The sequence below is a fragment of the Chlorocebus sabaeus genome, chromosome 2 (assembly GCF_047675955.1).
Source record: "Chlorocebus sabaeus isolate Y175 chromosome 2, mChlSab1.0.hap1, whole genome shotgun sequence".
NCBI classification, from domain to species: Eukaryota; Metazoa; Chordata; class Mammalia; order Primates; family Cercopithecidae; genus Chlorocebus; species Chlorocebus sabaeus.
The window spans coordinates 13,110,727-13,232,622 of record NC_132905.1 but is presented as its reverse complement, the minus strand read 5'-3'; the positions used below and the strand labels follow the sequence as shown (position 1 = coordinate 13,232,622).

General features: G+C 44.3%; 4 protein-coding genes and 1 pseudogene across 9 annotated transcripts in view; 2 read left to right on the top strand and 3 right to left on the bottom strand.

The window, feature by feature from the left end:
* Positions 1-646: 646 nt before the first annotated feature.
* Positions 647-42,335, bottom strand: ADNP (activity dependent neuroprotector homeobox). 4 transcript variants are annotated; one of them, XM_008014097.3, is made up of 5 exons: positions 41,730-42,335; positions 39,521-39,695; positions 13,930-14,042; positions 12,065-12,157; positions 647-4,821 (listed from the first exon to the last, which is right to left on the bottom strand). In XM_008014097.3, exons 3-5 carry the CDS (start codon positions 14,035-14,037, stop codon positions 1,711-1,713), a joined length of 3,312 nt encoding a protein of 1,103 aa, XP_008012288.3. In that variant the 5' UTR covers positions 14,038-14,042; positions 39,521-39,695; positions 41,730-42,335; the 3' UTR covers positions 647-1,710. The 4 variants fall into 4 exon arrangements, with proteins under 4 accessions (XP_008012288.3, XP_008012300.3, XP_072861912.1 ...); XM_008014109.3 differs by lacking the exon at positions 39,521-39,695; XM_073005811.1 differs by lacking the exons at positions 39,521-39,695; positions 41,730-42,335 and adding an exon at positions 16,132-16,237.
* On the top strand, positions 19,263-24,976 carry LOC103249048 (uncharacterized; annotated as a pseudogene).
* A 3,525-nt stretch (positions 42,336-45,860) lies between the features above and the next one.
* On the bottom strand, positions 45,861-65,057 carry DPM1 (dolichyl-phosphate mannosyltransferase subunit 1, catalytic). Its single transcript, XM_008014090.3, has 9 exons — positions 64,875-65,057; positions 61,763-61,862; positions 57,692-57,725; positions 55,922-55,998; positions 55,811-55,836; positions 52,511-52,606; positions 51,464-51,532; positions 47,059-47,173; positions 45,861-46,140 (listed from the first exon to the last, which is right to left on the bottom strand). Exons 1-9 carry the CDS (start codon positions 65,033-65,035, stop codon positions 46,036-46,038), a joined length of 783 nt encoding a protein of 260 aa, XP_008012281.1. The 5' UTR covers positions 65,036-65,057; the 3' UTR covers positions 45,861-46,035.
* A 259-nt stretch (positions 65,058-65,316) lies between these two features.
* On the top strand, positions 65,317-70,226 carry MOCS3 (molybdenum cofactor synthesis 3). The gene has a single exon (XM_008014082.3). It carries the CDS (start codon positions 65,355-65,357, stop codon positions 66,735-66,737), a length of 1,383 nt encoding a protein of 460 aa, XP_008012273.3. The 5' UTR covers positions 65,317-65,354; the 3' UTR covers positions 66,738-70,226.
* A 41,159-nt stretch (positions 70,227-111,385) lies between these two features.
* KCNG1 (potassium voltage-gated channel modifier subfamily G member 1) overlaps positions 111,386-121,896 on the bottom strand; it is a 19,527-nt gene continuing 9,016 nt past the window's right edge. For all 3 annotated transcript variants that reach the window (XM_008014059.3, XM_008014067.3, XM_037982639.2), the window contains exons 2-3: positions 117,310-118,109; positions 111,386-112,527 (exon numbers count right to left, since the gene is read on the bottom strand). In XM_008014059.3, coding sequence (XP_008012250.1) covers positions 111,760-112,527; positions 117,310-118,083 — 1,542 coding nt within the window. In that variant the 5' untranslated portion in view covers positions 118,084-118,109 and the 3' untranslated portion in view covers positions 111,386-111,759. The remainder of the gene's footprint in view (positions 112,528-117,309; positions 118,110-121,896) is intronic.

Below are 121,896 nucleotides of genomic sequence, written 5' to 3'. Positions count from 1 at the left end.
CATCATTGTTTTAATTGCTGGAAATGTTGGCCTAATTCTGCTTCCTTGTAACTTTCTGCTTTTTAGTACAAGTTGCTCTTGGGAATCTACGCACGGTAAAAATACCAGCTCCTTCCATCTTTACAGCCCTGTGTGTGCTCTTCAAAGCCTTTCCCTTAATAGCAAGATGGCCAAGAGTGGCAACAGAGGCAGAGCTGCCTGCACTACAATTGTTCCCATTGTAAGGTGAAAACGAACACTTAACTTCATCTACAAGGAAAAAAAAAAAAAAAAAAAACCCCATCAAGGCTATTAAGATTCTGCTTGCAAATTAATGCCAATCCATGTTTACATTTTTTTTTTTTTAAAATCAGAGACATTTACATATATATCCAGGCTCTGCTCCTTAACAAAAGGTGAACTGAAAAACTCAAGGGTGTTTATTTTTCAGTTAAAAGAGAAAAACAAAAAACAAAAAACAAAAACGCAAAACAGATTTTGTACCAGGTGCCTCAAGAGAAAGCATTCTTTATGCAGATGACAGATCTTGGGTTTTCCACAAGTTTCCTCTGTGACTGTGGCTGCCATCTCTGATGAAAGAGTTATGGCATTAAATGGCAAAAGATATAATGGACACACAGAACTGTCATGGGTAATAAAGCAAATATTTACATTAAGCACAATACAGCAATTTATTTAGATGCTTAAAATGAATACAAAGGGAAATAAAGATCACAAAATTATACATACTACAACAGTGTGTCATATATTAGATGGTATAAATGAATGCACCATGATGGTGTTGAACTAAAGATAAAACTAAATATCCAAAATGCAGCACTCATTGGTTTGCTGCTTCAACACAACACACTTTTATACAGATCTAAAAGGTGTCAAAATTAGTAGCTGCAAAGTCAATTCTTGCATGTGATTTTAGCTTAAAAGATTTCAGAAAACAGATCTGAAATACCAGTTTTTGTTTTTGACAGCTGTAATGTCAAGGATATTCAGAACAAGAAAAATCCTATAATACAAGAGAGTCCAGATATATATCTTACGTGGCTGGCCTCTGTTGCAAGATTGTACAAGGTTATGTGCAAAAACTAAGTCTGTCCAAAAGTCCATACTAGCGCAGTTTTGAGCTTTTGCTAGGTAAACTAGATATAGCGTTTATTACACAGCAAGGGCAACACTAAAAAAAGAAATCTATGATGGGCACACAATAACAGTATCATGAGCATCACTTGAATAGGTCTAAAAGACTGTACAAATATACATTTCAACTATTCAGAATGAATACATGAAAAAAAATCGCTTTTCCCAAAGTCTACTATACACATTAGACTGGTAGCTTGTATGTTGGCCCTACACTACCATGTGAATTAGGTTAACGCTTCTCAAAGACATCTGACCAATCATTTCACAGAGGGAAAGAAATGTTGAAAAGGCAGATAAAATAAACCTCTGCTTTTCCTCGTATGTATTCATGAGCCACCAGCTTATTGGTTTTTCACATTTAGTTACCGTGTCTGTCAGAGAAGGTTCTGAAGCAAGATCAGCCTGTCGTGTCATAGACTTAGAAATAACCACTGGAACTGCAGTGGCCACATGCCCCACAGTCCAACCAGTACTCACAAGGCAGTACCAGTGAGAAGACAGCTTTGCAGTCACACTGAATGGAGATCAGAGTTCCAGGCTGCAGCATGTCACCAATGCCAAGGAACCTGGCACTTAGGCCTGTTGGCTGCTCAGTTTAACTCCGGCTAAGCTGCCATGCATGGGCTCAGCTACTCCGTCAGTCATGTTGTCAAACTGTTCCCCATCCTCACTGTCAATTGTGCTATTCTGCCACTCAATCTGGGGGTTAGATAAGCGCTCATCACTCTCAGCTGCATTCTTCCACTGTGACTGGTCCTTAGACCAAAACCCTTCAACTTTTCCATAGGAACTATTCTTCCATTTCAACTGCTCTCTGTCACCTTGCATGGTAGCCTTTTTTTTGGTAGCTGGCTTACTGCTCCTTGCATCTTCACTTTGGGAAGACTCATCAGACCAGGTTCCTGGTTTCATTTCACAGGTATTGTCCTCAAAGTCTGACACTTGTTGGGATCCAGGCCCACTCTCAGATGGAGAAGCTCCGTCTTTCCACTCAACAACATCGTCTTGGTCAACCTCACTATCAGAGGCATTGTGCATTAGTTTGGTTGGTTCCTCAGTCAAATGAATAGTTTCGTATTTTGAACCATCCTCCTCTTTTTGGTCTAGCTTCTCCCCAGATTCTAAAGCATCCTCAGGAATTACCTTCAGTACATGTTCCTCTGGGTTACTGTTAGAGATTTTAGGCTCAACTTCAAAAACAGGGTCAAAAGGGCTACCACTTTCATTGGATTCTTCTTCCAAATTTCCAAAACTGTCTGAGGAACTGTCATCATCTTTCCCAAGGTTAAGCTTTTTGTCAGCAGTCTTACTCGCATTGACTCTGGAATCCTTCTCATCATGATTTTCAAATAGCCACTCAGCATCAAAATCCATCTCATGCTTGACTTTATTTAATTCTTTCATGTTAAACCCCAGCAACACGCCAGGCTTGTACTTTTCACAATCACGGACACATTTCTTCCTTTTGTTACTAAAATGGGAAGCAATGTCACTCTTCCATAACCATAAACTGGCTGCTAGCTTCTCAATTTCTCTCCTGGTGGGATAGGGCTGTTTGTTGAAGTATTTTGTTAGAAAGCTTTTCCTGGCTTCATACGAATCATCTTCATGACCCTTGGGGTCTAAAGCTAAAACAACAGGCTCTTCAGGCTTCTCTTCAAAGACGCTGGGTGAATCACTGTCATCATCTAACTTTCGTTTTTTCAGTAAGGGAAATTCCATTTGCTCATAAGTGCGCTTCACAGGTGCCAGGCTTGGAGACTGATTAAGCCGAGAGGGTGCATTTGTCTTATCCTGGCCATTTTGGGTCTTTCCAACACCCCTGCAGTGAACTAGATGCAGAGTGATAGTCGAGGCGGTCATGTTGCTGGTATACACACCAAGGCAATGGATACATTTGTAGGTGAGCTTTTTCTCAACTGGATGAACCGTCTGAATAACCTGGTGCCTCTCTCGTAAGTGATGTGCAAGTGCATCAGATATGGGTCCTTTTAAGATTGAAAAGCAAAGAGGACAAAGGGTTTTCCCAACATCTTTTTTATAGGGCACTGCAGCTTGAGGTGAACTTTTAACAGGGATATCTGCCTTTTCCTGAACTTTTGGCTGTGGCTTTGGAGGAACTGGAGGGTTATTCTGGGCATGGTAAGCAACAGATTCAGCTGGGGCATCCCTCAGATTGTATGTGGTCACCAGGAGATGGATGTTAGTGTGACTACCCTGCTGCAATGTCAAATCAAAACTCAAAGTAGAATCTGTTTTAGGTCCCATCTCTTCATCGATGTGAACCATCCGCATGTGTGCGGCCATCTTCTCCACATCATTGAAAGTTGAACGGCAATATGGACAAGACAGACCATGAATTAACATATGGTTGAGCAGAGTATCTGTGGGCAAATAGCGATTACAGTAGAGGCATTTACTAGTAAAGTTGTGTATCTTCATAATATAGTTGGCTACTGCTGGGACTTTCTCAGCTTTATGTTCTTTTTCGAAGTGCACACTATAGACATTTTCAGGAAAAAGCTCATTACAGATTGTACATATTTTCCACTTTTGAGTTGAGGAAGTGTTACCTGGGGGAGGGCCTGTGGCAGCTGCAGCAGGTTTGGAACTGGACTGACCTAACACTCTGGATGCCTGTGACTGGGAGAGGGAAGGAGACTTTAACTGGCCCGATGAGAGAGAAGAGGCATTAGCAGACTGCAGTGAGTATCTTGCTGGTGCCTGGGACCTCTGCTCTGACCCAAGCCCATAAGACCTTCCATTTCCACTTGGAAGTAACTGCTTTACAGACTGAGATTGTTGAGGAATAGAAACTGGTGCGTTGCCACCTAGACCCAGTCTCATTGACTGACCAACACTGTAACCCTGGCCTACAGATTTGACTCCATAGTTGTTCTGCTGCAGGTGAACACTGGACATCATGTTGACTCCTGTAGAATTTAAGTTAGGCTTTGGTATTGAGAGTCGATTCACCATCTGCTGTGATGGTAAAGACCGGACATTTCCAGAAGCAAGGGAACCGATTCTTGGTGGAAGTCCCATGCTCTTCTTGTCTTGAGGTTTGGGAGCAATTAGCATCAAGGGTTTGGATCGGGGAACCACTACATTTGTGTGCCCAATCATGGCAGTGACCTGATAGCCTATACGTTCATGGTCTTCGATGACATGCTGTACCAAAGCTTCATAGGACTTTGGCATGAAAAGGCATCGCTTGCAGTGAATACTACTCTCTTCTCGGGCATTTGAGCCTAAGGGGACTGCCCCATTGAGTGATTTTTCTCCTGCCTTTGCTATGTAAGGTGCTGCCACATGCTGAAAATGTTCCCTGTAAATGTGCTTCCTAACTATTTCGTAAAGAGGATCTCGGTAAGTGCACTTCTTACAGTAATAAACAGCTTGCTCTACACTGTCAGCCTGCTTAGGTTTAAGGCCATCATTTTTGTTTTTATCTTTGAAAGTGCTGAGGCTGCTACTTGGTGCGCTGGCGTTTGGAGCATGAAATATTTTAATGTGTGTTTCCAAAGTCTTTTTGTCTGCATTGAAGGTACAGTAGGGGCAATTAAGGAGAATCCTATTTTCAAAGTCTTCACTATGGACATTTCGGAAATGACTTTTGTAGGCAGAGAAGAATTTTGAGGAAAATGGACAAGCGCTGCAGCAGAAAGGTTTTGTCCGATAGTCCTAAAGTAAACACAAAAACTAAAATTAGAATGCCACTTCAGATAGGCAGTTAACAGATTCCAGATCCCCCCGACATTCTTAATAATGCATTTATTTTAGGCCAGGCACGGTGGCTCACGCTTGTAATCCCAGCACTGTGGGAGGCCGAGGTGGGTGGATCACCTGAGGTCAGGAGTTCAAGACTAGCTTGGCCAACATGGTGAAACCCCATCTCAACTAAAAATACAAAAAAATAAGCTGGGTGTAGTGGGTGCCTGTAAACCCAGCTACTTCGGGAGGGTGAGGCAGGAGAATCGCTTGAAGCTGGGAGGTGGAGGTTGCAATAAGCCGAGACCGCGCCATTGCACTTCAGCCTGGGTGACAAGAGCAAAACTGTCTCAAAACACAAAACAAAAAAAAGCCACAGATTTTATTATGTTTTTTCCTTTTGTATAGTAACTTTATAAAATTGAAACTCAAAAAAAGCTATCTTAAACCAAATATTTTTGTCAGTGTAAATTAAAAAGTCAATGCTAAGTTCCTAATGTTTAGGAAAAAAAAAGTCACATTTTAGCCAAACCAAAGACAAATGACTTCAAGATAAACATTTTGCAGCTAGAAATAACAATAACCTAAATGAAGGAAGTCACTAAAGACTTCAGGTTTACTACACAGTCATGTGTTGCTAAACCACAGGGATGCATTCTGAAAAATGCATCATGGTGTGAAATCCTAGAGTGTATTCACACAGACCTAGATGGTGCAACCTACTACACACCTGGGCTACATGGCACAGCTTATTGCTCTTAGGCTACAAACCTGTACAGCATGTTTCTGTACTGAATACCATAGGCAATGATTAACACAATGGTAAATATTTGTATGTTTAAACACAGCTAAGTACAGAAAAAGTATGGTAAAAATACGATATAAAAGATAAATGGTACAACTATATAGGGCACTTACCATGAACAAAGTTTATAGGACTGTAGGTTGCTCTGGGTGAGTCAATATGAAAGCCTGGGGCATTACTGTACACTACTGTAGACTTTATGAACACTTAAGCTACACAAATTTACTAAAAACAGAACAATTTTTTTGAGACAAAGTCTCATTCTGTTGCTCAGGCTGGAGTGCAGTGGCACAATCGGCTGACTGCAGTCTCAACCTCTTGGGCTCACGTGATCCTCCCACCTCCACCTCAGTCCTGGGGACTACAGGTGTGTGCCACCACACTAGGGTAAATTCTGTAGAGATAGGGTCTCACTCTGTTGTCCAGGCTAGCCTTGAACTCCTGGGCTTGAGCAATCCTCCTGCCTTGGCTTCCCAAAGTGGTGGGATTGCAAGCCACTGTGCCCAGCCCTAAAAAATATTTTTTTCTTGAATAATAACCTCAGCTTGCTGTGGTTTATACACTTTTCAATTTTTAACTTTTTTACTCTTTTGTAGTAATACTTAGCTTAAAACACAAACAGATTGGCCGGGTACGGTGGTTCACGCCTGTAATCCCAGCACTTTGGGAGGCCCAGGCGGGTGGATTACCTGAGGTCAGGAGTTTGAGACCAGCCTGACCGACATGGTGAAACCCTATCTTTACTGAAAATACAAAAAATAGCCAGGCGTGGTGGCAGGCACCTGTAATCCCAGCTACTTGGGAGGCTGAGGCAGGAGAATCACCAGGAGGCAGAGGTTGCAGTGAGCCAAGATCAGAGCACAGCACTCTGGCCTGGGTAACACAGCAAGACTCTATCTCAAAAACAAAACAACACACATTGTACAGCTGTACAAAAATATTTTCTATCTTCATATACCTATTCTATAAGCTTTAAAAAAAAATTTAAAACAAAAAAAAAAACTTCTCCAGCACTTTGGGAGGCCAAGGCAGGTATGGATCACAAGGTCAGGAGTTCGACACCAGCCTGGCCAACACGGCGAAACCCCATCTCTACTAAAAATACAAAAAATTAACCGGACGTGGTGGCGGGTGCCTGTAATTCCAGTTACTTGGGAGGCTGAGGTTGCAACGGGCTGAGATCGTGCCACTGCACTCCAGCCTGGGCGATAAGAGCAAGACTCTGTCTCAAAAAAAGAAAAACAAAAAAACAAAAAAACAGAAAACCCAAAAACTTTAAAAAACATTTTCTTCCTAAAAGCTAAGACACAAACACATACATTAGGCCTAAAGAGAATGAGGATCAACAGTATCACTACCTTCCACCTTCACATCTTGTCCCACTGGAGGGTCTTCAGGAACAGTAACACACATGGAACTGCCACCTCCCATGGTAACAATGCCTTCTTCTGGATAACTGTGGAAGGACCTGCCTTAGGCTCTTCTTGAGGCCGTGTCACATTTATCAGGAGTAAGTCCAAGGTGCTTTGTTTCCTTTTTTCATCATAGATTTGCTTGTAAGCAGATAATGAACCATGAATATTCTTCTCTATTAACGAAAACCTTTTGGTATTGAGATCCATGTTTTCAAACTTTGTTGTTGTTGTTTGAGACGGAGCTTTTTTTCTCTTGTCGCCCAAGCTGGAGTGCAATGGCACGATCTCGGCTCACTGCAACCTCTGCCTCCCAGGTTCAAGCGATTCTCCTGCCTCAGCCTCCCCAGTAGCCCACCACCACGTCTGGCTAATTTTTTTGTATTTTTAGTAGAGACAGGGTTTCACCATGTCGGCCAGGCTGGTCTCAAACTCCTGACCTCAGATGATCCACCTGCCTCAGACTCCCAAAATGCTGGGATTACAAGTGCGAGCCACCACACCCAGCCACGTGTTTTCAAACTTAAGGAGCTTGCTGAGGTCTGCACTGCTAAATCCTTCACTCTGAATTTTCTTAAGGGTTCTTCTTTTGCTTTTCCTGCAGTTTCCTTTTCTCTTTCCTCTTCACCTATGCGTTCTTGTTCCAGTTCTCACAGCTCCTCACTAGTCAATTCCTCAGGAACCACCTCTAGGAGCTCTTCTATATCGTCCTCATCCACACCCAGGTTAAAGTTGTTTGCCATCTCAACCACAGACTGTGATTTATGCAAATCCTTTTAAGTCATGGACAAACCTCTTGAGTGTATTCTTCCAGACGCCATTCATACACTCCTTGATGATATGACCCCAAGCCCAAGCAAGATTCTTAATGTAGTCACAGATATTGTAATCCTTCCAGAATCGTATCGGAATCTTCTCAGTGTCTTCCTCAGCTGCGATGACAGGACAAAGGCCTTTCTCAGATAGTAGGCCTTAAAAGCCGCTGTAACTCCATCAGTTGGATCAAAGAGGTGGTGTTTGATACTGGGATGAAAAATGCCACTTAAAGGAGGCATCTGCTTATTATCGACAATAAGCAAAAGCTTGAAGGGTATGTTATTCTCTCAATACTACTTCTCAATTTTGCAGGCATATCAATTCAGGACAGCATCTTGAAAGAGGAGCTGGGTCACCCACGACTTATGTCTCCTGCAATGCACTGGCCAAGCGTGTGTATATTGATATGCTTGAAGCCCCTAGGGTTCTCACTGTCCCAAATCACAAACGGTTTCAATTTGTAGCCTGCAACATTGCCCTCAAGCAAGACTGTCATCCAGTCGTTAAAAGCCTTGAAGCCTGGCATTGCTTTGGTCTCCTTATGGATGAAAGTGCTTTCAGGCATCTGTTTCCGGAATAGAAAGGTTTCATCCATACTGAAAATTTGCTCTGGCAAGTGATTTTCCTCCAGACTCAGCTTATCTAGAGTTTCCCAAAATTCTTCAGCTGCCTTCACAGCAGCACTCACAAACTCACCACTTTCCCATTATGTAATGAAACTATTCTTTTTATAATTGTTTAAACCACCCAGAACTAGCAGTAAATTCAACATCACAGCCATATCCAGTCTTTTCTTTCAACACCACACACAGTTTTTGCTCTGTGATCATCATGGTGCGGAGAGGTACACAGCACTGTGTGCACCTGTGTCTGCTCTTCACTCCAGGTCATCAGAAGCTTCTCTGTGTCTGATAAAGGTCCTTCTTTAATTTTTGTTAGTCTCATTGCCTTCAATGAAGCAGATGCTTTAACAGCTTCTGTCACTTTGTTCTTGTTCTTCCAAGATCGTAGCTATGGTAAAATGGGACATGCCTGACTGGCAAGAAATAACCATCACTGATTCTCTACCTTCGTAGTCCTTAATCACTTCTAACTCTGTTTTCAGGTCACTCAACATGGCCCCTTACTGGCAACATTATGGATTTTGTATGCTTAGGGGCCATGATGAACAAAATACCATGAGATAAAACCAAGCACAAGAATATGATGCAATCAAGAGACATAGTAAACACGAGCTATATGAGGCTGCTACCAATTTACCATGAAAAGCTGTTTTAAAAAGTAAGAGTACACTCTAAAATAATAAAAAGTATATATAGTAAATACATAAATACAGTTTTTGGTAATAGTTTTTAATTGTCATTGTCAAGTAGTCATGTGCTGATGTTTCCGTCTAGTACAGACTGCATATGCGACTATGTTCCCCCAAGATTATAATGGGGCTGAAACATTTCTGTCACGTAGTATTTACTATATAGTTGACCCTTCAACAACATGGCTTTGAACTGCTTATATGTGGATTTTTTCCAAACAAATGCAGATCAAAGATACAATATTCTTGGGAAGCTCACATCTCCTATACAGAGGGCTAGCTTTTGGTATATGCAGGTTCCACAGGGCCAACTGTGGGACTTAAGTATGCAAGGATTTTGGTAATGAGGTTTTTTTTTTTTGAGATGGAGTCTTGCTTTTGTTCCCCAGGCTGGACTGCAATGGCACGACCTCAGCTCACTGCAACCTACACCTCCCAGGTTCAAGCGATTCTCCTGCCCCGCCGCCCCTAACCCCTAACCCCTTCCAACCCCGAGGAGCTGGGATTACAGGCACCTGCCACCACGCCCGGCAAATTTTTGTGTTTAATTAGCCTAGGCTAATTATGTGTTTGTGTCTTAGTTTTTAACAGTTCAAAAAGTTAGAAAAAAAAGTTTAAGACTAGTAAAAAGTTTGTAAGTATATGAAGACAAAATATTTTTATATAGCTGTACAATTTTTTTTTTTTTTTGAGCAGTAGCAATGTTCATTGTGAAAAGTGAAAGGACAAAGCTTCCACAGTGTGGAAGGGGGACCCAAGCAGGTTGCCGTGTTTGTGTTTTAAGCTAAGTGTTATTACAAAAGATTCAAAAGTTAAAAATTTTAAAGTTTTATTTTTTATGTAGCCTAAGTGTGTTTATAAAGTCTACAGTGGTGTACAATAATGTCCCTTCATATTCACTCACCACTCAGAGCAACTTCCATTCCCGCAAGTGCCCAATACAGGTGTACCAATTTTTCTCTTTTATACTGTATTTTTACTGCACCTTTTCTATGCTTCACTATGTTTAGAAACAAATACTTACCATTGTGTTAATCACTCTTAGGGTATTCAGTATAGTAACATGCTGTTCAAGTTGGTAGCCTAGGAGCAACAGGCCACACCACGTAGCGTAGGGGTATACTAGGCTATACCACCTAGGTCTGTGTAAGTACCCTTTATGATGTTTGTACAACAATGACATCACCTAACAAGGCATTTCTCACATGGCATCCCATCATTAAGCAATGCATGATGGTATTATGTGCTGTAAATAACTGTATGTGCTATACTTCTATATGACTGGCAGCACAGGTGTGTTTACACCTAGCATCACTACAAACATGAGTCATATGTTGCGCTATGATGTCATTAGGTAGTAAGTTTTTCAACTCCATTATATTCCTATGGGACCACTGTTGTAGATGTAGTCCATCACTGACCAAAATGTCGTTATGTAGTAAACGACTGCGGTAAAATTCAGGGTCCAGAATGTTTTAGTGCAATTAGACAATTACAAGAGATAAAGCTGTATCTTTTGTTCCTTTCCCCATTATGGATAAATTTTCATAGAAAAAAGGCAAATCTCCATTTTTTTCTCTGATTAAAGTACAGTGTAGTATCAGATTCAGTGCTGATCAAAAGAAAGACTGATCTGAAAAGCTGGCTTTCTTCTATAAGCCTTGCTGTTCCTTGTCAACCAAGAATGCTTCAAAAGAGCTAATGAAGTAACAGCTGCTTTGATTCAAATCAAGAAGTTAAATAAAAATGTCCTACAGACTGTGAGGAGGGTGTGGTATTTAAAAGCCAATAATACATTATAGAATATACTGATATCAAAGAGTAACTTTCAGAATTATGACTGTTAACACTTATGCAGTCAGTCCTTCGATGAAGACAGGTGAACTGACACATGCTCGGCAAGAGATCTTTTCTCCCTAGAAACCTACTTTGTTTCAGATACTAGTTTGAACCAAGATGAAATACTCTGCTTCTCCTCAAAGCTCAACTCTTCTTTAGTATTCAGCTATGAGGCTTTCAGACTGATAAAATGAAACAAATGCCATGTCCCACTGGAAAGCATTCTCATTCTAAGACTGTTGGTTAGTACCTCTGCCTGGGGTATTTAAAAAAAAAAAAAAGTCAAATATCTGAGGTAAAGTTTAAAAGTACTAATTTCCTGAAAAGTATGTTCCAATAGATGAACAGATTATTAATGCAGAATGAGAATCACTCCTAAAATAGGTAATGGTAAAAATTAAATTGACAATTACCTCTCTCTATGCAAAAGGAAATACCACCTATACCTCCCTCTATCTGTATGACATCATCATCATCTACTGACACCTGCTGGCACTGCTAATATTGTTTTTAATGTCAATTTGTAAAAAGTTTTCTCTCTCTGTCAATGACATCTTACACAGTCACCTCCCCAGGCCTCCCATAGAAGTTGGGTGCCATTAACATAGAGAAATAAAAAAAGCTTAAATATAAGGAAGGGTCTTGTCTTTTTCTGTGCAGAAAAACAGAGCCAGAGCACTTTTTGGGGAAATGGTGGGATACAGCAGGCTTCATAACTTTTAAGTAACAAAATTTCCTTTTCTTCTTACACCTCAAGTTTCAGTCCAATGACAAAAAACCACAAACAAAAAGTTTTTCTTAGTCTTCCCACTGGTCGGGAAAATATGAAATGCAATTTTGATACTTTCGATGTTTGGCATTTGCCCACAATCACTGCATTGCTGTCAAAGGCCTAGAGCTGAGAGGAGAACACCAAGCAGCTGCCATCTGAGGAGGCCTCCTGTGCCACCACACCAAGCAGCTGCCATCTGAGGAGGCCTCCTGTGCCACTACACCAAGCAGCTGCTACCTGAGGCCTCCTGTAACACTTACCTGGTTTTTCGTAAGTGAAGGATCCCACAGGCCTACATCCTCCCATGTAGTGTTTTTCAAATAAAAGTCATTAGGTTCAAATTGTTTAAAATCCTAGAAAACAGTGAAAGAAGTTTACAAAAACATAGTGGTATAAATGCTAACCTCATCTTACATGTAAATCCCACCTCTTAACTAAGATGGGGAGAGGCACAGGAAAACCAGTGTCAACAAGGATTTAAACTAGGAGTGATGAGGCTCTTAAATATAAAAAGGCATATGGAAGTTGCAGTCTACATTTTGTATCAACCAACCACTTTCCTGATGGTCAGCCAGGTTTCCAAGGAAACTGCTGGAAGTTCTAATTAAGTAAAAAAATTCAGCCACACACTAATATCAAAGCACTTTTCATTAGAGTACTGTAACTTGTCAGTTACAGTACTGGAATCACATCTAAAACAGCAATGTTTGCTTATAGCACTGCAGATATTTCTGGTTCTGTGCAAAAGAAAAAAAAAGTTTTTTGAGGGAAGGGGGCAGGAGATCAGATCAGAAAGAAAACTCAGAAATTTCAAACCCAAAAAGGCAGAAAGAAAGCTATTCAAAGAAAGTTAAGCAGTATGATGTTAAATTTATACTCTCATGAAAAAATTTAATGGTCCACTTCCCTCCAGACTAGGAAGATTGAAAGTCTTAGGGTAAAATCCCACTTGTTCCTAAAAAGTTCACAGTTCAAGGTGGAAAATGAAGTCTACACATAAATAATCATAGGAGGAACAAATCAAATGCATGATAGAAAATGTACTGTGATGTTGGAATTATTTCTATGAAGATGACCCCACAGAGTGCAAAGTGAATGGACTGTTTCATTTGGGCAGATCTACCTGAACTTTGGGGTTGGAGACGGGCTACTTCCACACTTGGAACAACATAACTAGAGAAGTCGACTTTTGAGCAGCTTCAGTTTCCATGATATACTCTTCAAGTGTTATTAGTGGAACTCAAAATAAGAAAACCTGTTGCATGAATGAATTTGCTTTTTTACTTCCAATTCCATTCAAACATCTACTGACCACCTATTATGTGCAAAACACTGTACTAGGTGCTGGGGCTAAATGGATAAACAAGGTAGCTATGGTCCCTAGCCAGCTAGAACTTAAAGGTTAGTAGGGGAAACAGCTTCAAACATTTATTTTCATACAGGGACTTTGACCAACAAACCGTAAGACCTGAAACAGTGAGATGTTGAAAAGGAGGAGACCACTGCATGGCTATCCCACAGGGCTGTTATAAAGCTCATAGAATAAAACAGCTTGAAAAACAGTTGATAAAGCCCAAACTGTTATACAAGGGGGAAAGTAATAGTCTACGATGGGTCAAAAGGGGCAACAAATGCTCAAATCCTAAGGAAAGAGACGACAAGCACCCACACAAGCATGCCTCAACAATTAGAAGGTCAACCAGAACATTCAAGCGTATCAGAATGAGAACAGGCTTTGAGTCCCACAGACACTGCCACTTTCTCAGCTGCAAGGCTGGGCCTATTTATTAGTTCTTCATCTGTAAAGTGTAGATAAGAATTGCTACACTGCCTCCCACCTCCATGGTTGTTCTAAGGATTAAACGTATAGACAACTTTACGACACCTAGTTCAATGCCTGACATGCTTAAGTCCTCAATGGTAGCCTTTTGCTTCAGGATGCAAAAATGAAAAAGCCCATTTTAGGGAGAAAGGCACAAGTTACGCTGTTGAGAATGCTTTCGTGAGCTACTGCTGTGGCTGAAATTCAGAATCACATCTAAGATTTAGCCATCACGGCCACTGACACAAAGTAATGGATCAGAAGCTGAGTCATGTTAAAATTTAAAAATGACATGCTACTTACTTCTATATGTTCTTTACAGTATTCCAACCCAATGTCACTAAGTATTTTTTTCACAGTTTTCCGGGCTTTTCTTAAACTGCCAAGATTGTTGACAGGAAGTTGGAACATAGTTTCTATTGGAAAAAAAAATTTAAGTCAAAGTCAAAACACGTACAACTTGTAATATTCACTAATTCCACTGATGACAGGATCATAAACCCTACCCATCTGACAAAAAAGGTGCACAGGTATCCTCGTCTAGTGTGTACACACACAGACACACACGCTTGCATGTGCATATGGCTCGACTTATCCATCCATCCATCCATCCATCCATCCATCCATCCATCCTTTTTTAAAGACAGAGTCTTGCTCTGTCACACAGGCTGGAGTGCAATGCAGTGCACTCATGGTTCATGACTGCAGTGCACTCACGGTTCACCATAGCCTCAACCTTCTGGGCTCAAGTGATCCTCTCGCCTCAGCTTCCCAAGAGGATGGGACTCCAGGAGTGTGCCACTACGCCCAACTAATTAAAAAAATTATTTTTTGTAGAGACTAGGTCTCACTATGTTGCCCAGGCTGGTCACAAACTCCTGGACTCAAGCCATCCTCCCGCCTTGGCATCCCAAAGTGCTGGGATTACAGGTGTGAGCCACTGAGCCGGGCACGTATCTACTATACTCTGAATACTTAAAGCAGGCAGGCAAAATAAGTACTCTCTGATCTTCCCAGTTTTTAATAGGACATTTTGACTATGAGTCTAATCTGGCGTAATTCTGATAAGACTTTAAAAAAACAGTTCAGCAATGAACTTCAAGTTGAAAATTAGAGAAACAATAGCAATCAATTATTTTTAAATCAAGTGTTCTTTTCTCCTTTTGATGTTGAACATCTGAAAACAGAAAAATGTTTACCAGTTCATCATCATTACACAGTTTTGAGTGCCAGGGTAAAGAGGTTTTTGTTGAATTGGAACTGTCCTGCCTACTGCTATGGTATTCTTAAAAAAACCAAACAAACAAAAACTAAAAACCTTAAGTTTCTGTATACTTCCCAAACTAAATACAGTAATGATATGTGACTCGACCAACACATGACCCCACTCCTGCAACATACCTGGGCAACATACCTGGGCAAAGGCACTCACAAATGTTAACTGTTACAGACTTTAAGGAGGATCGTTTTGAAAAAATGAAAAGCCTGTATGTATGTAAGGGAACTGAAAAATTATTTTAATGACCTCATACATTAAATTAGATAGATCAACTTTCCCAAGTTCCTTAAAACAAAAGTTTGTCTTTAATGAGAAAATAAAATCAGTAAAACTTGGGCAATTGAGAATATGTATGGTTTCTAATGAGATCATAAATGCTTTCCATAATATGGTAAAAATTTATCAATAATCCAAATCTAACACAATTTCACAGAATGTCAAGTTCTAAAACCCAAAATAGCAAAATCAGAAGGCAAAGCACCAGAAATTAAAATTTAATATATGCAAATCCAGTTTTCTAATTAATAAAGGCTGTTACTCTGTAATACTAATATCATCTGTAAATGGCAAGTCAACTAATCCAAATGTAATAAAATGTTGCCTCATTTATTACTCTAATCCAAAATCAACGTTAACTACAAAAAATGGGAAATAAAAGGAGAGAGTGAAATCTACCAAAATCAAACAGTAACCCCTAGAAATTTTCAAACTGGGTATGTTACTCTAACTTAGAAGTCTCAAAATATTCTATATAAAGTACCAAAGAATAACTAGGGCCAAAAATGAAAAGTATTTTGAAAAAACCTTCTCAGCCTTATCATACTCAAGATAGAATTGCTGCTCACTATGAAGCAATGACTGTGATGTCCCCAGCCCTCTCTGCTCTGCTAATAATCTGACTATTGTGAAGCCAACTACAGACTTAGAAGTCACTTCTGATATAAATTAAGACCAAATCAATTATTTCTCGTCCAAATTGTATTGCTAAATTATTTTAAACCATCTTTTTATGGTGGCTTAAAATCAGCAAATTCTTTATCACTTGCTTCCTTTAAAACAACTACTACATGCTAGGCGCGGTGGCCCACACCTGTAATCCCAACACTTTGGGAGGCTGAGGAGAGCAGAGTACGAGGGGTCAAGAGATCAAGAACAGCCTGGCCAACATGGTGAAACCCCATCTCTACTAAAAATACAAAAAATTAGCTAGGCATAGTGGCACCTGCCTGTAGTCCCAGGAGGCTGAGGCAGGAGAATCGCTTGAACCTGGGAGACGGAGGTTGCAGTGAGCCAAGATCACACCACTGCACTCCAGCCTGGTGACAGAGTGAGATTTCGTCTCAAAAACAAACAAAAAACAAACACAGTTACTACAAATCAGGTCTTTTACAGAGAAGCACATGCTAGAAAAATATTTCAGAAATACAGAAAAGTGTCACAGGCTAAATCTGAAGAAACCAGGTATTAAAATGGATGCCCACAGATACCTAAGACTGGGAGGAGACATCTTGTTTCTCTATTCATTTCATAAACTCTCTTTGGGCCAAAATTCAGTTCTTTGGGAACTTCCTGAGTTAACTGTGCTTCACACTTCATAAGAGATGTGTCCAGAAGCCGGACATTAATGGTTTCCCTGCCTCCTGGATCAGTGGCTCAACAATCTTAGAAAAACAAAGACATAAAGATTTGGAAATGTAGCCACCACTGGGGTCATTAGTCTACAGAAAACATTAAGAAGAATCAAGCGGCAGCTTGGGGGAAAGAAAAACCCATTCTCCTAAGTGCCTACCCACAGCTTAAAAAGTTGGTTTAAGACATTAAGATGAAGCATCTCACTGCCTGGTAGGTATTTTTTTCTGAAAAATTGAGTATGCCCATAAGGGAACTTAGTTGTAAGAAACTTGTAATTTATAAAAAGCGGTATTTCAGCCACAGAGTTGGTGTTGGGTTTACTTATCTATTTTGAATTTAAAAGGTTTATAAATAAAGCAGTGACACTGCTTACTGGGAAATGCTGTACCAAAAAAATGTTATTTTGCTGTAGGCTTAGTAACTAAGAGGAATCTGAATTTTTTTTTTTTTTGAGACAGGGTTCCACTTTTTTTTTTTCTTTTTTTTTTTTTGAGACGGAGTCTTGCTCTGTCGCACAGGCTGGAGTGCCGTGGCGGGATCTCGGCTCACTGCAACTTCTGCCTCCCGGGTTCATGCCATTCTCCTGCCTCAGCCTCCCCAGTTGCTGGGACTGCAGGCGTCCGCCACCACGCCTGGCTAATTTTTTGTATTTTTAGTAGAGACGAGGTTTCACTGTGTTAGCCAGGATGGTCTCGATCTCCTGACCTCATGATAGGCCCAACTCAGTCTCCCAAAGTGCTAGGATTGCAGGTGTGAGCCACCACGCCCGGCCTTTTTTGAGACGGAGTTTTGCCTGTTGCCCAGACTGGAGTACAATGCACAATCTCGGCTCACTGCAACTTCTGCCCCCCGGGTTCAAGCAATTCTCCTTCCTCAGCCTCCTGAGTAGCTGGGATTACAGGTGCGTGTCACCACATCACACTAATTTTTGTATTTTTAGTACAGACGGGGTTTCACCATGTTGGCCAGTCTGGTCTCAAACTCCTGACCTCAGGTGATCCACCTGCCTCAGCCTCCCAAAGTGCTGGGATTACAGGTGTGAGCCACTGCGCCTGGCCAGAGTTCCACTTTTCATCCAGGCTGGAGTGTAGTGGTGCAATCACAGCTCATTGCAGCCTCGACCTCCTGGGCACAAGTCATCTTCCCACCTCAGCCCCACCAGGCAGCTGGGACTACAGGTGCACACTACCACGCCTGGCTATATTTTTGTTTTTCTTTTTTGGTAGAGATGGGGTTTTGCCACGTTGCCCAAGCTTGTCCTGAACTCCTGAGCTCAAGCGATCTGCTGGCTTTGGCCTCCCAAAGTGCTGGGATTACAGGTGTGCACCACCATGCCTGGCCACGAATCTATGTTCACGTTAACTCAGAACATTCTACATCTTTTCAGTGTAAAGATTATAATGCTCTTCATATGCCTATTTCTGACATTCCTAATAACCTTGGAAATTCCATAATGTCCCTTTCTCCAGATAAGTGTGTGCCCTCCATGCGTTTGCTCATGGAGATCATTTCTCTAAGATTTTCTCCATTTGGAGCTGAAATAACAGTCATATACATTGGCACCTTCAAAAGCATTTGCAAAGATTTTTGTTTGTTTGTTTGTTTTTGCTTTAAATACTTTCTCAGTAGATAAAACAAGCACACAATTCAGAAATATAAGCAAAGGCGGCTTCCTTTTCACTCCTATCCCACCAGCCACGCAGCTCCCCATCCCAGAAGGGGCCACTGTTACCCTTTCTTGTGGGCTTTTTGAACTATAACAAGCCAAACAATTCCCTGGAAAAAGTTTCAATCAAACTCTATCAGTCAATCATTATGGATGATAAGAAAAAGAACAGAAGGACCCTATGTTTCTTTGCATCTACTGCTTGCTGTTAAGAAACGTAAGTTCAAATCAATAGCTGGCTCCAGGGTTCATTAATGTTATCTATTTGATTCTCCTTTACAAGTCTGGACAAGGGATCTATATTTAAGTAACTGAGGGGTGGGAACAGAATATATAAGAAATTGTCTCTGCCTGAAATTCAAGGTCCTTTCCTCACTTTTGAATGCAAAGAGAGCTAAAAACTAAAATACAGATAATTATTACTCTTAGGGAGAAAGAAACCTTAACACTAATGCCAAAAACTGTCCCAGAGATGGGTTTTGACATGTGGAAAGATGGGCATACTGTCTCCCCAGATTTGCCCCTCGATAGCTAATCCTTTCTCTTTTGCCTCCTTATCAGCATGGCCATTAAAAAAAAAAAAAATCTGCCTGGTGTGGTGACTCATGCCTGTAATCCCAGCACTTTAGGAGGCCAAGGCAGGCAGATCACCTGAGGTCAGGAGTAGCCTGACCAACATGGAGAAACCCTATCTCTAACAAAAATACAAAATTAGCTGGGCGTGGTGGAGCATGCCTATAATCCCAGCTACTTGGGAGGCTGAGACAGGAGAATCGCTTGAATCTGGGAGGCGGAGGTCACGGTGAGCCTAAATCGCGCCATTGCACTCTAGCCTGGGCGACAAGAGCAAAACTCTGTCTCAAAAAAACAAAACAAAAATCAGAGGAGTATCATTATTCCAATACCAAGGAGAAGTAGCTCCCTTCAGCCAAACCTTTCAGCTCATGACATAAAAAAGGGAAAATATCCAATTTAACAAACCTATATATTGTTCATCTGTTAGACAATCATTTTTAAAGCACTTGCACTTAGCCACTCAACTGTGCTAGGAATAGAGAGATGAATAAGACACGGTTCTTCCCCTTCAACAGTCCATTTCTTCCAGGTTGGAATACACATAGCCAGCCAGCCCTCAGTCAGTAGGGTTTAGACATTTGTTTTTGCCTGCCCAGCCTCCTCTTGGAGCCGCCTCTGCCACAATTGATGGAAGAGGGAAAGTCGCTTTTCCAGCAGAGGAGAGTATACATGACTCAGTTTGACTAGCTAAGAATATTTCATCTCTGTAAGATAATGACCAGTAGAGTTGGACATGTCCCCTAAACAGGGCTGACACTGACACTGAAAACAAGAGTTGGGACCTGCCATCACATGAAGTAAGCAAAGGGAACAATCCCTATTGATATTGTTTAAGGTCCTCGATGCAGCTGTGCCTGAAGAACAGCACTTCCCTAAGCCAGCCTTTTCCAATATATATAAACAAACACATTATCGTTTCTGCCTAAGTTCATGTCACTCACAACCAAAAGTCTTGACAGACCCACTGGGCAGTGGGACACAGAAGAGAAAGTAAATAATTAAGAGGAAGATAAGGTATTTTTTTTTTTTTTCGAGACAGAGTCCTGCTGTCGCCCAGGCTGGAGTGCAATGGCATGATCTCGGCTCACTGGAAGCTCCGCCTCCCCGGTTCACGCCATTCTCCTGCCTCAGCCTCCTGAGTAGCTGAGAATACAGGCGCCTGCCACCATGCCTGGCTAATTTTTTATATTTTTAGTAGAGATGGGGTTTCACCGTGTTAGCCAGGATGGTCTCGATCTCCTGACCTCTTGATCCACCCACCTCAGCCTCCCAAAGTGCTGGGATTACAGGCGTGAGCCACCATGCCGACCAAGATAGGGTATTTATGCAAAATAATTACACTTGTGAACTGGGTCTAGTAAAAAGAATAGGAGTTTGTAAAATGAAAGTTACTCTAAAAAATGCTTTGGCTCTGATTTCATCAAGTGAAAAAACAAAAAACACTATATGAAAAGAGTTAAACAACCTAAATTATAAATAATTCAGAGAAAGCTCAATAACCTATTAATAGAATTAACATTTTCAAGTGTTTTATTTACAACTGAAAGTAACTAGGTGTGGGTACAATGTCTCACACCCATAATCCCAGCATGTCAGGGGGCCGGGTTTGAGACCAGACTGAGCAACAGAGCAAGACCTATGTAGAAACGGGTGTGGACTCGTAGTCCTAGATACAGGGGGCTGAGGTGGGAGGATCATTTGAGCCCAGGAGTTCAAGGCTGCAGTGAGCAATGATTGTGCCACTGCACTCCAGACTGGGTGACAGACTAAGGTCCTGCCTTTAAAATAAATAGAGAGTAACTAGCTTTTTGGTAAGCACATGCCACCTGATGAACTACATGTAAACGTTCCATTATTATTATTTTTGAGAAAGGGTCTCACTCTGTGTTACCCAGGCTGGACTGCAGTGGTATGATCACAGCTCACTGCAGCCTCAGTTCTCCAGGCTCAAGCAATCCTTCTGCCTCAGCCTCGAAAGTAGATGAGACTAGAGGTAGATGCCACCACATTCAGCTAATTTTTAAAAAAATTTAATAGGGGTCCTCCCTATGCTGCCCAGGCTGGTCTCCAACTCTTGAGCTCAAGTGATCTTCCTACCTCGACTCCGCAAAGTGTTGGGATTACAGGTATGGGCCACTGTGCCCAGCCAACATTCAATTTTGGAGACTAACACTGTTGAGTGAACAAGACATACTCATTCCTATTAGCCCTTGCAAATTATACCCACATCTACTGATTAGGGCCCAAACATTAAAGTTGTACTAATCCAGGCCCAAATCCTATTCATGTGCTTTCTTACAAAGCAAGAGTCAGACAGCTGGAATGAAAATCTGAGATTCATCGAGGCCCTAGGCTACAGATAAAGTAAAACCATATGCATGATATATGTATCTGTGCAGAAACTTTTCAGTTTAAGTCCCATCTTCTTTTGGTTTTGTTGGTTGTGCTTTTGAGGTCTTAGTCATGAATTCTTTGCCTAGATCAATGTCCACGAGAGTTTTCCCTAGGTTTCCCTAGTTTCAGGTCTCACTTTGAGTTTTTTTTCTATCTTGAGCTGATTTCCGTATACGGTGACAGATAAGGGTCTAGTTTCATTCTTCTGCATCATGGTAATCCAATTTTCCTAGCAACATTGACTGAATAAGGTGTCCTTGTACATTATTTGGGTGATGGATACACTGAAAGCCCAGATTTCTTTTTTTTTTTGAGACAGTTTTACTCTCGTTGCCCAGGCTGGAGTGCAATGGCGTGATCTTGGCTCACTGCAACATCCGCCTCCCAGGTTCAAGCAATTCTGCCTCAGCCTCCTGAGGAGCTGGGATTACAGGTATGTGCCACCACGCCCGGCGACTATTTGTATTTTGAGTAGAGACGGGGTTTCGCTATCTTGGCCAGGCTGGTCTTGAACTCCTGACCGCAAGTGATCTGCCCACCTTGGCCTCCCAAAGTGCTGGGATTAGAGGCATGAACCACCACACCCAGCCCTAAAGGCCCAGATTTCACCACTGAACAATATGTCTGTGTAACAAAACTGCACTTGTATCCCTTAAATTAATACACATAAAAAATTTTTAATTAAAAAAAATCTGATCCTCTCTCTCTTCCAAGTATCAAAAGTAAAAACATTTATTCCATGTACCAAGAGGTACAGAGAACCTGGCTCACGAGGAAAAAATATTTGTAAGCTCACTGTATAGTGGAAGGATGATGACATAACATCGGTAACTGTGAACTTTAAGCAAAGAGAAAGTAATTAACTGACCAACAATCACAATCATTTATGAAACAACTGCTCTGCCAAAAGCCCTGGATCTAGTCAGAGGCTGTACTCAGCTTCTTCTGGGTCAGGCAGACAGATAATCACCCAACAGATGACAGTCCTAGTTTAGCAGGCTCAAGGTAAGGTCTGCAGGATCTGACACACCACGAATTAGTGGAACTTGTCTATGGTAGTTCTGCAGAGCTACCACATCAAGGATGGCACCGTATAGTCTGTATTTTTAGGGGAAGAAAAAAAGCAGAAAAGCATTTACTAGTATCATCTGAAAGTAAAACAAAACAAAGATAAAACAAAAAGATAAACCTGTTTTAGATAAGCAAAAGACAACCCAGCCGAACACCTCTGAGATGAGCCAGAAGAAAAAGCTAGCCTCCAAGTCCAAACTTGTCCAGATCACATTTTAAACTATTTCAAGTGCGGATCTAGTATGTCATAGTGTGTCCTACTTTCCTTCAACTGCAGGTATAACTTTGCTACTTTACAACGTTCGGGAACCCAAACCTGAACATATCCCAAAGTGATGATTAATGTATCAGTTACACTAGTGAATGCAAAACTTTCATTTCCACTAGGAAAAGAATCTCTAATATTTCACCGAGAGCTACACAAGGATCGTTACTTCTTCCTGGTTAACACCTAAACATAAGCTGCACTTAGCCTAAACCAGTGATTTTCAAACCTCATTTATTTTTTTGACATGGAGTCTCCCTCTGTTACCTAGGCTGCAGTGCAGTGGTGTGATCTCAGCTCACTGCAACCTCTGCCTCCCAGGTTCCAGCGATTCTCCCACCTCAGTCTTTCGAGCAGCTGGGATTACAGGCACGTGCCACCAGGCTGGGCTAATTTTTTTATATTTTTAGTAGAGATGGGGTTTCGGCATGTTGGCCAGGCTGGTCTCGAACTCCTGACCTCAAGTGATCTGCCTGCCTCGGCCTCCCAAAGTGCTGGGATTACAGGTGTGAGCCACTGCACCTAGCTTCAAACTTTTTATTTTTTAAAAGCTGTGAAATCCTTGTTTCCAAAGGAATCTTAGGTGAAATATAAAAAAGATAAAAACTAGCAGTGCTCAGGTTGAAAGAGACAAAAAAAGGTTCCCTGCCACCAGTACCTCCAGGAAATAGTCACTAATCTAAACTAAGCCTGTGATGCAAATTTATGCAAAAGTGGCACATTACCGAAATGTAGAATCTGGGCCTAGTGGGCAATCAAACCAAAGCATGAAGTTTGATGGCTACAGAAGAATTCTGATAGTTTACTGAAAATCTTCACCAAATAACATTAGTCTGATCAAAGTATGAAGTTATAGGGAACCCACAGTAAACCTAAAGGATCAAAAAATAAAAGTTTACAGTGTGATTTTTTAAAAAACATTTCTACCCTAAAGTTGTAAAAGAAAAACACAGTCTCTCTGGGATTATCTTTTACCTGGGGTTGGGAGAAGAGAAGAGCGTGGAATCAAGGGCTAAAAATGATGCTATTACTAGTGAAGAAAACGGCAGCTGTCAGGATGGGCACCATGGCTCATGTCTGTAAACCCAGCACTTTGGGAGGCCAAGGCAGGCAATCACTGACTAGAGGCCAGGAGTTCGCAACCAGCCTGGCCAACATGGCGAAACCCCATCTCTACTAAAAATACAATAAAATTAGTTGTGCATGGTGGCACATACCTGTAATCCTAGCTATTTGGGAGGCTGAGGCCTGAGAATCGTTTGAATCTGGGAGGTGGGGGTTGCAGTGAGCAGAGATCACGCCATTGCATTCCAGCCTGGGCAACAGAGTGAGACTCTGTCAAAAAAAAAAAAAAAAAAAAAGGGTAGCTATATTTTCTAAGTTAATAAAAATGAGGAAGACAATCAGGCTACTATGATATAAACAATTTCATTTTTTGATAACATCAACCCAAGTTACTATGTAAAAATTTCAGACCCTTGATACTTAAATTACTCCAACTGATGCTGATGCAAGAATTTTTACATATATCTTATAACCCCCACTGGGGTTTAAGAGGAAGATTTTTGAAGTTTCTTTAACCCAATGATCTAACTAAAAAATGTCAAGTTATGCTGGCAATTTTCTAAGAGGGACAAGCATTTGATTCTCATGAACAGAATCAAAGCATCAGTTAACCGCTACCTGTGACGACACCTCTATTTAAAGAACAGATTTTGTTATATCTCTGTGGAAACATTCAGTACCTGTTAAGATAAAAACTAATCAGAAAGAAAACATCAATCCTGGGAAAACAAAACAGAAGGGTGTGTGTCTAACCTAACGGTCTGCAACTGGGCCTACAGCGGAAAGCTGGAGGAGGTGAAGGAGAGGATTCTGGCCAATAAATCCCTGGCTATGAGAACTGACCAGGACAGAAGTGCACTGCATTGGGCAGGCTCAACCAGACATACATAAATTGCTGAATTTTTGTTTCAACTTGGAGTGCCAGTAAATGATAAATACTATGCAATGTTGGTCTCCTCTTCAGACTGCTGTTTGTGCTGCCCAGAATGAGACTGTAAAAGCCCTTCTGGAAAAGGTGCTCAAGTGAATGCTGTCAATCAAAATGGCTCTACTCCCCTACATCATGCAGTTTCCAAAAACAGGCACGAGACTGCCGTCAAGTTACTAGAAGGTGAGGTTAATCCAGATGGTAAGGATCATTATGAGGCTACAGCAAAGTACCGGGCCACAGCCAAGGGTAACTTGAAGATGATTCATATCCTTCTGTATTACAAAGCATCCACAAACATCCAAGACACTGAGGGTAACACCCCTCCACACTTAGCCTGTGATAAGAGTGAAGAAGCAAAACTGCTGGTGTCCCAAGAAGCAATATTTACATAGAGAATAAAGAAGAAAAGAAACCCCGCAAGTGGCCAAAGGTGGCCTGGGTTTAATACTCAAGAGAATGGTAGAAGATTAAACAGCTTGGATTTCTTCTTACTTTATATGTTGTGATGCTGTCCCTAGTGTGCTGGAAAATAACGTACTTGGGCACAAGACATCCGCAAATGTTTTCTCACCTTCAAAGTCTTATAAACATGTTGACTATTGTTCCTGTTAAGGTTCTTGTTCTAAACTTACAGTTTGTTTTCCGGGCACTGAATAACTACTGACATTGTTCTACTGTTGTCATATATTCTTGTATACTGAATTTCAGCTAATTCTGAGTAAGTGATTCCGTGGCTGTTGTGAATCTTCAGTAACCCCCGAGCATGCACCTTGTATCAGTCTCTGAAACAGATTAGCTCCAATAGCAACAGGCTAGTTCTTCTGCTAGATGGTTCTAGATGGACTCCCTCCGTGATGTTCCTCCATACAGTTAAACATCCTAACTTTTTTTTCAAGCTCACTCAGGCCTATGCCAAATATTATTTTTCCCCAACCATGAGATTTTATTTTTGTGACAGGAGGAATATTTACATATTTTAGTGGACCACATTTTAAGTTGGGGGTTGTGCTCTGAAGTACTGAAAAACAACTTCTCATGTACACGTGTATTTTTTTTTTTGATAAGCTTTCCCAAGATAAAATGTATGGTTTTTAAAAAAGAAAGTTTTAAAGTACCTATATCAAGTCATCTTATATTGAAAAAAAGTCAAGCTTGTTAAAATGATATGTAACAAAATATATTGATTTGTATTTCAGAAACTAAAAAATAAAATGTTGAAAGAAAAAACCATCATTCTTGTATTTACACATTGTCTTTCCTTCCTACCTTTCCCTCAGCAACATATTTAATACCTGTCTATATCACTCATTGAATCAAAAACTGTGGTCACAGTAAAACCCTATTTCTTCTTATAGCCAATAAGCTCTTATTGTTTCTATTTTAGGATTTGCATCTGAACTAGTGAACATACTTTATTTTATTTACATGTGCCATTAAGCCCTACATTTAAATCAAACCAGTTGCAAAAAGGTTTATATATTTGCATTTTAAAAAAATCAATTTTTTTTTTTTTTTTGAGACGGAGTCTCGCTCTGTCGCCCAGGTTGGAGTGCGGTGACCGGATCTCAGCTCACTGCAAGCTCCGCCTCCTGGGTTTAAGCCATTCTCCTGCCTCAGCCTCCCAAGTAGCTGGGACTACAGGCGCCACCACCTCGCCCGGCTAGTTTTTTGTACTTTTTAGTAGAGACGGGGTTTCACCGTGTTAGCCAGGATGGTCTCGATCTCCTGACCTCGTGATCCGCCCATCTCGGCCTCCCAAAGTGCTGGAATCAAAGGCTTGAGCCACCGCGCCCGGCCTAAAAAATTAACCTTATACAGCTTTGCTTTAAGATTGAGAGCCTACAGCCAGTCTGGAAATAATCACCCCACTCAATCTTTTTCTAAAATACACAGCCCTGAACAGAGGTAGCCGATTTCCATTCTCCTATAAGCTTGGGCAAAAGAGCTTCCAGATGCCGGAAACTCTTCATAGAAAGGCAGCTCTGATGCCTCCTCCTTTTCCTCTCCTCCCTCCCCAATCCACAAAACACATAATTCCGACTATCCAGGGCAGAATGATCTTCTGGATTAGCAGATAAAACTGTGCAGCAAGAGAGAGGTAAGAAAATAAAGTTTAGTCTCCTCTTTCCTTAAGCTTACTGGAAAATGTACAGTAGTACTGAGGCTGAAAAGGGGGGTGAGGGAGTTAGAGAACCAGGAAGATTAGAAAGAAAACTACTTTGCAAATGACGACACTTATGTACTGAAAGCCAAATTTGAACAATGAACATCAATTATATTGCCTAGGATAATCGTATTATAATACTCTTAATAAAGATAAGCGGTTTCTGTATTCCTCTATTTTTACTAACTTCACTGGACTTTTACTATTCTCCCAGTTTGATGATAAAAGATAACCAAATACAAAACTGCCTCCAAAAATAAACATTGATTTTCTTCAAGTTTTTAACTGTTCTCAATTATTCTTTGTAATTTTTATAACCATTTCTTTAGTGTAAATTTATGCAAGGCGAAAGATGATATTTTATCTAAATACAGCATTCTATACAAAAATGTTTAGTCAAAGTAATATTTTTTGTCACTTTCCATCAACATGTGTGAATCCTTTCTACAAAAAAACATACTCTAAAAGATTGTTGCCTGATCACCTCAAGTGAGAGGGGGCACAAAATCCCACCAGGCAGTTCATTCCACACTGGACAGCTTTACAATGTTGTGTAACCTGCCCATAGCTCTCAGTTAGGCTATAAATTCCCCAGTCACATGACAGCCTTTCAAAACTTTAAGACACGCCCCTCTTCTCCCAGTGAACCAGGATCAGTTCTTTTCACCATTCCTTCCGTGATCTCACAGGCCACTCTCCAAAGGATAAGCTCCAGCTTGTCAGTCTCCCCAGTTCCCTGGATAAACTGTTATTCGGATGTGACATATTCAGGAGATGTCAACTGATACAACACTACCCTAATTCTGGACATTATTTTTCAATTAATGCCCCTGAAAAGTGCATTTGTGTCAGTGGCATCCATTTCATACATATGACATAAAAAATATTTTTTAAAATATGCAGTGCCTTTTCAGAGTTAGCTTGTTCAGCTGGTGAGGAAAAAGATAGTTTGGACTGAATCTAAATCACAATCACCAGTCTTCAGTGTCTCCTCAACTGCAGGAACACAAGCATTCTGTTTCTGAAATGAGGGTTGGAAAAACAAAAGCAAAAACGAAAAAACAAATGTCCAGTACAGGCCTTAGGAAAGTCAAAAGACTGAGACTCATCTTCCAAATCACACCATCAACTGAAATCTGTTATGAAAAAGCAGCACTCTGAATCACTGAACCCTGGGGTTGCCTAATCTAAACTCTTCTCATCTTACAAATTAGCAGCTGAGGTGAAGCAACTGCTTGCCCATGAGCGAGCTGGGTCTCAAGGCCACCCTCCAGACCTAAGATGCAGCACTCCTCTCATTACCCATGCAGACTGAACTCTTATCTCTGACATTCACTAAAAACAAACAGCAGCATATTCCCTACATACATCTGAAAGTGCCAGAACTTCAATACCCAAGGTTGAAATGGTCTTCAAAAATTAAAAGGCTCAGCCAAACCAGCTGAAGCAGTAATACAGAGATTAAGAATCTGTACATATCTCAAGTCAGTCAGATGGTTCCATCACATCCAGAGAAGAAAGAATTCAGCTCTGAGGACACTTGTCTTAAATCACTCTTACCATCACCATGGAGGTCAAGAGTCACTAGATAGTCACATCTGAATAATTTGTTTCTATCAAAATCATAAGGGCAATATCTTGTAAAATGAAAACCACAACCTTGATATCCTTAAACAACAGGCTGGCTTTTCAAAAAACAGATGTATCCTATGTCTCCCCTTTATTATTTTCCCATTGTTAATCCTCTAAGCATGTGCTTCTGAAAGTCCCTTGGGAAACTAGAGGCTTCCTTTTTTGAAAGGAGGGAGTTGATAGGAGGCTTGTCTGTTCTCAACTACCTCCAGGCTCCAGTCAAACTGGGAGAACAGTTGAAAGTCCAAAAAGTTACATAAGTAACTGGGAAGCGGGAACACAGGACCACACATAAACTTGTATATCAACGTTCTCAGCAGCATTATTCATAATACCCCCAAAATAGGAACAACTCAAATCAATTGATAAACGAAACGTGTTTATATCCACATAATGGGATATGATTCAGCCACGAAAAGGAATAAAGTACTGATACATGTTCCAACATGAACCTTGAAAACATTATACTAAGTGAATAAAATCAACCACAAAAGGCCAAATATTGTATGATTCCACTCATGAGGTACTTAGAATAAACAAATTCATAGGAATAGAAAAGTAAAATGGTAGTTGCCAGGGGCTAGGTAAAGGAAGAAACAGGGAGTTATTAACAGGTATAGAGTTTCAGTTCTGCAAGATTAAAAAAGGCTAAAATGGTAAAGTTTATGTATACTTTACAACAATTAAAAGTAAACACATTCTTTTTTTTTTTTTTAAAGTGGTTACTGGGAAATTTAAGGCAGCAGTGTTGATTAGGGAAGCAGACAAAGTCTGCTTATAATTTCAACAGCAGGGTAGTCTGGGTTCAAAATCAGGGGCATTTCTCACTGATGGGTCTCTTTACCAAAATGTGAGTATTAGGCATTTGTTAATATTCCCCAGTAAAGGACAGATCCTCTAGAACAAACCGTGGATGTAACACAGCATTTTGAAGGTCTATACAAATTTCCAGACCATTTTTAACACTATAATCATTTAATATGAGTAGTAATACATTAATGGAACCTAGGCGGCTCCAAAACCTTTAAGTACTTAAAGAAAAAAAAATGGTAGAGAGTTCATGTTATTGGCAAATCTGCTCCACTCCAAGAGGCCAGGGACAGTGTATTATATTACTTTTGGCAATGAAGGCCCTGATTCACTCTGGCTTAACTAATAGATTTAATACAGCTGGGGTTCCTTCAGTGAGACATTCAACTACTTTGTTTCGCAAACTTGAGCCTGTGGCAGTAGAGAAAAGTTCTTCAGAGAATTCCCACATGTTAAATTTTCAAATCACCTTAAGTTTCTGCTACAAAAGCAGAAGTGCAAGAGAAGAGGTCCTGGGAAAAATGAAATGGAAAGCTTTTGAAAGGTAACAGAATGATGAAAAATTTAATTTTAGCACTTTAAGGAAGTTTCTTTTCTCTCATGCTGGTGTAGTTCATTAATAGCAAACCAATAATCTAACTGTAAACAGCCTGGTTCATCACATTACCTACCAATTATACAAAAATTATAATCACATTGTGATTTAAAAGTTTTATTTATTTTAAAAGCTCATCACAGGTGATCTCAGAGATTTAGTAAAATACAACCTGAAATAGTTAACAGATACAGTTGGCATTTATGTCTATAAATTATTATCATTACATATTATCTTATAGCACATTCATTTTCCTAACCTCAATTGATGGACTAAACAGAACCCTTAAAATATGCAGCAGGACAAGGGTGCCATCTCACAGGTGTGGCTCCCAGCTCCCAGCACTTTGGAAGGCTGAGGTGGGAGGACTGCTTGAGCCCAGGATTTCAAGACCAGCCTGGGTAAAAATAGTGAAACCTCTACTTAAAAAAAAAAAAAAAAAATATATATATATATATGTATGTATGTATGTATGTATGTATGTATGTATATAACCAGGTGTGGTGGTGCAGGCCTACAGTCCCAGCTACTTGGGAGGCTGAGGCGGGAGGATGGTTAGAGCTGCAGTGAGCTATGATGGTGCCACTATATTTCGGCCTGGGTTACAAAGGGAGACCCTGGGACTTCGGTTTTTTTCCCTGCTGTATCTCTAACATCTAAGTCAGTGGCTAGAACAAAGCAGGCACTCAATAAATGCAGACTGAATGAATGGATCCCTGCCTAGAAAAGGCTTACAGACATGACATCCAATAAATATTTGCAGTAAAAGAAGCGATGTATCAGATGTGTCACAAACTAAATCCTAAGACGCTTCATGTTTAGTTCATTCTCAGCAGGAAGGGTGCTGAGTTGGGGCCACTAACTTAGGTGGAGAATCTGCATTTACTGCAAAAAGCTTCTGGCGCAGTTCCAGAGGCTGGAAAGCAGGGTGTTCTAGGAACTCCTTGCTCAACTCCACTGAGTCAGAATGGTTGCTATGTCAAACTTCTGAGTAACAAGGAACGACATGACTGGACAGGCAGGGTGAGGATAGGATGGGGACCCTGAATGTGAAGCTGGTCTGCTGCCATGTCTGGGAGGCACCGAGGAGATGCTGCAGATATCAAAGTACAGAAGGGACATGATTCTAATGGCACTTTAAGAGGATTTATCTGGGCCGGGCATGGTGGCTCATGCCTGAAATCCCAGCACTTTGGGAGGCCAAGATGGGCGGATCACCAAGTCAGGAGCTCAAGACCAGCCTGGCCAATATGGTGAAACCCCATCTCTACTAAAAATACAAAAATCAGTCGGGTGTGGTAGTGTATGCCTGTAGTCCCAGCTACTTGGTACGCTGAGGCAGAAAAATTGCTTAAATCTGGGAGGCGGAGGTTGCAGTCACTGCACTCCAGCCTGGACAACAGAGCCAGACTCCATTTCCAAAAAAAAAAAAAAAAAGCATGAATCTGGTTGTATTCAGCAAGTTCCATTAAGAAAGGTCCAGAGGGCCAGGTGTGGTGGCTCACACCTGTAATCCCAGCACTTTGGGAGGCCTGACCAACATGGTGAAACCCATCTCTACTAAAAATACAAAAAATTAGCTGGGTGTGGTGGCCAGCGCCTGTAATCCCAGTTACTCGGGAGGCTGAGGCAGGAGAATTTCCTGAGCCCAGGAGGCAGAGGTTGCAGTGAGCCGAGATTGTGCCACTGCACTCCAGCCTGGACTCCATGTCTTAAAAAAAAAAAAAAAGACCCGGAGGAGGTCAATTAGGTAAAAGTAGATACCAGCCCTACCCAACCCTCAGAATCACCTGAGGGAGCTTATACCCATGCCGCATCTTCTCAATCTGAGAGGTCTGAGAAACCATCACTGCCTTAGGTATGAGATAATAGGATACTGGGGTGATAGTAAAAGGAGGAGAAAAGAAAAAGTTCACAGGTGAAGCTTATAGCCTTAAGTCAAAATTTGTGCCAATAATACTATTTTCATGGACAAAAATTTACTCATCAGCCATATGTAAAAAAATTTACACCTTATAACTTCAAACCTCCTTAACAAGAGATAGGATGACACAGCACAGTAAAGCTTTTATTCATTATAAAATAAAGATAGGATGCAGTGGTCCACCCTACAGTTGGACAGATCTGTATTTAAATCCTTGCTCTGCCACTTACTAGCTTTGTGATCCTAAACATGTTATTTAACCTCTAGAGGTCTGTTTTCTTATGGTATAAGCAGAAGGACACGGTCTAATTGTTTTAACGTCAGAAGGATTAAATGAAATGATGCAAGTTAATGCTTAAGGCAGTTACCATTATTACCTTAAACCAGATGAGATACTAAAATAATCACTTTGAAAATTCTGAGTTCACACCAGGGCATAACCTCTCCAAAAAGCTCAAACTATTATGACTGAGAATCAGATGTGGTTGCCATAACAACATCTGTTCTTGTACACATTACAATGTGCTACATGCACAGTAGTGTTTTTATATAATATTTTACATCTGTGTGAGCCATTCATACTCAGGTTAGCGTATTCCTAACTTTACAAGCTCAGTGACACTTAAAATATTTATGCAACAGAACATCTGCAACTATCTTAAACAAACCCAGGTGACTTACAGTTATGTAGAAACATAAAGCTGTCATCTCGATTTTGCATATCTTATGTTTTAAACAATATGTGGAGTCACTGGTCTTTTAGGAAGATTTGCAGACTACAAGACTGGTGCCTACAACCGGAAAACTGCTACTGTGTTGCTGCTTATCCTGATGCTTTCCGTATTGAGATTTCAGGCAAGAATTCTAGCAGTGACCACCAGAATTTCCAGCACACCAGTAGAACCAGTTGTTTTCATGTGGAACTCCTCTAAGAGTTTAAGATATGTATACAAATAGAGGGAAGATGATGCCTGAGGGACAAGGCGATAACTGGGCAGTCAGAGGTGACCCTTCATCAATTTAAGAGTTCACCTAAAATTGTATTTGAAAGCTGGGGAAAATGCCTCAGTACTTAAACAAGAAAAACAGACTGAGGATCCTTTATAATATACCGATCTAGATTTAGGAAGAGTGTGAGGTGAGGACCACTTCCCAGTTTACTTCACTCTAAACAGGTATTGCAGCAAGGCAGGGACACAGCACAGAGTGATTCTAGCACTCCACTGCCTACATAAGAACTCCACAGGGATACAGTCACTTGCTGTCACTGTAAGCGGACAACCTGGCTTAAGATCAATGTGAAAAAGGGAAATAATTCACAAGTAGCCCTTAAGGAGTGTTTTAGGGGAAGACTCCCAAACTGCATTTTTCCTCTGCCCTCACACCACACAGAAGTCATGAAGTCATCTTCTGTGACCAAACATGTGGGGTTTTTTCCCAAGCAGCGGACACCAGCTGAGTGTCCTAATTTGGTTCTGACACTGTCTACCTGGATATAGTGTCATATTCCACAAGTTGGGGGCTTAGTCTAACTCCAAGACTGCTCTCTCCTTCTTCAGACACCAATTAGAAGTCTGCGCCTCCAGAACTTTTGACTGATGCTTCAAGCTGGGGTTCCCAAGACCCCCTCCTTGAGTTCTATTAATTTGCTACAGCATCTCATAAAACTTGGGGAAACACTTATGTTTACCGGTTTATTATAAAAAATACAGATAAAGAAATGCATAGGGGCCCTGGGCTACCGTGCCCTCCCTGGGGGCGCTACCCTCCAGGTGTGTTCAACTATCTGGAAGCTCTCTGACCCCAGTTCTGTTTTTGTTTTTCTAGATGGAGTCTCACTCTGTCCCCCAGGCTGGAGTGCAGTGGCACAATCCCAGTTCACTGCAACCTCTGCCTCCTGGGTTCAAGCAATTCTCCTGCTTCAGACTCCCAAGTAGCTGGGATTATAGGACCCCACCACTACATCCAGCTAATTTTATTTATGTTTATTTTTAGTAGAGATGGGGTTTCACCATAATGGCCAGGCCGGTCTCAAACTCCTGAACTCACGATTTGCCCGCCTTTGGCCTCCCAAAGTGCTGGGATTACAGGCGTGAGCCACCGTGCCTGGCCTCTCCTGGGTTTTTATAAAAGCTTCATAATGTAGTCATCTCTTCTTACCTCCCTTCCTTGGGGTATAAGGCAACACCCTCTCTCTAGGGAGGGTTTCAAGACTTACAATCAGAAAGCTGGGTAAAGATTAGAGTCTTGCCTTGGGGCAGGTGTAAAGCGAGAGCAGAGGGTCAGAGATTATTTTCTGAGACCTAACGCACCCTATAACACAACATGGTAATGGGGTTATGGGTGGGGAAGCCAGGAACCGTGGTGGATGAAAACCAGTATGTATCACACCACCACGAGAGGACATATAGATACGTCCATTTATAAATTATTTCAGAAGCATGCCAAGTCTATCTAAATGACATAAAATGCATGCCTAGTCTTTCTATCTAAACGACATAAAACGTTATTTTGATCCCCTAATAATACATTTTTTATGCTCTACCAAAACTATTCAGAAATAATTTCCCACAATAGGAAATATATTTCTTTCACCATTCTTGAGTAACAATTTATTTAAACTATGTTCTCAAGTTTTTCCAAGCCATCTCCCAGGATCAAGGCTTCACCAAAGGCAGCTTTTCAAAAGTATTCTTGTACCAGGTTTTGCCACTTGATGGCTCACTTTTTTACAACTTCCCCAGAGAAGTTTTATTTGCATTTTTCTTGTTGCTGTTTTTATTTTTACTTTTTTTGAGACGGAGTCTCACTCTGTCGCCCAGGCTGGAGTGCAGTGGTGCCATATTGGCTCACTGCAACCTCTGCCTCCTGGGTTCAAGCGATTCTCCTGCCTCAGCCTCCCGAGTAGCTGATACTACATGTGCGTGCCACCACACCAGGATAATTTTTGTATTTTTAGTAGAGACGGGGTTTCAGCATGTTGGCCAGGCTGGTCTCGAACTCCTGACCTCAGGTGACCCGCCAGCCTTGGCCTCCCAAAGTGCTGGGATTACAGGTGTGAGCCACCACGCCCATGCTCTTATTGCTGTTTTTAAGTGTAACTGATCTTGAAGCAGGATTCTGAGCACTTCTTGCATTTGGATACTCCCAGTCTTAGCTCACTTCCTTCACAAGAGCAAGGATTCTGTCAACCTAAATTTATAATTCCAATTTAAAATTTTAATAAATTCCACCATATTTCCACTAGACAGGAGTTTCTTCAAGAGACCACTCAAAAAGTTCTCAAGTCACCAGCTTCCAGCAGAAGAGCAGAGCTTTACAGATCGTCAACTGAAGCACAGCCTTCGACAAGCTCTTAAATGGAGCATGAAGGATTCAGAAAAAGAAAGGGTAAAAGCCAGCAATTATCTAACAAAAAAATTACTGCTAAGGAGAGACTGTCTTAAACCAAAAAACTGGGAAAAGGGAACATAAAGTTTCTTTTTCGATCCATATACAGTTAACTTCAAAGCAGAAATATGCTACTCCAATTAACTGCCAACTGCACAATTTATACCCAGACTCTCCCTACTGGGGGTGTGGCTAGCTTATATAAATGTAGACGCCATTGGGATCCTTGGGTGTAAGCTCACGTGGAAGCATAAAGCCTCACTATGAAATGGGAAGCATTCACGTGAGCCCCCCTTAGCCAAACAGCTTACAAGAGCACCATAAAGGCTTGTGTTCCAAGCACAGGCCTCGGAACCAGCCCAGACACATTCTGTGGCTCGTTTCATCACTGTATGTGGTAGTGTCTTGATTTCCCTACTTGTGAAACAAGGCCAGTCTTGACAGAATTGGGAATAGTTTAATAAAGTGCTTGGAAAATAAAACGGGCAAGCCATCAATACTATCATCCATAAAGGCCAGTGAAGGGGCCTTTACACTTAAACAGCGCATCCTTATTAAAGCCATCACAGTCACATGAGAAGTGACATATAAACACAACCCACAGCTAAGTGACTCAATTACAAATCTATACCCTACTGAAGAGGGTATTAGGATATACAGATTCATTTTTAATTCTAACAGCTGGTCAAATAATGCATGACTCTTTTAGATGTGTATGTATTTAAATTAAATATTTAACTGAAATCTAAAATTGTGGCATATATTCAGAGCAGCCTTCCCTTTGTAAACTCTATCCAACGTTGTCTATACTTTCCTCTTATTTTCTAAATCTTTATTTCCAGAACACTGTTGAAATTCTTGAAGGGTTCCAGGATTTCTCTAGCTGCTGTCTTGGAACCAAGGTAGGGATCAATAATACCAAAGCTTGTGAGTGAATCTCAGGGAACTCCTAAAGGCAGAGGACTGAATTAATACACAGAAATGAGAAGACCCAGGACTAAAACAGTAATATGAATTTTGCATTTTTTATTGACTAGAATAAAAACGTGCGCCCTGCAATCAAAACTGTCACTTTCCATAGTTGGCTCAAATTTTATCTGTGATTTCCTACACACACACACACACACACACACACACTCTCTCTCTCTCTACATAATCAAGTTGGCTTATATATACCAACTTGAGAAGCATGATAATACGTGAGGAGACCCTTCTCACTCCAGTGAAGCAGAATATGAATTCTGACTTAAGATGACCCCCAAACTGGCAGATAGCAAAGGTAGGTCATAATGTAACGCAGGTGTAAGGAGTACTAAGACACTGAGAGGATGAAAGAACATAATCATTCTCTCCTCACTTTCTAATTAACAGGATCAGACAAACAAAAAACCATGAAGTCACAATGGCCACCTATGATGGGCAAAGCATGGATAGTTTATCTAATAAAGTATCTCAAGAATCAAAGTGGAAAGTGCCAATGTAAAAACAAGAAACAGCTTTTACATTCAAAATATCAATTAATTAGCATGGGGCTTTGGTTTATACCAGTTTCAAACACCGAGTTTCCAAACTGACAGTAATGTACATGAGCAAACTACGACATCTGCTCCGCAGTTAATAAAACAAGCTCTTACAAAACTAAGAGAGGGGCTGGGCGCGGTGGCTCATGCCTGTAATCCTAGCACTTGGGGACGCCAAGGCAGGCGAGGTGGATCACCTGAGGTCAGGAGTTCAAGACCAGCCTGGCCAACATGGCGAAACCCCATCTCTACTAAAAATACAAAAATTAACCGAGCATTGTGGCAGGCACCTGTAATCCCAGCCACTCAGGAGGCTGAGGCAGGAGAATCGCTTGAACTCAGGAAGCAGAAGTTGCAGTGAGCTGACATCGCACCACTGCACTCCAGCCTGGGAGACAGAGTCTTGCTCTGTCTCAAAGAAACAAAAAACACAAAAACTAGGAGACGAAAAACTTTAAGTTTATCCGATGCTAATAACAAGTCAAGCTCTGTGAATCTAACTATAATTAAATTATTTACACATAGGGGAGCAATGTTTCTCTTAATGTACATGCTTCTCAGGCAAGAGAATGAAGGTTAAACTCCCACTGAAAGTATTTTACCTTATGTAAGACATAACAGACTTTATGACACTTATTTAAAGTAAAAGTCCTTTGGAACTCCAGGTTGAACAAGTAGCTTATTTACACAACAGTCATGGGTACTTTGGTGTAAACCACAATAATGCTTCTAATGTTGTAAAATAAAAACTTCAGTTTTTTTCTCATATCATTTTAAGAATCTTTATTTCACTAAGATTTAAACAGGTTACTTGGAAAAATATTTATAGAAAGTTTAATTCTGGTATGTTTTTTATTACACTTAGATGTATTGTCCCCAAACTACATCTCAAAACTAGGTGTACTTTCTCCCAAACTACACCTGATACTTGAACTTTTCATCTGTATTTAATAATATGACAATCATTTCCAGCTCTAGAAAACCCACATGTATTTTATGTGTATGTGTACATACAAACACACACACACCCCAATTATGAAATGAACTGGCCGAGGTCTATTACAATTTATGCAATTTTGTTACTTATGTATGATTCTCAAAAGAAACACAAATGCTGAAGTCTTTCTTTTTTTTTACCCGATGAAGCATCAATCCCTACTTTCTCCTTTACAAAACAGTTCTATCTTCCTAAGTTGCAATTTTCAAAATAAAATTTGTAGCCAGCATCATCCTATTCAACCAATATACTGCTGAGTATTTTAGTTTTAGTACTTTTGTTAAAAAGTACTAACTTTTTAATACTTTCAAAACTTGTAAGTAGTTACAAGGAAAGCAACAACTTCACAGTATGCTTTATATACCTACGCTTTCAATAATCAAATATAAATAAGCCATTTTCGCCTGATAAAAGTCTACTGGTTGGTTACTTGCAAGTGGTACCAAAACAATCTGTTCAACATTGTGAAGTCCTTATTTTAATATAAATAGTATTAAAACTCTTCCTGCACTCTGGCATAAGGAGAAAAAGGTAAGATAAACTTAAGCAAAGCAAAGCAAATTCACAGCAGGCATGTCTAAAATCTACGACTTCCAAGGTTGGAAGGGCCAGGGATGATTAACAGATTTTCAGCCCAATCTCCTACATTTTCTATACAGGGACTATAAGAACCAAAATCAAAGAGGTTAGTTTCAATAGATAGCAGCTCCTGATAAGCTAGTCTCAGGAAATTTTTCAACAAAGGCCAAGATAAAGAAGGAATTTCTGCTTAAAGTTCAGCCAAACAGAATGCCCATTCCCCACACTCTAGTTAATTGAGTCTTTTACCATACTTTAATGAAGTATATAGTTTACCTACTATAAATTCCAGTCTTCAAGCCCAATTGTTTCACTTTTTTTTTTTTTTTGGTAGAGACGGGGTCTCATTATGTTGCCCAGGCTGGTCTTGAACTCCTGGCCTCAAGTGATCCTCCTGCCTCAGCCTCCCAAAGTTTTGGGATTATAGGCGTGAGCCACCTTGCCTGGCCTCACCTTATTTTTTGAGTGTTAAAACCAAGAAACCTTTGAAACTGTAGAATACATGCTTTCTAAGAGCTCACAGCAAGCTTTCCTTTAAGGGAAAATAGCTGTTACCACTTAGGACTTCATTCAACACTGTATCTCATTTGCCAAATCAAACAAAAGCCCCTCGACAATCTTTATTTCAAACATTCCCTCAAATAAGCTGCCTTCAAATTATATGCTCATTTTCAAAACTTAAATAACTGCATATAAAACACCAAATAAAGATCAAAACTATACCTGTCTACAAATACTATACAGTATTTAAAAATTAATTCCATTTAAATATGTGATTTTTCACAATGATTAAGAAATTGTAGAAGCAATGTCTCTAGTCAAATACTTGTACCAGAGGCCCTCCTTTTCACTCACCAAAATGTTACTTGGTAGCAATTCTCCAACGAAAAATTCTCCTGTTAAGCACCAACTGGTTAACTAGGTATCAAAGAATACACCCATTCCATTCCCCATAAACTTATCTTGGTGTATTTATGTAACATACTTGTAACAAAGTCTTAAAGGTACCCACAAACATCAACCACTGTCAATCTTTGGTAGTAAGAACAGGTTCATGGAAAAGCAGGTATTCATCAGACATTTAAGGCTTTTAGAAGCTTAGCAACTCTAGAGATTGGGTTATCAAAATAACAGTAACTGAATACTTATACTTTATACACAAGGGTGTAGAATGCAAATGATTACAATATTAGCATCTGTAAAAATTTCTCTAAAAAGCTGTAAATCATTTCTCATGTTAATAAGTGTTCAGAACCCACTACTGCAACCAGCTCTAACCGGTTCCTTGAGGAATGTGGCTAGGCTGAAATTTTGGAAGTGTTGGTTTTGGTGGTGACCAAGGAGGAGGAAGTCTCTGGCTTCCCTGTTGCTGCAGTTCCCACCCTCCAAAATGAATATACCCACCGGTGTGAATTGACAATGTGGTCCAAAGAGCAAGGCAGGAAACGGAGTCCAGATCCTCAAAATGGTAGTACAGGGCATAACCACTAGGCCACCTATCAGTTCAGTACAAAAAGTACAACCCTGCGCATCATGGTGTAAAAGCTGGGGCCTAGGTTTCGCATTGTGCATCTCACACCTATGGAGATAACAAGAGGAGTAAAATCTATAGAAATCAACACACCCTAAGAAGGTGGGTGCTCACAGAAGACTGGTATCAACATTTTTGTAAAGGTGGTTGGCTGCTGGGATAATGAATGGCAATTACAAGTCCAAATTTGGAGGGAAACGAAATTTTTACAATCAACACTTGAGTTCGACAATGAAGAACCCAACATGGGCTTGATGTTTACCAACAAGGCTTTGCAAATCATGACACCCATCTACACACTTGTAACTATTACTACCCCACAAAAATCCAACATCTCTCAAGAATGATTTTTAATTCTCAAAGAATTGGAAAGATTTGGCCTATGAAGAAGGGAGTTAACCAGCAATGCCCCCAAACCTGTTACTTTCAGGTTTCAAACCTTCTCCTTTACCACCAGACTTAGGAAAGATATGGTGACACATTCAAAACTTGAGGTGGAAGAATTCCAGAGGAAGGGAATCCGAACCAAGGATGTGCCAAGGTGATTCGTCAAGAAGAAATATGGACTAGGGGCCAACAGTTTTGAAAAAGTAAAAGGAGAAAACTTCTGAAATGCAGGGTGGGCTCTTTAAAAGAAGTAAAATCACTGCTCTTGACTCACTTAATCCTTCGCCATGTTGCTGTCAGCACACCAACTAAGAGTGCGAGTGTGTCTTGCTGGGCCCATTTTCCCATGGTCTGTAGAAGGCGCTGTGAAGCACATCCTGTTCTAGCTCGGGGGCCCTTCCCCCCTCTGCAGCCTTACCCAGTGCAGAGAATGCGCCCCCTACTGACTCCAACACTCATCGCCTTTAGCCGACTTGGCTGCGGTGCATTTTGGGTGGGGGCTGGTATTTTCTCCATGGCCATAAACCAGAAGCAACAATGCAGATTTCTAAAGAAACTGTATCAAGCTATCCAAGAGATTTTTTTTTTTTTCATTCTGAAGGTTCAAGATACAGGCACAAGAAGCATCAGGGATGGGAACTGGGTGTGTGGGGATGGACATCATTAACATGGCAAACACTGAAACAGTTTGGTTCTTTTTCCCTCCTAAGCCTTTGTCTGTGAAATGGGGTTATGGCAAGAAGTGTCCAGAGGAATTGGTAAATGCAAGAAGATTAAGAAGACTCGTGGGTGTGTGGGGGGTGTGTGTGGCTAAAAAGGATATCAGACCTACAGTCTTGGTCTTGGACAGAAGAGGAAGAGAAGCAATCGCGCCTTTTCCAGCAGACAGGGATCAAGGTTGGGGGGGAGGGGAAGGCAGGCAGGCCGCCCAGAGGAAAGAAGAGGTGAATACGAGGGTGTTCACAAAAACTACTCCCCATTCATTACATTAAAAGAAGATCTTTTTGCAGCTCTCTGGATTTCCATTTTCTACCATCTTACTGCAAAGTTGGGGCTCAGAATGTTCGAAAGAGGTGCTGACCAGGCAGCTGAGACTCGGGAAAAGGGATGGTGGTGAACTGTAGTCAGGATAGGAGGGAAGCTGGCAGGTTGGGGAGGAAGGATTGCACAGGGGAGGCAAAGACTTTCACTCCATGCCATGCATGCTCCCCGCCCCCCCCAACCCCGTCCCCCCTCCCCCAGGTAAGGGTGGGCAGACCTGGCAGAAGGCTCGTTCCAGGCATGGGGGTGTGCGTGGGGGGGCTCCTTTTGGGGGTGGGGGGCGGACAGGATTAGTTCCAGGGATGGGAGAAGATCGGTTCTGGCTGGGGGCGGGGTGGGGGAGATGCCCTTAGCTGCAAAAGCTCCCGGCGGCCAGGCAGGCTGCTGGCCTCGGTGGGCTCACGGAGCGGAGAAGGGGGTCCGGCTGCAGGAGGAGGCGCCTGGACCTCCAGAGCAGAGTCGGGTAGCGGTCCGTGCCGGGACGGGCGACCGGTCCACGCCGGGGTGTGCAAAGGAGCGTGTGTGCGGCTGGAGGGCGGCGATGGGAACAACAATGCGCCCGTGCCCGGGGCCGGGCTGGGCTGGCGGCCGCGCGGGCCGAGGTCGGGAGGCAGGGCAGGGCCGCGGGTCCGCGCGCGGCGGCGCCGGGCTTACCTTGACTCGGCCTCGAGGCGCGCGCGGGGCCGGCGTGCTCGGGGGCCGGACAGCGGCGGCGGCGGCGGGCGGATGGCGGCGGCACAGCGGTGGCGACAGCGGGGAGGGCGCGCCCGGGGCCTCGTCGCGCTCCGGCTCGGCGGACTCCGGCTGGCGCCGCGGCCGCGGGTGCTGCCGGGGGGCGCGGCGGGCGCAGCAGAGCGGCGGGCGGCGGCGGCGTCGTCGAGCGGTGCAGACAAAGGAGGGGCGGAGGGAGGAGACGGAGGGTGTGGGAGAGGCGGCTTCACCGGCGCGGGCGGCGGCGGCCGCGCTCCTCTCGCTCCTCAGCAGCGGGGACCGAGAGAGGGAGCTGTGTCTGAGAAGACGCCAAAATCCCCCTTAGCGCTGCCTGCGGGAGGGGGAGGGGGCACAAGATGGCGGCGGCCGGGGGGGCGGGAGTTCAGCTCATGGATCCCGGCGGGCGGCGGAGGGGAGACCGGGCCGGCGGCGGCGGCGGCGGCAACGGGCGGGGGAGGGGGCTGATCCCGCGTCTCCCCTCAGCAGACAATACAAGAGCCTCGGACCGAGTCCCCGAACCTGCCCTAGCCAAAATGGCGGCCGAGAAAGAGCGGAAGTGACGTAAGTGCCTCATTAGCATAAGAGGACTCATTGTCCAGCTAAGTAGGGGGGGCAGTGGAGACAGCACCCCTAACCCCTTTTTCCCCAGGGGGGGTTCCTCTCACTCCCACCTGTGCTTGCACCTAACTTTTCCTGAGGGAGGGTGCTCCCAGCACCCCCACCCCCGCCTGAGGGAAATTATATAATCCCCACTGAAGGGGGGAGCTCTCGCGAGAACCAGGCGGATTTGCCATTGACCCACTAGGAGGCGCCGCGGATAATGGCCGCAGTGCGCTCCCGGGGCCCGTGTGCTTGGCGGGCGCCTTCCTCTGGCCGCAGCGCCGGCGGCGGAGGCAGAAGCAGCGGGCCGCAGCACGCCCAGCACTCAGTCAGGTGGCCGTGCTGGGGATCCCTGCGCGGGCCCAGCTGGGCCTGGACTACATCTGGCGGGAGGGGTGTGCGGGGCGGCCTGGGGCGGCTCCACGTGCTCAGATGCCCGCGCTTCCACGGCTGAGAAGCGGCGGGAAGGCGCCGGGACACCTGGCCGGTCGCCCCTGACGCCTCCTTCCTTAACTGAGGTGTGAGGGCCTCGTGCTTCACACAGCGACTTGAGATGAGACACAACCCCATGGATGCCTTAGCCCTTCCTAGTGGGGTATTCGGTGCAGAGGGGCCGAGATTTTATTAAGGTCCGCCGTTACCCTGTGACTTGACATTCTTCCCAGTCACAGGATGGACTCTTCTCTTTGACCTGAATTAAAAAAAAAAAAAAAGGAATCCTAGTGCCTTGAGGCCACCCAACTGGTGAAACTTCAGGATGAGAAGTGATGTTGCCAACAGGCGCAGTGGCTCTCTGCACGATCCTTAAAACAACACACTTTGTAGTCCCAGGGACATAGCTTTTGGTCCTCCCGCAATCTGGGTAGCATAAAACAGCACATGGTTGCCTTGTATATTTAGGTCAATCCCAACCAATACATTATCTCCTCAACACGTTTGAACCAACCTTAAAAGGTTGGTTAAAGTATCATTATGATTTAAATTATCACTGGTTGGTTAAATGTATTGACAAGTAATAGATGTCAATACTGAAGAATTAACCAAGCCTATTTCCTTAATATGTTGATTTTTACGTAAATACACCTGTCCTTTGCTGTTTCTTTACATTTCAAGTTAACACGGTTTCAGGCCATACTTAACATCCGAAAATAATCTGAGTTCGCTGCAAGTAGTATAAATTGTGGTTACACATAGCTGTTCAACGCCTAAGACTTCAGTTAGCCATGTTTAACAAACTTTTATACAACACATTTCTGCAATTGTGATAAAATGTATCTTTAAAAACCAAGTCAGTACTTCAAAGGAAAACAGCTGAAAAAAGTCGTGGAAAAAGGGGTTGGGGCAAAGCATTTGATTCAGAGAACTAAGATAAAGAATCTAATTACACACTGCAGAAGACAGACAAAAAGTAATGAAATAAAGTAAGTTTAAGTTTAGTTTTCCTTAGATATACGTAGATTCCATATAGTGATAATACAAATACAAAGGGAAAACATCTGGATTTCATCTTTGGCCTCATTTACAAAGCAAAATGGGATGCTGAATTCAGATGTAAATATTTAATTTTACAGTGTTTAAGCACCAGATTTACTACAAAAATGCATCCAAATATTCCAGATTCTTTTCTAAATGACTTCCAAATGCTTTGAGTCTTCACTGCTCAAATACTCTCTCTATGGTAAATTCCAAGAGTGACAGTGTTGTGATTGTGGAATAACTGAAAAGATTTAAAGGGCAAACATTATCTACTTAGTGAGTATCTGAGAAGGCAGTACTATCTCTATAGTAGGTTCTCTAAGGCTGTTACTTAATTTCTGCTCCACATACTTGACACTGAGAACGCAACTTTGAGTTTAGGTTAAGAAAAAATGAATTCTAACCACTCCAAAAAACCTGAGAATATTACATTTCTATTATCTTAGCTTAAAACTAATTTCACATCAAGCACTGATGAATTTTCTTGTTATGAATGAGAGAAGTCTCTTCCCCAAGGAAGGCAGGTCCCTCACTGGCCAGCTGGACAGTTCTGGACATAAGGGAAACAGAACAAGAGTGGTCCTTATTGGAATGTGTACTATGGGTTCAACTATAGAAGTGTGGGAAGGGGTGGTTTTAATGTTCAAAACGACACCACAGGTTTTATAGTCTGGGATTCATTTCTGGTAGAATCTGTCAGAAATGCAAATGAAAAATTAGACTTTCAATTTTCTTTTGCTTTTAAAAAAGACAGGGTCTCACTCTGTTGTCCAGGCATGATCATAGCTCACTGCAGCCTTGACCTCCCAGACTCAAGTGAGCCTCCCACCTCAGCCTCCCAAGTAGCTGGGACCACAGGTGAGTGCCACCACACCCAGCTTATTTTTTTATATTTTTGTAGAGACAGGATCTCCCTATGTTCCCTAGGCTGGTCTCAAACGCCTGTGCTCAAGCCATCCTCTTGCCTTGGCCTCCCAAAGTGCTGGGATTATAGACATGGACCATTGTGCCTGGCCTCAACTTCTTCAGCAGCCAAATTAAGCCAGGAAAATCTAGTAATTAGGAATATGTTCAATAAATAATTTAGAGACACCTCTTTTATTTCCAGAAGAAAGTCAACTTAAACTTGCTTGCTCAAAGCATGCCCTTACTCAAATTTTAAAAGATACTACATGACCATAACCTATGCTACAGTTAGAAATTAACTGATCTTTTCTGAAACACCTACTTTAGAGAAAGTGGGTAAACATATATATTTGCCCTGGCTTTATTGGATAGCTTAGCCTGAATTTTAACTGGCAGAACACTTTTCTAAATGGAGAGAAGAGCTTAAGGCAGAGATTTTTCAAATTAGTAGGGATGTGAGCTTTGCTGAGGGTCTTTAATATGAAAACAAGTCTTTTGAGAAAAAAATTGTTATATAATTCAGTAAGATGTTTAATAATTACTGTAGCAGCTAAAGTTTCTGCCTCAGTGTCATTAATATTTTTCCTTACTGATAGAGGTTATTGCTCAAAAGAGAAAAAAACGGCTATGTAATCAACTGCTGCCAAATTGTTTCCCAATTCACAATATGCATTTTAAATAGACCTGCTTTGGTAGATGAAATGGTTCATCAATTCAACAGCTGAAAAGAACCCAACTGTAAATGCCTGCTCTAAATGTATTTTCTAGTTTAAGAAATTTGAGATACATTTTTAAGGAAAGGGCAGAGGTATGTATTTCTTTTTCAATTCTTACAGACATAGCCACAAACATTTCATCAGATAACATTATCTTACTTCTGATACCTATTAGGTATAAAGATCTATGATTCCAGTTTTTAATAAAGACTATTTCAAATTATTCCCCATGTAAAAAATTCTACATTCACATACTCTAATGAAGGCAGCAATATTTTATGCAAAAAAAAAAAACAAAAAAACCATATATATTTATTTATAGGTCTCAGTACAGCAAAATGTAAACGAAAATTAAGAACATTGCTCATTAGGCCAGTAACTTTAAAATCATTTAATTTGAAATATAAAATAGGTGGTCTTCATAAAGAGATGCATGAAATTTACCTTACCTTATGTTTTATACTTTAAGAGTACATTTTATAAAAATCAGTACCCAGGCTTCTTTCATGTATAAACTGAAATGAACATAAGTATAAATGAGTGTCTTTCTTTTATGTAGTAGCAAAAAGAGTCAATAATCCTTTCAAGAAAGATACTATTTCATTTCCTCCCAACTTGGATTCACCATAAACACGATCCACAAATGATATTGGAACCTAGTTAAAAAATAAAATAAAATTAACGTTAGTCTTTAAAAAAAAATTAGGCAGCTTAGCAGGTATACCACATTACCAACACAACAGAAATAGGATTAGTACTACAACAGAGGTCCTTAAAGTAAGTATAAAATTAGGGGATTCTTAAAGCAACTGTGTGTATCTCCAAGTCTTTAAAATTAAACATGCATTATCTAAAGATAGGTCATATGAACCAAATCTACAACTGTTTAAAAAGCACTGATTCTAGGTATTATCTTGGTTTACTCAAGTTTCAGTTGGCATTTTAAGGAAAAGTTATACTCCGAAAGTAAAATGGCCTTTTGCTCAGATTTTTCAGTTGTCAAATTTAGCTATAATGGTTTAGCATTAAGTAAAACAGCTTGTAACTTCTACAAGAAAAGTGACATTCCAGGTTAGGTATTTTCTTGCTCTGAATAAGAGTTTTACTATTAAATGAGGAGAGGCTTCCCTACCCTAAGAGCTCACTCACTAGCCCTAAATAGTACAGATCACCACTCCCTTGCTCTGTAATTCCTGATCTGCACTGACTAACAGGAAATGGACATACAGAACTCATCATTCATTTTGAAGTATGGTGGCCACTGGCTGTGACAAAAAGAAGAGAAGCAAAGAGACTCAGTCCATAATGCTGACTGGTTAGAAGAAAGGGCTAGGATTGAGAAACTACCAGGAACTTTTAATTATTTAAAAGAGAATGCTGACTGTTAATGTTTTAAATCTTACTGTTCAAATGTACTAATGTGAATTTTTACCCTTTGTGCCTGAATATTCTAAACAACTAGAAGACCTCTACAATTTAGCAGTTATGGAAGTTAAACTTTTTATCACAAAAATTCTAAACCTTACTGCTCCTTTACCAGGAACATGACATACTATTTAGCATCAGTTGCATACCTCGCCAATAGTATAATTCAACTGTCTTGCCCGAACAATCATCTCCATCTGGAAGACGTAGCCTTTAGAAACACATTTTTCTATTAATTTCTCTAGAACTTCTTTTCGGTATAATCTGTAAGAAATCAAAAATATATATCAACATCTGGATAAATACACGTGCCTACATGTATCCTGATCTTTCAAAGAGTTCACTGGTATGTATAAAGCCTAAAACTTTCACTGGCCATTGGTAAACAGAAAAGCTCGCACACTTGATGATTAGGATACATTTCTCCTAAGCAAGAAAGGTCATTAAATATTTGCTAAATAACTTAGAATAATTTTGAAAATGAATTATCAATATCTTTTATACAATTATTTTCCCATCATACTATCAGAAATTAGTGAAATACAGTAAAATGAATCATTTGATGCAGAACCATCATTATTTAAGATTTTCCTAAAATTTAAAGTTGAAAGAAACTGTTCCAAATATTGAAACAACTGGGTGGACAGATGATGATGAAGCAACAATATATATTAGATGACAAGAAAGAATCTCATAATTAACAGTCATTTCCCAATAAATGTTTATGATGAGTTTCAATTTCTCAGGACTTCCTTTATAAATTCCCTAGGATAAACTAAGTTGCTCTAGGATGAGCTTGGGAAGCTTGGTTAAAACAGGAACGAGGCATCACAGGATAGAAACAATCCTGGTGGATTCACCTATCACCAATTGAGGTCACAGATAGACACTTAACAGCGGGTGAATGTGCAGCCTAACTTTAGATGGACTGCAGGCCAAACACCAGATTTACAAAGATAGCGGAGTTGGGCAGTCCAGGGGTAAACCCAAGCACTTTCTTCAGTAACTAAATAGCAGGGAGCTCCCTATTTTCAGAGTCACAGACACTTTACTTTTTTTTTTTTTTTAAAAAGATCAGTGTTTCAGTTGGTAGGGAGGCAGCGATTTCTACCTTTTTTTGTGGGGAGAGGGGAGAAAGCAGGCCAAGAGGCAGTTTGGTGTAATTTTGTTCTCTTCAAAGTTAAGGCCATCTGGACCTACTATGCCTCAGGGTTTCACTCTGAATCCACATTTTTTTTTCCCTCAGACTTCTAAGGCGACCTTATCTTTTGACTATGAAGTGGGTGTAGGACAGTGCAGCCCTTAGAAAAACATGACAGCTTAGTGTGTGCATTCCTTTATCCACAATCCTTTGAATCCTTAAGGATTCAAAGGAATAAATTTGGAATAAATATGGAGAGAGGAGAATCTGATGGTAGCAGTATTTATTCAATAACAAATATTTATTGACCAATGTACTGAGTATCAGGTACTATTTTATGTTTTGGGGTTAAGGAGTGAACTTAAAAACTCAATAAAGATATATAATATGTCAGATGCTGTTAGGGGAGTGAGCACTGGGATGGTGGGCTGCGAAGAACTATGATACCGATGGGACAATGTTTCCGCATTACCTTTATTTATTATATATTTGTATTTCTGGAGACAGGGTCTCACTCTGTTGCCCAGAGTACAGTGGCACAACCATGGCTAACTGCAGCCTCAACTTTCCAGGCTCAAAAGATCCTCCTACCTTAGCCTCCCACATAGCTGAGACTACAGGCACGTGCCACCGTGCCATGCTAAGCAAGAAAGGCCATTAAATATTTATCCTAAGCAAGAAAGGTCATTAAATATTTGCTAAATAATTTAGAATTTTTTTTTTTTTTAAGGTTTTGTAGAGATGGAGACTCACTATGTTGCCAGAGCTGGGGTCTTGAACTCCTGGGCTCAAAATATACTCCCATCACTGGCCTCCCAAAAGTGCTGAGATTATAGGTGTAAGCCACCACATCCAGCCAGCATTACTTTAAAATTGGGATTAGGCTATGAAGTATTTCCTGACTTTAAGAGTTGCTTTATTCCCCTTAAGAATCATTTTCTAAGATTTCTTTTCACTGCCACCTCCCTCCTCCCCATCCACATGATATCTTTAACACTGCGGCCAGTAAAGTAAAATGTTACATGAAGCCATATAATCCCATAAATAGGATTAGGATCCAGGTGATCTATGCTATTAAATGGCTTTATATTAGACTGCAGCCTTTCCAGGATTCCTTTTCTTATTTAGTAAAAAGCACCTGCTTCCTAAATCTAGGGATTTAATGACAAAAATGAACTTTGTCTACCGACAAGTGAACTTTAATGCATGTATTTAAGAAACCACCACTCAAATGAGAAGACAATAAGATTTAACTATTTAAAAAGTTTTTTGGGCCAGGTGCGGTGGCTCATGCCTGTAATCCCAGCACTTGGGGAGGCCGAAGTGGGAGGATCACCTGAGGTCAGGAGTTCAAGACCAGGCTGACCAACATGGAGAAACCCCGTCTCTACTAAAAATACAAAAGTAGCCAGGCATGGTGGCACATGCCTGTAATCCCAGCTACTCGGGAGGCTAAGGCAGGAGAATCTCTTGAACCCAGGAGGCAGAGGTTGTGATGAGCCAAGATCATGCCATTGCACTCTAGCCTGGGCAATAAGAACGAAACCCTGTCTCAGAAGAAAAAAAAAAAAAAAATTCTGCAATTAACAGGTTCATTTTTATCTGTTTGGCTGCTCTGTCATTTATACAGAACACAGCTATCACTGCTCTCAATATATGAAAATCCAGAACTCCCAGGCCATCCTTCAACCCCATCCCCTCCACTAATCCTTGTAAGGTTCTGATGCAGCAAAGCACCCTCACCCCATTCCTCTCCGTGTGGGTTTTTCTTCACAACCTCTATCTCCACAACCAGTTACCCTGAGTTTTTATTCAAAACCATCAAAACTGTGGCCTGTGAAATCCACACTGGCCATTCCCTCTGTAGAGAGATTTTGTGAGTGCCACTATTCTTTGCATTGTTGCCACGTGGCAATCAGAGAGAGAGAGATATATATATGTATTTTTTGAGACGGAGTCCTGCTCTGTTGCCCAGGCTGGAGTATAGTGGCGCGATCTCAGCTCACTGCAACCTCCACCTCCCGAGTAGTTTGGACTACAGAGACACCACCATATCCGGCTAATTTTTTGTATTTTTAGTAGAGACAGGGTTTCACTGTTAGCCAGGATGACCTCGATCTCCCGACCTTGTGATCCACCCGCCTCAGCCTCCCAAAGTGCTGAGATTACAGGCATAAGCCACCATGCCCAGCCTTTTTTTTTTTTTTTTTTGACAGTCCTCCTCTGTCACCAGGCAGGAGTGCAGTGGCACAATCTCAGCTCACTGCAACCTCTGCCTCTGGGTCTCAAGCGATTCTCCTGCCTCAGCCTCCTGGGTAGCTGGGATTACAAGCACACGCTACCACACCCGGCTAATTTTTGTATTTTTAGTAGAGACAGGGTTTCCCCATGTTGCCCAGGCTGATCTTAAATTCCTGACCTCAAGTGATCCACATGCCTCGGCCTCCCAAAGTGCTGGGATCATAGGCGCAAGCCACTGCCCATCCACCAGTCACCGCCCATCCGCAATCAGAGATCTTCATCGTATCACAAATGACTCTTTAGCCTTAGGGTATAGCCTCCCCTCTCTTTCATCCCCAAGTTCAGCTCTCCAGTCTATTTGCTTTTTCGTTCCAGAGAGGCTTCATTTTTCTTTTTGACTGTCAACAGCCAGGTCCTAATTTGTGTGTGTGCGTGTCAATTCTCACATTTAAGGACTTAAATTTTCCTGCATCAAGCAAAGGACCGAACAATCAACATTATTTAGTGGAAAAAAGTATCAACAAACATAAATTATTAAGTAATGTATGGGGGGCTTGGGGCCACTAAAGTAGATGCAGGGGCATTTTATAGTTTCAGAGATTAAAAGAAAAATCTGGCAAGTTTTGTCATTTGCCATGGTCACACAAAGCAGCTCACATCTACTACAGCAAATCTAGACCACCACCCCACACACCCAGAAACAGACACACAGAACTCAGAGGGACCGAAGCTTTGACCAAATTAAACAACAACAAAAATTTCCTTAAACATGGAGAACAAGGTAACTGAGAGAGCTCTATATAAATATTAAAAAGTTTAACCTTTTCTGTGGACAATGCTGTTAGTATTCATATGAAATGCAGAAAATTACTGAAGTATGTGCTGTTCTTTGGAACAGATTATCAGTAATAGCAATGTTCCAAAGAGCAGTTGAGCCTTAATACTAATGTTAAAAAGCACACAAACCTAACTGCCTTCAACTTTTTCAAGGAAAAGCACAATATGTCTCCCGATACGTTTAGGTTTCATTAGCAACTTTTAGGAATTTTAGTCGCCTTTTTAGTATCCCAGTATGCATACAAGGTGGAAATGTAGAGTGTTTCTTTAAAATATCCATTGTAAAGAAAGTTAGCCAAGAAGTTATATAAAAATAGTGGAAATTTTCACTGTACCTGAAACTTCCTGTTAAATCAGATGCTCCTGGTCTCAGCAATATCTGAGTTAAAAAATTGGCCCCACGGCTGCCAAATAAAACAATCAGATTTTCTTTACAAAATACAATTTATAAACAAGAGAAACACATCGAAGAACAATGTTAAAATGCTATACTAATTGCATAAACGTAACATTAATTTCATAAAAATGTTATTTATCTAGAACAAAAGAGAAATTTTTAGTCAATGAAAGGAGACCTGGCTAGGTGCGGTGGCTCACACCTGTAATCCCAGGAGGCCAAGATGGGTGGATCACTTGAGCCCAGGAGTGACCAGCCTGGACAACATAGCGAAACCCCATCACTACCAAAAAAAAAAAAAGTATACATAAAAATATATATATAAAAATACATATATAAACATAAATACATATATATAAAAATATAAATATATATACATAAATTAGCTGGGCATGGTGGTGCGTGCCTGTAGTCCCAGCTAATGGGAAGCTGAGGCAGGCGGATCACCTGAGCTCAGGAGTTCGAGGGCAACCTGGGCAACATGGTGAAACCCCATCTCTACAAAAACAAAAATTAGCCGGGCATGGTGGCGCATGTCCACAGTCCCAGGTACTCAGGAGGCTGAGAAAGGAGAATCGCTTGAGCCCAGGAGGCAGAGGTTGCAGTGAGCTGAGACTTTAACCCAGGTCTGTCTGAAATCGATCTTAATTAAAATAACACTATAATTATGGGGAGAAACCCTAAATATTTAGTCTAAAAGTATGGAACAGGTCACATAAATTAAAACTGGAGGTCCAGTATAGTAACTTTTGCTGAATGAGGCCATTTCTACCAAAGGTCCAAAGGTTTATGCTGATTTTTCCTTAATAAAAAACATCCAGGCCCTAATCACAGGAAAAACTGTAAGAAACTATCTGGGAATATTTACCGGAAATTATAACCTGATCCCACAAATCCCAGGCAGCATGATAGCTAATCCAAATACTTGCTATGAATACACTTCCAGTAGTTATACTAATAAAGAAGTTGTAACACATGTACCTACCTAATTATTTTTCTTTTCAAATCCCAGCCATATACACCTCCATTTCCTTTGTAGCGAGTTCCAGAGACAATATCAAAATTGCCCTCCTTTTGCTTCCTGTAGAATAAATTAGCTGTCAATTAGAAAAAGCCATTTCAACATCATTTTCATGACCTACACAAAACTTTTAAGAGAAGCCAACACAGGCTGGGTGCAGTGGCTCACACCTGTAATCCCGGCACTTTGGGAGGCCGGGGCGGGTGGGTCACAAGGTCAGGAGTTCAAGGACAGCTTGGCCAAGGTGAAACCCCATCTCTACTAAAAATATAAAAATTAGCCTGGCGTGGTGGCGGGCGCCTGTAATCCCAGTTACTCAGAAGGCTGAGGCAGAGAATCGCTTGAACCCAGGAGGCAGGCTGCAGTGAGCCGAGATCACACCACTGCACTCCAGCCTGGGCGACTCCATCTCAAAAAAAAAAAAAAAAAAAAAAAAGGCGGGCACAGTGGCACATGCCTTTAGTCTCAGCTATTTGGGAGGCTGCAACGGGAGGATCGTTTGAGCCAGGGAAGTTGAGGCTGCAGTGATCTGTGATTGTGCCACTGTACTCTAGCCTGGGTGACAATGGAAGACCTTGTCTCTCAATTTCCCCAATACCCTTCCATTCTGTTCTTGCCTTCTCTGAAGCAAATAATACTAAAAAACAGCCTGATGTCCTGCCACACTTTTCTTTGCCTACAGAAAGATAAAGACACACATATACCCCTAGGATTTTTGTCTGCATTTACAAAATTGGAATGCAAAAAAAGTACATTTTGTGACCTGGCCTTTGTCAGTTAATGATACAAATCATGGAGTCAGATGTGGTGGCTCACGCCTGTAATCCCAGCACTTTGGGAGGTGGGTGGATCACTTGAGGTCAGGAGTTCGAGACTAGCCTGGCCAACACAGCGAAACTATCTCTACTAAAAATACAAAAATTAGCCAGGCTTAGTGGCACGTGCCTGTATTCCCAGCTCCTCAGAAGGCTGAGGCAGGAGAACTGCTTAAACCTGGGAGGTGGAGGTTGCAGTGAGTGAGATTGTGCCACTACACTCCAGTCTGGATGACAGATCGAGCTTCCATCATAAAACAAAAACAATGCAAATCATGGAATCACAGACATCCCTATAGGTCAAGAGAGCTCTTTCCCATTCTTTTTAATAGTTGCAAAACTACTTCATAGAATATTCAACTCACACACCTCTGTGGTTGTCTTCATGGTGCCCCACCCTCTCAACCACAATAAACAGTGCTACAATAAACCTTTCTTTTTTTTTTTTCTGAGATGGAGTCTCACTCTGTTGCCAGGTTAGAGTGCAATGGCGAGATCTTCGCTCACTGCAACCTCCACCTCCCGGGTTCAAGTGATTCTCCTGCCTCAGCCTCCCAAGTAGCTGGGACTACAGGCAAGTGCCACTATGCCCGGCTAATTTTTTATTTTTCTAGTAGAGACGGGGTTTCACCATGTTGGCCAGGATGATCTCTATCTCTTGACCTCATGATCCACCTGCCTCGGCCTCCCAAAGTGTGGGATTACAGGCATGAGCCACCGTGCCCGGCCACAATAAACATTTTTATAAATGTATTACTGCTTAGACTCCCCAAAATGGAATATACTGGAACTGCCCAAATGAAGCCTGAGTATTTTTAATTCTAACACGTATTTTCCCAAATTCGAACACATATTTTCCAAAAGGGTTATAGCAACTTATATTTGTGTGTCCATTTTTTACCATCTTATTGGTACTGGATATTACTGCTCTAAAAGTTTTTAACTTTGTTAAACTAATGCATAATAAAATGGTAACACGCAGTTATTTTGTGTTTATTTCCTTGACTACATTCCAGGAAGAACGTCTTCTTTTATTAGCCATTTGGATTTCTCCTACAGATGGTCTGTTTGTATCTTTTTGCCCATTTTCTACTCTACAGGTTAAAGAGGCTTTTGCGCACTGGAGATATAACCAAAAAAGGTATAAGGTGACTTTATGCAGAGATTGAAGGATGAGCAGCAGACAGTCATCAAGGAGCATGGAAACAGCATTTCAGGCAGAGAAGCATGCTTATGGCATGGAAAGGAAAGGAAGGAGCACAAGACAGAGGGAGGAGCACAAGACAGAGGTCAGAAAGGGAGGCAGAGGCCAACAAACACATAGGGGCTTGAGGGACAAGGGAATGAGCTTGAATTTTTCCCTAGATGTTAGTGGGAACTCCCTGAACTATTCTAAACTGGACGGCCAATAATCTGATTGTTTTTGTGTATCTAGCTTAAACTCAGAACAGCTTCCAAAATCTTATTCACAGAGGTTTTGTGATCTTTGGGCTAAGAATATAATTATATTGCCTACAAATAAATTATGTATACTTTACTAATATTTAACTAAATTCTTGTGTTACTGTATTAACATTTCCATGTTTAATGATAGCTAGCATGCCTATCTTAATGAATTTACTGGAAATGATTCAGCATTTCACTATTTGGTGTGATATTTGTATTAGGACTGGGTTATTTTTATTATGCTTAAGAGGTTTCCTTCTATTCTTAAAGTTTTAACTAGAAAATGGTAGTAAATAATATCTCCTTTAGCATCTACAGAGTTAACCACACTACTCTGTTAAGATAATGAATGAATTATGAGTGATTACCAATAATGAGCCATTCTGGCATTCCTGGAATAAACTCTTTTGTTCATGGTGTTTTACTCTAATAACTCAAGGCTTAATTCCATTTATCAAAGAAGCCGTCTTCCACCTTTTTCTGTGGTCTGAAAGAATTCAGATAACAAAGGAACTAACTATTGATTTGCTCCTCAGGACTCCTAAAGTACATCATTTAGTCTCAAATGTGTGTTTTTTGTGTGTGTGTGTCTACTATCTATACAGATAAATATTTTAGAGACAAGGTCTCACTCTGTCTCAGGGTCACCAAGACTAGAATGCAGAGGCATGATGATAGCTCACTGCAGCCTTCAAGTCCTGGGCTCATGTGATCCTCCCACCTGAGCCTCCTGAGTAGCTGGACTACAGGCACATGCCATTGTGCCTGGCTAATTTTTGTTATTTTTTTTGTAGAGATAAGGACTTGTTTTGTTGCCCAGGCTGGTCTCAAACTCCTGACTTCAAGCAACCCTCTTGCCTTGACCTCCCAAGCTTTGTTTATATTTTTGATAGAAAAAAATAGTACGTATATTTTTGATTAATAAAAAATGAAAATAAGCCCAAAACCAGTAAGATAAACGGTTCCAGTCATATTTCTTTCAAATATTAGAAATAGTACCTACCTAATAAATTCAGGAATAAATTTTGGCTGAAATTTGGAAAGAATAAACAGTAATGTCAGTAAAATAGGCTAAGATTATCATAAATAGCTAATAAAGAAACATACCACTTACATGGTGTGAGAGATCAGCATCCATAATAATTATGTAGTTTCCTGTGGCATGTTTCATTCCATGAATATATGCAGTTCCTAAAAATGAAAGTATATCCATTCAAGAAAGTCAACAGAAATCTTAACATATACATTTGAACATGGAGGAAACTGTTTAGCACCTGAAGAGCATACATCAGTCCTCTAAAAGTGGTATTAATAAATCGGTATTTTTCACCTTAGGTACACAGGTTCATGTATATTACATATATAATCAAGAAGGTAGCTGGCCACACCCCCATTCAGATGTCAATTTAATAGAAGAGATCATACCTCTATTTCAGTTGAGCAAATAGTTTATAAGTTCAAAAGTCTGAGATTATGTAGCAATTATCACATTCTGATGCTTTAAAAACCCATCTGGTGTTTCCTTAGCATCCCCCTAAGAGACTGATGAAGTCAGACCCTTCCTTAGAGCTCCACATTTACAAATCAGCTTCCTACTTAACATCTCCTTGTGGGTATTTCAGAAATCTCAAAGATAACATCGAAAAATCATCTTCCAATTCTCTACCTCTCTCTTACAGGCCACCTCTCCAGGAAATGGCACCAACTATCCAATTGCTCCATCCACAGGTCTAGAGATGACTCTTGATTTCCTACTTTTAATCATAACTTCGAAACTATAATTAAGTCCTACTGATTCACCACCCAAAACATTTCAATTCCCTTTTTCTTGTCCATCGTCACTTAGTTCCAGGTGCTACCTTCTGATGCTTAGATGACTACCTAACAAGCCTCCCTGCTTCTGCTCTTCCTAGCTCTAAGTCCACTTCCACAAAAGCCACATAGTCTTTTACACCGTACGCCTGGTACGCTAGACCCTTGCTCTGGTATTTGGGGCCAAAGGCCTTGCTGACAATTACTTAGCCAGCTCCATGCCTCAAAGTCCCACAGGGACTTGGCAGGCTAGGGTAACTGGTCAGGAGCAGGACTTGGGGATTCCTGCGTTCTCTAGTCCAGACACTTCACAGGTGTTTTATAAGCAAGGCTGAACTCTTCTAACTTATTTTGTTAAGAAGTGAATATCGGCTGGGTGTGGTGGCTCATGCCTGTAATCCCACCACTTTGGGAGGCTGAGACGGGTGGTCACTCGAGGTCAGGGAGTTCGAGACCAGCCTAACCAACATGGTGAAACCTCATCTCTACTAAAAATACAAAAACATTGGCCAGGTGCGGTGGCTTACGTGTGTAATCCCAGCACTTTAGGAGGCTGAGGCAGGTAGATCACCTGAGGTTGGGAATTTAAGACCAGCCTGACCAACATGGAGAAACCGCTACCTCTGACTGGGAATTTCCCACAGTTCTAGCTCCTGCAGGCAGCCCCCACCCCATCATTCTAGCTCCCTCTGGGCAGCCCAGGTTCTTAGGCTCTTAAAACATCTCTTCCTGCTGTTGCTCCATCCCTAGGGGTGGCAGTGACCTCCAGCTGTTACTAATCTTAGTAGCCTCACTGCTCCATGTGGTTTCTCAGGAACTCCTTCACCAGTGTAACCAGCGACTCAGTATTAAATTCCCTACACCGAAAGACTTATAGTGGTTTCTATTTTCCTGAGTGGGCCTTGACTTATACAGGCAACCCAAGTTATACCATTTAAATGTCATTAAGATCATTAAAAACCATCACAGTAAGTTACTGTATTTTGGCCCTATTCCAAACTGGGCAAATACACACTGGATCATGTCACCAGGCAAGTAGCAGGTATGAGGGGTTAGAGGTTCCGCGACTTACCTAGTCCCAACTTTTTCTCCCGTGGTTTTAGAAGCTGTAAAATAAGAAACAGCATTTTACACAAAGAAACAGAAATGTTATCATGTTAAATTTTATTTTATTCAAAAGTGCATACTCATTTTAATAGAAATATAGTTGCACTTGTTAGAACTTAAAGCAGAGTATAGTTAATGTTTTTTTTGTCAAAAGAAAAAAAAAAGCATTTGCTAACAAACCAAATAGTTTAACATAGCTTCTGAGGCAAAGCAACATTCTTTAACCCCGACCCTACAATCAAAATTAAAAATTTTTTTTTCTGTTGTCACTCAATTTTAAATAACACGTCCTTACATCTATACTTGAATTTCCTTTTAAACCTATTGATTCCTTCCTAGAAAAATGTAGGACTTACCTCATTATTTCACACCGTCTTGGGAAATCTGATGTTTGTTCTCTCAATTCCCTTTGGGTTTTGAATACTAATATCACTCTTCCTCTATTAACTTATCTTGACCTTATGCTTGGATGACCTCATCTCCTCTACTGGTCCAAGGACATGTCATATTCCTAATTAAATTCTTTCTCTTTTTATTTGTCAATTATTTAATCCTTCTAAATATTTTTGCTTAATAATTGGAGCTTGACTTTGTTTAGTTTTTCCTTTTGGCTGGACACTTAAAAAGTCGAATGCCAAAGTTCTCACTGTGCCCTATGTTTCTGAGGTATGGGGATCAGGTAGACTCATTAGTGAGCATGTCTTGTCTATCTTGTCCCCTTCTACACTTGCCAGTATGTAAGCAGGTTGCCTCTGACTGCAAATCTCTCAACAAAGCATTTTCAATTAAAGCAGGATGAATTTTTTTTTTTTTCACTACATGCAATCTGCTGGAGGTTTTTATTTGCATGGAATGTTTTTTTCCATCCCTTCACTTTGAGTCTATGTGTGTCCTCACAACTCAAGTCTTTTGTGGGAAGCATATAGTTGGCTCTTTTTAAAAAAATCCATTCAGTCACTCCAGGTCTTTGGAGAATTTAATCCCTTTATATCCAAGGTAATTACTGACATGTAAGAACTTCCTACTGCCATTTTGTTAATTGCTTGTAGTTGTTTTGTAGATCTTTTGCTTCTTTCCCTTTCTCCTTTCCTTTATGATGATTTTCTGTATTATTATGCTTTGATTCCTTACTTTTTATCTTTTGTGAATCTACTTTAGGCTTTTCCTTTATGATTGCCATGAGACTTACAAAACCCATCTTATAGTGATAATAGGCTATTTTAAGCTGATAACAATCTAACTCTGCTAAAAAAAAAATCCTCTACACTTACTGCACTGTCCTCACATTTAAAAATTTTTAAGTCATAATTTACATCTATAGCAAAGTATATCTTGCATAAAGATGGATAAAATACACCTCTGTCTTGTAAGAGCTTACAGGAAGGAATTAGATAGAAACCGACCTGGATTGCTCCAGTCTGAACTCAGATCACGTAGGACTTTAATCGTTGAACAAACGAACACTTGATAGCTGCTGCACCATTAGGATGTCCTGATCCAACACTGAGGTCGTAAACCCTATTGTTGACATGGACTCTAGGATTGCGCTGTTATCCCTAGGGTAACTTGTTCCGTTGGTCAAGTTATTGGGTCAATTGTGTGTTGCGCTTTGGCTGGTGTAGTCTTGGCATAGGTTGTTCGGAGGTTGGTGACTATAGTTAATAGTATCATATTATATACTTGAAATATACAGAGAGCAGATCTTAACCGTCCTCATCACTGTCAACTCGCCCCCAAGGGTAACTAAGTGAGGTGATGGACAGATTCATTCTCCAAATGTAGTATTCATTTCAGAATGTATACGTGTATCAAACCATCACATTATATACTTTAAATATATGTAACTTTGTCAATTTTACCTCAATAAAGCTGGAAGAAAATATGACAAAATATATGACTTTATCTGATCTCAAGTTGGGGGATGAAACAAACTACATAAACCAAACATAACAGAAGCACTCAACATAGGGCAGTTGAAGTCCTTCACAATTTCAGATCTCTGCCTTGTAAGCATTGTGAATAGTTCAGGGTAAGTGCCCCAAATTTCTCTATGGTCCTACCTAGTTAGGTCATTAAAAATGACCTAACTGCTTGCTTCAGTTGTGTCACTTACAGAATTTTAAAAAATATCTTCTTTGGCTTCTTTTCTGAAAGATTCATTTCAGCCAGTCTGAAAGGCTGAGAAAGCATCTGTGGTGAATACTTTATCTGAGGTATTCTAACATGGTTTCCATAATCCCTCATCTTCCCAACTAAACATATGTATGTCACTGAAAGCAAGTGTCATCCCTAGCATGGATTAATACTGTTTTTCTTTTTTTTAAGTCACTTTCTTTTTAACTTATTTAAATGTCATAAAACAATGAATGAATAAGGAATTTTATCTGGTAGTAGAGGGAAATCACAACAGTGAATGCAAATTCTTTTCTCATTTTAAATTTTATCAGGTTGATAGGAAAAATGTCTTTGAAGACAACCTTGTTTCAAAATTTGAAAGGTTTAGTAACCATTCCCTAAAATCAATCAATCACATCCCCTAAAATCAATCAATCACATCCCCTAAAATCAATCAATCACATCCTAAGACTGAGGTTTTATGACAAAAGTATTCAAAATGTTGTCTGGTTGATGGTCCCAGATTAAATGGCAGCACATAACTCAGAATGTTGTGAATCAGTGGCCTTCACCCTGGGCTTCTAAAAGAAAACCTGGGGAGCTACTGGCCAGAAATTCGAACCTAGCATTACCGAAAGTCTCCGCTAGAAGCCTGAAAATTTGTCAACTTTTTACCTCCTTCTGTATTCCTATCCATTAGAAGATTTTCAGAGAAGACTTGAGGTGTGACAGACCTGAGTTACTCATCTGTGAGACAGACTGAAAGAATTTCTAGTATAGATTTACCATGTAGTGAGTAACACAGTTCCTTTAGAACTTTTGCCACTAAGACCTCATACAACTGACACTGACCTTTAAGTAGAAAGTATTTCTATTACTGAGATTTATCAAGACCAGATGACTGTTTTTTTAAAAATGATGATTAATTTACCATTTCTTGAATTGTAAATAACAATAAAGGTTCTCAAAGGGACTTCTTTCTCTATACCAATGGTTCTGTACTGGAGGCAAAGGATAATTTTTTACCTAAGGAAATATCTGACAATATCCAAACATTTGCGGTTGCCAAGTGGGGAGGAGGGTTTCTAATGGCATCTAGTGAGGAGAGTCCACATATGGTGCTGAACATCCTACAACACACAGGACAACCCCCACAGTAAAGAATTAATCTGTCCACACGTCAATAGTGCCAAGACTGAAAAACTCTGGTCTGCAATTATTTATGAATATAAATTATAAAAGCACTCACAAGCATACATAAACACTTATAAATCCAAACCAGTGACCAAAAATGAAATTCAGGAAGCCATTATAAAATAAACTCTGTATTTGCCTAAGTAACTTCTATATTAGAATAACAAGTTTCAGGGTGCAGTGGGAAAATCTAAAGTTTAGAACTAAGAAAGTCAATCCACTGCCACAAGACTATTCTATAGACTAAAAATGCCAAGTACTCTGAGAAGTCATTAACGTTTCACAAGAAAACAATAACTTTTTCTACCTACAAGCTCTTAATTTCAGGCAGTATTCTCTAATGAAAATATGAGAATACTTACCGAAAGGGAGCAAGAGAGATTAAAACACACACACTACCAATTACAACCCAATTCTATAATATTCCTTGTCAATACAGTATCAGGCTTTAATTTTTGCCCTTCAAGAATATTTACCTGCAGAATTAGTCATAAACAGAGTTTATCCAAAAGCACACTCTTTGCTGTAAAATGACCATTGACACAACATACCAAAGATATGTAAAATTTTACGGACAATGAAAATGCATTTGAATCCCAACTGTGTTAAGTTGCTCTTTATCTTTTCAGTTTCTAAACAAATAGGTTTAATTTAAGCATTGTTCATGTCTCATCTTTTCCCTACATAATCACAATTCATATGACAGAAAAATGTTCGTATAACTTACAATTCTATCTGACCCATAGATCTTCTCCAACTGTTCAGCAACATCCCTTGTTCCATCTGGGCTTCCATCATCTATGATTATAATTTCATAGTTGATTCCACTAAAAAAAATTAAATTTGTATTAATAATTGATGACAGTGTTCTCAAATTTAAAAGTAATTTAAAAATTACTAATTCCTTACACGTATAAGTGGAGATTTATTGCTATATTGATCATTGAGGAAAACTTCAATTATCAAATGAAATAAATGTCAAACATTTAGTACTTTACCTGCAAACCCCGTATGTTGCTGAAACATGCTAATGTCCTGAGATATTAAAGAATTCTTACCCAGAGAACATACGTTTTAGTTCAAAAGAAAATCAGGTAATGACCCATGTATCACATGAAATTTTTTTTTGAGATGGAGTCTCAAATTTTTTTTTGAGGTGGAGCCTTGCTCTGTCGCCAGACTGGAGTGCAGTGGCACAATCTCGGCTTACCTCTGTCTCCTGGCCTCAAGCGATTCTCCTGCCTCAGCCTCCCAAGTAGCTGGGACTATAGGCACCCGCCACCATGCCAGGCTAATTTTTTGTATTTTTAGTAGAGACGGGGTTTCACCGTGTTAGCCAGGATGATCTCGATCTCCTGATCTCGTGATCTGCCCGCTTCAGCCTTCCAAAGTACTAGTATTACAGACATGAGCCTCCGTGCCTAGCTATATGAAATTTTATTACCTACTTCGGAAATAGAATTCTGAACCTTAATAGCAAATCTTAGTTACATAAAATATTTCAAAAGTACTTTACATGTTAACTCAAACCAAACTGAGTAACTCTGAGTGATTATTCTTGTTAATTTGATCCAAATAGAATAATCAAATATAAATCTGATTTAATTTCACCTTTTAAAAAAACCTATTTTAGAATGGTGACACAATCTTAAACCACAATTTCAAATAGTTGCGCCTATCACTTCACATTATCAAATTAAAAAAACAAAAGCAGAGTAGCATTACCAAAGATTCCACTGCGCTTCAGAATTAACACGTTACTTCCCATTAACCTCAGGTAGTACGTTTCTAGTCTAAAAACAAACCAACACAATACTTGGTGGATAAATACTACATGGCTGTACATGTGGTCACCCCTACTCCTTCCCTTTTCAAAGACATTTTAAAAATTAATTTTATAAGGAAAAGTTAAGGAGAAAGAAGAAGAGACACAGCCCAATACCTACGACATAACATTCCGTTTTCTCTTGGTCCTGCTTTAAGAAACATATGCAAGAAAATCAACCAGAAAACATATTCCACTGTTAAAAGGCTTTAACAAGTCAGCCCCAGCAAACTTTTAAGACAAGAAAGCAAAACCCTGTGTTATCTATTCTCCAAGAGTAGACACAATGACTTTGGCTTCCCACTGTGTCTTAAACTTGGGCGCTGGTGCCTTTACATGCCAAAATATGTAAGGTGATTTTAATAGACGTGCTGAAAGAGAAATTCCATAAACAAAATGGGGTCGTTAAAAGAAAATTACTGTCCCCTTCCACTTCAAAGCAGCTACACCACCTAAGGGTGAGGCAGCTTAAAGATACCAAGCTGGGCTAACTTCAGGTAATTTGATTGCATCTGACAAGCAAAGTTTTGTTTCCTTTATCAAACTTCATTTTGATCTTAAAAGATTCATTCACAAACCATTAAAAGTAAAGATAAACTGTACTACAGAAAAAAATTAAGGCAACAAAAAAATTTGCAAAATTAGAATACAAGCCCTGAACGAGATCGGTTGTATGACAGTTAATTTCTTTAATTTACAGCTTATAAAAATAAAAATTAAAATAGTAAACAGGAAAAACAAAAACTTTAAAACTTTGAGGGGCAAGGCATGTGCAGGCAGTTATGCAAGGAAATACAATCAAAACAGCAATGGTTTTCACAAATGGGTACTTCCAGCAATGTCAAGTTTAATAATGCTCAGGCTGGCTGGCTGATGGGAAAACAGGCACTCTGAAGAATGGAGAATCCTAACTTGTACAATCTTTTTTTATCTTTAGAGCAATTGTGAAGAATGGAGAGTCCTAACTTGTACAACCCTTTTTTTCTTTAGAGCAATTTGGCAATAACTGTCCATTTTAAGCACATTTCTGTCTACCTAGCAATCCTACCTCGAATCATTTATCCCCAGTACACAAGTAAAAGTATGAGTGTGTCTGCTGCCAACATTGATGCAATAAAGGAGCACCGCTATGTGTCAAGCACTTTTCTAAATTTAGCTGGAAAATATGGTGTGAACAAAGTCCTTGTTCTTATTTGCAAAGCAAAAGTCAAAAAACAAAAACAATCTAAAGCCGCTGGAAATAATCCAGCTCATTGCCATGACCTGATTAAATAACACAGCCATATGGAATGTTACCTAACTTCCAAAGTAATTTGCTATGTTTCGATATATTAATATGAAAAAAAGTATTTAAAGATTTCACAGCACGATCCCATTTGTGCAATCGTAAAACAAGTTACTCCGTACCGACTCCAGGAATTTTTGCAGTTTTTAAAAACACTGCATTAACACACTTCCAAATTCGAACTCCACCCACCCCCCATCCCGGTTCTAACAATCACACCAAACATCCACCAGTGATCAGCGAAGATGCCCTTCTGCTCTCTCCTTTCCAGAAAGGTTATCGTGCCCAGCAATAGCTCCCTAACCCACACACACCAAACCTCATGCTTATATAAGCACTCGGCACTGGAGTGGAGAGTGAACGCTCTCGCTTGGACTCCTGGCTCTTGCCGCAGATCCTGACCGCCTAGAGGGAGGAGTGGGGTCACGCTTTCAGCCTTGCTTCCAAGTAAAAGAGTGGCCAACCTTTCTACGAAAAGGCGGGGGACGCGAGTACTTCATAATAAATGAGTGTCTCACAAAACCCAAGGGCAGAAATGAGAACCCAGGACACGAAGAAAACCCAAGAAGCATCTGTCTCTGCTTCCCTCACAGGGTGGCCCTATCCCTGGGCCTTTCTGCGTGAGGCAAAGAAGGTTGGAGAGGGCCGCCTCGCGCAGCCAGCTGCAGACACCCGGGCCGGGGAAGCCAGCTCATCTCATTCCTCGGGGAGGGAGACCTAGTGCGCTACCTCTCGGAGAAGCTTTTCACCAGCAACCACACGATGAGTGGCAGGTTCTCGCGCTCGTTGTAGGTGGGTAAAAGCACCGAATATTTGTCCCGTCGTGGACTGCGCACTTCCAGCTTCCGCCGAGACCTGGGAGGACTACGTCTGACTTCCAAGGAGGCCATGGCGGAACTGAGCCAGATGCCGGAAGCGGAATTACGTAAATGCGGCGCGGAAAAGGACGGGTAGGACCGTACCAAATTCGGAAGCGGGGGATGATCTGTGTGATTGAGCGCTAGTTCTTCTAGAGCTATTGTGTGGTTCAATTACAAATATTCATGATTTATGCATCTTTAAAGCTTAATCTGAAGATTTCTTCAGGAAGTAAATATCTATTATCACCTTTTCCCAAGCTCCATAAAGTTTTTTAGTTTATCCCAGTCGCTAGGAAACAGAAGCCGGAAGCGGAAATGCCTTTCACGACAACTTCCGGAAGAGGTCGCCATGGCTTCCCGGGAGGAGGTACTCGCGTTACAGGCTGAAGTTTCCCAGCGTGAGGAGGAATTGAATTCCCTGAAGCAGAAACTGGCGTCGGCCCTTTTGGCGGAGCAGGAACCGCGGCCAGAACGGCTGGTTCCTGTGTCACCGCTGCCGCCGAAGCCCACTCTTTCCCGAGATGAGATTCTGCGCTATAGCCGGCAGCTAGTGCTGCCGGAGCTAGGCGTGCACGGACAGCTGCGCCTGGCGACCGCGTCCGTGCTAGTCGTGGGCTGCGGTGGGCTTGGCTGTCCACTGGCGCAGTACTTGGCAGCGGCCGGCGTGGGTCGCCTTGGCCTTGTGGACTATGACGTGGTAGAGATGAGCAACCTCGCCCGCCAAGTGCTGCATGGAGAGGCACTGGCTGGCCAGGCCAAGGCCTTGTCGGCCGCCGCCTCGCTGCGCCGCCTCAATTCCGCAGTGGAATGCGTGCCGTACACTCAGGCCCTTACGCCAGCCACTGCCCTAGACCTGGTCCGCCGATATGATGTGGTGGCCGACTGTTCGGACAACGTGCCCACTCGCTACCTGATTAATGACTCATGTGTGCTGGCGGGTCGGCCCCTCGTGTCTGCCAGTGCCTTGCGCTTCGAGGGCCAAATCACAGTCTACCATTATGACGGTGGGCCTTGCTATCGCTGCATATTCCCCCAACCACCCCCAGCGGAGACAGTGACCAACTGCGCGGACGGCGGGGTGTTTGGTGTCGTAACTGGGATCCTGGGCTGCCTGCAGGCCTTGGAAGTGCTGAAAATCGCTGCGGGTCTGGGCCCCTCTTACAGTGGCAGTCTGTTGCTCTTTGATGCCCTGCGAGGGCATTTCCGCTGTATTCGGCTGCGGAGCCGCAGGCTCGACTGTGCAGTTTGCGGGGAACGGCCCACTGTGACTGATCTGCTGGACTATGAAGCCTTCTGTGGCTCCTCAGCCACTGATAAATGCCGCTCCCTGCAGTTACTGAGCCCAGAGGAACGTATTTCTGTCACCGACTATAAGCGAGTTCTGGATTCTGGGGCATCCCACCTGTTGCTGGACGTCAGGCCTCAGGTGGAGGTGGACATTTGTCGTTTGCCTCATGCCCTACACATCCCTCTGAAACATTTGGAACGCAGGGATGCGGAGAGCCTGAAACTCTTAAAAGAAGCAATCTGGGAAGGGAAGCAGGGCACACAAGAAGAGGCTGCTGTCCCCATTTATGTGATTTGCAAACTGGGAAATGACTCACAGAAAGCCGTGAAGGTCCTCCAGTCCTTAGCAGCAGCTCAAGAGTTAGACTCTTTAACAGTTCGGGATGTTGTGGGGGGCCTCATGGCCTGGGCTGCCAAAATCGATGGAACATTTCCGCAGTACTAAGGTGACCGGTATAGCCTGATGGGAAAGATGTGGATTGCCGTAATGCCTCAAAGATACATTTATTTGAATTTTTCAGTAATATGCATAGGAGCTGGGGATTCTACAGTATCTGTGAATACATAGACTCCTTTTTTATAAGGAGTTTTAAAAATTGTTTTGTATTGTATGACTTATTAATGGTTTATACTGTTTCTGAGAACCATCATTTTTTTTCCCAGCACACGGAGGGTGTCTTGGACATGTGAGATGTAACGTGACAGGAATTTGTATTTTAAACTGCAGATCATTTATCTGTCCTTATTTTCCACCTCCCCCATCAAAGTGCTTTCTAAATCATTTTCACAGATTATATACTTAGGATCTGTTTACTGTTTAGTTAAGAAATTCTTGGATCTTATTAATATTTCAGATGATAGAATACATCTTACAGAAATACATGTTTAAGATGTAAATTGTTTTAATTATTCAGAAAGGGGGTCCTTTTATTTGGCATTTTGAATTAGTATCAAAATGAGAGGGTTTTTTTTTTTTTTTTTTGAGACAGAGTCTCGCTCTATTGCCCAGGCTGGAGTGCAGTGGTGCGATCTCGGCTCACTGCAACCTCTGCCTCCCAGGTTCAAGCGATTCTCCTGCCTCAGCCTCCTGAGTAGCTGGGATTACAGGCGCACGCCACCATGCCTGGCTAATTTTTGTATTTTTAGTACAGAGGGGTTTCACCAGGTTTGTCAGGCTGGTCTCGAACCCCTGATCTCGTGATCCGCCTGCCTTGGCCTCCCAGAGTGCTGGGATTACAGGCGTGAAGCACCACGCCCACCATAGATCTTTAAAGTTTACCAAAATAAAGGAAACCACCTTTGTAGTCTGTCAGTGCCTCTTATAAATTGCTACTGTTTTCTTAAAGTTGGTTTCACGGTCCACCTTATGTTGCGCACATATAACATTGTGTAAATTGCATACTATGGTTTGACTTGCTTTGGAATCTTCAAGTCGAAGTCCCAACCCTTTGCCTCTCCCCCTTTAATTTGCCTTTTCTCTTTTGATTTAATCTTTTTTTATTCCACCATTTTATACTAATGTAAAATGTGTTTTTGTGTTTGTTTACTTAACATTTTCATAAAATAGTAGGTAGTCTCCCCAACTTCCAATATTGACAACAACATTATAAGTAAAAATTTGATTTGTGAGTGCCTATCAGTGGCCGGTTGAACTGATGGCCTGCCAAAAGGGGGCCTGTTCCTTCACTGCTTGCTGTGTGCAGGCTCATAATCATCAGTTGCTACTGTTGTTGTTTTTAAAGAATGGCAGAAATCACAGATATAACTACAAAATGTTTGTATCTCTGTTAACCATTTTTTTTTTTTTTAAAGCTTAAATGCATCATAGGCCAGAAAAACCCTCTGCAGACCAGATTTACTTACCAGTTTGCAATTTGTGATATAGAACTTATTTTAGGGTGGTATTTAACAAATTCAAAATTAGTGATCAGTTTTTAACTGTGAAACATTGTAACTAATTCTTTGAACAGGTATACCTAAAGTATGGTATGCCGTTCTTTTATAAAGATGAAGCAGGTCTCTTACGACTGTTCCTCCCAACAAGTTACGGAAGCAAATGACTGAGACCTGGAGTGGAGAACGAAGATCGCTGGCCTGTGTTTTTCATTTCCTTCCAGGGACAACTGATTCTGATACATATCAGGAAACAAATAGTGAGACACAGAAATGATTTCATATTCTAAAGACTGATGTCCTAAAGTTATAGACAGTTGTAGTTCCTATAAACTTGGTTGTCACTGGGGACAGGCAAGAGTTGACTGGCTAAGTGGGAAAAGGATTTACTAAAGTGATAGGAGGTGCTTTGAGAATTTTGGGGATAGATTCAAGCCTATTCTTCTAGGAATGATGCCCGAAATCATGCACAAAACTGGCCTTAGGAGAATAGTGTCTATGTTGTACTACTCTATCAAGTACCGGAGGAAACTGCCACTACAGTCTCACCAGTTTCACTTGACGTGGCCCCCCTGCTGTCCCAGAAAGCCCAACACTTCAGCCACAGTCCATGTGTCAAGAAGCAGAGTCACTATATTATTTTCTGAGTGAAACCTTATGACGGTGTCTGGTAGGCAGAGTCTAATTACATGCCTACATCTTAGCTGCAAGAGAGGCTGGGAATTTGTGTTTTGATATCTACAATAGGAAGACAGAACTCCTGATGTGGGATTTTCCCAAATAGTGAAATATTTTTCAAAAGATGGGCTGTTAAGAATATAACAACTACCCAGTACACAACCCAGATATATTTCAGTTTTTTTTTTTTTTTTTTTTTTTTTTTTGAGACAGTCTTGCTCTATCCCCCAGGCTGGAGTGCAGTGTCACAATCTCGGCTTGCTGAAGCCTCCACCTCCCGTGTTCAAGCGATTCTCCTGCCTCAGCCTCCCGAGTAGCTGGGATTACAGGCACCTGCCACCACACCAGGCTAATTTTTCTATTTTTAGTCGAGATGGGGTTTCGCCATGTTGGCCTGGCTGGTCTTGAACTCCTGACCTCAGGTGATCTGTGTACCTTAGCCTCCCAAAGTGCTAGGATTACAGTCGTGAGTCACTGCGCCTGGCATATGTTAGTATTTGAAATTTGGTTTTCTCTGGGGATTGTAGCTAGGTTTTTATGGTGAGATACGATTTGAACGCAATTTTTTTTTGAGACAAAGTCTTGCTTCGTCGCCCAAGCTGGAGTGTGGTGGTGTGATCACAGCTCACTGCAGCCTCAACCTCCTGGGTTCAAGTGATCCTCCCACCTCTGCCTCTCAAGTAGCTTGGATTACAGGTGTGTGCCACCATGCCTAGCCATTTCTTAATTTAAAATTTTTTGTAGCTATGGGGGTCTCAGTATGTTGCCGAGGCAGATCTCAAACTCCTGGGCTCGAGCAGCCCTCCTACCTCAGCCTCCCAAAGTGTTTGGGATTATGGGTGTGAGGCACTATGCCCAGCCTGAACTTGATTTTTTTTTTCTTTTTCATAACAAACATCAGATGCCTTCAGTGTACTTGTTATTCTAGGTTCTGGAATAAAAATGAGCAAAAGGTTTCCTGTTGTAGAGGAGTTTATATTTAAATAGAGATAAATCAAGTAAATTACTGATAAGTGCCATAAAAGAAATGAAACAGTGACACATTAGGGTGGGGGAGGGGATCTGTTTTGAATGGCTTAATTATGGAAGGCCTCAGAGGTGACATTAAACCCAAAACCTGAAAGGTGAGAGAGAGCCAGTTACAAAAGATCTGAAGAAACGATTCTATACTGGGAGAAAAATAACTGTAAAGACCCCAAGGCAAATAAACTTGGAGTGTTCCATTCAAGAAACTGCAGAGGCAAGTTGGGTTGTGAACAATTAGGGAGAGTGGGTCAGGGTGAGGTTTGAGAAGCAGGGAACATCATAAACATTGTAGACCATAATAGTTTGGTTTTTATTCTAAATACAATAATAGCTAATATTTTGAGCGTGTACTGTGTTATTTGGGATTCGAATCCAGATGCTCTGGTTGAAGAACCCATTCCCTAAGTGTCATCCTTTACTGACTCTAAGCAAAACTTTGTAATTGCTTCATATGTGTTCATGCCCTGTCAGGGCATAGAAAGCAATCTATGTTCTGACAATCACAGAAGTATATTCCAGATACAATAGAAATGTACTCTGAGACATTTGGTATGCTCCTCCTTTCTAGATGTGGAACGCCAGAGTGAAATCTTGGGGAATCCTCTGTGTGACACTGGTGTATTACCCAGGCAGTGTTCCGAGGTGGGTGGATCACCTGAGGTCAGGAGTTCGAGACCAGCCTGGCCAACATGGAGAATCCCCATTTCTATTAAAAATACAAAATTAGCTGAGTGTGGTGGTGCACGCCTGTAATCCCAGCTACCCAGGAAGCTGAGGCAGGAGAATCACTTGAACCTAGGAGGCGGAGGTTGCAGTGAGCCGAGATTGTGCCATTGCCCTCTAGCCTGGGCAATAAGAGTGAAATTCCGTCTCAAACAAGCAAACAAAAAGCAAGCCCAGAATTTGGGTGAAAAATAGGATAGTTTATTATGAAGTACTGTGGATTGACACTGACTCTGGTTTCCAATCTTTAGTTCAATTATTCACAATTTAAAAAACAGCAAGTTGTGAGTTATCTAGGTGTTGTGTTTCTGCTGCTTTTTTTTTTTGGTGACAGAGTCTCTCTCTCTCTCTCTCCCAGGCTGGAGTGCATTGGTGTGATCTTGGCTCACTGCAGCCTCAGCTTAGGACTATTTAATTAATCAACAGCTGCTATTTATTTTATCCTCATGCCCGTTGCTCTGTAGAGAAACGTCTGCCCATGTCTGTTGGCTTGACAACCCTGACCTTGCGCAGAGGCCCAAGTTTCCCATTTATTTGCTTCTGTTCTATGAGAACTAGAACCTGAGTGCTTATTATAAGTAGAGGACATGCAATGGGGAAGTCATTTCGGTCATGGCAAGGAAACACAACGGGTTCATTTAAGAAATATTTAGTGCTTATTACAAATGGTCAGGTACCGATGCCTGCCACAGAGGGACACAACCATGAACAAGACAGACTGGGCATCTGTCCACACAACCTTACATCCTAGTAGAAGAGAAAGAGGACAGATAACCAGTTATACAATCACACATTGTGATTTGAAAGAAGGAATAATGGCTGGGGGCTGGATGGTAGCCAGAGAAGACTGCTGGCAAGGGGCCATTTCAGCCAAGAAGCTTGAAGGAGATGGCAGGAGCCACGAGATGAGCTGGGAAGAGCATTCAGGCAAGGGGAACAGCAAGTGCAAGGGTTCTGAGGCTGGAAAGAGCATCTCGAGTTGGAAGACACATAGAAGTCAGCTAAGGCCAGAGCACAATGAATGGGAAGAGGGAGGCCGGGGCCAGATGGTGCAAAGCATCGTGGTCTATGTTGAGGAGTCTGGATCTTATTCTAAGGATCATGGAAACCCATGGGAGGTTTTAAGAAGGAGGATGTGGCCAGGCACGATGGCTCACACCTGTAATCCTAGTACTTTGGGAGGCCAAGGTGGGTGGATCACCTGCGGTCAAGAGTTTGGGACCAGCCTGGCCAACGTGGTGAAACTCCGTCTCTACTAAAAGTACAAAAATTAGCCGGGCAGTAGTGGTGCACGCCTGTAATCCCAGCTACTCCGGAGGCTGAGGCAGGAGAATTGCTTGAACCCGGGGGGCAGAGGTTGCAGTAAGCCAAGATTGCACCACTTCACTCCAGCCTGGTCAAAAGATCGAAACTCCATCTCAAAAAAAAAAAAAAAAAAAAAAAAAATGAAAAAAGAGGAGAATGTGCTGGGACCCTGTTTCTATATTACCAAGATTCTTACAGCCCCTCTGTGAAAAAGGGAGATTATGGGGCAAGGACAAAGGCAGGGGATCAGTTAGGCACAGATGAAAAGTGATGGCACCTAAGTATGTCAGTTTCGTATTGCTGCTGTAACAAGTTACCACAAACGAAGTGGCTTGACCCAGGTTTATCCTGTTACCTGTCAGAAGTCCTAAAATCAAGGTGTGATCAGAGCTGCTTTTTTTCTGGAGACTCTGGGAGAGGATTCATTCCTGGCCTTTTCCAGCTTCTACAGGCTGCCTGCCTTCATCGGCTTTCGACCCTTCCTCCATCATCGAAGCCAATGGTATGTCAATTTCAACCCCTAACTCCCTCGTGATGCCATCAGTCCAACTCTCCATCACAAACTCTGTCATTCTCCTGTCTCCCTCTTCTTCTTTATTTTCTTTCTTCTTGAATTAAGTGAGTAATTCAAGGTTCCTGAAATTTGGAACCATTATAAACAATCTTTAATTGAAGAAATTATATATAGAAAAATGCACAAATCCTGGCTGGCTGTGGTGACTCACACCTGTAATCCCAGCACTTTGGGAGGCCAAGATGAGGGGATCGCTTGAGCCCAGGAGTTGGAGACCAGCCTGAGCAACATACTGAGACCCTGCCTCTATTTTTTAAAAAGAAAAATGCACAAATTCTAAATGTACTGCTTGATAAATTTTCATAACTTGAACACACTTTTGTCACCATCTCCCTCCCAGACCAAGAAACATAATGATAGGGGAACGCAGAGCCTTCCTCGTGCTCTTTCCCATCCCCCACCCCATCCCCCCGGAAGCCCTACAAACTGTGAACCTACAGAAGAAAGCCGTGAAAGGAAATAAGCTTGTTCTTAGAAATTTTAGTGTCAGTTTTCAAGATGCAGCCCCAATCAAACATTTTTTTCCCCTTCATTATTTAGTTTGAAATTAGGGTCCCCACTGTAAATGGCTTTACTATAAATGACATTTTCCTGCTGTTAGAGATACTTGCCTAGCTGACCTTAGCTCCCCTGGCTATGAGAATTGCATCTTGGTAGACTGATTTTCAGATGAGAGGACAAGCTAAATTGGCCAGAATTAATGCAAAGTGAAAGGCTGCCTTGAATGAGCCGAGCTCAGAAATTCAGTGTTAAGGCTCTCACCCGGTCTTATCTTATTACATCTGGGGATTTCTGCTCGGCCCAGCTGACATGGCATATGGAGAGCTGAAGGAGAGACCCACAGACCACACAGGGGACACTTGCCATTTGACACGCTTGAGGAGTTTGGAAGAATGTTCCTGCAGCCTTAGCTGATGAATAGAGCAGCTTACGCCAGTGGACCGAGGTGATTCTTTCCTTCTGTTTCTCAGCCAGGGGTAGCTGCAGGGCCTAAATTGAATTTCTCCATTACTCCCTGCCTTCCTCAAATATTTTTGAGCACCCTCCCTTCGCCAGCACCTGGAAGACAGCACTGTGAATAAGGTAGACACATTCTTTGCTCTTCCAAAGCCGCCATCGTTGCTTTGAAATGAGGAGAGTAGCGTTAAAAAAATGAGGTATACAGTGAGAACTAGCAAGATAATTTGTAGGTTCCCTGTTCAAAAACTATTAATAATTTCATTGCCAGCCAATAAATTGTCACGCAATTGAAAATGATATGCCACAACACTCATTTATTGTCTTACAGTTCTGGAAGTCGGAAGTCCTAAAATCAAGGTGTCATCGAGGCTGCTTTACTAAAATTAGATTTGCACCAAAAACAACCAAACAAAAAGAATATCACAACAGCAGCAGAGCATTCAACAAAGCACAAGGCCCTCTGAGCACGGGGCCCTGTGACTGCATACGCCATGCACTCGTGCAGCTGACCTTGAACACAATAACATAGTGTGGGGCACTCCGCCATGTCTGGAGACATTTTGATTGTCACAACTGGGGTGGGGGAGGGGAGGTGCTACTGGCATCCAGCAGGGAGAGGCCAGGGATGCTGCTGAACATCCTACAATGTCCAGGACAGCCCCCACCACAAAGAATTATCTGGACCCCCAATGTCAATTGTGTTGAGGTTGAGATATTCTTCTTTTGTCAGTGACGGTTTCAATGTAGGCCAGAAAGAAAAAAAAAAAAATTCTGAGGGTTTTATGAAAGCGTACATCCTGCCAGGGGACTTTCTTTGTCTGGGGAAGGCCTCTTGGAGAAAGGGACCTTTGAGCTGAGACGTGAAGAATGTGAGCGAATTAGCCAAGCCACAAAAAGGGAAAGGAGGTAGCAGATGTTGGGGTTTTCGAGGGCCACTGCTTCGCATCCGTTTCTTTCATACTGAGGGTTCAGAACCAAGTGAGAAAGATGCTTGAGTTAGGAAGACAATGATGAAAATTCTACCTTTATGAGTAAGAAAGCTATTAGGTTGGTGCAAAAGTAAGTGTGGTTTTGTCATTAAAAGTAATGGCAAAAACATGGGCCAGGTGTGGTAGCACATGCCTGTAATCCCAGCACTTTGGGAGGCCAAGGCGGGTGGATCACTTGAGGCCAGGAGTTCAAGACCTGCCTAGCCAACATGGTGAAACCCTGTCTCTACTAAAAATACAAAAATTAGCTGGGGCGTAGTGGTAGGCGCCTATAATCCCAGATACTTAGGAGGCTGAAGCATGAGGATCTCTTCAACCCAGGAGGTGGAGGTTGCAGTGAGCTGAGATGACATCACTGCATTCTGGCCTAGGTGACAGAGTGAGACTCTGTGTCAAAAACAAAACAAAATAAAACAAAACAAAAAACAAGTAATGGAAAGAACCACGATTACTTTTCCACCAACCTAATATTTGGGGACTACGCTTAGGTATGGCCAGTCTTGCTAACATGCTGTCCCACCCTTTCCCACACACATACTGTCCCAGCCTGCAGGACCACCAGAGGGACAGAGCTGCCTGGCTGCTCAGCAGACAACCCCCCACCCCCAGGCCAATCTTAAAAAGAGGAAAGAGGCAAGGCAGAGCACACATGCCCAGTTCCTTCAAACTCACCACCTGGCCACATAGTTGTCCTTCCTGGATGGGCGTGGGCAGGTGGAGCAAAGCAGAGAGACGCCAGGACTTACGCTGGGGCAGCGCTCTCCACTCCACCTCAGCTGCAGAGCAAAATGGCTTGGAGCACTTTTTTTTTTTTTTTTTTTGAGATAGAGTTTCACTTTTGTCGCCCAGGCTGGAGTGCAGTAATACGGTCTGGGCTGACTGCAACCTCCACCTCCCGGGTTCAAGCAATTCTCCTGCCTCAGCCTCCCAAGTAGCTGGGATTACAGGCCTGCGCCACCATCCTCGGCTAATTTTTGTCTTTTTAGTAGAGACAGGGCTTCACCATGTTGGCCAGGCTGGTCTCAAACTCCTGACCTCTGGTGATCCACCCGCCTCAGCCTGCTGGGACTACAGGCATGAGCCACCGCGCCCCGCCACTTGGGGGCGCTTTGAATAGTCCTGTTGCTCAGGCAGCATTCCAGCCCAATGAAGCCAGAATCTCAGGGGTGAAACATTGGTATTTAAAAATTTATTTATTTATTTTTTATTCTTTGAGACACTGTCTCCCTTCGTTGCCCATGCTAGAGTGCAGTGGCACAATCATAGCTCATTGCAGCCTCGACCTCCTGGGTTCAAGCAGTTCTCCCACAGCAGCCTCCCGAGTAGCTGAGACTACAGGCACCTCCTACCATGCTCAGCTAATTTAAAAAAATTGTTTTTTGTAGAGATGAGGTCTCACTATACTGCCCAAGCTGGTCTCGAACTCCTAGGCTCAAGCCACCCTCCTGCCTTGGCCTCCCAAAGTAGTGGGATAACAGGTATGAGCCACTGTGCCTGGCCACATTGGTATTTTTTTTTTTTTTCTAAAGAGTCCCCCCTTCCAAGGTTGTCAGATAAACTGCAGAATGCCCAGTTAAATGTGCATTTCAGATAAACAACACCTTTTTTTTTTTCTCGATGCAAGTATGTCCCAAAACTTGCATGGGAGATACTTATATTAAAAATGTATTTGCTGTTTACCTGAAATGCACATTTTACTGGGTGTCTTATATTTATTGCTGCTAAATCAGGTGGCCCCATGATTCCAGATGAGCCCAGTGTGCAGCCATATTGGAGTTGAATGCTGCTGTTTTAATGGAAGTGCCTCTCCAAGGAAACAGGAAGAATGGGAAATAGGTGTCCTCCTTCCACACTCCCCCTTCCAGCTTTGGTTCTCTTGACCCATTAGGTATAGCTATTAGGCCTATGGACACCCAAGGGTGGGTTGCCTCCATGGGGCAATAGTGGTCTCTGAAGCCATTCCTGGCCTTGCCTTCTTGAACTCCAATACCAGTCAGTGCTCCTTGCGGAACCTCCTAGACGGAGTGGCCCAGCAGTGGGTTTGGAAAGGCATGCTTATTCATTCAACCCAAAGGCTGCTCTTCACTGACAATTAATTCCCTATTTCTTTCTCATCTCAAATTATGTGCAGCTTTGTTGTCCAGTGTGACTCATCAGAGGTTTAGTAATAAGATTAAATATACTCTCATAATAAAAACCAACAGTATATTTAATATTTGAATATAAAGTCTTCATTATATTCCCTGGGACAAATTAATATCCAGATTCCTTGTAACTGAAGGTACAATTGAAATCCAAAGGAATTAAAGGCTGAACTAAAATCCCCTTCCCCCGCCCCCCTTTTTTTTTTGAGACAGAGTTCTGCTCTTCTTGCCCAGGCTGGAGTGCAATGGCGTGATCTCAGCTCACTGCAACCTCTGCCCCCTGGGTTCAAGCGATTCTCCTACCTCAGCCTCCCAAGTGTTGGGATTACAGGCATGTACCATCACGACTGGCTTATTTTTTTTTTGTATTTTTAGTAGAGACGGAGTTTCACCACGTTGGGAGGTTGGTCTCGAACTCCTGACCTCATGTGATCTGCCCGCCTCGGCCTCCCGAAGTGCTGGGATTACAGGCGTGAGCCACCATACCCGACCCCCCTTACCCTTATGAGCTGTAAGACCAATACAATTAGAGTCCAAATTCATCTTCCCTAATTTCTTGTCTGTTCAGTCTTAGCCATGTGGAGTCTCATTATGATGCCAGGTAGAGGATCCTTCAGTAGCTGCAGCCTGAGCTGTTTACCCTAAACAGGTGTGATTCCTTTAGGATCTCAAAGGCCGAATGAGTTTCCAGGAGCCTTTTTTTTTTTTTTTTTTGAGACGGAGTCTCGCTCTGTTGCCCAGGCTGGAGGGCAGTGGTGCAATCTCGGCTCACTGCAAGCTCCGCGTCCCGGGTTCACACCATTCTCCTGCCTCGGCCTCCTGAGTAGCTGGGACTACAGGCACCCACCACCAGGCCCGGCTAATTTTTTTGTATTTTTAGTAGAGACGGGGTTTCACCGTGGTCTCGATCTCTCTAGGAGCCTTCTTAAAGGTTGAAAGAGAGACCATGCAAGGAGGAAATAGCAGCCCCAGCCCAGTACCCATGGCTTTTTCTAAATAAGCCAGTTTCAGCCCTGAGCAGACCCTGTTCCCCAAACACAGGCAAAATGATACACCCACAACCCACCTCCTGGTATAATCCAGGCCCATGTTATTATTGCTAAAGATAAAAGCAGAAAATAATACTGGTTACAGCTTCATCAGGATGCAAGGCAGCCTGTGTTGCGTGTCCACACATCCACAATCCGTGAATGTAAATCCAGTTGGAACAGGGGTCAGGATGCTTGTTCTGTAAAGGGTCAGAAAAAAAAATTTTCAACTTTGTGAGCCATATGATCTCTGCTGCAACGACACAACACAACGGCTACACTGTGAAAATGGCCATAGATGATATTTAGACAAATGGGCATGGCTGTGTTCCAATAAAACTTTATTTTAAAAAATGGGTGGTGGCTTGTAATTGCCTGACCCCTGAATTGGGAGAAATCTCCCACGAACAGGTTACTTTTAAAATTTTTATAATTTCTTGGCTGGGCACAGTGGCTCACGCCTGTAATCCCAGCACTTTGGGAGGCTGAGGTGGGCAGATCACGAGGTCAGGAGATCGAGACCATTCTGGCTAACACAGTGAAACCCCATCTCTACTAAAAATGCAAAAAATTAGCCGGGTGTGGTGGCGGGTGCCCGTAGTCCCAGCTACTCTGGAGGCTGAGGCAGGAGAATGGTGTGAACCCAGAAGGCAGAGCTTGCAGTGAGCCGAGATCACGCCACTGCACTGCAGCCTGGGCAACAGAGTGAGACTCCGTCTGAAAAAAATAAAATAAAAAAATAAATAAATAAATTTCTTTAGAGAAAGGGTCTCATTTTGTCTTGCAGGTTGGAGTGCAATGGCATAATCACAGCTCGCTGCAGCCTCAACCTCCCAGGCTCAACCTCCTGCCTCAACCTCCTGCCTCAGCCTCCTGAGTAGCTGGGACCACAGGCTTGTGTCACCACACTCGACTAATTTTTGTAGTTTTTGTAGAGATGGGCTTTTGCCATGTTGCTCAGACTTGTCTTGAACTCTTGAGCTCAAGTGATCTGCTCGCCTTGGCCTCCTAAAGTGTTGGGATTACAGACATGAGCCACTGTGCCTGGCCCATCAGACCCGCTTCTGAACCAGGCTTCAACTCAGTCTGTGGTTCCTCTTTGATTTGTCTTATCTTTACTGAACCTATCATTAGAGCTGGGATTGCATAAGGTTTTCAAGCCTGTTCTCTTTGGACACAGGCAAGTCCTGTGTCCTCATCTGAAAAATCGTCACTTGGAAATCATCCAATAATAATTTTGATATTTTACTGTGATATTCTCCTGTCCAATCAGAACTGAGCTAGCTCCAGGGTACAGCTCTCTTCTGGCTCTTTATTTGAGCTCTCTCTGCAGCTTTTAGAGTTTTCCATATCTTGCCTCCATCTTCAGAGGCTGCTCCAGTCTGTCAAGATCTGACCTTTTCTCCTCTGGTAGATTTCCCTGGGTCCCAGTAGCAGTCAGGTGTTCTCCATTTTTCAGATAACTCTGTAGGAGCCAAGAGACCTGGGTGTAGTCTGTTGTCCTTTAAGATTTTGGTCTTTTGGCTTATTTGCCTCTTCATATTGGTCCAGCTATCTTCTAAGATGCTGATATTTTTCCTAGGGAAAGATCTTAATTCATCTTTGGCTTAATGAGCCTTTCTACTGCCCTGCTTTTATTGATTGATTGATTGATTGATTGATTCTCACCCACACAAGGGCACGGGCAATTGTAAATCATCTTAAAATTCTGACTGCCACATAATTTTACCCATAAATATTTCTAAAACATAAGGATTTTTTGTTCTTTTGAGATGCAGTTTTGCTCTTTTTGCCCAGGTTGGAGTGCAGTGGCGCAGTCTCAACTCACTGCAACCTCCGCCTCCCAGGTTTAGGTGATTCTCCTGCTTCAGCCTCCCGAGTAACTGGGATTACAGGCGTTTGGCACCACGCCAAGCTAATTTTTTGTATTTTTCTTAGAGACGGAGTTTCACCACGTTGGCCAGGCTGATCTTGAACTCCTGAACTCAGGTGATTTGCTCGCCTTGGTCTCCCAAAGTGCTGGGATTACAGGGGTGAGCCACTGTACCTGGCCAGGATTTTTTTTTTTAAAAAAGCAACTATCTATGGGTGCCATGGCTTGCTGAGGTGGGAGGACTGCTTGAGCCCAGGAGTTGGAGACCAGCTTGGGCAACATAGCAAGATTCTCCCCCTACAAAAAATTTTAAAAATTAACTGAGCATGGTGGTGCACACCTGTGGTCCCAGTTACTTTGGAGGCTGAGGCAGGGGAATTGCTTGAGTCCAGGACGCCAAGGCTGCAGTGAGCCATGATCACACCACTGCATTCCACACTGGGCTACAGAGCAAGACTCTGTTAAAAAAAAAAAAAAAAAAAAAAAAGCAACTGTCACAGTACAATTCCTGCACCCACCTTAAAAATGAAGAATAATACTTATTATTTTTTGAGACAGCTTCTCCTTCTGTTTCTCACTCTGGAGTGCAGTGGTGTGAACATGGCTCACTGCAACATCAACCTCTCCAGCCAACCTCTCCAGCTCAAGAGATCCTCCTGCCTCAGCCTGCTAAGTAGCTGGTACATGCCATCATGCCTGGGTAATTTTTGTATTTCTCATAGAGAAGGGGTCTTGCCATGTTCCCCAGGCTGGTCTCTGACTCCTGGGCTAAAGTAGTCCTCCCATTTTGGCCTCCCAAAGTGCTGGAATTACAGGTGTGAGCCACTGAGCCTGGTCTACAATAATTCTTTAATGACATTAAATATCCTGTCAGTGCTCAAATTTCCAATTGACTCCATATTAAGATTAAAAAAACCCAAAAAACCCTTGTTTGTTTGAATGAGTATTTAAAGTCCACACATTCCAATTGATTGATACATCTTCTGTATATCTTTATTTTTTAAACTTTTTTTGTCTTTTATGTATCTTTTAATCTCCAGACTTTCCCTTCCATTTTTTCTTTTCCCTTGACAGTATATTTGTTGAAGAAATGTGGCTGTTTGTCCTGTAGTGTTTCCCACAGTCTGGATTTTGCAGCTCCATTGTGTAGCTTAACATGTTCTTCTGTCCTCTGTATTTCCTATAAACTGGTAATTAGATCTAGCAGCAGGATCACATTCAGGACTGAGTTTTTTTTTCTTAAGACAGGGTCTTGCTCTGTCATCCAGGCTGGAGCCTCTAACTCCTGGCTCAAATGATCTTCCTGCCTCAGCCTCCCTCAATCTTATATTCATGATTTTGTAATCTTTTTCCCAGAGGGGGTCTTTGCAGTATTAAGCTTCAGGGTCCTCAAGCCTGGATCTACCTGTCCCTAGCCTTTTTTTTTTTTTTCTTTTTATTTGAACCGGAGTTTTGCTCTTGTCTCCCAGGCTGGAGTGCAATAGCCCAATCTCTGCTCACTGCAACCTCCACCTCCCGGGTTCAAGTGATTCTTCTGCCTCAGCCTCCCGAGTAGCTGGGATTACAAGTGCCCGCCACCGTGTCTGGCTAATTTGTGTATTTTTAGTAGAGACAGGGTTTCACCGTGGTGGTCAGGCTGGTCTTGAATGTCTGGCTTCAGGTGATCCACCCACCTTGGTTTCCCGAAGTGCTGGGATTACAGGTGTGAGCCACTGTGCCCACCCTGTAGCCTTTCAACGAATTCCCTCCATAGCCTTAATTCCAGCAACATCTTGACCTAAGACGTTGCTGCCCCAATCCCACTGCCTGCACACTGCACCCTGCCTATTACAATCCCCGATCCCACTGCCTGCACACTGCACCCTGCCCATTACAATCCCCGATCCCACCTCCTGCACACTTCACCCTGCCCATTCCCATTACAATCCCCAATCCCACCACCTGCACACTGCACCCTGCCCATCCCCATTACAATCCCCAATCCCACCACCTGCACACTGCACCCTGCCCATTACAATCCCCCACCCCACCTCCTGCACACTGCACCCTGCCCATCCCCATTACAATCCCCGATCCCACCTCCTGCACACTTCACCCTGCCCATTCCCATTACAATCCCCGATCCCACCTCCTGCACACTTCACCCTGCCCATTCCCATTACAATCCCCGATCCCACCTCCTGCACACTTCACCCTGCCCATTCCCATTACAATCCCCGATCCCACCTCCTGCACACTGCACCCTGCCCATTACAATCCCCAATCCCACCTCCTGCACACTGCACCCTGCCCATTCCCATTACAATCCCCAGTCCCACCTCCTGCACACTGCACCCTGCCCATTCCCATTACAATCCCCGATCCCACCTCCCGCACACTTCACCCTGACCATTACAATCCCCGATCCCACCTCCCGCACACTGCACCCTGCCCATTACAATCCCCGATCCCACCTCCCGCACACTGCACCCTGCCCATTACAATCCCCGATCCCACCTCCCGCACACTGCACCCTGCCCATTACAATCCCCGATCCCACCTCCTGCACACTTCACCCTGCCCATTACAATCCCCGATCCCACCTCCTGCACACTTCACCCTGCCCATTACAATCCCCGATCCCACCTCCTGCACACTTCACCCTGCCCATTACAATCCCCGATCCCACCTCCTGCACACTTCACCCTGCCCATTACAATCCCCGATCCCACCTCCTGCACATTTCACCCTGCCCATTCCCATTACAATCCCCGATCCCACCTCCTGCACACTTCACCCTGCCCATTACAATCCCCGATTCCACCTCCTGCACACTTCACCCTGCCCATTCCCATTACAATCCCTGATCCCACCTCCTGCACACTGCACACTGCACCCTGCCCATTACAATCCCCAATCCCACCTCCCGCACACTGCACCCTGCCCATTCCCATTACAATCCCCAATCCCACCTCCTGCACACTTCACCCCTGCCCATTCCCATTACAATCCCCAGGCCCACCTCCTGCACACTTCACCCTGCCCATTCCCATTACAATCCCTGATCCCACTTCCTGCATACCGCACCCTGCTCATGCTTTCACTTTCCTCTATTCCAGCTGAGATTTCATCACCCACCGCTGGGATCCCTTCCTTGCTCACTCTGTGCCCTTGTTTCTCGGCAAAACCGCAGACTTGATGAAACCCAACTTCCCAGTCTATTCCTGCACCTGAGCAGCTCAGCACAGCAGGAGAAACAACACCAGTTGACTATGTTGCTGTTCAGTCAAGTGGGCCTGTAGGCTGCCCCCCCGGGAGCGCCTGCTTGAGAATGAAGCTGAGAGCAGGGCAGAGTGGAGCCCATCCTGGCAGCCACCCTTTCCCAGCTGGTCTAACTATGGGCCCAGGATGGGTTCTCACTGTGCAAACTGTAGCGAGCAGGGCTGGGGTATTCTGATTGGCCAGGCCTCAGCCACATGCCCACCCCTGGATCTGGACTGGGGGTTGGGTAAATGGGGTCAGCACGATCCAGTCCTATGGCCTGCAAGTTGGGGAGAGGGGGTTCTTGTTTTAAAATGTAGGTTTTATTATTATTTAGAAATGAGGAGACCAACAGATCAGGAGATGCCTGTTACTGAAAATATTGTGGCCAAGGTGGGAAGATTGCTTGAAACTAGGGGTTTGAGAGCAGCCTGGACAATATAGCAAGACCCTGCCTCTTGGAAAAAAAAAAATCAGCCAGGTGTGGTAGTGCACACCTGGAGTCCGAGATACTCGGGAGGCCGAGGTAGGAGGATCACTTAAGCCTGGGAGGTTGAGGCTGCAGAGAGCTGTGATTGCACCACTGCACTGCACTCCAGCCTGGGCAACAAAGTGAGACCCTGTCTTAAAAAAAAAAGAAAGAAAAGAGTGTTGTATACACAGATCCCAAGAGGATGGGGCATGATACACCATGGAGAAGTCACACCTGGAAGTATCATGGTTGGTCAGAAGGCAGAGGTTTCCAGGGAAAAACAGGGGCAGAAAGCTTCCTGCTGTGGTTGTGGGAATGAATAGATGACGCAGGGTAGGCAGGCTTAGGATCAGCTCATCTGAATAATTTCAGTAGCTCTGGGGGTGTTGGGTTGGTCCCTCATTGTCCGGTGGCTCGGGGTGTTAGTGACCTTAGGGCAGGCAGACAGTGCTAGTGCTAGGAGTGTGACAACCCAGTAGAGGAGGTGCTTTGGGTGCAGGCTCTGGATTGGTTGGTTTGTATTTGAAATACATGCTCACAGTCCAATTGTGTACTATCTCTAGGAACTGGCTAATCATGGGAGGAAATGTCCTTTCTGGGTCAGCAAGGTCCCAAGATGTCAAAGCAGCAAAAATACATAATAAAAAGACATGATTAACATAGTTCTCCACACTAAAATCCAGGTTGTATGTGCAGAAGAAGTCAAGGCAGACTCTGCACAGCTAGAAACAAAAGATGTCCCCATACAGAAATGCAATTCTAGAGGCTTCTGGCCCCAAGGGAGGACTCTGCTAACTTTGCCCATATTTATCCTCACACTCCCAGAAGGACCATCTTTCTTTGTCCCTGGGATTTGTGGCACCCACACACCTCCTGGTCAGTCCCATCTTGGAACCTCTGACGATATGTCCAGCTCCCCTCTGGGCTTTTCTGCTCTAGGTCACTGGGTCTGAGGAGCCGCATCTGCTGCCACCCATTCATTCCACATCACTGTCGGGAAAAGTGACAGTTGACAGGGATTGCAGTTCTCACTTCCCCTGGCACCAGGCCCTCTTGTTTTTATTTAAAACTGTCCAGAAACTGTTCCTGCTGTCGCTAGGAGCGGGGGCTAATCTGAACAATGTAAGATGCTTGTCTTCAGGCTTTAACGGGACCGTTAGTCACCTCTGAGGGCGGGCGCTGTACGATGTGAGAGACGTCCGTTCAAGGCAGCTGCCATTGAGACTATTTCTGCCGAGAGGAGACTGTCAGGCTTTGAGACACTCTGGGCTGTTTAAGGGACTTTGCCCTTTTTGTTCCCAACTCCTTATTGATTGGGATCCTTCCCAAGGGCATTCATTAGAAGCTGCGGAGTAGAAGACGCCTCCTTTTCTGGTTTTGTGGTTTAATGGCACCAGAAGTGGGAGCTGATTAAGCAAGGAGGTTTTGTGCTTGTCCCGGACTCTGTGCGGGGAGGGAGGGCTCCCTGTGCTACCTTCCTCCAGCAATGCTCTTGTCCTCGGGGCACATTCTTTTCTCTTCTCTAGCAGCTTGGTTTTTTATCTCTTCTTTCATTCCGGCATGAGTTTCTGCACACCCATTTAAAATTTTTCCCTTTCTGCTTGCAGACCACTTGAGCAGTTTCCCCTGGTGCTGGGCTGATGTTTGGGTTTCTGTGAATAATCATTTTGGGATCATCTTGATCTTTACGAGTCCAAAGAATTTTGGTTTGATACATTAAACTTCCCCTGAGCCCGCCTTCCCAAACCCGCTCTTCCTACGGCCATCCCCTGCTCCGAAAGTGGCACCTCCCTCCTCTCAGGTGCCGAGGACACAAATCTTGGAATTGTTCTTGACCCCTCTCTTTTTCTTTTTTCTTTTCTTTTCTTTTTCCTCCTCTTCTCCTCTTCCTCCTTCTCCTCTTTCTCCCCTCCTCCTCCTTTTCCTCCTCCTCCTCTTCCTTCTTCCCCTTTTCCTCTCCTCCTCCTCCTCCTTCTCTTCTTCTTCTTTTTCTTCTTCTTCTTCCTCCTCCTCTTCTTCCTCCTCCTCCTCCTCCTCCTCCTCCTCCTCCTCCTCCTCCTCCTCCTCCTCCTCCTCTCTTCTTCTTCTTCTTCTTCTTCTTCTTCTTCTTCTTCTTCTTCTTCTTCTTCTTCTTCTTCTTCTTCTTCTTCTTCTTCTTCCCCTTCCCCTTCCCCTTCCCCTTCCCCTTCTCCTTCTTCTTCCTTCCTTCTTCCTTCTTCCTTCTTCTAGATTCTCGGTCTGTTGCCCAGGCTGGTGTGCAGTAGTGTGATCTTGGCTCACTGCAACCTCTGTCTCACAGGTTCAAGCAATTCTCCTGTCTCAGCCTCCTGAGTAGCCGGGATTACAGGCACCCACCACCACACCTGGCTAATTTTTTATATTTTTGGTAGAGACAGGGTTTCACCATGTTGGCCAGGCTGGTCTTGAACTCCTGACCTCAGGTGATCAGCCTGCCTCAGCCTCCCAAAGTGCTGGGATTACGGGCACGAATCACTGCTCCTGGCCCCTCTCTTTTTCTTATTCCCACATTCCATTTGTCATCAACACCCTATGCGCTCTACCTTCAAAACATGCAGAATCTCCTCACTTCTCATCACCCACCGGGTCCACATACCATCCCCTCTCAGCTGAACTGTTAAAGTCACCTCCTCTCTGGTCTCTCGTTCCCAGAAGGAACGTGTTAACACCTCAGGGGTGTCTTTTTACACCTGTACTCAAAACGCCCCCTTCTGGCCTGCTGCAGTGGCGCATGCCTGTGACTCCCGCTTGAGGCCAGGAATTTGAGACCAGCCTGAGCAACATAGCAAGACCCCATCTCTACACACACACACATACACACACACAGACACACACACACGATTACCTAGGCATGGTGGTGCACGCCTGTGGCCTCAGTCACTCAGGAGGCTGACGCCAGAGGATTGCTTGAGCCCGGGAGTTGGAGGCTGCCGTGATCTCTGAGCATGTCACTGCACTCTGCCTGAAAAACAGAGCAAGACCTTGTCTCTAGAAAAAAATCAAACAGGAAACCAGCCTACGCTGGCTGTCATCTCACTCAGGGTAAAAGTCACATTGCCCAGAGGATTCCAATCTGCCCTCTTCCTCTCCAGCCTCACCACCCTGCTTGCCCTGCCCCCATCACGCTGCCTTATGTCTGTGCCTCCAACACATCAGGCGTGGTCCTCAGGGCCTTTGCATGGGCTGTTCCTTCCACTTTGCCCAAATGTCGCTTTCTCAGGGAGACCTTCCTTCATTACTTAAATCACATATTTATTTATTTTATTTTTTATTATTATTAAATTTGAGACGGGACTCACTGTGTGGGCCAAGTTGGTCTTGAACTGGCCTCAAGCAATTCTCTCGCCTCGGCCTCCCACAGTGCTAGGATTACAGGCGTGAGCCACTGTGCCAGGCCATCTTAAATAATTTAAAATCAAAACATGCCAATTACAATTGCATCTCCTCTTGGGCTTCCCTGCTTTGTTTCTCTCCATGGCTTCATCACCATCTGACATACTATATGCTTTCCTTGTTTATTTGTGGAATGATTGATTGAATCACTCTGGCAACCATCTTATGGTCTGAATAGAGTTTGGAATATTCGATGACTCTTTTAAGAAAAACCCTGTGTGATGTGTCTGAGTCTTTGAGTATGCCTAGAAGAACATCTAGAATAGGCCCCTCCTTTGTCTCCAGCTCTCAGAGGCAGTAAAAATTCACTTGCCAATTTAGTGGCTAAAGGAATGAGTAACCCGTTCCTCTTCCCTGTGAGTGAAACGTTCCACTTATATTGTGTCTACACATTCTTTGCAAATGTCAGTCGGAATGAATGAATCACAGGCTCAGGGATTGCACCATATGCAGCTGACCCGATGACTAAATCTCGCCTGTGTGATGTCACCAGAGTCAGTGATGTGGGAGGGTTCATAGGCCAGCGACGACCCCCTCAAATAGGAAAATTTACTTCATTGGGGGATGACCTACCCTACTCAGAGGCCATGCTGAACTTGGGCTGTATGGCATAGGTCAAGGGCGTGACCTTTGGAGATACTTCTGTCTGTCCTTAAGCAAATCACTCCACTTTTCTCAGTTCCCTTGTGTGCAAAGTGAGGCTAGTGTTCATCTCTTCAACACACGTTTGCGGAACAATGTGGGCTGGCGATGTGGAGCAAGCCGGGCAGGAGTGGCACCTGTTTCCTGGGAGCTCACAGCTGGTGGGAGCAATAGACGAGACTTGGGGAAAGACAGACAGCAACTGCACTGTTGGGACTGGCGTGAAGGAAATGAGACAGGACAGTGGCATGGGGAGGTGGGGGCTGACACCAGCAGGACCCTCGAGGGAGATGGGAGCAGGTGCAGACCTGCGGGTGGGAGCAAGTCCTGAGCGGTCTGGGTGGAGACAGCCCAGGTGGAGGCACCGGCGAAGGCAAAGGCTCTGAGGTGGGACAGAGCTCTGTGTGTTTGAGGAAGAGGCGAGGCGAATGTGGCTGGAGTCAGGGAGGGAGGGAGAGGGGACAGGCTAAAGTCAGGGTTAGAGGACGCAGGGCCAGGCCACTGTGAGAAGTGTGGGCTGTGTTCTGTGGACTTCCCGAGGACTGGGCGGCGTGGTGTGTAAAGCCCAGGGGTCCAGTCAAGGAGACTCCTTCCTTCTGTTGCGACTGGGCCAGCAGGGCTCAGCAGGACACCCCTGCCGGAGCAGGAGGGCCTCCTCGGAGGGGTTTCCCCTGTGGCTTCCTGAAGCCTGCAGACGTTCCTAGGAGAAAACCAGCCTGTGGCAGGACTGTGCAGGGCTGGGAAATCGGAGAGGGATCACAGGGTGGGCACAGTGGGGGCCAACCAAGTTTGAGTCGCCTTCCAGCTTTGAGCACTTCCTTAACTATTGAACAGCAGCGGTGAGGTGGGTGGGCTTACCGGTGAGCTCCCTCAGCACTGCAGGGATGCGTTTCTCAGGTCTGGCCATGTGGAGCATCCTGTCTTCCCATGGGACCAACTCTTCTCCTAAGTCAGTCCCCGGAGGGAAGTGAGTGACAGTGCTGACCTCAGCAGCTTCAGAATGGGAGGATTGGCAGGACAGCTGCGTTCCGTTACCAGGAGGGGGCGCTAGATCACTTTAAAACATTTGTCATTCTGTACACACTTATGCTTTAAAAAGACACGTTCTTTAAATCCATTTTCTTGTTGTTGTTAAAAAACTTTAATCTCTTTTGTTTCATAGCAATACTGTCTATGAAATCTTAGATTTTCTGTACTGGTTTAGTTTTTCCCTTAATGGACATTAAAATAAATACATCCCAACCACCACAACCGTAGCAATTGTGAACTGTGAGCCAGTTCTAACAGCTGCATAAATATTAACTCATTTAACTCACAAGATCAGCTTATGAGGTGAGTACTATTATTATCCCTGCTTTACAGATGAAGAAACTGAGGCAGAGGTTACTGGGCTTGCCCTGGGTCCCTGCTGTGGCAGGTGTCAGAGGTGGGATTGGAACCCAGGCTCTAGAATCAGGGTTCGGCTCTGTTGCCTCTCTAGCGATTGAAGAGCAGAGGGGCTTGTGGTTCCCAGGTGTGTGCAGACAGCCTTTTCTAAGCTCAGCTGTATGCTGAGGCTTATCAGGTGCCTGGCAGCTCTTAGGTGCTGTCATGTCTAGAGCCTGGAGCTGGGGCTGGGACTGGGGCAAGGGGCCGGGGATTCTTAGATAAGTAAGACCTGGTAGCCCTCTCTCTGCAGAGGGGCATCGGGTCTGGGGGAAGAAGGTAGATCTCTATATAGAGTGCACAGACACCAGGGAGGTGGGATCTGGAACCAGTCCTTGCTCAGGGCTCTGAATGTGCCAGCAACTTTCAGGCAGAGACCCCCACCCATCCCCACCCCAGTGTTGCCCCAGCCAGAGACCAGGGTGAGCAAGAGCCCCACCCTGACTGTAACCATGGAGCCCCACCCAGCCCTGGAGGCGTCAGCTGCATCTTTGCTGCTGCCCTGACAACTGTAAATACTGTCTTTAGTTGCATGGGCACTCTGCCTTCAGACAGAAAGAACAACCTTCTTGTCAAATACTGAGGCAAATTTATCTTGGACCGGGGCCACAGTCTGGTGAGGTGGAATGAAAGCTGTCACTTTGTTTGCAGCTCAAATTGTGCTCAGAGCTAAACACCCCTTCTCTCTGGCCTCAGTTTTCCCATCTGTAAAATGAAGGGCTTGAATTGGAAGACTTGTAAGTTCTCTCCCAGGTTCAATATTATTATTTTTTCAGTTATCCTCACAAGGGATTCACTTCTCTTTTTCTCATAGAGGAGCCTGAATTATTGATGCTTTCTCGAAATTTGGCTGCCTCAGGCTTGGAGACTTCAGATGCCCCCATCTATCAAAAGTAGACAGGATTATACACTCATGAGGATAGATACTATCAAAGCAACAGAAAATAACAGGTGAGGATGTGGAGGAACTGGAACCCATGTACATTGCTGGTGGGAATGTAAAATGCGTGGCTGCAAATACTGATGGGAATGTAAAATGTGCGGCTGCATTGCTGGTGGGAATGTAAAATGCGTGGCTGCTATGGAAAACAGCATGGCGGTTCCCCAGCAAATTCAAAATAAAATTGCCATATGATCCAGCAAGTCCACTTCTGGGTATATATCAAAATCACTGAAAATAGGATTATGGAGAGATATTTGCACACTCATGTTTATAGAAGTATTACTTGCAATTTCCAAAAAGTGGAAGCAACCTGGGTATCCATGGACAGATGAATAGATAAACAAAATGTATAATATATGCATAATGGAATATTGTTCAGCCTTAAAAATAAAGGAAATTCTGACACAGGCTACAACATGGATGAACCCCGAGGACATTATGCTAAGTGAAATAATCCAGTCACAGAAGGACAAACACTGAATGATTCCACTTACATAAGGCACCTAGAGCGTCAAACTCACAGAGATAGAAAGTGCAATGGTGGCTGCAGGGATTAGGGGAAGAGGAGAGAGTTAGCGTTTAATGGATACAGAGTTTCAGTTACGCAAGAAGAAGAGTCCTGGAATGGGTGGCAAAGCGGTGTGAGTATATGAACACTACTGAACTGAACACTTAAAAATGGTTAAGATGGTAAATTTTTTGGTCATTTTTTTAAACCACAGATAAAAACTTTTTTTTTTTTTCCAATGGAGTTTCACTCTTGTTGCTCAGGCTGGAGTGCAATAGTGCAATCTCGGCTCACTGCAACCTCTGCCTCCCGGGTTCAACTGATTCTCGTGCCTCAGCCTCCCAAGTAGCTGGGATTACAGGCGTCCACCACCACTCCCGGCTAACTTTTTTTAAAATTAAAAAGTAAACTTTAATGTAAAAAATGCAAACTTGAGGAGGGCACAAAGATCACACACAGTTCACACTTGGAGGGTTGCACAGCCGGGCAGAGGCACTCCTTACTTCCCAAATGGTTGGGTGGGAGGTGGGGGCAGGGCAGAGGCGCTCCTTATTTCCCAGACGGCGGGGCAGCCGGGCAGAGGCACTCCTCACTTCCCAGACAGTGTGGCGGCTGATGCCTGGCTAATTTTTGTATTTTTAGTAGAGAGAGGTTTTCACCATGTTGGCCAGGCTGGTCTTGAACTCCTGACCTCAAGTGATCCGCCTGCCTTGGCCTCCCAAAGTGCTGGGATTACAGGTGTGAGCCATTGTGCCTGGCAAATACTCCCCGCCACGTTTTTTTTTCGAGACAGCCTGTTGCCCAGGCTGGAGTGCAGTGACCTGATTATGGCTCACTGCAGCTTCAAACTCCTGGGCTTAAGTGATCTTCCCACGCCAGCCAGGCTCGAGTAGCTGGGATTATAGGTGTGCACCACATCAGGCTAACTTTTTTTAAAAAAAAGTAGACAGGGTTACATTTTTTCTTAGTAGAGGTCCAGCTATTTAGATAGTGCAACAGAATGGTTCAAGGCTGACAGGAAGAAGGTGTGTGTTGTGGAATCCACAGTGGATGTCACAGGACAGCACAGAGACTGGCAGTGCTCTGTCTACCTTGGAGGGAATTCTGAGCAGGGGGGACTGTGAACTTGACCTAGTATAACTTTTTTTAAAAAAGCAATTATGTAGTCACTTTATTTGTCATGCATTTATTTTTTCTTCAACAAACGTAATGAGAGTCTACTAAATGTTGTGGCTTTAAGGATTACACTTCAGATTTATTTAAACTTTCCAAGTTGAACTTTATTCTTTCTATTTTTTGGTTTTTCGAGACATGCCAAGTTGAACTTTAAAGAAATGTTTGTACATGTTAAAAAAAATCAAAACAATACAAAAAGATAAGAAGTAAAAAGTAAGTATCTCAGTACCATAAGGTAAGGTGAGAAACACAAATAAAAAGTAAGTATCCCTCCTGCCCCAACTCCTAGACCCCCAGCTTGCTTCCCCAGAGCAGCCGGTTACTGGAGTCCTGTGTCTCCTTTCTGAGATGGTGTGTGCCTACGCAAGCAGAGATATGCAAATATCCCTCTCTTCAATACGAATGTGAGCCTACATTGCCCACTGTTCCACACACCCTTCTACGCCTTGCTTTTTTCACTTAACAGTATACTTTTTTTTTTTTTTGAGACAGGGTCTCGCTCTGTCAACCAAGCTGGAGTGCAGTGGGGCAATCTTGGCTCACTGCAAACTTCGCCTCCAAGGTTCAAGCGATTCTTGTGCCTCAGTCTCCCAAGTAGCTGGGATTACAGGCATGTGCCACCACTCTCAGCTTATTTTAAAAATATTTTCAGTAGAGACAAGGTTTCATCATGTTGGCCAGGCTGGTCTCGAACTCCTGGCTTCAAGTGATCTGCCTGCCTCAGACTCCCAAAGTGTTGAGATTACAGCCATGAGCCACTGCTAACAATGTACTTTTGAGATTGTCCAGAGCAGTAACATGTAGATAAAACAAATTCATTTTTAACAGCTCAGTTAACCTCCCACCGTCTGCATGCACCGTAACCAGATTAACCAGTGCCTTTTCATAAAGGGTCTCTTCATCTGGTTTTGTGGCCAGTTCCTTTTGGCAGTCTGGTGAAACCTATGGAGCTTTGCTCAGAAAAGGTTTTTTTTTTTTTTTTTTTTTTTGAGATGGAGTCTTGGTCAGTTGCCCAGGCTGGAGTGCAGGAGCCCAATCTCAGCTCACTGCAATCTCTGCCTCCTGGGTTCAAGCGATTCTCCTGCCTCAGCCTCTCAAGTATCTGGGACTACAGGCACCCGCCACCATGCCTGCCTAACTTTTGTGTTTTTAGTAGAGATGGGGTTCTACCATATTGGCCAGGCTGGTCTCGAACCCCTGACCTCAGGTGATCTGCCTGCCTCAGCCTCCAAAAGTGCTGGGATTACAGGTGTGAGCCACCGCACCCAGCCACAAATATTTTTATTTTTTATTATTTTATTGTATTAAAACAATTTTTTTTTCTTTTAAAGATGGAGTTTCACTCTGTTGCTCAGGCTGGAGTGAAATGACCGGATCATAGCTCGCCATAGCCTTGAACTCCTGGGCTCAATTGATCCTCCCACGTCAGCCTCCCATTAGCTGGGACCACAGGTGCACACCACCACAGCAGGCTAATTTTTAAATTTTTTAGAGATGAGCATCTCGCTATGTTGCCCAGGCTGGTCTCAAACTCCTGGGCTCAAGTGATCCTCACGCCTCAGCCTCCCAAAGTCCTGTGAGCCACTGTGACTGGCAGGAAGACGTTTTTAAATCCATAAAGTAAAATACATAACAATGCAAGGGAAACCAACCGCTGTGCGGAAATACAGTTCTATCCATGAATCCTCTGAGAGTCTGTGGCCCTGAAATAAAGAATCCCAACGGTTTCTAGGCTTTTTTCTACTATAAACTGCTGCAACGAACATTTTTGTGCATAAATCCACTTGTTTCTATAGGATAATTTTTCTGGAAATGTAATTACTGGGGTAAAGATCATATGCATGTTACGTTTGGATCAATTTTGCCAAATTGTTCCAAAAAGTTTGCGTCAGTTGTGCAGGAGAGGACCTCTTTCTCTACTCCCTTGTGACAATGAAGTATAAAGCTTTTTGTATTCTGCCATTCTGATAGGTGAAAAATTGTCTTTCACTGGCAGGTTTTTACTGCATTCTTGTTTTACAAGTGATGTTTTATAAGTTTAAAACCATCCCCATCAATAAATGTTATTCTTTTGGTGGTGGAATTGCAGGTTATTTTGACCTAAAAAACCCCGCTATTTTCATGGTTCGTATTTCATACTCTCAATTTTCTGCCATAAGAAATCATTTCCTTTACATTGCAAAGAGGGTATTTGGAACGATGATACTAGTCCTGGAGCGTGGTAGTGAGGATCTGACGAGACCAAAAATAGAAGGATGCTTACTTTCTATTGGGGTCAATAGGAGATGAACAGGTAAAAAATACATAAACAATAATTTTAGCTACGAATGAAGTCAGTCCTGGTGATGTGGTAAGGAGGGACTGGGTTGGTAGCGGATAGTGGCTTCTTTAAAAAGGTGGCCAGGGTAAAACCTACCACAGAGGTGACATTTGAGTTGAGGAAGAACGAGAAACAGGCAGGCATGTGAAGACCTGAGAAACGGCTGCATTCTTCTCATGCTTCTACAACTCAGGTTTTGGGATTGACTTGCTCTGTTGCTCAGTCTGGAGTGCAGTGGTGTGATCTCGGCTCACTGCAACCTCCACCTCCCGGGTTCAAACGATTCTCCTGCCTCAGCTTCCCAAGTAGCTGGGATTACAGGCATGTGCCATCACACCTGGCTAATTTTTGTATTTTTAGTAGAGATGTTGTTTCACCATGTTGGTCAGGCTGGTCTCGAACTCCTGACCTCATGTGATCTGCCCACTTCAGCCTCCCAAAGTGCTGGGATTACAGGCATGAGCTACCACGTCCAGCTGGGATTGACTTCTGATTTGAGGTTGAAACCAAGAAACTACTGTGAAGAGATCCCAAGTGCCTAAGGATGGCATAGACCAGCTGTTAGAGGCGGCCCGAATGATTTTCCCCTGCTGATACGGAACAGTCCAAAAGAACATGGGGGAATGGGGATCCTTGGAGAAAACTTCTTCCAGATGCATAGGCATTTTAAGACGCCTATTTCCTTTTTAGAAATGTACAAACCTGGATATTTACAGGCAGCGTCAGACGGAAGAGCTTGGTTTTGACCCAAGGTTGTAGTTCTTGAAAGGACCAGTAGGTGGAGGTGAAGGACAAGGAACAGATACTACCTCTGCCAAGCTATCCAGGCCATTGCAGTCTAGGTGGAGCCAGCCGCTTCCTGAGTTTAGTTAGGAGTATAGGAATGCCTGTTTCTGGCACATTAACCAGTCTGGGTACACATGAGCTCTAAAGCGGGGAAGTGAATGAACATGTATATAGCATGTGTTGTGGCCCAAGGAACTCTAAGGCCTTTTTTTTTTTCCCCCGCATTTACAAGCAAATTCTTTCCTCCTTCCTGTTATCATATAAACCAGGGGTCACAAAGGGAATGTAAATAAATTAAGAAGGTGTGGGGTAAAGAAACACATGCTCTCTCTACATGAGTTTCATTTTCTCACTTTGGGTTAGAGGAGCTCAGGGGTTCAAGACATAAGAATAGAGGAATATTTCTGTACTGTAAGAAGGATCACAGCCCTAAGCAGCCACAAGACACACTGGCTGGAGAGCAGGCAGTGACGGGGACTGCCCACAGCTGGTGGGACAGTGAGTCAAGGGACAGCCTGTGCCCATCAGCTGAGCCAGCGGGAATATAGGCCTGGTGCTGCATGGGATTCACTTTTGTTTTGAGATGGAGTTTCTCTCTTGTTGTCCAGGCTGGAGTGCAGTGGCGTGATCTCGGCTCACTGCAACCTCCGATTCCCAGGTTCAAGCAATTCTCCTGCCTCAGCCTCCTGCATAGTTGGGATTACAGGCATGCGCTACCACGTCTGGCTAATTTTGTATTTTTAGCAGAGACTGGGTTTCTCCATGTTGGTCAGGCTGGTTTCAAACTCCTGAGCTCAGGTGATCCACCCGCCTCGGCCTCCCAAAGTGCTGGGATGACAGGCATGAGCCACTGCGCCCTGCGTTTTTTTTTTTTTTTTTTTTTGAGACAAAATCTTGTTCTGTCACCCAAGCTAGAGTTCAGTGGTATGATCTCAGCTCACTGTAGCCTTGACTTCCTGGGCTCAAGCAATCCCCCTACCTCAGCCTCCCGAGTAGCTGGGACTACAAGTATGTGCCACCATACCATCTATTTTTTTTTTTTTTTTTTGTAGAGATGGGGTTTTGCCGTGTTGCCCAGGCTAGTCTTGAACCCCTGAGCTCAAGTGATCTGCCTGCCTTGGCCTCCCAAAGTGCTAGGATTATAGGCATGAGCCACTGCATCCAGCCCAGAGGTTCAAGTTTTACAGAGAAACCAGAAATCTAGATTTTCACATAAAAGCTTCAAGTTGTAAAATGTTGGCAACTTAGAATACAGTGCATGGTCCAAATAAACCACTGTGGTTGTTAGATAATAGTATTTATAGCAATATTAATTGAATGCTATGTGCTGAGTGATACTCTAAGTGCTTTACATGCAATGACTTACTTTATAACAACTATGAGGTGGGTATTATCTTTTTTTTTTTTTTTTGAGACTGAGTCTCACTCTGTCACCCAGGCTGGAATATAGTGGCACAATCTCGGCTCACTGCAACCTCCGCTTCCTGGGTTCAAGCGATTCTCCTGTCTCAGCCTCCTGAGTAGCTGGGACTATGGGTGTGCACTACCACACCCAGCTAATTTTTTTTTTTTTTTTTTTTTTTTAAGAAGAGACAAGGTTTTGGCATGTTGGCCAAGCTGGTCTCAAACTCCTGGCCTTAGGTGACCCACCCGCCTCGGCCTCCCAAAGTGCTGGGATTATAGGCATGAGCCACCGTGCCGGGCCGAGGTGGGCATTATCATTTGCGTGCCCATTTTACAGAGGAGGAAACTGAGGCTCTGAAAGGTGATACAGCTCTTTCTTAGCCACCTGCATTGCTGTCCTTTGAACAGACATTGCTTGGGCTGCCATGTTGACAGCCTCTGGGCTCCAGCCCCGGCAGCCTCTATTTCCTGATAGCCTTCGATTCACACATGTAGATTGCCAGTCTGGGCCCAGTGGCTTTACATTTGAGTTTCTGAACCATTCCCCTCCCCCCGCACCGCCCCAGTTCCCTGAGACCTTTGGGGTCAATGTGGGTTGGATGAGAAACGCCTGGCAGATTCAAAGGGTTCTGCTCAGTGGTTCTTGATCAGAATCTCTGGTATCAGGGCACAGGCATTCATACATTTTAAAAGCCCTCAGAAAATTCTAGCCGAGCAGGCTGAGAACCACTGGGGATCTTAAGCAGGTCTTAGGGCAGCTGAGTTTGATGAGTCCTCTGATTGCATGCTATTCACTCACTAGATTGACTGTGCGTCTTTGTAAGTGTGTACTGAGCAGGGCACAAGGTGGGCCTCGGGAGAGTGGCGGTAGTGCGAGTGGGGTTGCCAGCACAGTAGGGAGTGAGGAGGAGGCAGGGAAGAGCATCCCAGACAGCGGGACCTCAGGATGTGCACAAGTCTGGCAGCAAGAGACCCTGGAAGGTTTAGACACGAACCACGATGCCATCAGCTGCAGCTTCTCTGGATCTGACCTCCCTGCCTCGGCATGCTCGTGCTAATTGCAAACCCGCTGTGTGCCTGGAGCTTCCAAGAGAGAAGGGGAGGCAGAGAAGGAAGGGGCTGGGGAGGGGAGCTGGGACCAAGCCACAGAGAACTCAAGGCCTCCCTATGCCTCTTAGACTTTATGTTTTTTATTTTTATTTTTTGAGACAGGGTCAGGCTGAAGTGCGGTGGTATGATCACGGCTCACTGCAACCTCTTGGGCTCAAGCCATCCTCCCACTTCAGCCTCTCGAGTAGCTGAGACCACAGATGTCACCACGCCCGACTAATTGTTTTTATTATTTGTAGAGAGGAATTTTCATTATGTTGCCCAGGATGGTCTCGAACTCCTGAGCTCAAGCTGTTACTGGAAAAAGAAGTCTTGATCCAGACCCCAACAAAGGGTTCTTGGATGTTGCACAGGAAGGAATTCAAGGTGAGTGGGAGAGTGCGGTGAGGGGAGAGTTTACTGAAAGCTGCCCTACAGAGTAGGGCGGTCTTAGAAAGCAAGCAGAGGAATGCATCATGTTTGTTTTATGCTTTTTTTGTTCCCTTTTTTTTTTTTTTTTTTTTTTTTTTTTTTAAAGAGACGGAGTCTCGCTCTGCCGCCCAGGCTGGAGTAGGTGGCGCGCTCTCGGCTCACTGCAAGCTCTGCCTCCCGGGTTCACAGCATTCTCCTGCCTCAGCCTCCTGAGTAGCTGGGACTACAGGCGCCCGCCACCATGCCTGGCTAATTTTTTTTTTTTGAGACAGAGTCTCGCTCTGTCACCCAGGCTGGAGTGCAGTGGCCCGATCTCGGCTTACTGCAAGCTCTGCCTCCTGGGTTCACGCCATTCTCCTGCCTCAGTCTCCCAAGTAGCTGGGACTACAAGGTGCCTGCTACCACGCCCGGCTAATTTTTTATATTTTTAGTAGAGACGGGGTTTCACCATGTTGGCCAGGCTGGTCTCCATCTCCTGACCTCGTGATCTACCCGCCTTGGCCTCCCAAAGTGCTGGGATTACAGGTGTGAGCCACCGTGCCCGGCTGCTTTTTTTTTTTTTTTTTTTTTTTGAGACCAAGTCTAGCTCTGTTGTCCAGGCTGGAGTGCAATGGTGTGATCTAGGCTCACTGCACCCTCCATCACCTGGGTTCAAGCGATTCTCTTGCCTCAGCCTCCCAAGTAGCTGGGATTACAGTCACATGCCACCATGTCTGGCTAATTTTTGTATTTTTGATAGAGACAGGGTTTCACCATGTTGGTCTCGAACTCCTGACCTCAAGTGATCCTCCCACCTCGGCCTCCCAAAGTGCTGGGATTACAAGCATGAGCCACCGCGCCTGGCCTAAGCTCTTCTTATATAGAGGTCTTGTTTATGCAAAGACTAAACTAAGCTGCGCCTGCATGCGGGTGAGCAGACAGCATGACAACATTTATTATTCTATGGATTGAAAGGAAACTATCCTGCACAGTTTTGTGTGAGTACCTCAGAGCATAACTATTATTATTTAGAAAACATATATTGTTATGGGTATTGGGACATTTGGACTCTCTATTGTTGTAGGGGTGCGTCCTTGCAGGCATCTTTAGCTGTTCCCTCTACTATAAACATCCCATGGCTATGGGTGGTGACCAGCGAGGAATGTGCTTTGCTAGTCTCAAATGGAGCGGAACTTAAAATGGCGTTATTCTGGCCCTGCTATGCTCTTACTTCCCTAACAAAACAATCCTCCCACCTCAGCCTCCCAAAGTGCTGGGATTACAGGTGTGAGCCACCACACCCAGCCGACTCTTAGGCCTTAGTCAGTCGGGGAGCCACGGTCTTCTCATTGGGATTTTTAGGCACCAGGGCCCCAGGAGCTGACAGAGGTGGCTGGGGCAGTAGCAGGGATGACCAATCATCCTGGTTTGCACAGGATGTTCAGTGCTAAAACTAAGAATGTCCTGGGAAAACCAGAATGGTTGGTCACCCTAGTAAAAACTCAGCTTTCCTTACCTTACTGTCAGCCAACTCCTGGTCCCACCAATGTGGATTTATACCAGCTTTTCAAATGTCGCTGTGTGCACCAATCACCTGGATTCTTATGGAAATGCAGACTCTCATCCCACAGGTCTGGGACGGGGACTAAGAGAATCTGCATTTCTTTTTTCTTTTTTCTTTTTTTTTTTGAGACAGGGTCTCGCTCTGTAGCCCAGGCTTGAGTTCAGTGGCGCGATTTTGGCTAACTGCAAGCTCCACCTCTCGGGTTCATGCCATTCTCCTGCCTCAGCCTCCTGAGTAGCTGGGACTACAGGTACCTGCCACCATGCCCGGCTAATTTTTTTTTTGTATTTTTAATAGAGACGGGGTTTCACCATGTTAGCCAGGATGGTCTCGAGCTCCTGACCTTGTGATCTGCCCACCTCGGCCTCCCAAAGTGCTGGGATTACAGGTGTCAGCCACCGCGCCTGGCTGCATTTCTATTTTTAAACTAAATTAATTAATTAATTATTATTATTTTAGAGACGGGGTTTCACTATGTTGCCCAGGCTGGTCTCGAACTCCTGGCCTCAAGTCATCCTCCTACCTTGGTCTCCCAAAGTGCTGAGATAGCAGGTTTGAGCCACCGTGCTCAGCCGAATCTGCATTTTTAAAAAGCTTCTAGGTAGCATAGGTGTTGCTGGTCCACAGGTCACAATTTGAGTAGCAAGAGTGGACAGCACACTCAGACTCTTTGCAAACCAGCTACTTCTGGCCATAACTAGGAGAGAGAAGTTGTGACCACCCCAAAAGCTCATCTGTATTTCCTAAGGCAAACACAAGCCAGCTTTTCCTCCACTGAACTGTCCAGGACTCAGGCTTGCAGTGATAATCAGCGGCTGAATGTATTTTTGTTTAAAATCCACACACATTCTCTCACACTAGTTATTAAAAAAATAAAAATCCACACACACCACATACAGCCAACACCCATCACAGGTGCTATTTAGTTTGGTTTTCAATTGCTTGGTCCGTCCTGCTTGGGTACCACGTGGTTGCATTTTGCATTTTTTTGCTTCTCCTTTTCTCTCACTGTCTTTTCACCTCGCAGCAACCTGGGTCAATGTGCAAATGAAAGACAGTCCCAGGGAAGAAGAGAACTCTTGCTGTGCAACCAGCTGGAGAGAAATTTAAATAAAAACTCACTTCCCTTCTCCCCACCCCATTCTCTCCTGAGCAAGTAGAGGCAGGTTTGTTGAAATTGCCGGAAGGGACAATAATGGCATTTGAGCTTCTAGGAATGTTCTTTTGGAGAGCAGGAGCACCGCCTCCAGGCCTGCTCCCTCCCGCTGCTGCTTACGAAGGATGGCTCCAGAACTGGGCGGCTCAGCCATGGTGGAACTGGGTCAGGTGTGGCTTCGGCCAGTTTTGCATCCGATCTGGGCCTCCTCTGTGAAATAGGAATAATGATTGTACCTACAGAGCTGGATATTACCTGTTCGTTCCCCAGACCCATTCTCTACCCTGAGAGACCGACTTTAGGGACTGCGTCACTCAAGTGCCCTGCCTTCAGGCTTTTGGTTCAGTTTGCAACGGGAGGTACCAGCAGCAGGTGGGTGTTGGGGAATTTATTCCCTGTTCTCTCCCTGCTCTGGGCTGCAGCTGTGAGTTTCTCTCTGACTGCAGCTTGCTGATGTCTCAACAGTGCCAGGCTTGAAGGTGTGTTTAGCTATCGATTTATTGCCTCTCAGCTCCAAAGTCACCCTTCAATATCTGCTTTGCGTAATGGACAGAGTTCCTTTTAAGCATTCGTTTACAGTGAGTGCAATGTTAAGCTTTCTCAGTAGAGGGCGCTAGAGGAACACCCCTAGGTCTCTACTGTTTTCATCCCCCATCCACTTTCAGACAATAGGCCGAGGCCTGGCCAATCAGAGCACTGCCTTCTCATAGCCTCACTGATTGGCTCAGGGATGGGCACACGGTCTAAGCTGCTCCAATCACAGTGAGTCCCAGGACTTCGGTAGGAGCTGCCCACAAATGATACCTTGTGCTTTCCCATTGAACTTGAACTTGAGAAGAGCGGCTGGATCGCTGCAGCCCTGTTGTCAGCGTGAGGGGAGAATCTTGAACTGCCAAGAATCGCCACAGGGAACACAAGGGTGGAGCCATCATGGCAGAAGTTGTGAGATGGAGAGAAACTGACTTCTCATGATACAGTGTAGCTGCCCCTGAAGCTGGCAGGACCTCTGGGCTTTTCAGTTATGTGAACCTGTAGATAACCTCTCTCCAACCACCCCCTTCACCAGTGTTTTGTTATTTTTATTTTTATTTTTTTTTTGGTGCAGAAGCCAATTTGAGTTGGATTTTCTGCTATTTGGAAACATAGTTCTACCAAATATAATGGCTTTAGGAAAGAAAAAAGAAAACAACAAAAAACATTGCTGTATTTATCCTCTTTGCCAGGCACCTTGCTACGTATCTCATTTACTCCCCTCTCCATCCTCACTCATCCCTCGGAGGAAAGTGAGCATCTCCGTTTTCCAGATGAGAAAAACAATGCTCAGAGAAGTTAAGTAACTAGCTCAAGGCCACCCAGCTAGTGTGTGGTAGGAGCAGGATCCAGGCACAGGTTCCAATGCATCATACCACTCGGTGCTGGCTGGCGGCAGAGTGGAAGCCACTCGTCCACCTGACTCAGGGATTCTGGCAGCCACGGTGGGAGAAGGCAGGGACACAATCTGTATGCCGAGTAATTGTACAGCAGTGCAGTTCCCCCACATTCCTTACCTAACTGCTAATGAAAAGATCTCCGGATTGTGGTGCTGCCAAGTCTGTTGTAGAGAAGTGTGAGAATGCATTTGTAATTAGCCGCGCCTTGCAGGCAAATGAGGAATGTGTGAAAGTCCCTTGAAATGTTATACAAAATAAGGCTAAAGCATATTCCGTTATCTTATGTATGCTGTTAATTGAACAGACCCTTTTCATTGTTGCTGTTGAGTTCTTGTGGTTATTAACAATAGCTACTATTTATTGAGCACTTACTATGGCCCAGATACTTTGTGCTTTCTGTGCTTCTTTGTTTCATTTAATCTTCACATCACTCCAATAGGGATGATGTTATTGTTCCCTTTTTAAAGAGGATGAACTAGGAGTTCAGAGAGGTTCAGTAACTTGCCCAGGGTCATACAGCAAGGCAATGACTTGTCATGGAATCAAATTTGAAGTTCTCTGGCTCCAAAGACCACGTTCCTTCTGTTTGTCCCAGCACGTGTCATACTTTCTGCTGCTCTAGCTTGTCCCACTCACATAATAGTATATCCTTGTTCAGTGTGGCTCCATCAAGTGGCAGAGAGGGCCCTTCTCTGTTCTTCCTGTTACTGGAACACGGATATGACTGCTGGATCTCTCAATTTATTCTCTATTGAAAGCAAACCACAAAATTAAGAAAATTTTGTGGATTGTCTCTTCCTAAAGACCCATGTGCTTGGCCGATGAGACTGCTAAGTCAGGTTTAAGCCACTCTTCTTATAAAGGGTGTCTTGATAGGCCAAAAGGAAAAAGGCTGAAGTCTGCAGGATCCTTCCTGGACTTCTAATTCAGATTCGGGTATGTATCAGCCAGTAAAAATTACAGAAACCCAACCCCACTAATTTAAGTAAAAAGAGAATTTATCAGATATCATGACTAAACAGTACAAGAAAAGGGATGGCTTTGCGAACTGCTGGATCTAGGGACCTATCGTTGTCATTAGAACCTAGTTTTTTTTCTCTCTATTCCTTGATTCTGTTTCTTTTGTGTTCGCTGCATTCTCAGGGTCCCATCTCTAAACTACTCAGGTTGATACTCCCAGAGGAAGAGAGGCAGTCTTTGCTGTTCGGGCCTATAAAAATCCCCACACCCATTTTGAGGAAGGAGTCCCAGACTGTGGTAGCTCTAAAGTGTCCTCAAGGACCCAGGCTCCCATCTTTCTGTTCTCCCACCCTTACTGCTTGTCTTTTATCCTTGTGGTCACCTAGTGGTCCAAGAGGGCTGTTGGAGATCCAGCAATCATATCTGTTTTCCAGGTACAGGAAGAAAATAAAGGGCCATCTCTTCTCTTTTAAGGAGGCTTCTCAAAGTTCCCTACGAGACTTTGCTTACAAATTCCTGGCTAGGACTTACTAATCTGTCCACACCTTGTTGTAAAGGAGACTGGAAAGTACAGTCTTTATTCCCAGTGGCAGTGTGCCTGGATAAAACTGGGGCTCTGTTACTAAGGAGGAAGGGGAAAGTGGATGGTTGGATGGGCCACTAGAGTTTCCATCACAGTGGCCATCACTAGATACTCAGGGAATGGATGCTGGGGAGAGCAACTACAGCACCCACTAAAGTTGGTAGTCCGTGTTGTGCCTGGGCCTAATAGCTCCTCCTTCATGAAATGAGTGTTGTACAAAGAGCCCTGGATTGGTCAAAATATTGGATTACGAATTCCAGCCTCTAACTGGCTATGTAGTTGCCTAACAACACTTTGCTTTTTTTTTTTTTTTTTTTTTTTTTTTGAGACAGGGTCTCACTGTCGCCCAGGCTAGAGTGCAGTGGTGCAGTGCTGCAATAAGGCTCACTGCAGCCTTGACCTCCCTGGGCTCAAGTGATCCTCCCGCCTCAGCCTCCCCAAGACTGGGACTACAGGTAGGCACCACCACACCTGGCTTCTATTTATATTTTTTGTAGAGACAGGATTTTGCCATTTTGCCCAGGCTGTTCTCAAACTCCTGGCCTCAAGTGATCTGCCTGCCTCCACCTCCCAAAGTGCTGGGATTATAGGTGTGAGCCACCGTAATCCTGGGTGCTCAGCTCACTTGGCCTCCTGTGTCTGCCTTTCTCCAGCTATAAAATGGGGGTCATAATCACATCATCTGGCTACGCCTCTGGCTGCAAGCAGAGAATGCCTGACTATCAGTAGGGTGACCAACTCGGCCTGGTTTTCCTATGCCTTTTCTAATTTTAGCGTGAAATAGTAAATGTGAGATGAAGCATCCTGGGAAACTCTCTTAGTCCCGGGCAAACTAAGATAGTTGGTCTCCCTAATGAGCAGTAGCTAAAATCCTAGAGACAAGCATTGTCTGGAGGTGGGCAGGATCTGGGTGAGTTCAGCAGCTCAACGTTATCTTCACGGACCCAGTAGGCTCTTTGCATCCTCACATCCACCACCCTTAGCAGGTTAGTTTTCCTTCCTCCCACTTGCTGTCTCCAGGCACAAGTGTGACCATTGAGATACAGCTCCTGTCATCTAGGGTCAGACTCCCTGCAAATCCCTTGGCTGGGGATGTGGGTGGGGTGAGGTTTCATATGCATGTTAGGTGAAGATTCAAGTACATGCCATGAATTGATGGAGTGCTCTTAGGAGAATCCTGTAAAGGAGGAGAGAGGCAGGATGGGGCAGGGGAAGAAGTGAAGCAAAGATGTGGTCTCAGCGGGAGCTTTGCTGCAGTCTGATCCCCAGGGAGCTCCGAGTATGAACAGAGTTGCAGACTAAGCTCCGCCTTGAGGCGGGGTCTGAAGACTTGCCCCGCTGTGGCCATCAGTCATTGCCAAGAGCTGCCCTGGTAGGGTGGAGGTGTGACTTCCCAGGCATCTCTGGATGCTTCGGTTCCTATCAGAGAAGAGGCTGCTGGGAGTTACGACAACACAGAAAGGGGCTGCTGGGTGCACCGGGCAGGATCCCCACAACTTCTTCAACCCCTATCCTCTCTCAACAGCACCCAAGGCAGAAAGAGGTGCAAAGGTTTACTCTTTACAAAGTTTCCCCAGCACCTAGTGATCTCAGGCCGGCTTCCTCTAAGGTCTTATTGGCCAAGACTGGATCACTTCTCACCCACAATGACTCACTGGTAAGGGGAATGGGATTACCTCGGTTGGCATAAACCTTGGGACTGGGCACACTGAAAGCTGGGACAGACGAGGGGCCTGTTGGTGGGGAAGAAGGGCAGACAACTTTCTTGCAGGCAGCCAGCAGTGTCTGCCCTCCAAGCACCAGGGTATCCAGAAGTCCCAGTGCAGATAACAATTCTGCGGACACAATGGTTTTATTTGTTTCCCCTCTAGATCTTTCCCTGGTCCCTGCAGGTGCGTATGTGAGAACTGCGTAAGAGAGATGGGCAAGTCCTCCTGCAGAGACACTCTCCTTGCTCTTCCAGACCCTGCCCCGAGATTCTGGGCAAACACCAGCTGTTGCTTTGGGCTTGTGGAGGAGGCTGATAGGTCTACTCCAAGTCTTTCCTGGAAGACTATCAATCTGAGATTTGCTTTCAGCTGAGCCTCCCAGTTTAGTCTCTGTTGAAAGTCAATCACAGCTCAGCAACTTGGATGGGATGAGATTCAATAGCAGAGGGCAACAGAACAAAGGTCTTGCTTTATTTCCACTGCCTCCCCTCCCTTCCCCACGACGGTCTCCAGATAGGTTGGTTGAGTGCCACTGCTGAGTAATTTTTATGGCAATTGCAAAAGACCCCTCAGCTTCTAAGGTGAGGCATTTCCCATCTAATTATGTTGATGGAGAAGCAGCCTCTGTACATTTAGCAGCCATTCTGGCCCCCTGTTAAATGGACTTGTTACTACTTTGTTGAGTCTCAAGCCTATACGATTACAAATGTGGTAGAATAACGACAGCTACCAAGTAACCCAGACCCAGGAGATAGTCCTGGCGGTTTTGCTTTTTTTTTTTTTTTTTTTTTTTTCAAACCAGACCAGTTGGTGGTTTTACATTTATTTCAACAAATTGAGCTTGGGCTTTTACAGGTCATTTGGGTGAATGGCACACTCCTTTCTGAAAAGAAAGAAAACAATCTTTGAGGCTGTGTCTTGTGGTTGCAAACACAAGTCCCACTGTATCTTTTCATACATTTGATTCAAAATACAAGGATGTTGATGGAGGACTAACTTCACACAGTGGAGGCTGTTTCACAGAAATCATTAGGTGATCTGTTGGGGGAGGAGATGTTTGCCTGCCGTAACTGTGGTGTCTGTAAATAGGCATGGATCTTAATAAAATTCATGTCACTGTATATGTGAACAAATATGGTTGATGCATGTATGTATTTTGGAATGCCCTGGACAGAACTAAGGGATTCACAGATTCACTTAGCCTGCAAATATTTATTGAGCACCTACTATGTGCCAACCATGGAGCTGACCATCAACTGAGGAGACAAAACCAAGAACAAATAGGTATTTATTTATTTTATGTATTTACTTTTTGAGATGGAGTCTTGCTCTGCCACCCAGGCTGGAGTGTAGTGGCACAATCTCTGCTCACTACAACCTCTGCCTCCCAGGTTCAAGTGATTCTCCTGCCTCAGCCTCCCAAGTAGCTGGGACTACAGGTACTCCTCACCATGCCCGGCTAATTTTTGTATATTTATTAGAGATGGGGTTTCACCATCTTGGCCGGGCTAGTCTTGAATTCCTGGCCTCAAGTGATCTGCCTGCCTTGGACTCCCAAAGTGCTGGGATTACAGGCGTGAGCCACTGCCCCTGGCTGCAAATATGTGTTTAATGTATCAGTTGATAATACGGATTTTAGAAAAGGATAAAGTAGGGTAAGGGGGCTGGGTGTTTTAAAATATAGGTTTGATTTTCTTCAGGTTTGGTGAGGCTAACATATCTGGAGAGGATTGCTACTGAAAAGATAGTTTGCTACTCACAGTTCCCAAGAGGAGGGTGGCATGCCACACCATGGAACCGAGACACACAGGGGCACGCCCAGGCCAGTGAGGAGGTGGGGAGAGTATGGGCAAGAGTGTTTACAGTAGTTTCTGTGGAGAGGAATGGGCACGGGACAGGGTGAGCAGGTTTAGGGTTGGCTGATTTGACTAATTTCAGCAGGTTCTGGACATGAGGACTTCCTTTAGCTGTCTGGTACCTGGCCCTGGAGTACTTAAGCCAGGTGGACAGTGGCCTGGAGTCTGAGAGCTCAGTAAAGGAGGCGGCTGGGGTGTGCGTTCTGGGTTCCACGGCTTGCATAGGAAAGGTGCACTCAAGGCGAGTTGCTTACTATCTCTAAGAATTGGCCAACTCTGGGAGGGGCGGTCCCTCCAGGGTCAGCAAGGTCCCAGAGGACACAGCATCAGAATACAGAAAAAAAGACATATTTAATACACTGGCGACACAGTCGGAGTGTGGACTTTTATACAGAGCTGGGAGAAGGAGCCAGATAAGGGGACATTGGAGCAGAGACCTGAGTGAGGAGAGTGAGTGAGTCATGCGGGTCTGTCTTCGGGAAGGGTCCTCCAGGCAGAGGGAACAGCGAGTGCAAAGGCCCTGAGGCAGGAGAGTGCTTGGTCTGTTCAATGAATAGAGAAGAGGTCAGTGTAATCGGAAAGGAGAGACAAAGGGGAGGCAAGGAGACCAGGTCGGGAGCTGGGGCTGAGAGAGACTCTGGCTTGGACTGTGAGCAAGATAGACTGTCACGGTTGGGGTTTTGGAGGTGCGGGGGTGGGACTCTGAGCAGAGGTGGAGTGTGATCAGACTTGGGTTCTAACAGGGTCCTCCTGCTGCTGTAGGGGAGAGGCAGGGGAGCAGGGAGACAGGAGGCGTCCTGCCACCATCCAGGAGGGAGAGGACGGGAGGAGGAGGAAAGTGGTAGGATTCCGGATATAGGCTAACAGGACTGGATGGGGAGCGGGTGAGGGAAGAGAGTGAGAGATAAGTATTAGTGGGAATCCTATTTCTTTTTTCAGAATGAAAACAGATGTGAGGCCATTTTAGCAAATGGTAATCTGAGTGAAAATCCTACTTTCTTTAGCTGATGTCTTTCTAGGCTTCTGTGGCCTCATCCCTCTGTCATCCCACATGTGCGGAAATATTTTATTCACTCGGTTTTCTCCCTCCACCAAATTACCAGCAACTCTAGGGCAGGGACTGAGTCCAGTTCTGGCCCCGCTGCTGTGACAGGGCCTGGTTAACAGTAGGGGCTCTGGAAATGCACCTCTGAGACCTCTCCCTGGGTGCATCCCAGCAGGAAGCTGTGTCTCTGCCCACGTGTTCCCTTGACGGCTGGTGGAATGTCCCGGTCTTCTCCACCTCTGTCTCCTCTGGCTGGACCGCTGCCTCTCCCTCTCCTCCAGGTCTCCATTTAGATGCCACCTCCTAGGCAGGTCCTTCCCTCATCGCGCCCTCTGAAGTGGCCGTGCCCCACCTGGTTACTCTTTGCCAGGTCACCCTTGTGTTCACCAACATTAGAAATTGTTTTCTTCTGATCACATGTTCACTGTGTGTCTCTCTTGCCATCCCTGTGTGGTCTCCACAACGGCAAGGGCCCGGTCTCCAATGCTCGCTGCAGCGTTGGAGGGGGTGTCACCGGTACCCACCCTGATGCCTGTCAATGGGATGGGACACCTGTGCCCTGGCAGCTGTGGTATTCATGCCAAAGACCCCCACCTGTGCTGCTTTGGGGACCGGCTGATTAGAGCTGTCTCACTAGGACATAGCAGGGGCATTGGGACAAGACCAGAACAAAAGTAAGTGGAAAGACAGATCCTTTGCAATTTTGAAATGTTATACATTGTGAATTTTTTGGCAGTAATTTTGATTTCTGAACATATTACATTAAAGTGTGATTGATCTCCACTACTGATTTCTTGGGCTTTCCCTTGAATTTTGGGGCAAAGGCAAGTGCCTCACTGTTCCCGGCCCTGCTCACAGGTGAGACCTGGGAATCTGTGTTGTTAAATCAGCCTTTCCGACCTCAACCGTGAGTCCCAGAGAAGCACTGAGCTTCTGAGACATGGGGGATAAACCATATGACCTACAAAATAAAATACATTTAGAAAGGTCTGTTTTGCTGTTTCCCCCAGAGGAGTGATGGTCCCCTGCATGTATGGAATTAGTTGTCTGTACCAGGGTCAAAAGCGAGTCCCATTAGGGGCCTCCCATAAGGAACTGTATCCCCACACTTTGATCAGAACAGCTCTTATCCCATCTGATTTATGGCTGGGCTTTCTGCATCAGATTCCATGCGAAAAATAGGTTCCATTGCTAAAAAAGAGGTGGAAGGCCGGGCATGGTGGCTCACACCTATAATCCCAGCACTTTGGGAGACCGAGGCGGGTGGATCACCTGAGGTCGGGAGTTCAAGACCAGCCTGACCAACATGGAGAAACCCCATCACTACTAAAAATACAAAAATTAGCCAGGCATGGTGACACGTGCCTGTAATCCCAGCTACTCGAGAGGCTGAGGCAGGAGAATCACCTGAACCCGGGAGGCGGAGGTTGTGGTGAGCTGAGATCGCGCCATTGCACTCCAGCCTGGGCAAAAAGAGCGAAACTCCGTCTCAAAAAAGAAAAAAAGAAAAAAAAAAAGAGGTAGAAAAGTCACAATCTTAGAGTTGCAGTCCTGGAAGCAGTTTGTTAGGTGTCCAGAAGCCTCCCAGCTTTGGAATTAGGGCCAAGAGCCCCTAAGCCCCGCTCCAGGCATGAGGGTCAGGATCGGGAGTACATTTGTCCCTCTCTCAAGTGAGGTCTTGAGAGGTACCCAAGTCTGTGCCTCTGCCTCAGCCACCAGGACAGGTCAGAACCTGCAAGATGATGCCAGAAACCTTGACCACTCAGGGGCCCCAGCTTCCCTGCACAACCCCAGCCTCTGTCCCTCCTCCCTTCCAGTGCTGTTCTGTTCAGGGATCTGCCCCCCACCCCACATGGCTTACTTCCCCGCTCTCCTGAATTTTAAAGGGCTCCATTTTATACTTCTTTTGGTACCATATTTCTGTCTGTTTAGCATTTTCAGTGGCCTCCTGCCTCTCATAGCCCCTTTCGAGGGGAATAAAAGGTTATTCCATACATCTCAGGCATTATTAAAGATGACGGCAGTGCACGATTACTTGACACCCACCGGGCTGGGGAAGGTAGCGCTAATTAGTCAGAAAACTTACTTTTCAGACGTGAGTCATTGGAAGCAGGTGTCAAGGGAGCCTTTAACGAGGCCCTCGTGACTCAGTTGATATTTCCACTCTGCATCACCGCGTGTATTGTACTGAGATTGCGGTGGCCTCGCCACCAGAGACAGAGGGCAGAGCAGAAACAGAGAGTGAGAGAGAGAGAGAGAGAGAGAAAGAGAGAGAGAGAGAGGAGGAGAAGAGAAAGACGGGGGCGGGGGGGACGAAGAAGAGCGAGAGGGGAGAGAAAGAGAGTGAGAGGGGTGCTTGGAGGACCCAGTGTCCAATGTTAAAAATAAATGCCTTCTGCTTTTTGGCCGTCTTTCCTATTTCCCTTCATTCTTTTAAAAATTAAATTATTTTACTTAAAGTCAGGGTCTTGCTCTGTCGCCGAGGCTGGAATGTAGTGGCTATTCTCAGGTGCAGTCATGGCTCACTGCAGCCTCCAACTCCTGGGTTCAAGGGATTCTCCCTCCTCAGCCTCCCAAGTAGCTGGGTTTACACCACACCTGGCTAACATTCCTTCAATAAATGTTTATTGAGCACCTACAAGGTGCAGGCCCTACACGAGGTGCTGGGAGTCAATGGTGAGCCATATTGCTGAGTCCTGTAGCTAAGAAGAGGAATAAATGAGTCACTTTCAGAGGCTGATGACTGGATATAGAAGATCAAACTGGCTAAGAGGAAAGCGGTGGTGGTGCTGCTGATGTGGATTCTTTGAGAGGTGGTCAGGGAAGGAGCCAGCCATGCAGTGCTCCACAAGAAGGGTATCCCTGGCAGAGGGATGGGCAGGTGTGAAGGTGCTGGGATGGGAATGATGTGGCTGTGTCCTTATGGGTTAGGACAAGCTTGTGACTGTGACCTGAGTGGGAAGCCCCCTCCCCACGCCTGGCACTGAGGGGCTGTATGCCAGCTGGAGTGGAATCTGCTGGACTGGCCTGGGTGCTTTCTCTACTGTGGGTCACATATGCTATATGAAGTTGGGGACTGTTGCAGGTGGGGTCGGTGCAGGTCGGGTGGGTGCTCTGCAGGTCATTGGGGTCACAGGGAGGCCTGTGGGGGCTGCAGACTGTGCTTCTCAGTCTGCCCAGGGAACTGTAGACCCCCTTTCAAAAACATCTGTCCCTGCTCTAGGCTTAGATTTATATGCAGGTATATGATGTAAAGCATTTTTTCACAGCTTAAAATAAATGCATAGAATAAAAACCCTACACGATTTTTAAAAGATAAAATGAAGTGATTTCACCTCATAGTCAACAATGCTGACAGGCCCCCTGATGACTTCTCAACTGTCAGGGGCGCCTTTGTGTGAAAGTTTGAGAAACTGGCCCTAAGGGGTGAAAGAGGTGAATAGAGGACGGAAGAGAAGGAAAAAAGGATGAAAGGGAAAAACGAGAAAGAAAGGCCCCAGAGGTGGGGGGAGTCAAAGAGAAACGAGAGAGGGAGTACAGTATTCACAAGTCATTTTCCTAAAAGTGTCTGTTCTCTCTCTTTTTCAGGCCCAGCAGGGCCCCACCGGGCCTGAACGACACAAGCACACAGGGGCCTTTACTTCCAGTCCCCACACGCTGGCTTTGCTGGGAAACCCAGCTCCCCCTTTTAAGAGAGCCCCACGGAAGGCATTCTCTCTTTTTCATCAGTTTCCTTTCCCTGGACATGATCCACATTAGAGACAGAGACATGTTGTTGTTGCTGTTTGTATTTTTCTCCAGGCAGACCCATAAAGCAAGTTTTTGCTGGGCATGTTATTTGCATGGTGAAAAGAATAAGCCATCTCCTTACTGAGGGAAACAGACATAGGGGCTGGGGTGGGCGGGGCTGGGCTGATGACCCGGCTTCCTTTCATGGCTGCAGGCGGAGGGGCAGGGCCCCTCTGCTGATGTGCGGGTGTCCTTCCCGGGGTGTGGGAGTGAGGGTGTCCTTCCCCGGGTGCGTGGGAGTCGGTGCTGCGCCAGGACTGCACTCGGAAGCGGCCTGTCCCTGTCCAGGCGTCTGCAGTGGATGGCAATGGCTTCGGGCCACAGATGGCAGGCAGGGCAGGCGTGTCCTCTGCGCTCAGTTATTGTCTCTGGTGTCCGAGGAGGCACTTCCGAACAAGATGTCACTGTCCTGGGACACGCTCAGCTGCGACTTGGTTTTGATGAGGAACTGCGCCCTCCGGAACATCACCCTCTCCTGCTCCTGCTTGAGCTCCAGGTAGGAGCGGGAGAAGGTGTGGAAGATGGAGGTGACTGGGAAGGCCATGAGCAGGATGCCGCTCAGGATGCTGCTCAGGGCCACCACCTGGCCCGGGGTGCTCCTGGGGACCATGTCGCCATAGCCCACCGTCGTCATGGTGATGACGGCCCACCAGTAGCAGGCAGGGATGCTGGTGAACTCGGGGCTGTCGGCCATCTCGTTCTCGATGACGTAGAGCAGGGGCGCGAAGAGGGCGATGGCCACGCAGAGGAAGAGCAGCAGGAGCCCGAACTCGCGGGTGCATCGGCGGGCCGTGAGCCCCAGCGTCTGCAGCCCCAGGGAGTGGCGCGCCAGGCGCATCACGTACAGGATGCGCAGCGCCCGCAGCACGCGCAGCACCAGCCCCACCTTGTCCAGGTAGCTGTTGCCCGCGCCGGGCTTGCGGCGGCCCGCAGCGGCGCCGTCCACCAGCAGCGTGATGTAGTAGGGCAGGATGGCCACCAGGTCGATCAGCGTCAGCGGGCTCCGCAGGAAGGCGAATTTGCTGGGTGCCTGAATGAGCCGTAGGAGGAACTCTAGGGAGAACCAGCCCACGCACACCGACTCCACGATGAAGACGTTGTGGCACATCTGGGAACAGTGGCCCTGGGAGAGAGGGGAAGGGACACCGGAGGGGTCAGCGGGTCCACCAGGGAAGGAGCGCGGAAGCTCTGCCCTGTGCCCTGCTGGGCTTCCCAGGCAGAAGGTGACCTCTCCAGGTTGAGTGGCCCCGGGTCCTCTCCCTAGTTGTGCCCACTCTGAGGCCTGCGGCACTAAGCACCATCTCTACTCTGGCTGCTCCTCATCTCTCTCTCCAGCCCCCACCTCGGCCCTGAACTCGACCCCCAACCGGCTGCCTCCCTGACGCCCCCACCTGGCTGTCTGAGGGGCATCCCGAACTTGCCATGGGATCCTGGTTTCCTCTGCCCACTGGTGGTTTCCCTCCCTCGCTTTTGGCAATCCCATCTTTCCAATTGCTTAGGACAAAAGACCTGGCGACATCCTTACCACCTTGTGTATAACTCCCAGGAAGTCTCTTCATTTAAAACAGTGCGAGAATCAGACCCACGGCCCACTGCTCCCCGGGCTACCGTTCTTTCTCGCCTGGACAGTTGCAGTCACCTCTCCAATGGGCTCCCTCATCCCTGCAGCCCATTTTCCACACATAGCCAGAGGGATCCTGTTCCTCCTCTGCTTAGCACCCTCCATGGCTCCCAATGGACTCTGAGGGATAGTCATGTTCAGTGCCCCCATCACTGCCCCGGGCAAATTTAGGCTAAGGCTGCCTCATCGAAGCTTTCAAAAGAGGCTGGAAATGTGCAGTTTTACATGAACTCTCCTGGTGATAAATGTTGGTGATAATGTTGGTTAAATAGATAAAATGTTGATTTAAGTCCTGGCGATAATTCAATGCAAAGAAATACTCTATGGTCCACGAAAACATATTTTTACTGGGTTTGGCATGCAGGCTGCCAGCTTGCCTCTCTGGTCTGCAATATAACTGGGTGGTAAACAGTCCTTGAGTGGATTTGGGCCTCATCCTTGAAGGGGCCTTTGGCAGAGAGGAGAGGCCAGCGTGGTTCCTGCCTGGGGCATCTTGGAGGTTCTGGGTTACGGCTGAGTTCGACACGTCCCACCTGAACAATTCTGTCTCTAGGAATATGTTAGAGGCTAGAGATATGAGCTAATACCTGGTGGGGCTTTAAGGTCTTAGACCTCTGGGATGGGAAGCCCCTTCCTCTGGGAAGCCTTCCTGGAGTGTGTCCCACTAAGTAGCTCCAGCATTGTCAGTGGGCCTGCCACACAGAGCCTCCTTAGCTTGTGTCTCATGCTTATGGTGATGGGGGGTGGCGCCACTAATCCATCCCAACCCCAATAGACTTGAAGCTCCTTGAGGTTGGAAGACTTGTCCTGGTCACCCTGTCTCCCCTGTAGTACCTGCATACAGTAGGCACTCAAATGTGTGCACAAGGAGCAAGTGAAGCAGTGAATCCCACTCTGGGCCCCAAAATGAAGTTGAAGAACAGCATTTTCACTGAATCCTTAAAAAGGCAAGGTATTATTATTTTTTCAAAAAGCAAGTATCAAAAGTCGAACAAAACAGTGGCTTTATTAGTATTTTCCTGATAAAATCACGATCAAAGATGTTGGAGCTGAGAAGAAACTTATACTAGGTACAGCAATTTCCAGACAGGTCTCAAATGGTGAGCATTTTCCCTTTTCTTTCTTTTTCTTCTTGACCATAATCCTTAAGAGAGGACTTTCTGCACACTCGCTATGCACCACTTCTAATCCCTTCATGCAGTGTGGACTCACTCAGCCCAATCACTTCTTTTGTGTTTTTTTTTTTTTTTTTTTTTTTTTGCTCTTGTTGCCCAGGCTGGAGTACAGTGGTGCAATCTTGGCTCACCACGACCTCTGCTTCCCAGGTTCAAGCGATTCTCCTGCCTCAGCCTCCCGAGTACCTGGGATTATAGGCATGTGCCATCATGTCTGGCTAATTTTGTATTTTTAGTAGAGACTGGGTTTCTCCATGTTGGTCAGGCTGGTCTCGAACTCCCAACCTCAAGTGATCTGCCTGCCTCAGCCCCTCAAAGTGCTGGGATTACAGTTGTGAGTCACCGCACCCGGCCCCAATCACTTCTAATCACTTCACGTGAACTCACTGAATCCTTGCAACACTGTGAGGTGGGCCTGTTCATACCCCCCCGGACAGGTGAGAAATCAGAGGCTCAAAGAGGTTAAGTAACTTGCCCACAGCTACTACCCACCTAGAGAGGAGAAAGCAGGATTTGAATTCAGGCTATCTGGCTCTAGTCCTGACCTCATCATCACTACCCCTCATGCTTATTAAAAGTTGATTTTACCAGCTGGGTGTGATGGCAGTTGCCTGTAGTCCCAGCTATTCAGGAGACTGAGGCAGGAGGAATGCTTGAGTCCAAGAGTTCGAGTCCAACCTGGGCAACATAGCAACACACCATCTCTAATTTTTTTTTTTTTCCCCCAGACAGAATCTCACTCTGTTGCCCAGACTGGAGTACAGTGGAGAGATCTTGGCTCATTGCAACCTCCACCTCCCAGATCGAAGCGATTCTCATGTCTCAGCCTCCCCAGTAGCTAGGATTACAAGTGAGTGCCAACACGCCCAGGTAATTTTTGTATTTTTAGTAGAGATGGGGTTTTGCCATGTTGGCCAGGCTGGTCTTGAACTCCTGACCTGAAGTGATCCACCTGCCTCAGCCTCCTAAAGTGCTGGGATTACAGGTGTGAGCCACCACACGTGGCCTAAAATTGTTTATCTAATTAAAAAAAGTTTAAAAAGTTAACTTTACTAGTTGAACGCTATTTTCTTAATACCCATTTAAAAATTCAGCTTATAAGCCAGGCATGGGGGCTCCCTTCCTCCACATACATAAGTGGAAAAATCCTGACACGGTGAGTACTTTAATGTGAAATTCGAGAGTGCATGTACATGAGACATGAGAATTGCTTCAATCTGGGAGGTGGAGGTTGCAGTGAGCCAAGATTGCACCACTGTACTTCAGTACAGTGTCATCTTAGCACTTTGGGAGGCAGAGGTGGGAGGATCACTTGAAGCCAGGAGTTTGAGGCCAGCCTGGGCAGCAAAGCAAGACCCTGTCTCCTAAAAAAATAAATAAATTCAATGTATACAAAAAATACCAGCAGCCCTCTGTGGATTATTAATGCAATAGCTATTGCTACTTCCTCCACATACATAAGTGGAAAAATCCTGATATGGTGAGTACTTCTAATGTTAAATACGAGAGTGCATGTAAAGCACTTAGCACATGCAGGGTATACAGTCAGTGCTCAAAAAATACTGGCTGGCATGATATTTACATTCATTTCGCACCATCATACCTGTTTCTCCACTGCCTATACAATTTGTACCTCTGAGACCTTTCGGTCTGTCTTGAAGCTTACAGAATCCCCATATATAGAGAAGGAGTCACCAACTCAAAGGCCCATGGTCTCATACACAAGGAGACTGAACTGGGCCCCTGTGGACTTGGCTGTCCCCAGGAGCTGCCGTGTAGGACTGCAGGTTGGTGTGTATGTTGGCAGTGGTGGGGGAGGGGAGGGACCCAACCTTAGAATTTTTTTTTTAATTTTATTTTTTAGAGATGGGGTCTTACTCTTGCCCAGGCTGGAGTGCAGTGGTGTGATCACGGTTCACTACAGCCTCACCTCCAAGGCTCAAGCAGTCCTCCTGCCTCAGCCTCTCAAGTAGCTGGGACTACAGGTACAAGCCACCACACCTGGCTAATTAAAAAAATTTTTTTTGGTTTTGTTTGTTTTGTAGAGACAGGGTCTCACTACATTGCCCAGCATGATTTTGAACTCCTGGGCTCTAGCGATCCTTCTGCCTCCAGCTCCCAAAGTGTTGGGATTATAGGCATGAGCCACCATACCTGGCCTGATCTTATGATTTTTAAAAGAAGCTGAGATTTTGAATTTTTATGTGAAAAACCGTCACTTTTAATGTTGGCAATCAAGTCAAATTTTTGGGAAACCGTGTTTCCCAAATCACATAGTCCGGTGGGGCTATATTAGGTCCCCAAGCTGCCACGTGGGAGCCATATTTCCATGCTTACAAACACAGACTGGACTTAGACCTGGGGTTGGGCAGTGTCCTCAAATACCGAGTGGGTGTGAAAACACTTCCCCCACAGGGTTGCTCCAGGGAGCTTCCCAGGGCTCTTATCATTCCCTGGGGAGATAAGACGTAGGTGGCACATGCAGCCCAGTTCCCAGCTCCCGTGAACTCCCAGATGAGTGGGAGCCCTTAGACTGTAGCACACACCCCATGTCAGGCGCTAGAGTAAATAAACTTTCCATTCATTCTCTTATGTAACAAAAAGAAATGCTCACCATTTGTAGACACACATGTACCCATCAGTAAAAATTATCTTCAGGACCCAGAAAATGTGTCTGGGCTACTATGATGCAAAGGATTAGGAAGGTTGAGAAAGAGCCAAGTAGTTGAGATAAATTTGATGATCTATGTAATATGCTTCGCTCAGGGCCAGGCACGTCAAAAATCATGCCATCCATTTATCCACTCATTTGTTCGTTCAACAGATAGTGGTTGAGTGCCTGTTTGTGCTGGACACTGTTCTAGATACTGGCAAGGGAGAGTGCAGTGGCAGGCACAGTGGAGGCCAGGACAGGCACAGGAATGGACCCCCATGCGCTCACATATTAACAGGGAGGCAGACCATGCACACAAACATTCCTGATGTCAGGAGGGACCAGGGATACTATTCAGCCAGTGTGCAATCAGGGGAGGCTTCCTGGAGGAGGTGACAATGCTCAGCGTCCCTTCCCTCATGGTGGCGCATCTCCCCGCGGGGCGTGGGCTCTTACCTGCTCCTCCTCCTCCCTCAGGCTGGGCAAGGTGCTGACGGAGAGGTTGACGGCGGTGACGGTCACGAAGAGCACCGACAGGCAGGCGAACACCTTGCCGGGCAGCCCCGAGTGCGGCCTCTCCACCATATCGCGCAGTCGCCGCATGCAGCGCCCCAGGCGGCCTTCGCCCTCGGCCGGGCCCTCGCTGTCGCGGCCCTCGCTGTCCAGCACATCGTCCTCTTCCTCCCGCTCCACCATCTCCGCGAACTCCTCGATCTTCTGCAGGTAGCGGCGCTTGCAGCAGCCGTCCAGGTGGTCCTCCGCAATGCCCCAGTACAGCAGCTCCTCCTGGAAGGACAACGCGCACATCTCGCGCAGCAGCCGCAGCTTGCCCGCGCGCAGGAAGGTCAGGATGGTGCCGAAGGCCCCCGGGTTGCGGTCGAAGAAGAACTCGTTGCAGGTGACGTCGTAGTCATCGCACACGTTGAGGATGTCGTCGAAGTTGGTGCAGGCCTTGAGCTGGCCCAGGCGCGTCAGCGGGAACTCGTCCAGCGTGGTCCAGGGCAGTGAGTACTTGATGCCGCCCACGTTGATGATGATCCGACGGCGGCGGTCCTCGGGCTGGCAGCCTTGGGGGGGCTCATCTTGCGGCCGCAGCCGCTGCGCCCGGCGGTAGAACGCGCCCTTGATGGCCTGGCGCTGCGGGAGGAAGGCCGGGTGGAAGGAGGCGTCCGAGGTGCAGCTCAGCGCGCTGTAGTCGTAGTCAGAATTGTCTCCCGGTAAGAGGGTCATTTTGAGCCTTCACATCCCTCTCGGGCCTGTGGGGAGAAGGGAGGAAAGACCCTTAGTGACCACCCTTAGCTTCACCTTGTTGAGAATGCAGACGCCGCAGATACTCAGTTAGGGATGGAATCTTTGTCCCCCACATCCATAGGCTGCAGCCCTTAGCCCTGCATGGCATGGTATTAGGTGGTGGGGGCTTAGAGATGTGATTTGGTTCAGATGTGGTTATGACAGCAAAGTCCCCACGATGGGATTCGTGTTCTTATAAGAAGAGGAAGACAGGCCGGGCGCAGTGGCTCATGCTTGTAATCCCAGCACTTTGGGAGGCTGAGGCGGGTGGATCACCTGAGGTCAGGAGTTTGAGACCAGCCTGGCCAACATGATGAAACCCTGTCTCTACTAAAAATAGAAAATCTAGCTAGGCATGGTGGCATGCACCTGTAATCCTAGTTACTAGGGAGGCTGAGGCATGAGGATCACTTGAATCTGGGAGGTGAAGGTTGCAGTGAGCTGAGATTGTGCCACTGCACTCCAGCCTGGGTGACAGAGCAAGACTCCATCTCAAAAAAAAAAAAAAAAAAAAAAAAAAGGACACCAGGGCTTTCTCTCTGCCATGTGAACACTCAGGGAGGCATCTAAGTGTGAAGCCTGGAGGAGAGCGCTGCTGGCACCCTGCTCTTGGACTTGCAGCCGACAGAACTGGGAGAAATAAGTGTTGCTGAAGCCACCCAGTCTGTGGTATTAATATTTGGTTACATCAGCCTGAGCTGACAAAGACATTCACCTAATAGTGAAATAGCAACAATATTGTTCAGCATCTCCCAGCCTTCGCGATTCTCCCATATCCATCTATGCACTGGGGATGCAGCCATGTGCAGAATGTGAAGGGGGTCTCTGATCCCAGGCAGCTGACATCCTAGTGGATTTTCAGGCGACACATGTACTGTTATTTACTTAACATTTTATTTTAAATTAACCTTTTTTTTTGGTATTTATTTGGCTTGGAAAAACAATTTAGTGTAGACTTACAGTTCTCATAGGGCTGATTTTGTCTCTCAAAAGACATGTAGCAATGCCTGGAGGCATTTTTGCTGGTCATGACTGGGGATGCTATTGACATTTAGTAGGTAGAGGCCTGGGAATGCTGTTGCATGTCCTACAATGCACAGGACAGTCCCCACAACAGACATTTATTAGCTCCCAAATGTCCTTAATGCTGTGGTGGAGAAGCCTGGTTAGTGGTTATGAACATAGACTTTGGAGTCACACAGCCTAGGCAAATGACTCAACCTTGGTGTGTCTCAATTTCCTTGTCTGTAAAATGGGTACAGCCACATGACCTATTTGATAAGATTACTAGGAGGTCTAAGTGAATTATGTACATAGGAGCATTTAATGCAGTGCCTGGCACATAGTAGGTACTCAGTAATTATTGTCTATTATTACTATTATTTTTGAGACAGAGTCTCACTCTATTGCCTAGGCTGGAGTGCAGTGGCACCATCTTGGCTCACTGCAACCTCTGCACCTTGGGTTCAAGCAATTCTCGTGCCTCAGCCTCCCGAATAGCTGGGACTACAGGTGTGCCACCACACCCGGTTAATTTCTGTATTTTTAGTAGAAATGGTTTTGCCATGTTGGCCAGGCTGGTCTTGAACTCCTGACCTCAGGTGATCTGCCCACTTTGGCCTCCCAAAGTGCTGGGATTATAGGTGTGAGCTACCGCGCCTGGCCTATTATTATTTATCTTAAAGGGATAACTTATATTGTTTCCATTAATGGAAAACAGGTATCACTTGCCATAAATCAGAAGCAACGGACAAAGAAATGCACAGCTATGAAAGAAATGCCACGTTTGCTCAGGTGACGCAAACATCACCTTGAGGATGGATGCAGGGGTGAGCTGGACAGTCACGTTCATCCAGGAAGCCTTCCTTGGCTCTTCCAGCTAAATTGAGCACCCCTCCCCTTACAACTGGTGCATCTGTCTTCACAGCACTTACCACCCAGTTCTAGAATTGTCTGTGTGCAAGCCTGGCTCCTTCATTAGGGAGCCTGCTCCCTGGGGGAAGAAACGTGCTTCAGTCATCTCTGAATCCCTGTGCTCAGCACTGTAAGGGCTCAAAGAAGTGCTTGCTAAATGAGTACATCTCCTGTTGATGAGACCAACATGATAAGGCGACTTCTGGGGAACTGAGGTCAAAATATTAACTCACATGGACTCCTTCCTTCCCTACCCTCAAGGCTAACGGTTTGCGCTACTGGAACAAGATTGTTTATTCATTACCAGTTCATGGGCTGTATTTGGTTCACAGATATTTTGCTTGGCTTGGAGAAGTTTTTGAAAGTTGAGAAATTTCATGTAAAAATCCATATCCTTGGCTTCTCTTAAAAAATCAGGATATCTGGCAACACTTGGCCTAAACGCCAACTGAGAAATGGCTACCCCTTTAGGCAGCACATACTCCAATCCACCACAGTTCCCACCGCCCCCCACTATTGTCTTCCTAACGCCCACTCTATTCCACTCACATGTGTTTCCTTCCCGGCCCTATAGGCATTTGAGTTTGAGACCCGTAGATTACAGCTACAGAGCTCTCTGGAATTAAGCTGATGCACAGAAAACTTAGTAGGAGTCAAATACTCTGCTTTTAAAAATCACCAGCCCTCGGCCGGGTGTGGTGGTTCAGGCCTGTAATCCCAGCACTTTGGGAGGCCAAGGTGGGTGGATCATGAGGTCATAAGATCGAGACCATCCGGGCCAACATGGTGAAACCCCATCTCTACTAAAAATACAAAAATTAGCCAGGTGTTGTGGCGCATGCCTGTAATCCCAGCTACTCAGGAGGCTGAGGCAGGAGAATCACTTGAACCTGGGAGGCGGAGGTTGCGGTGAGCTGAGATTGTGCCACTGCATTCCAGCCTGGTGACACAGCAAGACTGTCTCAAAAAAAAAAAAAAAAAAAAAAAAAAAAAAAAAAAAAAAATCACTAGCTCTCTCCCTAGACAAATCCCCGATGGAATCAAGTTGGTAAAAGTCTATCAATTCCACATGGAAACCCATTTCTAATACTTAAATATGGGTCGGTGGTGTGGGCATGTTCAGGAATACACCCGCTCATGCACACACACATACACAAACACATGTACAAATGAATGAGAAAGTGTTTTAATAGGTGCTGGAAGGAGAGGCAGGGTGTTTCACACTTAAAAGGGCCTCCTTCCTAAGAGGAATTGCTTTACAAAAGCACATCATCCCTCTGCTACTCACTGATCTTTGGGGAAGGCCACAATTGCATAGATCAGGGTTTGGAAAACTAGGGTACACCTGTGTTTAAAAGAAAATGATTTGATTTTAGACGGTGAGAGTGTTTTTAACTTCACCTAAAATTGGAACCCATCTCCTCAGGCAGAGCCTGCCAGGATCCCTTGGAGGCGTGGGAATAATCCCTTTCAGGCACTTTCCTTGGTGATCTCTCTTTTCAGCTCTGCTGTTTCATCTTTGCTACCACAGACAAGAGAAAAAATGACATTCTGTTTGGCAAGAATGGCGATGGAGGTAAAGGGAAAGTGCCTCACACAAGCCCTGGAGGGCTCTAGTGAATCTCCATGGCTTTAATCACCTCTTCTTTTTAGGAATTTCTTCTTTCAACCCTCCCGGCTTTCCCTCCAGCAGAAAACTCCCCCAATTAGCGATTTATTTCCTTCACGCCCTGCCCCCATGTGAGTTTCCTGTGTGGAAAGTGATCCTGTCTCGGCAGCACGGGGAGTATGGAGAGGCTGATGCTACTCGGAGGGTAATAAACACAGTAACGACCTTGT

Bases quoted from the DNA above. Each gene is read 5' to 3' on its own strand.
- ADNP (XM_008014097.3), bottom strand. From the start codon at position 14,037: ATGTTCCAACTTCCTGTCAACAATCTTGGCAGTTTAAGAAAAGCCCGG. The intron at 12,158-13,929 runs GTAAGTAGCATG...ACTGTTTTCTAG, and splicing joins ACTGTAAAGAACATATAGAA to GATTTTAAACAATTTGAACC. The intron at 4,822-12,064 runs GTAAGTGTTACA...TGTTTACTTTAG, and splicing joins CTTCACTTACGAAAAACCAG to GACTATCGGACAAAACCTTT.
- DPM1 (XM_008014090.3), bottom strand. From the start codon at position 65,035: ATGGCCTCCTTGGAAGTCAGACGTAGTCCTCCCAGGTCTCGGCGGAAG. The intron at 61,863-64,874 runs GTAGCGCACTAG...AATTTTTTTTAG, and splicing joins GTGAAAAGCTTCTCCGAGAG to TGGAATCAACTATGAAATTA. The intron at 52,607-55,810 runs GTAGGTACTATT...TTTATTCTACAG, and splicing joins TTTATTCCTGAATTTATTAG to GAAGCAAAAGGAGGGCAATT.
- MOCS3 (XM_008014082.3), top strand. From the start codon at position 65,355: ATGGCTTCCCGGGAGGAGGTACTCGCGTTACAGGCTGAAGTTTCCCAG.